Source organism: Pan paniscus, chromosome 5 (assembly GCF_029289425.2).
Source record: "Pan paniscus chromosome 5, NHGRI_mPanPan1-v2.0_pri, whole genome shotgun sequence".
Lineage (NCBI taxonomy): Eukaryota > Metazoa > Chordata > Mammalia > Primates > Hominidae > Pan > Pan paniscus.
Window position 1 is genome coordinate 147,080,957 of NC_073254.2, and position 125,698 is coordinate 147,206,654.

The 125,698-nt window shown below is 36.7% G+C and overlaps 1 protein-coding gene across 1 annotated transcript; it reads left to right on the plus strand.

Moving 5' to 3' along the window:
• Positions 1-31,643: 31,643 nt before the first annotated feature.
• On the plus strand, positions 31,644-110,694 carry RSPO3 (R-spondin 3). The gene is made up of 5 exons (XM_034962818.4): positions 31,644-32,338; positions 61,574-61,765; positions 63,338-63,484; positions 68,152-68,349; positions 108,752-110,694. Exons 1-5 carry the CDS (start codon positions 32,242-32,244, stop codon positions 108,934-108,936), a joined length of 819 nt encoding a protein of 272 aa, XP_034818709.3. The 5' UTR covers positions 31,644-32,241; the 3' UTR covers positions 108,937-110,694.
• The last annotated feature ends 15,004 nt before the right edge of the window (positions 110,695-125,698 follow it).

Genomic DNA, 125,698 nt, shown 5'->3' on the forward strand with positions numbered 1-125,698 from the left:
AATTTGATGGTCATCTGGTGGGGATTTTAAAGAGGACATTCGTGCTTTGGGTAGACTCTTGCCTCTTTTGTAAAAGCTGGAGAAAACTGGGTGGGACTTCAACCTTGTGGACAGCTCTCAGACATGAGATAGAATCCAGCAGCCTGAATGGATCAGATTTGTTTTGCAGAGCACTGGACAGCAAATGTAAGCCAAAGAGCCAGCATTATTATAATCACAGGGATTACCAGTGACTATCAGAGGAATATTATTGAACAGAAGATGCAAGAAACAAATGTTAAGACATAGACAGGAAATGAGGCAAAAGGTCAGGCACTAAAGAGATTATGACACAACTGGGTCTGAAATCAGAGTGAGAGGTGGCATGCAGTGAAATGTTTATGATAGTGCTACTTTGGCTGTGAATGAATGAAGCAAGTCTTCCAGAATCTTTATCTTTTTGAATGGTGGGTAGACTGGTCAGATTAAAGGAATATTAGGCTGGATATCTCCCCCTACAACTATCCAGTAGAGAAGGCATGTAGGTAGAATCTTGCACCAAGAGAAAAATGCCAAACCCTCTTCAAATGTCCCAGGCCCTTTTGAAGCCATCTTAGCACCACTGCGCGGGCAGAACATGTAATAGCATTCTGAGATCACTCAATAAATCAAGCGTAAGATATCTAAAGGAGAAGAATTTTTGTAGATGTTATTTTAATTTTGTTCTCATATTAAACTCATGGACTCAGTGGTGTGCTACAGCCAGGTCACACTGGCTCATGGCAATCCATAGCAATCCATGGCAGCACATTTTCTTGTGCTGGAGCATGAGAAACCAACACAAGAAAATGCAATAATTTGCTTATTGCTATTGCTAATAATAAGGTCCTTGTTCTCTGAAACAGGAGCCTTACGCTTTTCACCTCTTCCCAACTTCTTGGTCAATGATATCACATTAGTTGCTTGATATTGACTGTGTTGGAAGTATTAGCATAAAAAATACCAAATGCCAAAAATCAAAGCTTTTTAGTTTTGGAGTCAGAGGGTTTTTTATTAACGTTTCAGTTTTTGGTGAAGCGGTTGTTAAATATTTCTTAGTAAAACGCTACTGAAAGGTAAAGTCATTTCTTTATGGCCTTTTATTGGTCTTTTAGGCCATTAATATGGTCTAAAAATGGAAGAAATGTGTCTTCCAGCTACATATGGTGGATAGAATACATGAATTTATCTTTCCTCCTTTCTGAAATCACACACACACATACACAAATTTTCTAAAAACACACAGCAAATAGATGGTAGTAACTTCCCTAGCAAAGTAGAGATGGCAAACCCAACCATACTCAACCTACAGATTGGCCTCATTCTGCTACCTGGAGTCCTGTTGACAGTACATTTAATTAAATGCTTTATGAGTCAAATTGAACAGATTTGATTCTAGATTCCGTTGGTCATATTAATTAGAGTGGCTGGTCAAATTCCCTACTCATAGGGAAATTCGACAGAAACCAAAATGGTGCAGAAAAGGAGGTGGATATTAGTAGGAGACAATTCTCCATGTGTCTCTTCCATTTTTCCATTATCTGTGAGCAGAGGCACTTTCTGTCACTTTTCCAGACTATCTTTTGAAGGATGCTTGTAAAACAAAAAGCCTTGGAAAATAGAGATGGTGTTTTCCACCAAAGGAAAGGGAAGGTTTGCTTACTGTCTTGTATGATAGAAAATAGGTCTATCTTCAGAGTAAAGGACACAAATGGTTACTGCCCATGATAAAAGATTCAGGTTCTCTATCTCAGGACCCATTGCCTTTAATAGGTATGTGCAGGCCTTACCTCAATCTTCTTTGTGCTGCTTTTGGAAACTGGGGCATGAGAAACCAGCACAAAAAAAATGCAGATAATTTGCTTATTGCTATTGCTAATAATAAGATCATTTTTCTCTGAAACCGGAGGCTTACGCTTTTCACCAGCATCCATGAAACTTGGCAGACTAACTTGTTAGCTTACAAGCAGTGTAAAATATCAAATGAGATTTTAAAAATAATTAAGAATAGCTTGCGGCCGGGTGCGGTGGCTCACGCCTGTAATCCCAGCACTTTGGGAGGCGGAGGCGGGCGGATCACGAGGTCAGAAGATCGAGACCATCCTGGCTAACATGGTAAAATCCCGTCTCTACTAAAAATACAAAAAATTAGCCGGGCTGGTGGTGGGAGCCTATAGTCCCAGCTACTCGGGAGGCTGAGGCAGGAGAATGGCGTGAACCCGGGAGGCAGAGCTTGCAGTGAGCCGAGATCCCACCACTGCACTCCAGCCTGGGCACTGGGCAACAGAGCGAGACTCCATCTCAAAAAAAAAAAAAAAAAAAAAAAGAATAGCTTGCTTGTAAAAACTGTCTTAACAGACTTATCTCTGTTAGTTGTCTTCAAGTGATAAGTGATACTTACATTTATCATAGACTTGGGAAAACTTAAAAGGGTGGACTAACCAATCTATGTGCTTCATGTGTTAGTTTTCTATTATATTTTAGATACCAAAATATTAGCTTCATATAACTTCACTTTAAAAAGCCTATACATACTTACTAAAAGTAAATTCATTCATACCTAAAGATACATAGAATGCATTATCTCTCTCCTAAACCAGATATCCTCGTAGTTGATAAAATTTGGGCTTAGAAATCCTATTAACTCTAAGTTTCATTTAAGTTATCCTTGATTTCTGCTTCAATTTATAACTGATTTTTATTTATGTCCTCAGGATGTTGCAAACCTCAAATGCTACTAAAAATTTAAAATTAAATTATATTGGTGTATTGTTTTTTAGTTACCTCATCTACAACATTTAATTTATTTGTCCAGGTCAGTATTGCACGTCTTTTATTAAAAGTGCTGGGGAACATGAATTATGTCTATATGATATTCTTTATAGAAGTTCCTTGGAATTTTTAGAGAAATTCTCTTTTAAAATGCTATCAGAATTATATCTAAATTGGGGCAGTCATGCTGCAACATAGCTTTGGAAAGGTGCAGACAGAGGCAATGAAGGATCAAAATATGTAGGTATTAGAGAAGCAACAAAACATAGAAACTCAAATATCAGGCAAAGAGGAAAAGAGGTCAATAAATTCCAAAGAAATCCATGATAGGAAAAGACAAAAGTGGCAAAGGTAGAGGTGACACTGCAGGTGAGGGCCTGAGGTAAACGTGGTTGTACATTCCATGCTTGGATTGTTCTCTTTTATCACTTTAACATTCTGAAAAACTCGATCAGTGCAAATGCAGCCTCCTCGTCCCTTCAGCAAATCTTTGCAAATGCTCAGTAAATTTCCATTTAAATACATCACATAGATGTTTACATTCAGTAGAGAAATTTGAGAATTTTCATCAGGATATACAAAAATCGAGTTTGGAAGTTTGTGGTCTAACAAATCCTCCTACTCAAAAGCAAAGGTTTTATCATGAAAAAGGCTGTTCAAGAGGGGACAAAGGGACAGAGGTTTCAGAGACAATGGGAAACAGTGCACCCACCCAAACTTATCTATGCTAGCTTTCTGGCCACACCTAATTGGACAAGACCAGATTTACGTGCTTATTCAACTTGGTGTCACACAAAAGAGGAATTGTTTATTTCAGTAACCACACATTAGAATTCATGGTTTTGATATTTTTCAGGACTTCAAGACAGGCCCCTGGGTAAGCAGAGTTCTTATTTCTGTCAATGGAATTTTTCCCTAGAGTTGATGACGTTTTAAACTATAATTTTCCTTTTAGTTTATAGTTTTTCACTCTCTGCTATGCAATAAAAGCCATTGATCATATACTATATTTAAAGCATTGTGCTCAGCATGGGTAGAAAGGGATGAATAAAACAAAATCCCTGCCCTAAAGGAACTTAAAATGGGCAGTTATCTTTGGAAACAGACCATCACAGAGGCAAACACATATTGCCACTCCAACAAAAATATTTAGGTTGTTAGTTGGTTCAACTTGCCACATTTATTAAGTGATTTGACCTATCAGAACAAATTTAAAAAGACATTTTATAAATATTATATAGAGACATACATATGCATAGTATATACAATTGTTACTATACTTTTGCAAAGTTAAAAGTGAAGCAAAATTATAAGAGGCTAGGCTCATTCTTGTCATTCATTTTTATTAACTTGCAAAGTACTAGAAATATAAAAATCAGCCCGAGATTAAAAATTAACAATAACAATAACTTGTGGTTTTTCTATAACCACTACAATCCCCGTTCTCCAGTCATGCATCAACAAGGAGCTGCTAAGTCAATCTAATTTCCTTGTGAAATTCACTACCATCATGAGGTTTGTATTTTTCTTTTTTTTTTTTAAACTTTAAGTTCTGGGATACGTGTGTAGAATGTGCAGGTTTGTTACATAGGTATACATGTGCCATGGTGGTTTGCTGCACCTATCAACCCGTCATCTAGGTTTTAAGCCCTGAATGCATTAGGTATTTGTCCTAATGCTCTCCCTCCCCTTTCTCTGCAATCCTAGACAGGCCCCGATGTGTGATGTTCCCCTCCCTGTGTCTATGTATTCTCATTATTCAACTCCCACTTATGAGTGAGAACATGCAGTGTTTGGTTTGTATTTTTTTTTAAAGTGAATCTAAAGAAAGATTCAGACAGCATGGCCAGGATAAAAGATACAATAGATGTTGAAGACTCATCCTGCTACCTTCAAACCATATCTGACAGTCATCTTATTGATGTATTTTTGGGGTCCCTCCCAATGACATCCACTTCTATTGTCACACACAGGGAATGTATTATATTGAAGTATCAGGCCCTAGACAAATGGCAACTAGCATATCTGCATCAGATCTATGCAGATGATCTTAGAACATATGGACAAAAATGGAAAGCTCATGTCCTAAAGTACATTGTCCTTGGCTTCAGAGAGTAAAGCCACTTTATATTCATTCCTATGTGATCTGTGCTTAATATCTGGAGCAGCCTGAGATGGGAAGAGGATATGTAAATGAAATTTTCATCACTTACTGCAACTCATACCTCATCCACACGTATTTTACAAAAGCTAAGATACCCAATCTTCAACCAAATTAAGGTCTCTGGTCGCTTTACCCAGCTTTTCTCTCCTAGAATATTAACTATCCCACCTCACACGCACTGTTTTAGTTGCTCCTGTGTACAGCCTATACCCCCGTAACACTTTTATTATGTTGTTACCAGTTTACAGTCCATCGTGCTTTTGCAGTGCCCATTTGGAAAGCCTCCAAATTTGTTTCAATGCAAGAAATCTAGCTTTTTGCTTTGTACACTCAGGAAACAAGGAGAAAACCATTCATTGTGAAAATTGTTGCCCCTACAATTTTATGGTTTCTGGCCTCAGCTGGACCTATGATGTTTTGCTTGACCCTGGTGTCTGCCCCATCACTCCTGTTTGCTCATGTTAGCCCTTCCAAATTTTCACAACTTTTCTTAGGCTCTATGTTCTATCCCACTTGCCACAGCCCAGCAGATGATTTCCTCCTACCTCCCTACCTTGTTCTTGACTGCGCATTTACAGTAAGCTTCCTGAAACATGATCGATCCTTCCCTCCATTTGCTTTGTTACTGTTTTGGTAAAGTCAGTTATCATTTCTTTCCTGGATTATTGCAATTTTCTAACTGATCTCCCTGCCTACAGTCTTGCCTTTTCCTGGCATCTGTTCCTTCCTATGCAGCATATTCATTCCCTCTAATCCTACTTCCATATGCTGGTAACTCTCAAAACCATATCTCCTGCCCTGACTGATCTCCTGAAATACAGATCCATAGTTAGAACTACCCCTGAACATTTCCAAATGGACATACTGCAGGCTTCAAATGTCTAATATATCAAAAACTAAATTTTTAAAATTCCTGCCCTGCAGCCCACTCCCTCTTTGCACTAAGCTATTGAATTAATAGTGCATGTTAGAATCTGTTAGTCATCGTGAGCTCTTTCCTCTTACTCAACAATCTCCTCCAGACATCAAGTATAGTTACTAAGCATTGCTATTGCACTTCCCAAATCTCTCTTGAATATCATATCCTTTTCTCTGTAATCTTCTCTTACCAATGTTCAAGCCTTCATCATTTTTGGTTAGGATCATGAATATAGCCCACTAACAATTTTTGCTTCCTCAAAGTCACTCCCCATTGGTGCATCTTCCCTAGGGACATCAGAACAAAATTTTTTTAAAAAATAAATAATTCATTATAAAAAGGCTGGAAGTCTCTGATAAATCTTCTCACTACCATCTATAAAAACATGAAAGGATGATTAAAAAAACTGGTAATTAAGAAGGACAGTAAACTATACTAGAATTCAGAACGCATTTAGAAATAATAAGTCAAGGGCACTGCCAGAGTCTAAGTATGGCTGCCCACCAGAAAGGAGAAAGGAATATACATTTATTAGTACCTACTGTATGTTAAGCAATCTAGTAGATACTTTGGATAGGAAATTAATCACAACTCATTGGATCAAAAATATACTATGCAGAGGGGAGCACACAATATCCCTCACAGTAGGCACAGGTTTGAGAAGCCAGTAGAGGCTCCTTCCCACCTCCACCACCTAACCTCACCATTAGGAGCTCCCTGTTCAACTCTGGTCTAAGCCTCCAAGTTTAGAACTGTGCAGGCTATATAGTGTGGGCATAATATTAATGGCACATTTAATTCTAGAAGGTGTACTTCTTTAATTCTAGAAGGCATACAAGTAAGTCATTACAGGTATAGGTAGAGACAAGATTTGTGGGAGAAGGATATATTGCAGAATATAGTTTTTAATGTACATGTGTACATTACAGGCAGTGGTATGTAAAAGTAAATTACATCTTAGAGAGTGACACTAGATAAACAGTTGTAGACAGTAAAAACTGGGAAAGAACTCCATACACCAACCAGTTATTATAGCCATAGAGAAGTAGAATTAACCATCACTAAAGTAAACAGACTCTGAAGCCAAAGGGAGAGGCACACATCCAGTGTGCTGACAAACACCAAAAGTGAGTGAATAGAAAAACAAAACTAATAAGAAAGATAAAAAGCTGGACTTCCGGGCAAAAAAAAGAATGACAGCTTGGAGAAGGTTACATTAAATTTAAGTTCCAGTAAAGAAATAGAACTTTAGAACATAAATTTAAACTATATATATGTATATATATAATTTTTTTTTTCTAGATGAAGTCTGGCTCTGTTGCCTAGGCTGGAGCGCAGAGGTGCCATATCAGCTTACTCCACCTACCCGGTTCAAGCGATTCTCCTGCCTCAGCCTCCCCAGTAGCTGGGACTACAGGTACGTGCCACCTTGCCTGGCTAATTTTTGTATTTTTAGTGGAGATGGGGTTTCACCATGTTGACCAGGCTGGTCTCAAACTCCTGACCTCAAGTGGTCCACCTACCTTGTTCTACCAAAGTGCAGGGATTACAGGCGTGAGCCGGGCTTAAACTGTACATATTTGTTATCTTAATTAGAACAAAAGAAGTCAGAACACTTATAAAGTAGAAAAGAAAGCCATAAGAGTGAGATTAAAAACCAGCAAAATCATAGGAAAGAGATACAGATGAAATGAGGAATGACTGCTTTCTTAAGCTAAAACGCAATAACAGAGATAAAATCCACATTGGAAGGCATAAATGTCACTATCAGCACTGTAGGAACTCAAATTGGTGATGCAGTAAACATGTTAAAATAGTCTCCTGAAATATTGTAGAAAAAGAAGAAAACTAAAAGATAGATATGTAGGAGAGGTAATGAATGTCTAAATGAGCAACAATACTTAACATCTTTCATAGCATCAGAACATCTTTCAAAGCGTTTTACCAAAAAAAAAAATACATGCTGCACATTTAATTTGCTCAACAACTCATTCCTATAGGTATACATATTAAAACCGACTTAGAAGAGGTTAAAATGACTAGCCCAAGGTCACAAAGTTCGTATGGAGAGAGCAATTATAATCAAGGTCATTTGACCCCAAAGTCAAATGTTAGTTACTATGATATAATGATCCTCAATAAGAACATCTAGGGGGAAAAAAATCCAAAGGAAAAAAGAGAATTTAGCTTATAAACAACTAGAAAAGTTACATCGAACATCAGAATAAATCCATAAAAATAAATACAAACTACACTAAAATTTTACATGATAAAAGTAAAGAAACAGAACAGCTTACACAGCTTTTTTTTTCTGCAATAAAAATTGGCAAAAGCAGTTGGGAGAAAACTTTTTGAGCCAATAATTTAATACTCAGCCAAGTTATTATTCATCTGTGAAGCCAACTGAAGCACATTCTTAGATACTCAAAGGTTCCGAAATATACCACCCTTATAACATTTATTAAAAAAAAGACATACTCAAAAAATGTTTGCATTACAAGTTTAAGTAGAAACAGAGGTTATAAAACAATAGCTGTTAAAATATCATATTATGCCTCATAAATACATGCAATCATTATTTGTCAATTAGTAATTTAAAAAAAATAAAATACATATAATTTAAGCCATTTAAAATATATTTACATATCTTTACAAATATGTAATATGCATAAAAATCTTTAAAGTTATATATCCAAATGTAAATATATTTTAAAAGTTTTGGTTTTTGTTTATTTGTTTTGGTTCAGTTTTGTTTTCTTGTTTTTTTGTTTGGGTTTTTTGGCAACCAAGGAATTAACTAAAATTAGGAACTTAAGAATGAACAATGATAATATTAAAAAATGATGGTAAGTGCTGAGCTGTATTAAACATAGAATCAAGTTGAAATATCCATTTGCTAGTAAAACTAGGAACATACAAGAAAAATAATTATGTGCTAATAATAATCAATTATAAAATCAATGTTTTTTTAAAATAGTACCTCAGTAGCAAAGGGCCAAATAGAGTAAAATAATCCCATATACTACATCATATGTGTGGCATATATGCTACCAAAAGAAAACAATACAAACGGAATCTTTTAGAAGAAGAAATTTTAGTGGCCAGTAAAAAACCAGAAAGCTATTTGTCCTCCTGAATTAACAAAACACAAATTTAAAAAAGAGTAAAATGCTATTTTTCACGTGTGAACTTGGCATGAAGTATAAATTTTTTTTTTTATAACATCCAGTGCTGTTGGAAGTATAGGTAAAATGAGTCACAGTAAAAACCTGTACGTGATGAGAGATGCAAGGCTTAGGAATATCTAGTAAAATTTGCAATGTGTGCAACATTCACCCCCAGCAACCTCACTCATAGTACTTCGTTATCCCCAAGAAATATTTGAACATGAGCATACAGAAGTATTTGTAAAAATATTCTGGGGGGACATTATTTGTAACAGCAAAAAAGGTAAAGCTTGGCTCTTACTGCTTTGTTGGGGAGAATGAGCAGGCTGAGCGGAGGGTATGCAATCCCAGGGCAGCAAGAGTGAGAGAAATAGGAAACTGAGGCAGGGAAGCCAGAAAAGTAAAAACAATGTGGGTCAGTGTGAAGCTGGCATTGCCTCACAGGAAGCATAGCAGGCCATATGGAGCACCTCCGTGTTGGAGCAGTTGGGAGCTGGATGGGAAGTGGACTAGAAAACAAGTCCTCACATCTCCTATTCTTCATTGGTCAACTCTTCCTCACAAGTGCCTGAATTTCTGGCTTGTATTAGTCACCCTCTTCGAATAGTCAGATCTCATGCCCAATACTCAGTGCTGATGTGAATGCAGAACCAGTGGAGAGAGACAGAATTGTCGGGCATTTAGTTAAGCTGAGCCCAGTTTAGATTCTGCTGCAGGTCCCCCTTCTTCAGGTGCAACGAACCTTGACTTCTTGCCAGGACAACCTGAGACAACTAGTGATATTTGGGGTGAGGTGACTCCTCAGTAACATAGCCAAAGATCTCTACTGAGAAAGTGGCTAAGACCCTGGGAAGCAGGCGGGGCCAAGTGAATCTGGGAAGGTGCATAAATGTTTAATTCTATAATGTGTTTATTAAATTATGTAAATATGCTAAGTTCAGAATCAAAACTGAATAACTAAACAAAGCTACTAATATATTTTTAACTTCACTAATAAGGGAAACAATAAAACTAAAATGTTTTCTTAAATGAAAGTTTATCACTAGTAGAATTAAAAAATGGGATACTTACTTTCCAAATTTCTAAACAAGTAAAAACTAAAATGTAGTTCATAACAGAAATAAAAAGAGACTGCAAGGAAGCACAAAATTAGGAGGCATTAAAAAATACCAAAAAGAAAGATCATACATTTCAATTATGCTAAATGCTTAACACCCCATCAGGAGGCAAGGAGACATAGATAATATTAAAGCAAACAAATAAACCAATATCCAAATACTTATTGGCAAAACACTCCTCATCAGTTCTTAGACCTCTCAATGCACAAACTAAGATATTACTTTCATCTAATAATGCAAAGTATTGCTAGCTGTCAATAGAGAGCCCAAAGATGCATAGATAAATATAAATCTATGCAGAAAATCTGTTATTCAGATTTTAGAGTCTATGCAGAAAATCTGTTGGCCAGGGCTGAGCAATCTGGAAGTCTGACTCTAAATACTTCTTTAAATTATTTGTGGCCAGGCGTGGTGGCTCATGCCTGTAATCCCAGCACTTTGGGAGGCTGAGGTGGGTGGATCACCTGAGGTCAGGAGTTTGAGACCAGCCTGGCCAACATGGTGAAACCCCATCTCTACCAAAAATACAAAAAAAAAAAAAAAAAAAATTAACCAGGCCTGGTGGAGGATGCCTGTAATCCCAGCTACTCGGAAGGCTGAGGCAGGAGAATTGCTTGAACCCAGGAGGCGGAGGGTGCAGTGAGTCGAGATTGTGCCACTGCACTCCAGCCTGGGCAGCAAGAGTGAAACCATGGTAACATTGGGATTTTTCAGTGGAGTGGAGAGAGGAAGAATGGAGGAAGAGTGTGAATCCTTCTGCTGATGAAGAAGATCCATTGGGAGCTTTGCTTTTCTGTGTTTTTGATTTTTAAAAATCTTGACACAAGACTCAACATAAGTATAAAGACAACAAGACAAATTCACCAGTAATAATTCAAATAAGACTTTTAAAGAGAATTTACTATGATTAAGTTCCTTATTTTTTAATATTTTTATTTTTGTGGGGACATTGTAGGTGTATACATAAGTTCCTTATTTCTCTGTCTCTGCATGTGCACCAACATAGCTTTTTTCTTCAAATATTTTTATTTTTTCTAGATTATTATAAATGAAACTTATCTTATTCTTCTCTATGTCAAGAATCTTTAGCAAATTTTCCAAAGTCATTATCTACATGTTTGAGATAATCATTGCAGTTTAGAAATGCACATCTTCCTTCAAAGTCCATATCATTCATCTTTAGAAAAATGTTCAGTTACAATGAAAGATAGTTATTTAATATTTTTCTGTTCCTTTATTTCTCTCTTTGGTATGAACTTCACCCAGAAACATATAAAATATGATGAGCAAAAAACATACACCCAGGTTAAAAACAGCAAAGACTACCAGAAACTTTTTCATGGCTATAAGTATCCCACAGATTACATGAAGAATATTCTTAACGGCATCAATTTTTTTCCCGAAGAATGATCTTGACACTGGCCTTATATGTCTTTGTAGATAAACATAATAGCTATGATATGTTCAGTTTTAGATTGTGAAAATAACTTTAGGCATTAATGTCTCCTTATTTCAAGATATTAGTCTTGAAGTATCAACTCGTCAGTTCCAGACTTTAAAAGAAAAAGAAAGGGAAGGAAGAAGGAGGGAATAAAGGAAGGAAATGATGATGCACAAGGCCCTCCTTTCCAAAAGTTTCAACCCCACCACTTGACATTTATCATCAGAGATTTAAGCCTTTGCAATTATCAAGCGAGGGGATTCCACAGTGTAAGCTAATACTCAAAAGAAATGAAATGGCAGCCGCTTGAAGAAAGAAATACAGAAAAGCTAAAATAGAAGATGAAGAGGATAAACTCCACATGTTACTCTTTCCCCTGGATAAAATTCCATGTGTTGATTAAGGAAAAAGAACAGAGAGAATTAAACCAAATAAATTATGCATTGTGCACCTACTATATAAATGCCTTGTATGACTGTGGGCTGAAAGGAAGAAACAAAAAGTAGAAATTAAAGTAGAAAGACAGGGAGAAGGCATAACAGAAATAAAAGCTACACAGTACCTAAGAGGCTATTGAAGAAAATCCTAACACATACTTGCACTGAATGTGAGAATTTCTAATTGCACACCCAACTCTATTTGGAGATTTGATCCTTTTGAGATATACAAAGAAATTGGTACCTGATGAGAAAAATGCTGGCTGCTCCTCATCATCAAGAGCTATAGAAGATTAACGGTGTAAAATTGTATGAAAATCTTTAAAAAACATTCACTCAAACTCTGTTTCGGGTAGATACCAACCTAAAAGTTGACAAAGGAAAAAACTGAAGCTGTATGAGTTCTTAAAATTAGTTTGCATGTACAAGTTAGAAAGAAATAATACCAAGCATTTTTCCTCCCTCCCTTCCTAAAAAGAAAATTTGCTAAAAGTGTCTCCTCACAAACATAAGAACTATAAAGTCTGAGGAACTGCAATTGATGGTCTCATTAAAATGAACTACATGTCTATTTAAATAATTTTTCAAAAACTAGATATTTTAAGCAGCATTCTTTTATTGATTTTTGTCAGCAGATTTGTGTTGAATATTTACTCTTAGCAAATCCCATTGCTTAAAATGGAGAATGTAAAGTTTAGATCCCTTGATCTCTACACCTACTTAAGGAGTTTGAGTTTCATTGACAAGTAAGACATGTTCCAGAAACAACTATAAGGTAAGGCAGAAAGTGATAGTGCCAAAAGAAAAGTAACAGCAAAATTTGAGTGAAGTTCAGAGAAAGTAGAAATCATTCTTATAGTGTTAAGAAGGGACAAGGAGTGTTTCATGGAGTTCATATCAGCTGAGTTGCGTCTAAAGAGCATGTGAGGTTTCTATAACTGTAAATAGAAGCTCAGTAAACGTCAAGTGAAAGAAATAGTGCAATAAAAGGAACAAACGTTTTAAAAAGTACAGGAGATATATGGCAGAAGTACATGTAATCCAGTTGTGCATGATACAAGAATATTTAGAACAAAAGTATATTAAAAACAAAATGCTAGACTTCCAAGATTTTTATTTTTTTTTTTGAGATGGAGTTTCACTCTTGTTGCCCAGGCTGGAATGCAATGGCGAGATCTTGGCTCACCACAACCTCTGCCTCCTAGATTCAAGCAATTCTCCTGCCTCAGCTTCCTGAGTAGCTGGGATTACAGGCAGGTATGCCCAGCTAATTTTGTATTTTTAGTAGAGACAGGGTTTCTCCATTTTGGTCAGGCTGGTCTCGAACTCCCAACCTCAGGTGATCTACCTGCCTAGGCCTCCCAAGGTGCTGAGATTACAAGCGTGAGCCATCGCGCCCAGCCCAGACTTCCAAGATTTTTCCAGGAGCTACTGGCTCATACCCAGATCTTCAAGATACACTTTTATACAAACCATAAACTTTCTTCTATCGAAATAATATCATAAAACTTAGACCTGAGACCTTCTAGCTCAAAATTCCATTTTAGTACAATTGAAAAACTGAATTTCAAAGAGGTTAAGAGGTGTTTCCAAGTTCACACAGCTAACTAATGGCATTATTGAGACCCATATTGTAGTTTATTATTCCATTCGGGAAGGAGTAGTTTTTCCTGGCCTGTAAATACTCTTTTACTCCACATCCTACCTTTCACTCTCTCCCTATTCATGCCTAAGTATGCATTGGTTCACATGCTGACCCAAGCAGTCTGTGACCAAGGGAAGGGGTATTTTCTCTGTAAGTGGCTAAATGGTTCACACATGGAATCAGTCTCTACCTTGGCCTCATTAGATCCCGGTTCTAACCAATTCCTGGACTGCATCCTTATTAACTAAGAGGGCCAAAACAGATTGTCACCAAGAAGAGGAAGTTATTTTTAAAAAACCAACAGCACTTGAAATGCATTAAACATAACTTTCTTAGATTTGACTCCCTCTAGAGTATGTTGATGGGAAAGACTTGATCCAGTAAATTCTTGCTCAATACACATTTTAAAATGTGGAGCATTCATGCTACGAAACTATCTGTCCCAACCTCCAAAAAAAAAAAAAAAAAAAAAAAAAAACAACTACAAGTTGTCTTAAAAAGAAAAAAAAGAAAAAACAATATTCAGTCTTTATTAATGGACACAGCTAAAATGTTTCTGCTAAGTCAACTACTGAGTTGTAACTCCAACTCATTCATCTACTAGTGCCAGGACCAGAGATCTCTAAAGGAAAGTAATTAACTACTGGTTCTGTAATATAAAGTAAAAAAATTCCAAATTTGCAGTAATAGCTTTTTTAGTATGAATCAGATAATGTTTTAATGAATTAGCATTTAATACATGCCATCAAATCAAATAAACCTGTCATGAAACATTTATGTCTACAATTTAAAGTTTACTAACAAAATTCAATGAAATTTGGCCTCTCATGTCTCTGACGAACACATATTCACTTGCAAATATGCAAGTTACATGTTTCTTTATGGCAAGACATACATGTATTAATTTTATATTGCAAAAAAAAAGCGCAAAATCAGAGAGTTGCTTAATTCTTCTAAACTCTTAAAACTTGAATACATTTAAGAGTTGTTTTACATGTTTTGCATTTTCAACCTCAGGCAGATTTATTCAACATAACAAAAATGTTCTCAATGTTACACTGAAGCATTCTGTACCATATATTAATTATAATTAAAAATGTTCATGAAATCCCTCATAGGAATAATACTCACTCGAGGATAATCAAGTTACATCAGATCTTTTTTCTCCTTTCCCATTCTTGCAGGGAACCCACATTTTAAAAAACATACGCACATACACATACACACACACACACATAATGTTTACCTATAGATCTATTTGTGAACTCTGATGATCTTCCACTATCTTATGTTGATAGACCCTATTACAGTGTTTAGTACCTACCACTTCAAAATTTAAATAGTTACATAAAGAAACTTGGAAATAATATGGGAAAGAAACCATAAAATCTTAAGTTGAATAACACCTTAACACTTATCTGTATTTATGCAGGAATTCTTCTACTCCATAGGAGAAACACATTTCCTTTTAGACAAAATGACCACTTATATAATTTTCTCTCTGGAATGTTCCTCCCAGTCATGAAAGCTCTTGCTTGGCCTTGGGTCCCCAGCTATTAGTTGATTAGTAAAGTGCTTTGGCTTGTCTACTAATATTAATAATTAACTTGATTGATTAATATACATTAAAGGGGTAGAGGAAAGTCATGCTGGTGGGAACCTCTGAAGGACTGGTTATTTATTTGAACACTATGGTGCATTAAGAGTTCATTTTGACTTCTGTGAATTCTACCAGGCAGATAATTGCTCACCTTCTACAGAACTGAGAAAAAAACCTCCAGTCATGCACAAGTTGCAAAATATCGTGACTAATCCTTATAACATTGTATTACACAGTTGCATAGTGGCTCCTGATGTCAATTGACCATTTCCCATTCCACAGACGGGACTCACTTGACTTTCTGTTTATTTAAGTGACACTTGTTTGAAATTCTGGGTGCTTCTTATCCCTTTGAGTCACACACTGTGTCTCAGAGCCTCTGGTACTTTTAGCACCTAATTAATTACTAACTCTAGCAAAGTCCTGCTGTTTTGCAACTCCCTGTCTTTGTTGGGAAATCACAACCTCTTGCTAGAATGAGAAGACAAGAAAATAGTTATCAACAAAATATCCAGTTTGGGTCCATATTACAAAAGCGAATTACCTTAGGGTCTTTTAATTCCTCTAGATATTCAAACTAGAAAGGATAACTTATTGTGTCTCTAAACTTCCTTTAAGTTTAGCATCAAAGGAAATTCAAAAAAATATGTTTTTTAATTGCATTTGCATTCAGCTATTATTCAGAGAAGTTAAATAATCATTAAAGTTTTACAGTGAGAATTGGTAATGAAATAAAAAAATAGTCTCTTAGTTCACACTGGCAAGTTTTCTAGGGATAGCACAAAGCACAATGCCCATAGGCATAACAGCACTCAGCACTCTCAACTCCTTTAACACTTACCATCCAAATCTCCCATTTGTCTGTCAACATATCCACTGCTCCATTGTTACTAATTTTTTTGTGCATAGAAGTTCTGACACCTCTGGCTCCAAATAAATTTTAAGCACTTCAGAAGCGGAGGCTCTATCCTCTATTTTCTATCTGCAGCACCTAGTAGAGTACTCCACGTATTTTTTTAAGTAGATATTTAAAACACATGGTATTTCTCCTACTGCAAAATATAAATAAAACTATAAATAATTCTATAAATCAATGCATGGTCTTAAAAAATTCTTCAAATACAACTTAACATAATTTTATGAAAAAGAATTTCTCAAACCAACCCGGTACTCTATATCAAGACAGCAGATACATTGAACAAATGCAATGAGTATGTATTATAATGCATTATAATGTGTTATAATCAATACCAGTATTAGAAACGTGTTATTGACTTTTGTGTTACATTTACCAGTAGTGAGACTACACATTCTCGCAATTGGTATTCCTCAAACTGAGAATCACATAAGCAAAGAAAGAATCCAAAGGACAGCTTCCCACAGTCCTACAGAATACTGACTCATTCCCTTTGTAATGAACCAGAAGACTCTCAGTCAAGTTACCCATTCTGATTTGATCTCTCTCTTCCCCTAAACCATGGTTATCGTCTCTGAAATGTGCCCTTTCAACACCAGTCCTTTCTCAAACAAAGAGATTTACAGTTGTTGGGAATCATTCACTCATCTAAGTGCAGCAGTGGCTCTTGATAGTGACAGAGGGATTCAGGCTGATTTGAGTCCCACCTCCACCTCTGCCCCCACCCTATTGGATATTTTGGAATCTATTTCTCATCTCACATTATTTCTTTCCTTTCCATGTTTGTCTCCCTACTTTGTGACTCCACTGCCTCTTGTCCTTTGGTGAAGGATGTAAGGACACAGGAAAAAATGAGTTCCCACAAGGTCACCAGATGAAAGAAATAGAGCCTGAGTTGCTTGTTAAATATACAGATGAACAGCTTTCTTTTCTGGAAATTATGATTTCTGATTCCGTAGGTCCTGAATCTAGACTCTGAAATCTACTTTGTTTACAAGGGATTTGTGAAATTTTTATCTATATGTCATTTTGGGAAAGAGCAGAGCAGTGTGCCCCAACCTTGGGTGCACACTATAATCTCCTGGAGAGTGTTTAAACCACACAGATACCCCAGTCACTAGACTTTCTGACTTAATTGTGTTGAAATTGAGCCTACTCAACAGTCCTGTTAAAAGCTCTTTCATATGATTATATCATGAAGGGTTCTCAAACTTTAATGTGCATTCAGTCACCTGGATAAATAATGGTTAAAATGATTGAGTAGATTGTGATTAGCAGGTCCGAGGTGGGGCCTAATGTTCTGCATTTCTTTTTTTTTTTTTTTTTGAGACAGAGTTTCACTGTGGTTGCCCAGGCTGGAGCACCATGGCACGATCTCGGCTCACTGCAACCTTTGCCTCCTGGGTTCAAGCAATTCTCCTGCCTCAGCCTCCCGAGTAGCTGGGATTACAGGCATGCGCCACCACTCCCGGCTAATTTTTGTATTTTTTAGTAGAGACGGGGTTTCTCCATTTTGGTCAGGCTGGTCTCGAACTCCTGACCTCAGGTGATCCACCCATCTCGGCCTCCCAAAGTGCTGGGATTACAGGCATGAGCCACCGCACCTGGCCTGATGTTCTGCATTTCTAACAAGCTCCCAGATGATCTCTGTGCTTCTGCTCTCTGGACTACCTATAAGTAGCAAGGCCTATTAAACTGAATATTTTGGGGAATGGAGACAGAGCTAAAGCTACTGATCACTCACTCACCCTCCCTCCCCACCACACACACACACACACACACACACACATACACACACACACACACACACATTATTTATGTATTTTAGATTCCAGGGGTGAATAAGATGCACAGCATGGAAGAAAAGGTTGAGAATAACCTGCCAACCTATCTAGAGGGAAGAGCTACTAGTTAAACAAATGTGATAACATGCCACAGTGCCTTGCACAGGGCCTGGAACATGAGGTCTCAGGAAATGCTGCTGAATGTGAAGCTGAACCTTCTGAAGGAACCTAAGCAGAGAGTGGGTCATTCAATTGAGAGAGGTCACTCAAAAGAGAGAGGAAGACTTCTTACCCAAGCCTTTCCTTAAATAGTAATGCCTCCCTATATTAATTGCTCTTTCCCTATATCTCTATCAGATTTAGACTTGCTTCAAAACCTGGCTTACCTGACTCAAGTCTTCAAAGACTGGTATTTTAACTAAACTGACTTAGTTCTTCTCTTTTCTTGGTAGTTTAAGAGTGATTCCTTTTTGGTAATAAAGGCATAAATAGAATAGCATTTTTGTTACTAATATATTTCTTTAGGTCTTCTTCATGACTTAGTTATGTGCTCCTGGAGACCTGGGTCCTTTATTTCTTTGGTGTTATTCTCACTACATTTAACACATTTATGTTTACTGCCCACATAGTAGGTACTCAGCATGCTCACTGATGGCAGTGTTGGAGTAGAATCCAAGGGATTTTTATACATTGCATCAATCTGGAAAGAAATGAATAAATTTCAGCAGTGCCAATATAGGATAATATATAAATGCATTGCCTTATTACTTTAAGCAGGTTATTTTTTTCCTTAAGTATGACTGAAAAAAAAACCTAGGGTCAGTTTGTATAACAAATCCATAAGGAGTTCTCTAGTTATAATAATAAATATAGGTTTTTTAATCAAAATAAATGCAGAAAAATTATGTCTTCTTTCTATTACATTCAGAACTTATTTGACCCTAAACTTTGCAATAAGAAGTATATGAAAATCAAAGAAGAATTATTAAAAGAATCAGAATTAAAGTGTTTTGCCCTACGAAATGGATACATTCACAATTGTTTTAAACTTTATCAAGTGTTCTTAGTCTGAAATAACAATGAGGATTAAGGACAATGTCCAAAGAAGATAGGCACCAAGGGAATGCTAAATTAATGTGAGTAAATGAATGAATGAATTGGTGAATAAATGAGTTGTTCTCAGATTCCATTGGTACGAAACAAGGATATGGATTTCTAAAGTAGAATGACTGATTAAACACTGAACGCTGAACAAAACAGCATTCAGAATGGTGGTGCAATAAAATATAATCCTAGTAATGAGGAGGAGTGGGTTTTAGTCTCAGCATTGCCAGTAGTGCCTTGGGCATGTCACTTAATCTTTCAGGTCTCAGTCAAAATAAAATAATGTATACTAACGATCTCTGAGAGTACATCCAGATCTAGAATTCTATGAATTTCATAAGTCAATTAAACTAGATTTTTTTTCTTAAAAATCAAAAGTTTTTCCAGTTTCTAGACAAAGATTCCAATTTACTTTTGAAATTTTACTTCAGTACAGAAAACTTATGCTGCCATAAACTGCCATTAGAGGGAAATAAAATATTTTTTGAAATAAAATTTGTTCTACCTTTTTGAAAGCTTCTAAAGAAGAGGGAAAATTCTTTCCCTAAAAAGTCTTTACAAAGAGTATACATCTTTGTCTCTCAAGGATGCTTTAAATGTTCTCCTACCTCAGGTTCAGGGGGCAAACAGATTTCTCTACTATATTCCAGTTCCCATCCATTGACAGCGACTGCATGCAGCCCTTTACATAAAGGATTCTGAAACCCCTTTGAGCCAGTGGTCCAGAGTGCCAAGATCACATCAATAAAGTGCACTTCGGAAGAAAGGAGTTGTGGCCTCAGACTGAAATATTTGCCAAGTGTGAAAGATTAACTGATTTGTCAAGGACCCTTCAAGTTCTATATGTTTCTCAACTTGGTATTAAAGATAATCATTCTTCAACAATGGACATAAAGTAATTCATTCTGTATTTAACTTTTAAATATTTATGAATTCAGCAACAGCAAATATATCTTATTGCAGTGGACTCGGCTGCTCCATTTTTCGTTCACTCTTGCCCACTATCAATAAGGATCTATTGAACTTACTCTGTAAATTATCCATTATTTCCTGCTTTGGTATTTCAGTGGAAATTGTTTATTTGTCTCTTCTTTATTCTCCTTCTGCACATGTGTCCTGATTTATATAGACAAGGGACTATTCTGACTGAAATATATGGAAGCTGACTTAAGGGAAATCTCAGTGGCCCGATAACTACAAAGTTGTGTTTCTCGTTCATGCTGTGTCTAGCATAGGTCAGCAACAGGCAGGGAGCGAGGGGGCTGTTCATAGTCACTCAAGGACCTTGTCTGACAAAGGCTTCACTCTGTCTTATGCTTCTATGATCACGATAGCACTAGAAAAAGAATGTGGTAAACTCAACCCTGGCTCTTCAAACTTTTATCTTCAAGTGACTAATGTCACTTCTCTCTCATTTATTTCCATTTATACATCCCATGCCTAACTTTAAAAGTAACAGGCACTTTGGAAGGACGAGGCAGGTGTATCACCTGAGGTCAGGAGTTCAAGACCAGCCTGGGGAACAAGGTGAAACTCTGTCTCTACTAAAAATACAAAAATTAGCTGGGTGCGGTGGTGCGTGCCTGTAATCCCAGCTACTCGGGAGACTGAGGCAGGAGAATCACTTGAACCTGGGAGGCAGAGGTTGCAGTGAGCCGAGATTGTGCCATTGCACTCCAGCCTGGGCAACAGAGCAAGACTCCATCTCAAAAAAAAAAAGTGACAAGGAGAGGCATGGAAATGCAATCTCTACACGTGTCCAGAAAACAGATTGAGGAGAGACAGAACGAGTTGCTGAACAGCCCCATGGCTACCACACAATGCCATGCCAGGGCCAACACTGCAGGGAAAACTTTTTTGAGCACTTTTCACCCATACTTGACAGTTGTGCAAGATGTCTCTGGCCCCTGGCAGATCTGCCTTTGAACAATTACATTAGTTTCTACCAGCACAGGGGTGATTTTAGTTCATCTTCTACCTTTGATTATTAGTTCTCTGTGAACACTTTACACAAGGCCCTAAAGGTGCATAATAATTCTACTCCTTCTATGAATGATCAATTGTCAAGAGTAGACTAGAGTCTGATTTCTTTGCCCAACACTCCCACTCTTTCCTCCAGTTCCAGAAAGGTTCTTCACTCCCTCTTCCTTCTGACAAGGACACTTTTTACAGTCCTGATTCCTCACTACACTGTGGCTTTCAGTGAAACTGCATATTTGGAACCAAAACTTTGCTGGTATATATAAAGGAAACTTGGAGTTTAGAAATCTCTTTCTCTCAGCAAATCCATGGCAAGACTAACTACTGGGGATTCAAGGAAGGCAGCTCTGAGACTCAAAGCACAATAGTGAAATTGTGGTCTAGAAGTTACCTCCCCTTACCCCAAACAATGAATGACCTTGATTCAATAGGTAGAGAATAACTGTAAGGCAACATAATTTTCAGTGAATGAAAAATATGTCCACTTAACATTTTAAAAATGAACACCTGCAAATTAATCAATCTAGAATATTAAACTTCAGGGCTATATATTAAATAAAACATTTTTATTAGGTGGTTACTCTTTTAAAAAGAAGGTAACATAAGTACTAGTATCCAATCAAACATGTCTATGTTGTCACTGAAGTTTCTCTCAAAGAGGCATTTAGAAGATGGTCATGCAGAGAAAATACTTTCATACAGTCCTCACTAACAGGTATGAGTATAGCAGCAATTTTGAAAACAGTTAATTTTTCAAAGAAAATGAGTAAAAAGAAACTATATGCATTTTGCCCCACATCCTTGCATTCCATAATATATACTCACCCACTTTCCATCTTTGGGGCATGTTCTGGGTAATTTTTCTTCTTTCCTATCTCATGTCAAATATCAGGTGAATTTATGTCATTGTTTTGAGAACAATTTATGTATAATATTTTATGCAATCTCCTCCTATGTTTAGGAGGTTGCCATAATGTGTCAAATTTAGATTTTTCTTAATACTTCATAAAACTATCTCTAGAAAACTAAGTGCATCCTTTTACTAAGTTCATCCCCAGCACACTCACACAGCTCCTTTTGCTGCTGCTTTTTCTTGCAGCTTCTGCTTCTGCACTCACTTTTCCACCTCCCTTAGTTACTCGGTGTCCTTATCAGACACAGGTCTCCCTCATACTCACACTTCATAATGCCCCTGAACAGGTCAGACCCTCTCTCCTTGTCAAATTTCAGAGATGTGTTCAGAAGGAAACAATCTAACTAAAATAATTCACCCATTCTTAACTTTCTTGGGAATATTTGCATTTAAAATAAATTTCTAATTGTGATGATTTCAAGTAGTATACATAACGATGTGAATAATTTTAACAATGCTAAAAAATAAGTAGAGGAAAAATACAAATGTACATGAACAGAGGGAAAGCAAGCTACACATACAAACATAATTATTTGAAGGAGAAATCCTCAAGGCATTAGTTGTCTATTAGAAACCAGGCTGTCCTTGAATATCTAGTATACCAGTTCTTTTGGGCTGTCACAACAAAATACTTTAGATTGAGTAATTTATAAAACAACATAAATGTATTTGTTACAGTTCTGGAGGCTGGGAAGTCCAAGATCAAGGTGTCAGCAGAGTCATTGTCTGCTGAGAGCTTGCTCTCTGCTTCAAAGATGGCACCTCCTTGCTATGTCTTCACATGGAACAATGGGCAAAGGGAGCTTCCTGGAGCCACTTTTATAAGGGCATGAATCCAATTTATAAGAGTGGAGCCTTCATTACTTAATCACCTCCCCAAAGGCCCTACCTCTAAAAAATACAATCACATTAGAGATTAAGTTTCAATATATAAATTTGGCAGAGAGCACATTCGAACCATAGTACCGTGTATTTTTTAAAAACACAAAAGACACCATATTGTATATAACTTACAATGTTACTTTAAAAAAGTATTGATTCTTATGATCATAATGGTGAAAATTCACCAAAAACTCATGAAAACCCAATATATCATTCCTAACTAAATCAGAGAATCAAGTCACAGTGAGGAAATAAATCCATTAGTTAAATTGCCTCCTTTCCTAAACACTTAAGGTAAATCTATGTTGTAGGGCAAAATGATTGTACCTCATGTCATTAAATCTCAGAATTATGGAATTTAATGAGATAGTGCTTCATGTTTCTATGCACTAAAATGATAAGTTCTGCTGCCATTTTTAGTAGACAAAAGGAAGGCCTCCTGGTAAGGAGGCATTTTCACAGGATTCTTTTCAATGAGAAGATGTCTATATTATATTCACAAACCTTAAGTAATACTATCCTAGCTCTTAAGACAGGAGAAAAGGGAAGGAAACAACAGGCCGAAGAAAAACACTTGTGACTTCCCCCAAGATGAGAACATTGAAAAGATTTTTCTCTGTGAGTTCCAAACCATAATTGCTTCTTATTTATGTACCCAAAGCTGAAAATTTGTCCCACCAATGGCCTGGACCTTTGTACTGCTTTGATTTTGTGAGGCTTCAAGTATAGAATTAAAACTCAATTCAGAGAAAGAACTGATCTAGAACCAGACACTCTGTATAGGTGGTCAGATAGGGTATATGGTAAACCTCAGTTTTGCTTTCTTGCTTCAATTAGGTATCAACTTTCTGACTGGCCAAAGAGCTCCACACTTGGCTTTATACAGAGGTTAATAACCTGCCCATTAGCTCTGGGGTGGATTTAAAATAGCCTACAATTCTTTGCAGTTCCTCCTATCAAAAGATAAAGTCTATTGGGTAAATTCTGGAATCTAGGCTGGTCTTTTGACTTGCTTTGGTCAAAAAAATGCAGTAGAAGTGACACTTGTAGGGCTTCCAAGGGGCCTTGCAACTTCCTCTCTCACACTTCTGGAACCCAGAGAGCTCCACGCTCTTGAGATGTAATACTACCTGGGAAGAGAGGCCTGCTATCTCTGCCGTGTCAGCTGACCTGACAGCTGGATGTAGCATATGAGAAAGCCCAGGAGAGACCAGCAGGAGAGTCAGTCAACACACAAAATTGTGAGAAGCCATAAATAGTTGATAGTTTAAGCCACTAAGTTTAGAAGTGGTTCATTATACAGCAATACGTAACTGATACAAGCTCCATGGAAAGAAAGTCCTTTGTTCTCCTCTATCTTCTTGCAGAATACTTCTCAGTGAGGCAATCTTATCTACAAATATAGAATACCACCTGCCAAATTGGAAAAATATCATGACCACCAGGCACCTGGAGCTTTTTCATAATGGCTTGAAACTGCCTACACCTGTGACATACCCCACAGGCCAAAGTGAAATCAAAATATGTTTCTGGGAAGAAAAGATTATATGGGGCGAAGAGAAGGAGAGAAGGGCAGAGCTAAACCAGCCCTTTATCACTAGTGAGTAAGCAAGGATTAGATTTCAGAATAGGGAACTTCTAGGGTGGGGAGAGCTGGAAAGCAGAAGGGATGAGCCTCAGCAGGGGATTTTTGATAAGGATGGGTGCACAAAACACTGTCTGGGGAGAGCATGTTACAAAGGAATACCAGAATGTATAGAGAGTGCTTGGGCATGGAGTTGGGGCAAGAGAATGGGAACAGCCAGACACTTACGAAGACCAACCCTCATTTCTTTGGTAGTTACTCTAAACATTTTCAAACACTTGTAGGAACAGGGGAAATGAAATGTCATCTTTCTCACATGAGAGGAATCTGTCCACATTCTCACTACAGTAAACCAGTCAAATCATTAACCCACACAAACCCCCACACAGGTATCAGCCGTGAACCACACTCCCACAGGATCACCACTGAGCCACAGGAATTGCTGGAAGAGGAGGAGGCCTGATGCCGCTCTTCGAGTCTGGCTGCCTCCCTAGCAAACATGTAGCCAACCATGACCACTGACCTCCTCAAAGCAAGGCAGAAAAGGGGCTTGCCCCCCTACCTCTGAATCAGGGCCAGTCTAAAGCAAAAGAAGGAATCCTTCCTTATCCCCATTAAGATTCACCATTCGTTCTTTAAAAGCTGTATTATCTTAGACACAGAATTTATCTCTTTCCTCACCACTATCACTGCCCCCCAAGTATTGTTCCTCTTCCCTTCCCCACAACACACCACAGAGCCCTTATGACACAGCAGTTACCACATGGCTTATGTGCCTGCTTCCCTCACTGAGGGTATTCACCTTGAGGGCAGGGGCCTAGTGTCCCTAGTTTTGTATCTCTTGGGCCTAGCATGGTGCTTGCCACATGTTCAGTGAGTGCTGAAATAAAAGTAGCCAGACGGCCAAAAGTAGCTACCCAAAGTGGCACCAGCAGTAACAAATATAAACCATAACTGATAGTACATATATAGGTGGAGAGAGGTTTTCATTCTGTTTTGTTTATGAATATGGCAGCTTTGAAGAGGTACTTCCTAAAGCTTGTTGCTGGGTGTGTCCAGTTCATTTCTGTCATAAACCATAGCATTGCTTTTCATCTGAGCACCAATACAACCCCTAATATAATTCCTTCACTGTTCTTGCCTTAAAGGCCATGCACAAAACTCTGCTTCAGTGTGTAGCCTGGAGTTACCCATAGTAGGCACCATCAACAAATATTCATGGGATGAATGGATGGCACATTGACGTTAGCTGCCATCTTTCAGTATGCTTTCCAATAAACTACCCTTACTCACTGTGGATTGTGCAAGGCTCGTTTTGGACCTAACAGGAAAAAATAAGTAAAAAGTGACTTAGTCAAACCATGCTTTAAGATCAATGTCAGCTTTTGCTGCTGCTGTTTCTTGACTCCCTTGCTCTTTCTTTTCCTGTGACTTCTTGTTTCTGATTGCCTGGCTATAATTTTAAACATGAACTTTGCTTTGCTCTTTGCCATTCTGATTCTAGTTATTCATGGTGATTTAGCCCATGACCTTGCTTTGATGTTTGTTGTGTGCCCACTTCCTTACTTTATAAGCCTTCCTGGCTTGTAACATACCCTGGCCCTCTCCCTTCATGCAACTTAGTTTTAATCAGAGTGCATTCCTCTGGAAAGGCAGGACGACATAGTAGGAAGGGCACTGGCATTAAATCAGACAACTTGGTCACAAGTCCAAGCACTGACACTTTTGTGTCACTTAGGGACCCAGCAAGAATTTTTGAAAGACATTTTTATAAAATGGCCATTTTCTATAGTGCAGACAGGGTTGAAGAAACCAAGAGGAGATGTTGAGGCACCAAGGAACTAAAAAGAGGGGGAAGCCATTTCTATCCCTAAGCCCGAGGAGTCAAGGAGGGTAAATGGTGATTCTGAAACCTACTTGAGTGCTAGAGCCACAGAAAAAGGACTGCATGACAGGGCTGTAGTCCCCTGAAGGATGTGGCAAATGATGCCAAAGCAGGGAAGGAGTGGCATCACTTTTCCTTCCCATGATCTGATCACCCACAGGTACCCCTGGCTAGGCCTGAACTCAACTGGAAAGCAGAGGAAAGGAGCTCTGGTTATTTAGTTTATGGAAGTCAACTTCTTGGGGGACAGAGAGGACAGAGAAAATAGATTTTGGGGTAATACAAAACAGCCAGAATCTTATAAGCTTAAGCAAGTGACTTTATCTTTCTGGATTCGGTTGTCTCATCTATGAGACAATGTTTTGAGATAATACATGTAAAAGAAGCTGCAAAAATTACTCATTGGTATTATCCCTCATCTAGCACTCTACATCTTATACTTTTTTTTTTTTTTTGAGAAAGAGTCTCGCTCTGTTGCCCAGGCTGGAGTGCAGTGGCGCAATCTTGGGTCACTGCAACCTCCACCTCCCGGGTTCAAGCGATTCTCCTGCCTCAGCCTCCCAAGTAGCTGGGACTACAGGCACATGCCACCACACCCGGCTAATTTTTTGTATTTTTAGTAGGGATGGGGTTTCACCGTGTTAGCCAGGATGGTCTCAATCTCCTAACCTCGTGATCTGCCCACCGCAGCCTCCCAAAGTGCTGGAATTACAGGCGTGAGCTACCGTGCCCAGCCTACATCTTATACTTTCATGTCTTTGATAGTAACCCTTCAACCTAAATCTGTGACCACAACCACTCAACCTTCACTGTTGAACTTCAGAAGAGGTTCCTGGGATGAAGGGTACATGGATATAAATCCTCATCCAAAGATAAGAATAGGAAAAATAAAATGTGACTTTTATTTCCAACTTTTTATTCCAAAAAAGAAAGTAATAACACAAAGATAAAAAGAATGGCTCTTAGTGAGATCCACATTCCTCCCTCATCTGTGATTCCTACAAACAGGTCTAAATGAGTGCTCTCTTTATGAGATGCAGAAGTCCTTTTTCCTGCTCTCTGTAGGACTCTGCCTAGAATCTCGAGTTTATAATTTGTTCTTTCTTGTTGTCCCAAAGTCTGCAGACATCTAGACAGATTGAACTTGTCCTGGATTTATCTTTGCTGGGCCAGAGTCATCTAGGATTCTTGTAATGGGTTAGGCATTTCCAGAAAATCAACAAGTTTGAAAGCAGATTTCTAAATCTGGACCTATTCAATTAAACACAATTCTGTAAGTAAAAGCTGTGATGTCACACAACTAGAAATAGCTCTGACATTTGCAATTACAAGTCTGTCTTTCTTTCTTAGAAATAGTTACATTATTGTCAGAGCTGAAAGGGACTTTGGAAATGGTTTAGTTCAATTTCCTCATTTTTCAGATGAAGAAACCTGACACACAACAATATAAGTATAAAACAAGGACTCACCTTGATCCCCAGATTCACAATTTAGTGCCCTCTTACTACAACATACAGTCTCTTTGTACTAAAGCTCCATGATCATGCAAAATTTTCTGAGCTGTTAAATTCTTTATATTGAGTACTATTGGATATTCACATTTTAAGTGAGCCCAGCAATCAATTGATTTGTGAAATAAGTTTTAAACTTAGGCATACCAGATGGTGCTTGCCACAATTACATAAATGTCCCATAACTTCATCTGGGAGGAAGAACATTCTTTCTTGTTGACAGAAAGTAATCCATCATGGGTCTTGATTTTCTCATTTTCTTAATGCTATATAACCATATAATCACTTTTTAAATTGCTACAATTCTGTCTCCTTTCTTTCTCTCTCTAAAAATAGTTTTCCATCATCTACTAATTTCAATGGTGTTTAAATGCTGCTACCCACTCTGTATTTCAGGGATGACTTCTAGCTGCATCAGTTACACACATCCCGCCAGCAGTACCCTGTTTGACTTACTGACTCAGATGCATCCAGATCTGAGTAACTGGAGAGCTGTGCACTTTCAGAATCTGCATATTCGCTCTGTGGTATAATGACTGATGTCAGCCCCAACTTTGCCAAACATCTCTCATCACTACTAGTTATATCCCTTTCCAAACTATTGGGCTTGCTCTCTCTTTCTGGAGCACACCCCTTTTCACATATTTGCAGTATGGATTCAACAATATGACAATCATTTTCTTTCCTTAGAGTGCCACTGCTGCAATGGATAAAAATAACTTGTTACTGTTGTCACTGCCTGGTTGGAATAAGTGGAAGGAGAGATGAGAAGTTGCAGTATCTAGTCGGGATATGCTTAGCCTCCTATCTTTGTTCAAAGCTATTCTATTCTCCTGGCCCAAGTCTCCCAGTCTCCTGGTTATCCAAAACTCCCTGGAACTAATGTGTTTTGGAGAAAAATAAGCAAATGTTGACCTCTATGCTGAGCCTATGGTTTTTAACTTTCTTTAGGCTTGAGCTCTGAAATCCACTGGCAGCCACAGGCTACTGTGAGTGTTGTTTTCTTGTTTGAAGAAAAAAAAAAAAAGGTACTATGTTTTAGAAAATATGCCATGGCATGCTTTTCATAAGCTTCTAAGACAGTTGAGGGAACGTAAAACTCAGCCAGGCAAGTAAACACACATTTAATATGACGGTAATATGGATCAGGAAAAAGTTATTCTAAAGCACAGCATCAAGAGAGAAAGAATACTCTCCTCGTTTATTTAATGTTTTCCTTATGTTTCCTCTGAGCAGAGCTTATTCCTTGACAAGCTTTTCCTTCCCACTGCATCTAGCACTTCTTTTCTGGGATGGCTCAAGAACTGTAGCTTCTCATTTGGTTTGTTTATTTACTTACACTGCCATTCCTGTTCTCATCCAAACTAACATGTGTCTGCACAATGCACAGTGAAAAGTAAATGTCTTTCTTCATGTTTATTTCCCTGAAGTTGTTCATCAAATTGCTTTTTCACATCCCTTTTGCAATCTCATCCCATCCGGCTCAAGTATCCCGGATTAGAAAGGCTGTCTCTGGAGTCCTTTTCAAAGGGAGCCTCCCATAGTCTTAAATCCCCCATGTTTTATGGTGCAGATATTCAGGATTTGAGGTATTAGCAAGAAGGAAAGCAAAGCAGATGGGGACAGGCACAGTAAAATAGAGTGGCTTCTTTTTTGGATAATCATTATTGGAATTGTCTTGTTATCTGTAACTTCGCTGGTTCAAAGTGATAAACTCAGTCATTTATAAGTAGACATTTTGCAACAGATAAAGGATGGAAAGTCTGTGTGTGGGGGTGTGCACACACGTGTGCATACAATGTACAGAAAAAGTTCTACCACTGAAAGAGGGATGTTGTAAATGGGAGCTCTTAAAAAGAAGGCAAAAATCATAATCCTGTTGAGGTGTCATCTTCCTCATAATATCAAACCTAAAGGAAACTATGCCTACTTTCGAAATTCCAACACGAGCATGCAAAATAATAAATGATAGTTAATTAAAGAATTAACATCAAAAGGCCATCTCTCAGATTCTAATTTTTAGCATCTTGAAAATAATGCATATTTCAAGTTCCCTTCCTTTTGCATCTAGGCCACTTTATCGCCTCTATCCTACTTTTGGGATGTATAACAAATATACCACTAAAGGACTCCAGAGACATACAATTCACAGCATTGCAAACTTACAAAATGCTCTAATTCATGTAAATTTACCTAATTTACATAAATTGAAGGCAATCCAGTAATAGGGATTACAAATGGAGGAAGCAGATAGAAGTGCAAGTGTCACTTGCTACTCTGCAAGGCTTTAGCAATTGACTTACACTGAATTATTTGAGCACAAAAATTAGCAAAGCACCTATGAATCAGGGACTCTTTCAAAGTGACCTCCCAGAAGTTTGCTGCTGTGTTAACCTGTAGTGCTAGTGTAGTCCTTCAGATATTCTGTTAAATATAATACATAGGGCAGGCTTATGTTAAAATCACTTGAGGCTTGTGACTTTCGACTAAATACTTCTTCAGTAATTACTGAAAAGTTCATCGGCTGGTGCTACCGGAGAAAAGACGTGGAAAGCTCACCATTTACTAACGACAGCCAGGGTGTGCCCCACTCAGGGGTGCTGGCCCTCTGTTCTCCCATCCCTGGGTGGGCCAGAGCATCTTACTCTCTGCTGTCTTGGGCCTCCACTTGGGCTGGGAAGATAAGAAAGTAGTGGACCTTCCCCTTCCTTCCCCAAGATTGGGAAAATCTTTCCAAATCTTATTCCCAGTCTTCCAGATGCGAGATTAAAATGTACAACAGATCCTCTCAAGAACACTGGGAGACCGAGGGTGGGAGAGAAAACTCCAAGGGGGGCGAGCTGACTATAGAGGGAATTGCCTGAGCGGGAAAGGAATCTTCCAAAGCCACAGAAAAGCCTTGGTTTGGAAGAAAGCCGTAGCACAGCTGCATTTCCAACGGGAAGGTCCTGAGCGCACACACTTCTGGGTCCTCCCCGCTCGGAGCAGGTAAACCTCAGAGTAGCTGACCGGCAGCACCCACAGAGTTTCCTCCCCACCACCCGCCTGGCGACCAACTGCAGCCGAAAAGAAAGAAAGAAAGGAAAGAAAGAAAGAAAGAAGAAGGAAGGAAGGAAGGAAGGAAGGAAGGAAGGAAGGAAGGAAGGAAGGAAGGAAGGAAAGAAAGAAAGAAAAAGAAAGAGGAAGGAAGAAAGAAAGAGAGAGAGAGAGAAAGAAAGAAAGAAAAAGAAAAAGGGAGAAAGGCAACAGAGGAGAAGGTCAGGAAAGCCGGTAACAAGTCAGCAGCCAGAAACTCTCCAGCGATCTGCCAAGGGGGAGAGGGTAGTTGCGCGCCGGCTCTGGGGATGGGGTGGGGGCGCGGGGGCACAAGGGCGCAGGGGCGCACGGCCACCAACAGCCGGGTGCGCCTAGCTTGAGGCCGCGGAGAGGAGCCGAACTGGGATGGGTGGGGGGGTCTTCGGCCTCAACACTGCCTGCCAGCCCCAGTGCGCCCAAGTCTCCCCGCCAGAGCTGCCCTTCTGGAGGGGCTCTTCGCACGCACTGCTTTCCCCATTCTTCTGGCTGGAATTCTCCCGCCGTCACTGCAGTGTCCAGAGATGCTGCGCTGTAGACTCGGGACCCCTTAGGCGCCTCTTCCCGTCCCTCTGCCAAAGCGCAACGCCTGTACTTTTCCAGCTCCCTCTTTCCCTCTTGAAATTGAAAGTTATTGAGGTCGCTCAGGGTTGTTGCTCCAGCAGTTTCCTTCCCCGCCCCCGAGCTCCCCCCGCCCCCCACAGCCATCCCCCCTCCTCTCCCCCTCCCTGCCCTCCTCTCCCTCCCCCCTCCCTGCCCTCCTCCTCCTCCTCCCCTATGTGGTGCTCCCGGGAGCCCAGCCCAACACTGGAGCGTCTCCTGCTCGCGCACGCCAGAAGCAGCTCGGGGTCTCTCCGCCGCCCCTTGGCCATGGCCGCTGTGCCGACGGCGCCCGCTCCCCTGCGCTCCCGGGGCCCCCGCCGCTGCAGCCGCAGCCGCCGCAGCTTCTGAGCCCAAGGGGCCGCCGCTGCCGCCGCCGCCGCCGCCGCTCGCCCGCCCGGATCCCGCCTGCGGCAGTTGCCGCACAACATGCTACCTGCGGCCGCCCCGGCGGCTCCTGGAACCCCGGTTCGCGGCGATGCCAGCCACCCCAGCGAAGCCGCCGCAGTTCAGTGCTTGGATAATTTGAAAGTACAATAGTTGGTTTCCCTGTCCACCCGCCCCACTTCGCTTGCCATCACAGCACGCCTATCGGATGTGAGAGGAGAAGTCCCGCTGCTCGGGCACTGTCTATATACGCCTAACACCTACATATATTTTAAAAACATTAAATATAATTAACAATCAAAAGAAAGAGGAGAAAGGAAGGGAAGCATTACTGGGTTACTATGCACTTGCGACTGATTTCTTGGCTTTTTATCATTTTGAACTTTATGGAATACATCGGCAGCCAAAACGCCTCCCGGGGAAGGCGCCAGCGAAGAAGTAAGTGCAGGGTTTTTTACGCGTTTGCTCCCTCCCGCCGCGTTCACCTGTCGGGTCGCTTTGCCTGTCCGGAGCCGGCTCCCAACTGCAGCGGTCCTCCCGCCCTGCGCCTCGCACAGGAGATGCAGGTTCGGGCTTTGGGGGTATGGACGGCGTCTTTCACCCTTGCCTCTCGGCGCCCCTGCCTTCCGCAGCATCCTAGCCGGTGCGAGGGGCGGGCGGACGCGGCGCTAAGGTGGCTCCCGCCCCATGGTAACTTCAGGTTCGCGGGAAAGTTCGGTCCTGGGTTAGACTCGCACCCGGGATTTGTGCTTTCCTTTTGAGGATCGGACAGGGGCACCCAGCCGAAGGCACTTGGGACGCCCAGACGCAGGATGCCCCTGACCGCTGAGTAAATGCCAAGGGAGGCGCGGCCGCGGTACCCGCTCACCTAGCGCAACCGCCTCGCGCGGGGAGACCTCGGCTGGGCCCTTAGGCTGGACTCCGGTAGCCGAACGCCCGCTACCCGGCCAGGAAGCCAGGGAGCGAGCGCCTGCGCGGCCGCATCCCCGACACGCACCAGCGGAGCCAAAGGGCGCGCGAGGCGATGGGGTTCGCGTGTCTGCGCGTTTGCAGAGCTGCCGGACGTCCCCCGCCCGAGGGTTGAAGACAGCAAAACCCCAGCTGTGGGGAGCCGGAGGTGCGGAGTTTCCAGGTTCTCTCTTGTCACATGTGAGCGTCTGTACCATCTCTGGCCCTTTCAAGTGTGTCCCCTGAGACACACACGTACAGAGAGTGGGGTCTCCCTAAAGATTCGCCTCCTCGCTGCCCTTAATGCTGTTATTTGGAGGGTTGGATTGTGATGGCTTCTTAAGACGGTGTCCTAGCTGGAATTAAGCGGACACCACCACGGCAGCCTCAACCTGGGTTGGTCTGTCTGAAAGGTAGAATCTTCCCAAGATGAAGGGACAGATGCGAAGGTGTCACCTCTCCTCGCTCCAGGGTAGCCTGGCGCCCTCGCTGCTCTAGTGTCTGTGTTCCCATGGGGAGTCCTTTCGCAGATCTCAGAGCAGGGGCGACTCTGGCTCTATGGTTGGGGGCGCTGGTGGAGAGAGGGAGGAGGAAACCTCTCCTGGAGCTCGCGAGGGGCAGGAAGCGATGCTGCTGCTCTGGGCTCTCGCACCTCCGCGGCGTGCAGCCCAGGCCCAGCGGCCCCACCTGGTTTCCCAAGGGGATCCCTCTCCCAGCGTCCCGCCCGGGAAGCCTTTCGGGGCAGACGTCGGGGCAGCGCGGAGGACACAACACCGGCTTGTGTGAGATGGAAATTTAGTAATCGCTTCTCGGCCGCTGTTTGTCCCTGCCCTGCCCCTGGGCATGAGGGTCCCCTGAAAGCTCCCTTTGTATTGCTGGCCTCGGCCAGACAAGGTTTGATTCACCTGAAAATTGCCTTTAAAAAAGGTGGCAGGGCCAGAGCGACAGGGGCCCTGGCCGGGCCTCACCGCCTTTAGGATCGCCTAGCAGAGGGCAGGAGAGCCCAAACTAAATATGTCAGGGCATCCGATTTATTATTCTTGGCCTCCGAATGGTGTGTACTCTGGTAACTCCCCACCCACTCTTTCATTCCGGCCCGGACGCGGAAGGGGAGGCCTGGGGTTCAGCGGTGTCCACGCGCCTGGCGGTCCCCGCCTCCTCTCCTCCCAGGGTCTGGCCTGGGGAATTGAGTCTCAGGGTCAGTGGGCATAGGGAGCCCGGGCTGGAGCGCAACCCACTCTGCTTTCCATCCCTCTTCCAGCCCGTGCCCATTGGGCGTCCCAGAGCACGCTCTCTCCTTTACCCCCACCGAGGACCCCCGGGCTGGGAGCCACACACTTGTCAAGGAGGGACAGGGTACTGAGTGTCACAGGCGTCTCGCTTTGCAGTTTTGGGGCCCCTGATTCTGAAGGAAGACACAGGAAAGCAAGCTTGTAGTCCTTTTGTGCCCACGTCCCCCAGCGAGGACCACGGCGCAGGAAGCTTTCCCCGGGCGCTGCCTCAGGGAGCTGTGGGATGATGCACCTCTAGGTTGGGCCGAGAGGAGTCAAAAGGCAAACTGCTTTTCTACCTGCCTTAATCATCTCAAGGCCAAGTCAAAGGAGACCTCTGTTTGTGTTGAGGGGATGAAAGAGGGAATGGTGGAACTGGGTTGCAATTCCAATTTTTCTGTGGGAGTGGGACTGGGAGACAGCACCCACAGCGATGCTCTTGCTCCTTCGCACTTGAGTCTGCGTTTGCGGCTTGGTTTGCTGGTGCAATCCTGGTAGAGGGGCGACCCCTTGCGTCCTCGGAGGAGACAGACTAGACCCTTGGCAGGTGCAGCATGACTTAAGGAGGAAGGAGTGGAGGGTAGAGAGGTCCTCTTTAAATGCCCAGAAACTCAAGGTCAAACTGCATGTGCACAAACTCAGATATACCGTTTGTTTTGAAATCTCTGGGGGAAAAAAACGAATAAAAAGATTCAATTCACAGTTCCTGTTTCTCAAGTAAGGACTAGGAAAAGTTTTTAAAATGAAAACGAGGTCAAACGTGTTTTCAAAAGAGGCTGGCTATCCTAATTGTTTCTTCAAGAGACAATTAAGTGAATATTTAAGGAATCTTCTGGCCTGTAGTTATATAGTTTCAATTTCCTAAGCTTAAAATCATCAATAAAGATATGACAGGTAGAAAATTAGGTGTTAAAAACTGTTTTACAAAAAATTTAATGGTCTCTCTTGATTGTTTTAGTAGGAAACTTTTTTGTAAACAAGAACATTCATTTGAAGTGTTAAATATTGTCATGTCCAAAGAACCATGCATTATCCTCAGAAATAGCAAATAAAGCCATATCAGTATTCTCCTGTTTCCCTAAAACAACTGTAATCCCATTTGTCTCTACTTTGATATAAACTAGTGATCCTAGTTATTACAAACTAGTGTTTCTTCTCATAAAAGAAACAATGTTTTAAGACAAGACTCTTGTACTTTAAAATGTCTATTTAGTTATGGGTGAATAAATACACAGTAAATTTTTATCTATTTGAATTGGTATACAGCTCTTTAAAATGACTCAACCTTTGAATTCCAGATTGTGTGCTAATAACATTAAGAAGCACTTTTTTTTTTTTGCCATAATGATAGCCACAGTATCTTAGTGGGGCCTCACATTTTCACGTGGATTAGTTGCTTGGGCCCTGAAATAGCCACTGAAGTGAAGAAGCAGGTACTTATCTTCCCATCTTACAAAGAAAAGGCCTGAGAACTAGAGGCTCAGTAACCTACATAATGCCATATATCTAGCAAGTGGAACTTGTCTCCTGCCATGAATCTCACAGTTATGTACACCTTTATTCTATATTCTGGTCATAGAGAAGATATCAGGTTTATTAAGTAATAAATTAGATGGTCTCAAGGCCATCATTTATTCAATAGGTTTAGAGAATAAACTGTTCTCCTTGACTGGAAATTTTTGAACTCATTTTATATAATGGTGATCAATGTCAAAGAATTAAATACCTAATAGTAAAGTTTTCTAAACGGAATATATCATTTGATTATCTAGGAGATACTATAGGATTATTCTATGCCAGAAGGTTATTGTTAGAAACATCAGATGGCATTTAGCATCCTTTTTATTTGATGCCATCTAGTAGCTGGGTTTTAATTGTTCAGACTCTAGATAAATGCAAGTTTTGAAAAGCCATTATATGCATAATAATTTAAAAGCACTCATTGCACAATCTATAAAACTTCGCAAGTCTTTCATAAAGACGTCTGAAGAAAGAGAGAAAGAATACAAAGGAAATAATTTTCATGGTAATAAAATAAAAACAGACTATTGGAATGTACTGGTCATTGCTCATGACATTGTTTCAGTCTTTGAAATTATGACACACCCTTTGTGATTATGTTGTGAATCCTGGAAAATAACAAGTTAACTGATAAAATAGAAAAATCGCAAATTCTACTATACATTTTGTAATATTAATTTCAAATGAAAGTTTGGTTTGGATATTGACTACAATGTATTTTTCACACTTGTCTACGTTTCTCACCAGTCTGCCTTATTTTTGAGAGTAACAGTGTTTTAAAGATACAGACACGAATAGAATTTGCTGAAGAAAGTGTATTCTTTGATACGTCGTGTAATAGCTGTATAAATCAAGACAAATGCAGATTCATATGCGGTAGTGGCAACATCTAAATGCAACAAAAAACATCTTTGTGAACTCAAATTTAATCATCATTACATTATCAGGGTTGTTTCTCAAAATATCCCATGGTGACACTATTTTAATTCTGTTTATTACTTTAATAGAAGGATTTTAACAAGAACGTTAGAAATGGTAATTTTAAAATACCTTCTTTTTAGCCCCAAGTTACTCAAGTAATGAGAATGTAAGAATGAGTATGAAACTGATTTAATGTTGTTATTTCAATATTCCTTTAAACATGAAATATGAAGAGTATTTGAACTTGCAAATAGATAAGCTTTACTAAGTCATTTCTCCATTAAATAATTCCCTGGCATTTAATATTGTACAAATTAGGTCCCCAGAAAGCAATGAATGGAAATTACAACGTGTAGTAAAATTTTATTTTCCAGTTATTATGGGGAAACCCTTGCTGCATTGCTACAAAATGAATTTATTAGACATCTGATTATTTTAGATTATTTGAATCTGGACAGAGATCTCCAGATTGCTACTAAATGTCTAAAATATTTTCTAGTTCAGTGGTTAATCTTTTTTTAGTTGTAATAATTCTTTTGAATCCTATGCAATGTTGGCAGAGTACTATGTAGAGTTGTCAGAGCCCTATGTAGAGTTAAGACCAAAATACACCTCTGCAACTATAAGAATGAGCTATGAAAAAATAAAACTATTCTAGATATACTGATTTGCCAAATTGTCTTTTCCCCTTTGTCTCCATCCCAATGTTTCATTTTGGACATATCTTGATCTCTCTCTTCCTACTTCACTATTCATTCACATATCCCATCCCCACCTGAAAAAAATTATTTTCCAAGTAGTGAATTCTTGAAATGCCATCAGAGTGGATATTGTGTTTCATGAAATGTAAGAAAAAACTTTGGTTACCATTAGGAAAACATCATTCAGTTTTAAGAGCACGGTAAGGATCATGCAAGACAGTGTGTTGAAATTATGTGTTTGACTTGGTTAGGACTATTTCTTCTAACAGTGCATTCTGTGCTGGCATTTTTTTTTTGAAAATAATAATTTGAAAAAATGTTGCATCATAAATTGCACAGTTTTTTTTTGCTTGGCCTTTGATTTTAAGGGCAAATGTAGATTGCTTTCTTAATTAGAGATTTTTCTCAGGGTTTCACATGATTGAATATCTTAAAATTTAATATCTGACAACCTAGTAAATTTGAAATGCTTTGCAACCATAACTAAACACATGAAGTACAGCATATACATATGTAAAAGATGCTAGCCATCTTTTCTGTTTCTTCAATTCTGCCCATCAGATCTTTCCATTCAGGAATATTACTGGCATTCTGATTAAAGTAGTCATCCAACAATACTGAAAAGAATGGGGTGTTCCATTCTCAAAGACTGTGGGGGTGCTGAGAATGCTAAATATCTAAATGTCATCGATTGCTAAGAATCCCATTTCCTGCTCTAAAGTTTCAATAACATGGATCTTTTAAGCAAAATACCTGAATTCTTTTCACATTTGAACTGTTTGAATAATTTTTAAATTTTATTTTTAAAAAACAGGGTTGCAGGTGCCTCTTATCTGATAAGAGCATTTCTGCTTTATTTGTCACTTGGCAAGGGACCTAGGTGCTATCTGCTGTAGCTAAAATTTTTCTTGAACTTTTTTAGAGAAAATTCATTGGTACTAAAGAATATGATTGTCCAATTAAATAAATATTTAATGGCTTTTAACTGTCCTTATGTTTTATGCAAACATCTAATCTACTCTTCAAAACACCGCCTTATTAATGTTTCATCTGACCTTTAGAATTTAATTAATTGCAAGTATCATAAGTTTGTGGTAGAATCTGAGACCTGAGAAAGAAGGCTCCTTAGTGTATGTTGGGAGAAGGTAGACTCAGAAGTTAAAGACCTGGGTTCCAGATCCAGCATTGCTGCTAATGCCTGAATAACCCAAGAAAGTCCTTTTACTATACCAAGCTAAAGTTTTTCATCTGCAAAATGAGGAGGTTGATCAAAAACTTAGATCTAGTGATCCCTACGGTCTCCTCAACATTTAATCTTTTGGTATGAGAATATAAGTCACAACTAGGGAGTTAAATAATAACTTGTCTTATTCAACTAAATTTAACAGATAAAGATTGAGTACAAACAAACATAAACATTCATTGATTATAAGTAAATTCATCACATAAAGGTTAACGAGTAAGTGATCAATGTGGATAATGAATTAATTATGATATACCTCATAATTCACATTTTTTATTGTCTGAAAACCATAGTCACAGCAACAATCAGCATACTCAGTCTACCCCATCTTGTCCTTAGGCTCAGGGTTAGGGAGCTGGATCAGAATACTGACTCAAGGGTCACTTCAGAGCTTCCCTAGCATGGCAGGCTTTCAGAGGTGGCCTGTAATTATGAGGAAGAGATGATTTACAATAGTCCAGGTTTAAGAAAATAAGGCCCTAGGCTACAACAGTGAATGACTGCACAAAAGAGTATATACAGCAGATAATTTCTTTTAATCAAATCAGTAGTTCTTGGCAATTAATTGTATATGAAAGGGAAAGAGATGGAGGCCCATATTTGGCAATAAACTTTGGAGTATAAGGACTCAGGTCTGGGTGAATGGAAAAATGATGACGATCAACAAAAAGAAAAATAGGAGAAGCAGGTCTTGTTGGAAATCTGTTTCTCTTTTGAGGAGCCAGTAGGACGTTTAGGAACTCAAAACTCAAAACACCTGGGATTAGAGTATTAGGGCTGAACACAAGTACTTCAGAGTCACTCACATAAAAATGATGTTTATTATTATCAAAAGTGTGTGCTCTCCTACTGATACGGGGGTGTAAAAACTGTGTGCTGTGATGACATTGAGACTCACTCTTCTTGGTAATGTCAAAATAACATTAATTACATTAAGGTACCTTGTCTATTTTAAGTAGTTTAATATATCATTTTCAACTGTGGTTTTTTATGGTTTTTATAATACTCTCTGTGTTACATAAGAGGATGGTCACTGGTATCATAAGCTGTAGTTGTTGTTGCCAAATCTTGCAGCTGAAAATTGCACTTAGAAGTCTTCTTACCTGTGGAACTTTGCCACAGATCATAAGGAGACCTGAAAAACTATGATAATGAAAGGCAAGTTTACATAAGGTATAAAAATAAAATTTTGAACCATTCAATTTGGGTGCAGTATCTGTTCATCACTGTAGCGTTCTACTTTTAAGTAGATTTCTCTACAAAGTATGCTCTCTTAATATAAGAGAATCTCTGGAAGGGATAAAACTTGAAAGAATCCAGTCCATCTACACAGTGTGGGATCACTTCTACAACATCCCCACTGAGTAACTGTCTAGCCTCAGTAACAGTCAGTCCCCTAAGCTCTCCCCCTTTTTCCTCCTATTTTTAGGGCTTCTGTATCAGAAGCAGTTTATTCTCCTAGTTCTCTTCTTTGCACTTGGCATGGGCATGGTATTAGATCTAGTTACCTTAAAACACCTTTCTAAAATGAACACGCAGTAACGCAATGTGCTACATTCACTCCCAAAAATTGTCCTTAGAAAACTAGCTGGTAAGCATATTTATAATTATACCCCAATACAAAGCACATTCCTGAGAGTAAGTGGTAAAGCAGCCCCCATTTTATAACCACATAATACAAACCACTACCACACAATATAAAATAACAGAATTTGTGAGCTGCTTATTTTAGAACACTGTTTTCTTAACATATGCTCAATAAGTTGGTAAGAAAAAGAGCAGTCCTTTCTCATTGTTTTTTGTTCCCCTGTTCTACAAAGAGACTTCAAAGGTAAGAACACTGTCATCTCAACAAAGGCTGTCATATATGCAAAGCAAATATCAATCACATTTTGCCAACAAGAAATAATATGCCAAAGTATGTGTAAGTGCTACATGGCAAACAACAGCTTTTTAGCTCTCAGAGCCACTGTTATATTTATGTACATCTTATCTAAATATGCATGTATACTTACTAAAGTGAGTATTATGATAATAGTTATTACTCAATAGCTCCCATGTTATAATCACCAGTAAGTGCCAGACCCTTTGCTTGATGCTTTTGCAAAAATTATCTCATTTGATCTTCATACCCACCTGTAAGGAATGTGCCAATAGTCCCACTTTCATTGATCACTCAAGGAATTGAGGTGGACCTCAGATTCCAGTCTAGGCTAGACTCCAAAGCCAAGGTCCTTCTTTGATTCTTCACTCCACCTTAACATTAGGGTTGGTACTTGAGGCAATCATGGTGCATTTTCTAAATTCCACCCACTCTTTCTTTCTCTTACTCTCTCTTCTTTCCTCCTTCTTTCTTTATCCTCATTTAACAAACCATAAGTCTTTTTTCAAACATTTACTATAAAGGTTGCTTCTGGTATTCAAGTACCCTCCTCTACATCGCTTTCTTTTCCTTACCCTTTGTCCTCTTTCCTTAAACCTGTCTTATTGATGAGTTTTAAACATAAAAGTTTGCTGATTTTTTCATTAAAAGCAATAGGATTGCACAGTTTATATGAAAGACTCTGTGATTGTTATTTCCATCTATGGTGCGCGTAACCAAGAAAAGATTAACGTAGGCATGAAAATGTTGGAAAAGTCTGTAATTTTGCAGTTAAAAATCAGAATCCTTCTATGTAATTTACAACCACAATAGATATTTTACTGGCTATTGTTATCCAGAAAAAGTTATCTTTATGGCACTTCATAAAGTCTGTTATTTATATTACTTTTACCATGAGCATTAACAGTAACCTCCACTCTGAATTCTTGCTTTATGGGTCTTGGTACAATGATTTTCCGCCCTGAGGTCACATTAGAATTTCCTGGGGATCTTTAAAAAGATACTAATGCCCAGACTCCACCCTTGAACAAATAAAACTATCTTCTCCACCCTTGAACAAATAACACAATCTTTGTGGATGGTACCTGAATATCTACATTGTTTAAAGTAGTTCTGGTGATTCTAATGTGCAGCCAAGACTGAGAAATATTGTAAGAGCCTTAATTCAATAATGACTATTGCAGCTAAGCAACCACTGAAAACCATGCCAGTTTTGGGAAGGCTAGACGGACAAAATAGACGTATGTGGAGTGTGATTACAAATGAGATAGATGTCATTTGAACAAATAGTAGTGTAAAATATAAAGTATTCTGATACTGTTGATCAATACTCTATTGATCTGTATTGTTGAACAAGAGTATTATTAAACTTGTAGCACTGATTGGTACAGACAAGACTGTCTGATAGAGAATTATCTCAGTCAAAAGAACAGAGCAAAATGCACACAATAGGACACACTAGTGAATGTAACAGATGCTGGCTTCATAGAATAAGAACACAGCTACTAGGAGAGGTACAAACCATGGGGGAGTGTCTTTGCTGCTGAGCTATATTGTGTGGAGGGAGTATAAATAGGACAGTTTTAGAAGATGGGTATCAGCCATACTCAAACTTTTTTTCAAAGCTACTTAATAATAAACAACTGTTTTTATGTCTTACCAGATGACTGGTAATGTGCCCTAGAGTCCTCCTTGTTTTTAGGGAAAACTTAATGGTTAGGAAATACCTAACGAGAAATAAATGTCCTTTTCTTTTATAGTTTCTACAGTTCCTGACTCACTTTAGATTGACTACTGGTGATCACTAAAACGACTATAAATAGCACAGTTTTAACTCTACCTTAATGGGTTCTGTTTTGCAGTAGGTCATTTATTCATGAACTTATCATTTCTACTTCACTCCTAATGTGCTCTTCTTTGGGTAGTTATCTCCATTAAATCGTGTTTATGAGTCTTTTTTAGTCCATGAAGGATTTTCAAATCTTGCCATAAACTGGGGAAAGTTCCATGTAAAAGTGGGGTGGAAGTCTGGGCTTCCTGACAGACTTAATCCTGCTAGTTAAGGGGGCTCTTTGGGATAATATGGGTTCCAATGAGTCACTAGGCCAAATCCCAATAACCACAGTTGCCAAAAGTAATTAGACTGAAGAAAGCCAGGCTCCTTGGGAGGAAGGTCATCACAGCGAGCTTTAGCCATTGCTCCAACGTCAGACCTAGTTAATTGTCCCTAAGGATGGAGAGCAATCATGAGTTCCAGAGAGTAGGAAATATACCAGAAAACAATGCTTTTTCACTAATTTTTTTCCCAATAGGTTATTTACCATAAGCGTGCAAGAGATGGAAATACGTCATCAGTATGTGCAGTTTATGTCACTATCCTCATAAACCACCTTGTTTGCCTGTGTGAATGTACATGCCCACATAGAGAACTCCCAATTCATCACTACAAGTTCTCCTCCTCCCTTCCTGAGTAGATAAAGAACTCAAAGAATCTAGTCTAAGTTCATAAAAGAAGGTGTCTGACTAGCATGGAAATGGAAGGGAAGGAATTCTTGTAAACATCCTTAGGTCAACTTAAATATCATATTATTGAAGTAACATTTGGCAGCAAGAAAATGGTAGTACATTATATCAGACAAGCAATTCTAAAATATCTGGAGCTAGAACAAACTTATGATTTCTCGTACTGAAAATAATTCACTTTAGAAACATGGTGTTGTAAGTATCTAAGTAGAAATTATCAACAAGTAAGTGGTGCTATAATTTTAAGCTTTCAATATTTGAGAAATTAAAAGATTGTTAAACCTTTCCCTAGGAAAATACTCAAGTAGCACAAAAGTATTCTTGCTCAATACCCAAAGTAAAAATTTGCCTTTGAAACCATTGGCTTGGATACCCAGAAAAGATACTCCATCACTTTATGTAACGGATCTTTAATTGAACAAAGACACTGTCCTTACAGTGGTAAGTTTCAAATTCCTTTATGGTTCAGAATGACTTCAGTATATTTCAGCACTCTTTTGAGCTTAGACTACCAGTTCTCGGTTTAAATATGTGGATGAGTGATATTGCTTATTTTAAATCTACAAACAGGAAGTCAAACTCTTTTTCTGGCCAGCTTTTTCTGGCAACTGGAAATCTCCAGGTATCATCTGGCAGACAAATAAACCCTGTCCTTGTGCACTGCACACATCTAATAGTTATCATGACCTGATTGTCACTATGGCCAATATTGTGGAACAATGTATTTAATTTTCTTTCATCTTAAATTGACAATAAGATAACCAAAGAATAGAAGAATCCTAATTTTGGAAAAACTTAGCAAAATTTTTTGCTGTGTTTACTTATACCACTGGTCATGTAGTTTCTGCCATAAAATACAAACGGTATGGACAAATGCTGCTTGGCCACAAACTGAGGACATACTGAGAAGCTACATATTTGTTTCTTATAGAATTTAGTTTTGTTTTTCAATTTATGATGAGTTTTTTTTTTTATCTGGAAACCAAAAGGACCCTCGTTGCTTGTTTGGTAACAAGGAACAAGGTCCAAACATGGTATCCTTAGCCCCTCTGACTTTAATTCACACACTCTCATTTCATGCCATCCTCAAGATGGTAACTCTCAGTCCCCTCCACAAAGACCGAATATAATTTTAAAAGGACAGTCTTTCTTTCATATAGCACATTTCTAAGACATCCAGCCAACTTTCCAGTTCTATCCAGAGCTTAATGTAGATCCAAGCTTTTAACATAGATCTGTGGGATTTCCTTGGAGGCCAATTAGGCTTGCAGTATCACATAGATGCATACTTGGTCCTAGTACAATCAATAACATTTGCTATCATATCCAGCCTGTGTTTTTAAACCTGTGGGCATTATGTGACCATACCCCAAAGTTTAGTTTCTAACAGAATAAGGGAGAGTTGCAGCAAGAGAACCTCCAAACAATTTCATGCTATAACTATCATCTTCAGTATCCATGTGGACATCCCATTGACATTCCAGGAATTCATTTTAAACTGTTTGCCTCTGAACTGAGTATGTGCTGTAAGGAGAGCCTGCGATCCAAGAAACCTTCATGTAATAGTTTTTACCCAAACTATTTAATTCACAAGCTGTTGGGCTGAAGTGCTCTAGGTCATCAGATAAGAACACATTCAAATGAAAAATGCCAAGATTTTCCAGTGCAGGATATTTTCGTCACCCTTCCTAGCTCAAACTCACTTCCTCATCCACTCCACAAATTCTAAACCACTACTAAGATGAGTTGAACAGTCTTAATTTTATAATCTTCCAAAGAAAAAATAAAGACACAGACAGCCGAGTTAATTTATAAAACAGTGCTGCATTTATCTTGGCAGATGTCAGTTTTCCCCCCACTAGCTCTTTCATGCTGACTACTTAGCAACTCATGGAGGATCAAGTCATTCCTATGTATTAAGCACCTTGAGAACCATTGCACTGAGTAAGTTTGGTGTCTCTTCACACACTTCTTGTACAAATTTCTTTCCTCATAGACAATTTATTTACTGGGTCTCTGAAACCTAAATAATCCCTTTACTTTAAACCTGAAGCAAATGGAGAGTCATTTTTACAAGAGCAATAAACTAAAGTGGCTGTTCAAACACTTTACTTGAATTGCTCTGGACACTGAAATATCTTTTTGTTAATACAAACCCTTCATATTCTAGCAGGAAAACCCCTGAAATTCTAGGGTTGCTTAAAATTGTATAACCAGGAATCTCCCCTCTCCCCCAACACCAGCCCCCGATCCTGGGAGTATGCCAGTAATTTTGCAGGATTCATTCTGACAAACTGTTCTGGTGTAAATGTTTATAGAAATCTTTTCCACTAGAGATTAAACAAAGTTTAAGTAACTGTGCCTAAATGATAGATCTTAGTAGTGTTTGCAACAGCCGGTCTGATGCTATCTGATGCAAAGATTCTGATACTGTATACTAGAGAAAAGGCTAAAGGAAAAAGAATCAAGAGAGGAGTTAGTATGAACTGTATGTAATTTGAACTGCAAAATATTATTCTAAGTTATCTCTATACAGATTAGTTTTTTTAATGTGCACAGGATATAAGGGAAATGAGTTCATTTAAATTGAAAAATAGTAAAAACTGACTACTGGTGCTTTAATGGCTTAAAAAAAGGTGGGGGCAATTACAAATCTTATCACATGCCAGTTCAAATGCAATTCTTGGCTAGTTCTCCAAATTCTCACCAAAATGAAGTAACATATCTGAGATCTGATCTGATGTAAGCTCTGGTATCCATATTATTATTATTCAAAAACTACTAAAAGGGATAACTGGTGAGCTCTAAGCCTTATATTGAATATTATTTATTAAAACAGGATAGTACCCTAGGCCTCAAGAGGTGAAAGCAAACCAGTGTTCCCTTTCTGTGATTTCCTGTTTCCACAGCATTTTCAAGTGTTTGTTATATACTAAGGGATTACACAGCTAAGCAATTAAAAACCTCAGAAACTTCATTGACTGAATTTCAAATTAATGCTACAGCATTAATGATTCCTGTGATACTTGACTAGGAAAGGCATATGTCATTTAGACTAGTTAATGTTTCCTCTTTCCCTTGATGATTTAAGGCCTACCTTAAAATTTAAGAACCCATGAATCTTAATTTCATTTCTTTGTTGGTAAGTCACAATATGAGATTTCTTCTTAATATCTAGAGATTACTTCCTCATTACAGACATAGGATTTTTTTAATTTTAAGATTTTTTTGTGAAAAACCATTTTAGAAAAAGTTCAATGTAAACAATGTTAAAACATATGCAATGGAACTTTACTCCTTTTTGTTTTGCTTCAAACATAATGGCAGTCATTCACTGCTAAGTTTCCAGTTGAATCCTATTTAAATACTGTATTTGCTATAAATGAGCAAGGAAAATAATCAAAAGGGATCCATGTAATATGAAATAGAAACTTTATAAACTTAATTGGAAGATAATCCTGTCTTTCTAATTACCTTCTTAGAATCTAGATGTTCTTGATTTGACTGTAGTGAGAAAAATCCCACCTTAGGAGGCAGGGACATTGATTTTAATTTATATATTGCTATATAATTTAGACAAATCATTTAGTCTGTGATTTGATTGTATCCACTATACAAATGAATTCATAATCTTTCATTTATCTGAAAGCAGAAAACTGATCTTAAAGTCCACTCCTCCAACAGTAAGATCAATGAGCTTTCCCTTTTCATTTTTATAGCATGCTCTAACCTTAGATAGTTGCCCGTCCAAATGTCTAGAATGCTGAGTTATGGCTAGAATTCAAAAGTTTAAGTTTCTTTTTGCACATTCATGGAAGTTTTAGACCATATTTTTAAAAAGCTAACAAGCCAAAAAAGGAATCTTGTTAGGGGAAAAATATGGAAAAATCAAAATTGAACTCAGCACTAACTACAATATCATACATTCATTTATTTATTTAATAGCTCTTTATTAAACAATTATTATGTGCCAAAATTACGAAAATGAGCAAAACACACCTGGAACTTGCCCTTGTAGTATTTCACAGTGGTTAAGGAAAGAAAATATTAATTCAGAATTTAAAAAACAATATTTGGCTAAAGATAAATTAGAGCACTTTAGATATCATTTCTAAGCTGAATAGTACCTCTTTTTTGATTTGTTTAAATAGCGTTGGAAATTAATTAGTTTACAATAAACCTAATACCTACCCAGATTTTTCTCTGGGAAATAGAGACAAAGCTGAACAAGACCACATATGGGGATGAAGCAGGAAGGTGGAAGGAAGATTAACTGAAAACATGGGAATTTATTAGGCCTTCTGGTATTTTCTTGTCTTAAAATTTATGAGCATTGAATAGGACTCATTACTTAGCATGCCGTTTGTGACAATCATAGGAAGTATGCTATTGTCCACTTTAAATGTAGTTAGCATTTTTAAGTAAGCCTTGTAATGGTGTGGCATAGCTTGGCTGAGTGAATTTCCATTTTTGGCACATTGACTAATTTCTATAGCTGAACTTTCACACTAGTTCATTAACTGGAATTACTTTTCCCAAACACTAACATATTGTATGTTTTAAAATAGTGCATTTTTTGTCCATCTCTCTGAAGCATTTTCAAACCTTTTATGGTAACCCCATGACCACCACATAAAACGTATAAGTCAATCTACTTAAAGCACCAGTTTGGCAAATATATGTCAACAAGTTATTTGGATTCTTATGTAACTCTGTTGATGACCTTTCCTAACCTCAGTTGATAGCTTTAAAGATATCAGTTGCCAAAATTCAGAGTCTTGAAAATAACTTGATTCAATTCTTTTCGGTATGTGATCACTGACTTGTAAAGGTCTTTAAGTAAAGAAAGGCTACTACCAGCTACTTCCACATGTTTATCTCATGGAACCTTCACAACAATTTCATGAGTTATTATTCCATTTTATAAATAAAGAAATTGAGGCTGAAAACAACTAAGGAACAGATCAAAATGACATAGTCAGAGATGGTAAACCTAAACTGTACATCTAGATCTTCTGACCTAATGAATAGCTTTCCCCAATACACCCTGCTTTTCATTAAGCCTGTAAAAGAGAATGCCAGAGGAGGTTTAAATGAGAAATAGTTATCTTTGCAACTGAGATGGAACTACTAATACCTCATTAGACAAAACGTGAGGGTGTGAGAAAATAAACCAGACTACTTGACAGAATGGTTACTTAGGAAGTGCCAGGCCAGGTTTTTTAACTGTTTTTAAATCAGAGGCCCAACAAGATTGCAACTATTGGCCGGGTGCGATGGCTCACGCCTGTAATCCCAGCACTTTGGGAGGCCAAGGCGGGCAGATTACGAGGTCAAGAGATCAAGACCATCATAGCCAACATGGTGAAACCCTGTCTCTACTAAAAATATAAAAAATTAGCCGGGTGTGGTGGCACATGCCTGTAGTCCCAGCTACTCGGGAGGCTGAGGCAGGAGAATTGCTTGAACCCAGGAGGCAGAGGTTGCAGTGAGCCGAAATCGTGCCACTGCACTCCAGCCTGGCAACAGAGTGAGAATCCATTAAAAAATAATAATAATAATAATAATTTACAACTATTGTTCTTAAAAGATCCCTCTGATTGGTAATGGTAGCAGTAGTAGTAGTAGGAAATGGGAAGATGTGAACTCTATTAATAAGGGAGGTAGAATCTGTAAGAAAGGTGATTGGAGAAGAGGATAAGGAGGGCTCCTGGATTTCCGATTGTAGCATCTTCATGGCGCCATTTGCTGCAACAGAAAAGCACATGTCGACTAGATGTAGTGGCTCTCACAGGTAATCCCAGCATTTCGGGAGGCCAAGGAGGGCAAATCTCCTGAGTCCAGGAGTTCAAGACCAGCCTGGGCAACATGGCTAAACCCTATCTGTACAAAAAATACCAAAATTAGCCGGGCATGATGGCTCAAACCTGTAGTCTCAGCTACTGTGGGGGCTGAAGTGAGAGTATCACTTGAACCCTGGAGTTTGAGGCTGGAGTAAGCAGTAATCATGCCTCTGCACTCCAGCCTAAGCAACAAACTGAGACCCTGCCTCAAAAAAAAAAAAAAAAAAGGCACATGTCAATTAAGTGTACAATAGTTTTAATAGCTAGGAAGACTTTTGTGAATTATATATGCAGCATAAACCACTCATGTTACTGAAGAAGATAGAGACCAGAGAAGTAAGTGACTTCACTGAAGTCACTTTGCAGTGGAGCCAAGAGTAGAAACAACTCCTGTGGCCATTCTGTAATACCAAATGCTACACAGCAGGTGGTTCCAAGGGTTGACCTTCCAGAGAAGGGCTCTGTGGATCCTCTGCCAATCTGATTTCTTATGTGTTTAATAATGGCCTCCTTGGACAGAATTATCTGTTCATTGACTGAGGAGTTGCTTCACAGTCTCTTTATTTCCTTACTCCAAGATATGCCAAACTTTAAAAAGTTACAATAACCTGTTGCCCTAAAGGAAGATGGCTCATGACAAGGCACAATTTTAAAAAACAAACCAATTACACATGCCGTACTCTCAAACACAGTTATCCATTTCCTCATCAAACATATTATATTTCTGGGAATGAGGAAGGTTCAAATCTGATCCTGAGCTGGAAAAGTATCATTTTGCCCATTATCAGCAATAACTTATATTAATATGATTTTGTACAGCATATAGACACTTTCTCATGGTCTTATTTGATTTTTTTCTCAACACCCTTTTGAAATGGGCAGAACAGGTGTTATCATACTCATTTCACAATTAAAGCTCAAAGATGGTAAGTGATTTGTATGGTATCACAAGGTTGGTAAGTTGCAAAACTTAGCCTCAAAGGTCTTGTAGGGGGATAGTTGTTTTGTTTTTCTACAGTTCTATGACTTTTCCCACACTACCACAGTTCTCATATATCTACCCTGAAGTTCCTACTATTAGTATAATTCCTTTGGATTTGACAAGAAAGGCATGTAGATTAGAGGAAATCTTTATTATAGATGAGAGTCTTACTAGCTGACAATGTGAACTGGCAGATCTTTAACGTCATGTCCCATTTGAATACCCATGAATGAGCTTATTGTGGGGAGAAGGAGATACCGAAGCAAGAGCATCAAGCATTGTTTGGCAAACTGTCTTCAGGAAAAAGCAGAAAACTTGCTGGGTATTCTCTATGGTAGTAGAACTTTCTGAGAGAAATGGTTGAGTTTTGATATAATGGGATGTTTATTAATAAATGTCGTTATGGGCTGGGCACGGTGACTCATGCCTGTAATCCAGCACTTTGGGAGGCTGAGGCGGGTGGATCACTTGAGGTCAGGAGTTCAAGACCAGACTGGCCAAATGGTGAAACCACGTCTTTCCTAAAAATATAAAAATTAGACAGCCATGTTGGTGTGAACCTGTAGTCCCAGCTACTTGGGAGGCTGAGGCAGGCGAATCTCTTGAACCCGGGAGGCAGAGGTTGCAGTGAGCGGAGTTGGTGCCACTACACTCCAACCTGGGTGACAGAGAGAGACTCCATCTCAATAAATAAATAAATAAATATCATTATAAGATAATTGTATGGGCTTTCCCCAAGTATCATGATATTTGTTTTACTAGACATAATCAAGTAGACTGTTACAGGAAAGCAGTTTGAACTAGATACCTCTAAAGTTCCCAAAGTTTATGATTCTATTGGCTGGAAGCTGACTATATGGATCTCAATATTCTCATCTGCAAATTTAAGGGAGAAGGAAGAGCTTCAAGAGCCCTTTGAATTCCATAGGTAAATTCACCATCCTTTCAGATATTATGTATGTATTCCTACATAAAGCATTTTGTTCATAACATTTTCCCTCTTTCCCCCTTTCCATTTGTCTCAGTTTTTCTTTTCCTTCAAGTTCCATAACCATTCCTATCTGCTCTCTGTAATCTTTAGATATCTCAATTATCAATAATTGCTCCTGCCTTTTAATTTGTGGCAAAAAGTTTCTAATCTATACATTTATGGTTTTTAGAATATTAAAGTATTATCTTATTAATTGTATTGTAGGCTTCTTGAGTCAGAGACTATCTTTTGTCTCTCAGTATGATCAGTACCTAGAAGACTGCTTCCAGTAATCACTGAATAAACAATTATTTGTGAAGATAATAATAATGTAATACTGAAAGTGTGGTATTTATATCATCTTCTTCAGATTCACCTGGGATGCTTCTTATCAATGCAGTTACCTAAATCCACTGGATTCACTTCCAAATCAAAATATTTGGGAGTGGCATCTTACCTCGTCATTGTAAACAAGTAATCCAGGCCATTTTTACACACAGTAAAGTTTTAGAATATTTAGACCTTTGGTTTCTCTGTACCATATAGACCTTTGGTTTCTCGGTACCATATTGATATCATTTCTATGCCATATCTTACCTTTTTCAGTCTATTTAAGTAGGTGTGTGTCTTCAGTGAGCAGCTAGTGCCTCAGAGGTCTTCTTGACCCGGATGTCTGTGACTCCTATTAAAGTCTGTGTCTATGGTCCTTAAAAAGTAGCCACTCTCTATGACTGTTAGTGAGTTTCTGGTTCCCCAAGCTTCTCACACCTCCTGTATTAGAAGCCTCAGTATGTATCCTCTTTTCTAAGAGTTATTATTGGATAAAGCTGCCAGCTGCTTCAAATATGGATGATGATAACACAGGATGAGTTTAGTGCCTCTTGAGTTAAACAAAGTGTCTTATACCTATGATTTTGATGATTGCCTATGAGAGTCCTAAGCACTTTACACAGCATCTCACTTAATCCTCTCAAATACATATCAAGCAGATATTCCGGTGTTACAGATGAGGAAACCTAGGCTCAAAAAAATTAAACAACTTTTGTCTAAATATATAATCAGACTGGAAATTCATTTACACAAATAATTGATTATATTCATCTTTGTATGCTCACCTACTAGAACACTGTGTGGATGTTGAATAATTTAATTTTTTAAATGAATAACTGGATAAAAAATAAATATTGGTAACTCAGCTAGAAAACATGACAACTAGGGTTCAAAACCAGACTCTAAATGAGTGCAGAGCCAGTACCTCTTCACCCTGTCCCTGTGCTCTTCTGGGAAGTGTGCAGGACCCATTTCTGAATGAGGTCACAATGCAGGGAGCCATGCACATAAGTATAAAGATGCATCATACTTACAAAGGTGCATGTATATTCTTCTTCAATTCTGTTAGCAATTTTGTGAATCTAGGAAAAAAATCACTTATTTTCTTTGCTCAGAATTTTATATGTGATACATAAAGCTGGAGTTTTTAAAAATGGTATACTCACTATTGGTACATCTTCTAGTGCCTGTTGAAATACCACAAGTCTCTCACTTGCTGTTTACTTATGCTAAGACGTCAGCCATCAGATATGCTACTTTAGCATGCTATGTAGCACAAATATCCAAGTTTGTTCACAATATAACAAAGTGGAGTTTGTTTTTAGCACAAACTGAAGTTTGTTTCATTCAAGAATGTGAAGTTAGTAGTTATGGAGCACTCATGCGGATTCATTACCATTAAACTATCACATTTTCTGTTTATGTTGATTTCTAATTATTTCTAACCTTAAAAAAATTTCTTATTTTTTTTTAAGGTTAGAAAAAAAATATTTCTAACCTTAAAAAAATATTTCTAATTATTTCTAACCTTAAAAAAAAAATGGAATGCCTTTCTCAGCCAGACCACAGCACATAATGATTCCCACTGTTGGATGAACACTGTTGGATCTGTCTTATGAAAAACGTTGTTATTACCCACTAACTCATCAATAGGTCCTGGCTCTCTACAGAATCTGGGTCTCATCACCCCCATCCACCCCCTCTTGTCCTCTATTCACCTCCACTTGGGAACATGGCCACTTGGAGAAGGGGAAGCTTTCCCTCTCTTAGCAACAGCTGGGGATGTTGACTCAGTACCTTACATTTTACACTCGTAGCAGAGTGCATTCACTTTACAAAGGATTTTTCTACTTGCGATTAGGAAAAAAAACCACCTCTTTATTTTTGGTTCTGTGAGTAGTCTGTAACAGTTTTAATAGCAGCATCAACTGTAGCTAGTCGGTTGGTCACAGGAAAGTTCATAGGGTTTTTACTACTTTTGAAGTATCCAATTTGAAATTAGTCCATAGATTTTTAATTCATTTAAGGAATTAAAGTACATAATATTAAGATACTAAAAGAAATATTAAATTAGAAGTAAAAAGCACAGTGTTGTTACTCTAAGTTATTTAGACTGTTTCAATATGCATTGCTAATGGTAACAATTTAGAAAAATACAAGAAAAGATTATATGCAAGACTGTAATTTTTTTGCTTTTTATTCTTTCTTTGTTCTTATGACCTTTCATGTATTTGATAACTTTTTTACTTCTCCCCACTTATTCCCACACACACACTTACATAGAATGAAAATTAAAATCCCAAAGCAAACTAAAATTACTGCTAGAGAAAGATGGGGAGGAACAGAGGAGAAACGAGATAGTCCCAAGAGCAAAACACATGTAGATTGATGCACAGCCTCTTCAAAGATTGGAATCTGGATGTAAATCCCCAAGTTTGTTGCTAGTTAGAACATTTTCCTCTAATATACGAGTTAAAAAGAGAACATATCTTCATGGAATACAAGATGCTGGTTCTGTTCCAAGATCCATAAAATTAACACAAATTAAAGTAACTATATCAGGCAAAATGTGTTCTTTCCTTTCCTTCTAATATTTACTTAGAAATGCAGAGGCTACATGTACTTAGGCTTTTTACTTTGGCCCTCAAGGGATGGGAGGATCTGGCTCCAACCACCCTTTGTAACTCATTTTATAGCACTCAACGCATTGCAGCCTCATTGGTACCTGTCATGTTGCTCCTTGTGCCCAGCTTCTCCCATGGCTTTATACTGTTTGCATTGCTGGTGCTCTACCTGAAATACTCTTCCTGGGTTTACATGATGACTCCTCCTTATTCTGCAGGCCTCGGCTAAGGAGTAGACTTAAAGGTTCTTCCCTGACATGTATTTAAGGAAGCTTCCCAGAGTTATTCTCTGCCTTATTCACCTGTTTGTTGCCTTAACAACACTCATTACAATCTTTAATCATTTGATTCCTTGTTTACGTACTTATTAACTGATGAACATCATGTCTTCAGGAACTGGATGTCTTATTCATTCCTGCCTTTCCTGCATCACATGAAATGTTGAGCACACTGTGGGTGAAATTTTTGTTGAAAACCTTAATCATAGTTTCCACAGTGTATCCATATACAGTGAAGCCTACTTGCATCTATCTTTCATTTCTAGTCCTGATTTTGGACTAGCTGTGGTTAGGCAAAGCATAGCCTTCAGTTACCAGGTTGGCTTTGAGCTCCCAAATATTCATCATATCTTAGATTTCATGAATTCTACAGCTAACATCATTTGCTGGCCATTTTCTTAATATTTTGGGCTGACTTGATTTTAGTGGAAAGCCTAGCTATTTGCTGCTTAATGTTAGGTTTGTTTTATTGCTGTGGCTTTATTTTAAAGTATTTATAGAATATAAATATTAGACTCCCTTCAGGAAATTATTATTCAGTAAGAGAAAAAGAAAGATTTTCCAAGTTCTCAAAGAAACCATTTCCATTAAAAACAGTATGTTTCCCCACATAATAATAATGGTGGTGCACCAACTGGGCTGTATTCAGCAGCTGGTGAAGACATTCCTCTCTGAGACTCTTAGGAATTCTGTCAACCTCTGGTGTAGGCACAAACTTTCAGATTAGATGTTGATTTAGTAGGATAAAAGATACAGCAGACTCTATTATCCTAGCTGTTAAAGTTCAATTAATGTATGTACTTTTGAGTTTGACGAAAGACCAATAGAATTTGTATGTAGGTGTGTGTGTGCATGCATGGGCATGCATGCGTGCATATATATATGTATATACACACATATATGTGTGTGTATCCATATACACATGTGCAGACATACAAACACATATGTGCACATATTTAAATATGTATATTTAAATAGCATAGGTGAATTTTAATTTACTTAATGGTTAAAACATTGGTATATTAAAACCCTAAAACCATCAGATGATAAACAGTATTTCAAAAATGGCAGGGTCTGTATATATTTGGACATATAAACATGTGGTTCTTTCAATAAGTTATCAATAAAAAATAATAATGAATAAACCTGTATTCACCCAAATATCATAGTTTGATAATCCAAGAGGAGTGTTGTATCCAAATAAGTAATTATATTTATTCAAAAAATCTTGTGTTCATATTCTGCTATCTATACCTAACTTTCTCAAGTTGCCTAAATGGTTGTGGAGACCTAGCCATTGTCGCCTCTACTTGCAAGCTTTAACACATGAACAAATGAGAAACACTGACTCTGAATATTTTCTTGGGTTGACTGGGCAGAATTTTAGAGAGACAGCCAAATAATTCAAATTTTTAACATTAGACTTTTCTTAAAGTGATCATTGCCACCAGAGGAATCGGGAAACATCTCTTAATTTTCAATAAATGTAATATTACTCCAAACTTAAATGTGGCTCCGTAATAATCAAGTCCCAAGATACGGTAGAAATGTGTTGTCCTAACTTAGGCAAGAAAAATCGCCACATTTTCTCTAAGGGAATGAATTACTGAAGTAAATGACACATAAAAAAACCATTATTACTTCACTTTGAATGATTGATTTCATAATTAAGCATTCAAAGTTTATGTAATTTGCAAGGTGATTTCTTTGCCAGATATTCATAGGCATAGCCCACTTAAATTGTTATAGATACTTTCTGTTAAACATTTACTACTTTAACATTTTTATTATTCTTTCTTTCGGGTTTTTTTTTTTTTTTTTAGACAAGGTATCTCTCTGTCATCCAGGCTGGAGTGCAATGGTACAATCTTGGCTCACTGGAGCCTGGGCCTTCTGTGCTCAAGGATCCTCCCACCTCAGCCTCCTGAGTAGCTGAGACCACAGGCATGTGTCACCATGCCCAGCTAATTTTTTTTTTTTTTGGTAGAAACAGGGTTTTGCTGTGTTGCCCAGGCTAGTCTCAAACTCCTTGGCTCAAGGAAAGTGCTGGGATTACAGTTGTGAGCCACTGTACCTAACAACATATTTATTATTTTTTTAAAAAATAGCTTTTTTATATGTATTGTGTTCATTCCTTCGATAATCAAAAACACTTTATTGAGAACCTATTCAATAAATAGCTTCCTTGAATAGAAGGTGGGAATTATCTCAAATTCCTGAATCTATAGAGGAAAAAAGAAGAAGAAATTATCAAACCATGAGACCTTTTCCCTCAGGAAGCGTACAGTCAATGTGAGCACACTTCTAAAAAGAGAAGGCATGGAGGAAAGGACAGATGTAAAAAAAACTTTGATTATAGAATTCAGTTGGTCTCTTCTCTCTACCCTGTCTCTTAAGGTCACTGCATACAGAAAAACAGGCAGTGAATGTTGTGCAGGCAAGTATGCTTTGGAGAGATTTTATATATGATGTTTTTATTGTTGTTAAAAATAACTTAGATCAAATTTGTGAATTTATTAATTTTTAATTAGATTATAAAATCATTATTACTTTTATGTATCTGGCACTTCTTTCCAACTCAGTCAAACCTGTTTTATTAGTCTAAAGTCTACTAAAATTTACATTTCTGGAAATTAGCTACAAATAAATGATCACCAGCAGTAACTGGCAGCATGCAATAATGGATTTTTTTCACATAACAACTTACAATAGATGTTAGTACATTTGTAACTGAGCTTTAGAAGTGAATTAACGTAAAGCAAATGCTTGAAGCTTGCATTTAAGTTGTCACAGAAACAGAATTTAGTTCCCAATACTGTATTAGTTGATACATCATAAACATTGAAAACAAGTAGCCAAAGGTTGTATATTGACCAAATGTTCTGGTTCCATTTAAAATTCTGTATTCTGGATATTTTATCAAAGTTGAATTAACTCTTATGATAATGGCAAGTCTCTTAGGAATGGTTGCATCAGTTATGTATCACAAGTTAAAGGTTATCAAATAGTAGGAAGCCTTCCTAACAGATAGTGAAATTGAAGTTTTTTACTCAGGGAGTGTTGACAGTTCAGACACTGAAAGTAGGTTTAAGTTATGTATCAGTGCACACCCTTTTTGTACAACTAACCATAATAAACAAGTTAAGAAATAATAGTTCCCTCTTTCTTAATTCTAAAGATAGACATATTAATTTCACTGTGTATGTGACACATTTTTAGTAGAAAGTCCCAATTTAAAGTTTCCATGAATTCTGCCCATTTTCCCACTCATATCTACCCCCATTACACATCTAAAGTTTACTTATATATAAAGATATAGTTACCAGATATCAAAGATCTCTATTTTCACCTCTGATCTAAACTCACTATTTTTCCAGCAGGCTATTCCTTAGAGTTCAAGTTTGAAGTTTCAAAATAAATGATTATGATAGCTTCTACTTACTTGTATCATAAGGCAATTACCACAGTTAATTTAGCTTTTGAGTATGCTCTGAAAGCAACAGTGAGTGACCTAGAAATTCAAAGTATTGTTTAAAGCTGCTTATAATACATTTTGTTCTCTTACCAAATGTCCCCTATTTTGCATGATGACTTCTTTTTCTGTAATTTTTCAGTAGCTTCCCCTTGTTTTTTTTTTTTTTTTTTTTTTTGAGACAGAGTGTCACTCTGTCACCCAGGCTGGAGTGGAATGGTGCGATCTGCGCTCACTTTAACCTCCAACTCCCAGGCTCAAGCAGTTACGGTAGCTGGGATTACAGACGTGCACCACCACACTGGGCTAATTTTTGTATTGTTAGTAGAGACGGAGTTTCACCATGTTAGCCAGGCTGGTCTCAAACTCCTGGCCTCATGTGATCAGCCCACCGTGGCCTCCCAAAATGCTGGGATTAGAGGCGTAGTAGCCAGGCCCAGTAGCTCCCATGGCTTTTCTAATTAAGTAGCCACCATCAGAGACTCATGTGTGCATCTCCAACAGCCACTCCAAAGTAAGCTCCATCTATTAAGCATCACTCTCTGGATATTTCATAAAATCTGCAAAATTAATGATTCCAAGCCAGGTTTATCTTTTTAAACATCAGTATTCTATGCACCATGCCCTACTCTCCAACTGCAGGCTTTTACTCCCCTGGTAGCCCCTCCCCTCTCTATTCACTGGCTGGACCTAGAAACCCACCTTTTCAAATCCTCTTTCTTGTTCAGCCTACATGCCATTGGCCACTATATTTGGTTGGTACCACCTCCTAAATATCCTTGAAACATGCATCCCTTCCTCACTACATTATATTGCCTCTGAAGTACTTTAAGTTATCATCAGCCTCTTACCTTGACTACTACATTATTCTTCTCCTAGTTTCCATGCCTGCCACACTGCCAGGGAAATTTCCTTTCCAATTCAAATCTTAAATTTCAATCACTGGTGTGATTGAAACACCCTATGTTTACAGAAGAATTTCATTGGCCTATCTCACAAAAGTTTCTGTAATCTAGATCTATTTTATACTTCCAATCTTCTTGTTATTCCTTATATCTTCATTCCCCACTACTTATGCACCAGTTGCATCAAACTCATGCCAGTCTCCTTCCCAGCTTGGGTCACTGTAGTGTTTCCTTCTCTAGCCACACATGGCCACTTACATACTGATAAACTCCAACTCGTTTTCTAAGATTAAGTTCAAACACTGAGATTCTGTGAAACTTTCCCTACCTCTCCACCAACAACTTCAAATAATAGTAGGAAAATATTGTTTGAAAAAGGTGATTTAGAAATTCAAAATGAAGTTAATATTGAATGGGGAATAAAAAGACAGACACATGAGAAAGTAAAATTCTATTTTCTGTCTCAGAATCACAAGTTTTTATGGCTGAAAGTGTTGTTACAGTCAATATAGACCAAAGTTTTTTGTGGTTTCCATATAAAAAGTAAAATCTCTTGCCTTAAAATGAAGTTTGGGAAATTTGTACTTAGTTGTGTAATACTGACTGTGTAATTTGTATGATCCTTATACGGCATTCAAGAAAGCTGTCACTACACTACATAACCATAAAAAAAATCTAGACTCATTGAATCTGAGCTTCATAGTCTTCATTTCTCTCTCTTCCCACAGCCAGCATTTAAACCTTCCTGAAGAAATAAGGTTTGCCATCATTTGATATTCAAAATTCATTGCCCATATTCAAAATTCACTGATTAAAACATAAAATTTTATTGCAAGTTGGGACAACTAGGTCTTTCTTGCTTTTTCAAAAATCAAATTTTTAAAAACCCTTGCCTAGGAAGTCATTATATGAAAAAAAAAGGTAAAAAGAATTATTGTAGCACAATGTTGACTGTGCTGCATTTCATCAGTAAAAGTTTTAGAGACAGAGGGAATCAAGCAAGGTATTTTGGCACATCTCATAATTTCAGTGGATACAGTTACAATCATGAGACTTATTCAAAGCTCTCTCCTGAAGAACATTCCAAACATTCAAAACCTAGTTTTTAAAATAAAATTTATCTTAAGGAATGTCAGTTTTTGAAGCTCTGAATATGTAAATCATGGTTATATTAATAATTGATGTATTTAAAATTATATCATAATTGGCAAAAGTTTCAGAATACATAAAATTAGAATTTTGTGTTTTCTTTCAGCAGCCACATTTCAGAGATAGGGATGGATTGACATGGACCAATATGGTCCATCTTTCTTAAACCCAGAGTCTCTTAGTGCCCTGAGTTTGAAGCACTTTTCCTTCAAGTTGAGGTCCACTCTCCTATAGACAATTCTATGAAAAGGTCTTACAAGTTTTTATCTACACCTCTCGCTTCTTGAAATGGATAATGATAGATTCCAAACACATGGAAATCTCTTGCCCCTTTTACTTTTTAGGATCTTTGCAAGCTTACAATATGTACACGTTTTCTGTAAGTCACCAATGCTGAGTTACTGGCATGAAAAATGACCCTGTTACTTGGAAAGTAGTTTCACTTACAAGTCCCCCAGGCCCTGTAATGTCTAAACCTCCTGTGCCACTTTATGTGACTACCCCACCCCCACAGAGGAGCATGCACAGGAAAAGCAGACTTCCCTTCCCCCACACATTTCCTTAGTTTATTTACAAAACGTCTTGGAATGAGAATGAGCTGCTTGTGGTTCCTGTGGCTGATTCGGGGATGGTTTCCTACAGGCAGAGGATGCTGGTCAACCGAATGACCTCTCTGTAACTAACCCGTGCACCCCTGTGGTAAGGCTGTTTGGTCTTATAGGTACCTCTTCTAACTAAGCTTGGAGGGATTTGTTTTTGTGGTAAAGAACTTAGTAATAACCAAACGTCACTGTAAAGACAGATTTAATAATGTTAAGGTCCATCAGAGCCTACTCCTTCTACTACCAACAAGAGAAGCCAGAAATACACTGGCATGCCTTTAGATTCCTGTGCATCAATCTTTCTTTCTCTAAGGATTATGTTTTTTTTTCTTCTGGCATCTTCAAAGGACAATAAAGCTATTAGCAATATATTTGAGTGGAGAACACACATTAGGAAAAGAAATCATCCTAAACACCAGCTATATGAGAAACATCCGTTAGTCAGTAGTTTTTGCCAGCTCATGCAGAGGTGATGATGACTATTTAATAGTCAAAAGAAGATTTAAAGTTGTGATGATCTTAAGCAAACATGAGTCTCCCAAATATTCATTTCTGTTTGTTCAGACTTGCTAATGAACACTCTTAACTCACACATTGGTAACTCTTGGAAACCCTGGAATATGTGTAACAGTGATTCTTAAGGTAGACTGGTCCATTCTCACCAAATATACATTTCACTCGAGTAAGTAGAAGATAAGGGCACAGAAACTGTAAGACTCCAGTTCCAAAAGAGAAAATATTGAACATAAATTACCATAAGTAGTCATATATGATCCACATGGAAACACTGGTGAGATAAGCATCACATTTTCACCATTATATCTATTTGAACTGGCAATTATTAAGCTCGTGTGAGAAGAAATATTTAATGAAGGAATTGTGGGGTGCTCAACAGCTAACATAGTTTCAGCATCAGTTTGCATTGGATCAAAAAGTAAAATTGTGTTCTCTAATGCACCATAGTTCAAAACAGATATAAAACTTAGTGTCCTTACTCAAGTTAAGCCCTAATGTACATTATTTTACTTACTGAAGAAATTAGAAACATACGCTTATCCTCCATTACATAAATGAAAAGCAAAGCAAATGTGTATTAATTTCACTGTGTAAATGAGCACAAAATTACCAGTCCCCAATCTCCCAGGGTGCTAGTTCAGTGAGGATATTATATATATGAAGAGAATATATATAATTAGTTATACATAATTTAAAAATATATATTATATGATAAAGAGACTATGTATACACACACATGTATAAGTCCTTTGAGGCAGTATATTCTTATTTTTCAAATGCTCAATTTTAAGAACTTTGAAATTAAAAACAATACATGTGCTAAAGGGAAATAAAAGATCATAAAAAAAGATAGGAAAAAAAATCCCACCTCATTCACCCATTGCCAACAAATTGAAAGCTAATGAAAGAGAATATATATCCTGCCCAGAAAATGTCATTTTTTTAATCTGTGATTTAACCTTTGTAATGTCTTTCTACATTTGTCTCCACAGTGCATCCTAACGTTAGTCAAGGCTGCCAAGGAGGCTGTGCAACGTGCTCAGATTACAATGGATGTTTGTCATGTAAGCCCAGACTATTTTTTGCTCTGGAAAGAATTGGCATGAAGCAGATTGGAGTATGTCTCTCTTCATGTCCAAGTGGATATTATGGAACTCGATATCCAGATATAAATAAGTGTACAAGTAAGTGCCCACACAAAATTGTATTTTTATCTCATCTTTGGTGACTTTTCCAGATTGTAATGGCCTCTAATATATTTGTGATATTCAATGTTAAGTAAATGATAATGTTTATCTGATAATTAGGCTAAATCATACTTGGACTTAACCCTCAGAACCAGAAAATTTTTATCACTAACTTACAAAAAAGCACTCATGTTTTGGTTTTCTTTTTAATCATGAAAGCAAAGGCTGGGAATATGATTATTGCTCATTGAACCTATAGAAAAGTACTGCAAGCCTCAATTCCATCTGAGTTTCCATTATCAACACAAAATCCAAGTATTGACTAACTTGCCAAATCATTTCAGCTATTTTGACTTCAAGAGAGATTCCAGAGCAACTGAAACATTTATTTATCAATTGGAAATAAATATTGGGAGTACTGTCATCTGGAATCTGAAAACCTATTTTTCACACTGCAGACCCAGGGACCTTTCTCAAAAATGTAAATAAGGAAATACCACTCTATTCAAATACCACATGTAGTTCCTCCAAACTCATCTCCTACAACTCCCCCTCAACCATTTTGCACCAGCCTCACTTCCCTTCTCATAAGATCTTCCCACCTCAAGCCTTTGCAATTATGTTCTACACTGGCTGTTCTAGCAGTTGGAAAGCTTTTTGTCCACATCTTTGCATAGCTGGCTGTCTTATATCATTGATGATTTTGCTCATATGTCACCTTCTCAGAGAGACATTCCATGATCATCCTATCCAAACTAATCAGCCTGTTCCCCTTGTCAACCACCCTCCATCTCTTTTTCCCACCATTTGCTGTTGTTATTTTGTTTTGTTTTCCAGAGCACTTATCACTCTGGAACTAGACTGCCTGGTTTCAAAAAGCAGTCTGATCTGTTGTCCTGGGTTAGTTTTATAACTTTTGTGAGCCTCAGTTTCCTTATATGTAAAATGAAATTATACCAATGACTACCTCATTGGATTGTTGTAAACTTTAAATAACTTAATAATATTGTAAAGCATTATAGCAATCCTGGCTTACAGTAATCACCATATAAGGGTGAACTATTGTTATTGTTTACTGTATCTCCTCTCCTAGGATGTAAACTTTCTGAAGCCTGACTCTTACCCCTCTTGTGCATTGCTGTCAACTAGTATAAAAAACAATGCCTGGCACATAGTAGGCAATCAAATATTTGTTGTAAGAATCAATAGCCCTCAAGAACAACACAAAGGTAATATCCTTTGTATGTTTTCTTAAGGTTCTGATGAAACATTTTCACTATCACTTAATATAAACAGATACTTCATCTTATAAATATTCTTGGATATATATATATATATAAACAAAGATTTTTTCATAGGGCAATCAGTACAATGATTTTAAAATCAATAACCAATGTACCTCAACTAAATCACTGTGGAGGAATCGTGAATTCAGTCTGGCAAAATAATTTTGGACTTCAGGTGTTTATTTGATACTAAAGTTGTGTGTGGCTGTGTCTGACACATGTAGAACTGGACCAATAGTTAAGAGAACATAATGCAAGCATATTTCTCTTTTTTCTCTTTCAGAATGCAAAGCTGACTGTGATACCTGTTTCAACAAAAATTTCTGCACAAAATGTAAAAGTGGATTTTACTTACACCTTGGAAAGTGCCTTGACAATTGCCCAGAAGGGTTGGAAGCCAATAACCATACTATGGAGTGTGTCAGTATTGGTAAGGAGAACCTGTAATAATTTGAGTAAGTGATAATGTCAGTCTCCATGGAGGTGCTTTTCAAAGTCCTTTGTCAAAAGAACTTGAAGGTTCTTGGGCTGAGATCTCTTAAAGGCTGTCTCCATCCTTCTTCACAAAGATACTCTCTTAAAGGTGTTTTTCATAACCTTATCTAGTATGTATTATGGTACAATTTAATATAGTAGGTGCTTCCTTATTTCTTAGGGACTATTGATAATTGTTTCAACCGTTCTGTTTATGATAGACTTATTTTTATTATTTAGTGAATTTTTATTTAAATTATTATTTAATGAATTTAAGTAAACATTCAGTCAAGACACACATATGTATATCTGACAGTGATCTGTTATGTGACATACATATATGTCTTGAACTTAATTTTTACCTTAGAGCAACAGTTTCATAAAACACCTAGGTCTAATCTCAACTAATGACCAAAGTTATTTTCCAAGGTGGGAACATATATTCTCTTGACACAGCCCATTAATGCTCAGTAAATGGATCAAAGACCTAGAGAACTGAAATTGATTTAGTTAAAATCTCACTCTTTTTCTGTCATACTGCTATGCTGAAGTATTCTGCTTGCACAGGTATTGATACATAATAAAAAGGATTGTGGACTTACTCAAACTGACAGATTGAGACAGTCCCTGGGGCTGATTAATTGCAGGCCAAATTTCCTGAAGGGGAGGTCCCTCAGACAAGTTGTTTGTCTAAATAACAGATCACTGTCAGGCTGTATTTTCAATCTTTTAAACGTTGTGCAGCTACTACAGCTACAACTTTGATGAACACTTGGGAAGCAGATGCTGAACCAAATGGTAAAATAGCCTAGGAAATCTCAAAATCCCCTGGGCAAGAACTACAGGAACCTTTGATGCTGCGGTGATGTTGGCATATCCACACAACTGCCCTCCTGATTCAGTACAAGATAGTCTCCAGGACTCCTCTGGGGTCCCCATCTTAGGGGTCCCTTAGAATCTAAAGTGCTGGAGTAATAACTCTAAAGTGATGGTTTAACCATTTCAAGTGTACCATAGCACTTTTATTTCTAAACAATGTTCTTGATAGAATAAAATAAATAGATATTTTAAAGATAATTTTAGAAGCATCTGGAAAACAACAGTCTTGAAACAGTTCATGGCTCATTTTGGTTAAGTTTTTTCTTCTCTAGTTGTAAAAACACATGGAAAAAAAAGCAACTTAGGAATAGGGTAAAAAGTACAAAAGAAAGCACTTCAAGTTCTTTTTCTTATAGGTCCTGAGGGCTGATGATTAGAGGTAATAAGTTCCAAACACTGGAAAAAATAGAAAACACGTCTGTGGAATATTCAAGAGCAGAAATTCAGGATGAGTTGCAGAATGTTTGTGACATTTCTCTACCCAGAAAAAAGGCACATATTTAGATTTTTTCAGTTGTTGAAGGTGTAACATTCAGTCCTGGAAAAGCTATTTACCTTAAATGTATTAATGCTTTTCTGTCAGGGAGATCATTTCACACTTGGCACTATTGGATTTGCCTTTAAAGCTTACTGGTAATTTATGCTGCTAGTAAGACTAAGACTATTTATTTCTTAACACAACTACATTTAAGTTTATATATTTTGGAAAAGAGGTTAGCAGTCCAAAGGCCAATTACTGAGTTTGGTTCATTTAACAGATGCAAATGACCTAGGACACTGTAGTAACACAAATCACCAACTTTCGTTCAGGGCTGGCTCCAGTTGTTTGCTCAATAAGAGATGTCTCCCATCATATGGCGCCTAGCCTGCAGGTACTACACCTGCCATGCCTTTAGGCCAGTCCAGAATTTCAGGGAAGATGATGACCTGCTTCTGTATCACAAAGGAATATTAAAGCCTGTTCCTTTAACAAATATGAAAACTAGGATCCGGAGAGCCAAAATGGTGATCCCAAAGAAACATTTTAAGTTATTTTCAGTGCTGTAATTAGTAGTCTGACTTTAGCTTCCCACTACTCATCCAATAGAAAGAATGTGTCTTTCTCATTGCTAAAATCCACACCGTATTTCTACTTTTCTATCGAGATTTTAAATTGAGAGGAAAGGTCATAAACAGAGGAAATGCTACCTTGATATAGAGCTGGGATGAAAGAGGTATGTCACAGTGTATCCGCTTTCCATGGTTTGCAGGTGAAATGAAACAGAAACATCCACTGAACCAAATTTTATAAGAGAATATATTCTTTTCACTTTGTGCTCCAGATATTTGCTTCCTGTCTGCACTGTCATTTTGTCACCCTCACTGCTTCTCTTAGTTGGATTTGTTCAAGAAACACAGAGAGAATATATCTCACTTCAAGGACTGAGTAGCAAGGGACATTCCCTTGCTATGTTCTCTATGGAACCATGCAACTAGTCAACAAGAATTAGAGCAAAATGACCAGTAAAGTCACTACTAATAGGACATCCTATTCAACTTTCTTGCCAATTTGGGAATCCCTTTTACAGCATCTTGCGCTGATGATCAACCACAGCACAATCATTCCCAGGGACCGGAGCTCATTACCTTTATGAGACATGTGCTTCATTTGCTTCATTAGTGAATAGCTAAAGATTTCCAGTTTTAAGATTGTTCTTAATACAGAAGCTAGAAGGAACACAGAAGGTGAATATTCTGTTTTTCCTTAACTATCTCTTAACCAAGGAGTGCCTCAATTCTACATTGTTCATTAAATGATCTGAATAGAACTTAAATCACCTTTTGTGTTGTCTTTAGCACTTTTTTTTTCAGTTTTCATTTTTTTTCCTGGAAATATTATTTGGATGCTAACATTATAGGTTTACTCTACAGTGTTTCTCTAAGATAAATTCACCTCATTTCATGGTGTTTTAACTCTCTGGTCTCATTAGAACTTTTTACTACCTAAACTCATTAGTTTTGAATATTTTCCCTCCTCCAATGAAACTATCTAAGGTTGTCCTTAGAATTTAATTTATAAAACCTTTCATCTTCTGACTATAAACTAATAATTGCCTAAGCTGTAATTTTTTAAATACGTTTTTCTGAAGTCCAAGTATACGTTTGCTTAGACCACTTTTGCTATTATGAAAGAGCACCGAAGTTCTGGTCACTTGCACATCAGATCATTTTTTCTAATTCAGTCCTCTTAATTCTGGAATTAAATGAATACTGGACAAAGTGACAGCTCACAAACATAGACTTTCCTCCTCTCATTTGCTTTTTTGGAGGTGCCTTTTTTTGTAATGCTAAGGATACACTACTTTTTAATGGTTAATATCAGAATGGGATGCTGGAAGATAATATCCATAACCAGCAAGAGATTATAATATTATTAATTGACTTAGTTACTCTATTCTTGAATGAAAATTGTAATGGTATAACTGAGCATGAAGACTATTTTAAAATGGTTCAATAAGTTCATTTCATTTCACAGAAACATAAAGTCATGTATTTAATCAATTCCATTTAATTCCGTGTTGCACTCAGGGACCTGAAAGTGTCTGAAATGTCCTGTGAAAAATGTATAATAAATGGATTTAAATTTCTAAAACATTTAAGTTATCTTTCAGCCTCTGCTGTTATGAGATAGCATTCTGCTCTAAAGTAAGGAATCATTAAATCAGAAGGCAATAAGGGAGGTTACTGGAAACTTCTTTTTGTGGAAAGATAGTGTTAAATCATCTGAAAGAGTTACTGTTGCTAGCTGTTGTTATACATTAGAAAGTTTTAGGGACATAAATATAATAGCACCTTGAGATGTTTCTTTTCTTTAGAAGTTCAAAAATCTGTTACAACCTGAGAAAGCCATTATTGAAAAAAAGAAACTAATACAGAAAAAGGAAACAAATCTCCAAAAGAAGCTTCAGAAAAAGTACATCAGGTCATCTTAGGAATCACTTGGTCAGGTTAATTTTAGAAGCAGGTTATCAGCTGAAATTGACCCAGAATTCACATATAATAGATGCCACTATGCCTGAACCATACTCAGTAACAGATATCAATATTTAAGCGTACAACAGCACATGTCGTAAGCAAAGGCAGTAAATAGTAGGCCAAAGACCTGGATTCATTTTCTGCTCAAGCATTCTCTAACACAGAGGTTCTCAAAAGGAGTTCCCAGTACCTGCAAATCAGCATTACCTATATTGTTAGGCAAATTCACAGCCCTGCCCCAGATAACTGAATCAGAAACTCTGGTGGGGGCCAATGGAGAAAGGTCCAGAATTTTTTGTTTTAGCAAGCCCTCCAAGTGATTCTGATGCATGCTAAAGTTTGAGAATCAATTCTCTAGCACATAGTATAACAACTGTTCTTCAAATTCTGGTCAGGATCAATCAACAATTACAGCAGTGCTCTGGAAATTATAAAGAATTGATCAATTTTAGTGATTATATTAATGTTAGTGCCTGTGTTAATCAATCTAGAGAAAAAGGAAATCCAATGCAAAAATGAGTTTACCTGATAATGAGTACTAAACTGAAAACATTCAATTTCTGCCTTTCCCATTCTCCTGTTTTATATTTAAGTCATCTTGCCCGACTTTGATCTGCAAGATTCTTCTCAAATGTGGGCAAGTTCTAATGGAAGCAAATCTTTTTTTAACTCAACAATAGTGAAAGTGGTTGTAAGCCAGCTGAGTCTGTTTCTTCTGTTCTGTTTCAGTGCACTGTGAGGTCAGTGAATGGAATCCTTGGACTCCATGCATGAAGAAGGGAAAAACATGTGGCTTCAAAAGAGGGACTGAAACACGGGTCCGAGAAATAATACAGCATCCTTCAGTAAAGGGTAACCTATGTCCCCCCACAAATGAGACAAGAAAGTGTACAGTGCAAAGGAAGAAGTGTCAGAAGGGAGAACGAGGTACAATCATAATAACAAAATGTGCTTGTTTGAATCCTCATAATCTGTTGCATTTTTCATTTTATTTCTTATGAAACACTTGGCATTATCTTTCATGCCTAATATCCTAAAATGTGTACCAAGCAAGAATATGTTGCTTGTAAATTACAGAATATAGATGTGGTAATTCCAAAATATGGAGCCTGATGTCAGAACTTTACTATAGAAATGTGCTAATTGAATTAGGCTGTATTGTAAGCATTCAGGGCATTATCTGTACTATAATCTGCTTTGCTAGTACTTAGAAAACTTTTGGGAAGTCTCATAATTACAAAGTCTAATGATATTTACAAGAACAAGACAAAGAAACACCGCCATCAAACATTCCTTTCCTCACTGCCTGCAAACCAAAGTAGTGAAATGTAGTGTTTAGTGGTAAGCTTTTGTAGCCAAGTGTATATATATATATACACACACACACACATATATATAAAATTAAAGACAGAATATCATTCTGTCATCCAGGCTGTATTGTAGTGGTGCCATCGCAGTTCACTGCAACCTCAAACTCCCAGGCTCAAGCAATCATCCCACCTCAGCCTCCCAAAATGCTGGGATTACAAGCGTGAGCCGCCATACCTGGCCAGTATAGTTAATACTGACTTTATTTTGAAATGACCAAGACCACATTTTATGAATATAGCAAAATCATTAACGACATTTGTCTCCAGATTTCTTTTCATATTGCATATTTCTTTTCATATTTCTTTTCATATCTGTCTCCAGATATCTTTTCATATTGATTTCTTTTCATATTCTGGTCTTTATAGACCAGATTACAGAACCTATTCCATCAATATTAACTATTAGAATTTGCTGTGAAATCAACAAGGAGAAATATAGCATTTAATAATATGATCCTTTAGGGTGAATAAACTTCCAGCCAGAAGACCCTCAGTTGCCGATCTTTAAAATATCATTTTTCTATCTTTCTCACTAATGTATTCAGCACCACTTCCTACAAATATGTTGTGTAGTTTTATGTAACTATTGGTAGTTATCTGGTGAGTCTATAAATGATCTTCTCAATTAATTCCAAAGGAGTTTGATTGCCTCTGTAGTTGACCTTTCTTATTTCTCCATAGTTGACCTTTATTAGGTTATTTCATTCATTTACTAGCTTATTTCATTCATTTATTCATTCAACATAGTTTTATTATATTCTTACTTTATGGCTATGCACTGTACTAGGGCCTAAGGATTCACAACTGAATGGGGTACTGTCTCTCTATTGTGAAGGTACACCAGAGTCCAGTGGAAGGTTGAGATGTTTAAACAGATAATCACAACATCGTAGAATAAGGGAGATTATAGATGTGTGAACTAGTTTAAAGGGAACACAGAAGAGGACACTGCAAACCTGAACATTGCTTATACAAAAGAGAATTTGGGTCACCTGTACTTTGCAAAGAAACATCCATTATGCCAAAAGAATTGGCCATCACTAAAAGCTATAAAACCTGTTTCTGCCATTCTAATCAAGTAGTTAATGTGAAAAAATTCTTGAAGACATGGGTTATTTAAAGAGAACTTCAAACTTTTGTAAATTTGTAGGAGGTTTTGATTAAAACTTAGTTTAAGGAATGAAAGCTGGCTAGTGAAAAAGGCCTTTTGGCATTTGTTACCAATTAATTTAAAACATCTTAGATTTTAAAAGTTGGATTTGGAAGTCAAATATTTCATCACTCTACTTGTTGGTATGCTCCTGTTGCCGTACATTTACTTATGTTTACTAAATTTCCTTAAAATTTAATGACTTACAGGTGGTCTTTGCTCATATCATTCTTTTCACAAAGATTGTAGGTTATTAATCAGTATTCAGTACACATTCCTTTTAAAATATAAATGAAGAAAAGTTATCCAATAGCAGAATTAAATCACGATTCTAATTACATTTTATTTCTTTTACTTGAGAATGTGATCTTTCAATAGATTATATTTTGGTAGCACTTGACTTAAACATTAACATTGAAAATGTCAGCTGTTAAAACTGGCATTTATCTCATCTAGAAAGAGATAAAATAAACAACATCACAAGAAGTTTGAAATAGTAACCTGTGACATAAGATTTAGCTTAAAAGTGTCTTTCTGATTTGTTTTCTTCCCCTCTGAGGATACAGTGACATTTTACATTTACAAAGAGAAGTTTATACAACTAGAAAATTTAACTGTTTTATTTTTTCAAATTTCATAAAACGTAGACTAACAAGTGGCAAATATGAATCACATTTACAATTAATTTCCAGATTTAGTCCTACTTTTATTTTTCTTCATTTATTTTTCAAGGTGTTTGTCAAAAACTTTTCTTAAGTAGCCTATAAACTAAAGGTAGGAAGAAAATCATTTCTCTCTTTGTTATTTCTCTAATCCTCCAGTTTTCTTAACTTCTCTTAAGGTTTAGTTAGCAAGTATCCTATTTGAACACAAACCAAAAAGAAAAGTAATAGTGACCTCTGGACATCCCACCGTATCCTCTCTATCAAGCATCATATCAAAATAATAACATCCAGAGTCTTCATTTAGGCTCTACTATATATTTATATAATATGTATAATATATAATAAAAACATCTTGAAAATTACTCATTGTCTTGAATTTATAACCTAAATGATAAGAACCCCACATACACATATAGAGAAGCATATCAACAGAGCAAATTTAGTAGAGGACTTTAATTTACCTTTATATTTTTCTATAAAAGTTGGCATTTCTTATTTTAAGTAGGGTAAGCATTAGAAACATTTAATCAACTTTAAAGATAAACACAATAAAGTGGTACAGACATGACTTCCCCTCACACTTAGGATAGCTATTATTTGAGTTGCTCCCAGATGTTTATACATTAATAAAAGAAGAAGATTCTTTTAGGTTCATAGCTTGAGCATTTCAAGATGAGTGTACTAAAAGATAAGGCTTTTCTTATGAATTTAAAGTTAGGTCTATGATCCCTGCCTAAGAGGTTAACAATAGACAGAGGTAGATAACTCATATTTGGAAAAGGTAGGGAGCATGTGTTCAGGATTTTTTCTGCTCTGTTGAAATTGCCAAAGGCAAGATCTCCAGGGAAGAATGATAAGATCCAGAAATGACTTTTCAAAATGTACACAAAGAAGAAGTTGACTAGAAGAAAATAGTTTGTAGGAACAGAGTGGATTCATCTAGTTGGGAGATGCTTTTTAATATGTATATGTTACAAAATCTTACACACATACATTTTTCTCTACTACCATTTTCTCATGGTTAGAATAAGTTAACCCAAGGAGATAAATTTAATTGTTGTATCCTTACATTTAAATTATCTCATGTATTTGTTTATAGTATTTCAGATTATTCCCCTTTACTTGACATGCTACCTTTTAATCAGCCTGAACTTCTCCATCAATTACTAACTTTAGTAAGAGGTCATTACCAATACAATTCTTTCTAGCTTGAACTTAATTGAATTATATATTTGAAATATCAAAAATATAGATTTTAAGAGATTATACAGACTAATATATAAACTATTATCACATGTGTATTGAGACATCATATTTAAGTAGAAGTAAACAAGGAGAAAATGCATTTCCAGTGGTTGCCAGGTTTTATTTATTGACTTTTTTGACTTACAGTGTATAACCATCTCAGATAAGGAAAACTGAAACAGCTCAGGAAGATGTGTGTGCACCTGCATTTGATGCAAAAGGGTATATTTGTGTATGTGGTGGTGGAAGCAGAGTCAACAAACACATTTTTCATTCATTTGTACCTTCCTCTAATTAACTAAAGAGAATTTCCTATAGATGGTTTTTAAGGCAACTCACCAAGAATAAAAGAAATTTTGTTCTTTGGTTAGTTTTATGAAAAAGATTCTTATTAATCACAGATAGTGTATGATCTTGGGATAGAAAGGAGAGAGAAGAGCAGAGCATGTTGCTGGAAGAAGTGAGGTGGAGGTCTATCTTCCTGGTATAAAGACAAGCTAGCATTCATTCCACCAGAGAAATATAAAAGGAACCCTTTAAAATAGAAAGAAATAAAATGTTTAGGGACACTCCAGGGAAGAAACAAATGTGGGAATCATTGTGTTACTGTACTATTTGAGTATACTGTAGGTTGCCTTACGTACTTTCTCAAAATTAAGTATAGTAAAAGTCTACCAGGCATTATATAAAGGCATTACATACATTCTCCTTTTTTTTTTTTTTTTTTTTTTTTGAGATGGGGTCTCACTCTGTCGCCCAGGCTGGAGTGCAGTGGCACGATCTCGGCTCACTGAAACCTCTGCCTCCTGAGTTCTAGCGATTCTCCTGTCTCAGTCTCCCAAGTAGCTGGGATTACAGGCACACGCTGCCATACCTGGCTAATTTTTTGTATTTTAGTAGACACGGGGTTTCACTGTGTTGGCCAGGCTGGTCTCGAACTCCTGAGCTCAGGCAATCCACCTGCCTCAGCCTCCCGAAGTGCTGGGATTACAGGCATGAGCCACCATGCCTGGCTGAATGTATTCTCTCTTAAAGGCGAAGCCACGTTTTCAATTTAATGTCCTCAGTGGACAGGCCTTCCAGTTGCTGAATCACTATTTAGCTTTCCCTCCACTAAAATTAATTATATGGCTATAATCATTTCTTTTTCATAATACTCTCCTATCTATTCAGTTGAACTGTATGCAACCACCTTTTTTGTAGGTCGTAAATGGTCAAGTGTAAGCAGTTTCATATGGTTCAACCTGATACTTTAAAATTTCATCTCTCTAAACTGATCAAGTTTTAGAACCAGACCTACAGTATGTTTCTTAAGGATTGACAGTTTACAATTTGTATATACTACAATCTGTTTTAAATATTAAGCTTTTAATAATAGTAAACTGTACAGCTGTCCTTGAAAGAATGTAGGCACTACCAATGCAGTGAAGAGGACCCTGAAAAGTGGGGCTTAGGCTGGGAGGGTTCTTGGCTTAGCCCAGAAAAGAATTCAAGGGTAAGCCAGTGGTGTTCAACAGCAACTTTTATTGAAGCAGCAGTGTACAGCAGCAGCAGAGGTACTGCTCCTTATGGAGCAGGGATACCCCATAGGCATTGTGCCCTGAGTACCATCTCAGAGGAAGTTCTGCAGTCACATTTATACCCACTTTTAATTAGATGCAAATTAAGGGGCACATTATGCAGAAATTTCTAGGAGAAGGGTGGTAACTTCTACGTCATTGGGTTGTTGCTATGGAAAGGGGTGGTAACTTCTGGGTGTTGCCATGGCAATGGCAAACTGACATGGCACATTGGTGGGTGGGTGTGTCTTTTAGAAAGGTGCTTCCACTCCATGCCTGTTTTAATTAGTCCTCAATTTGGTCTGGTGTCTGAACCCTGCCTCCAGAGTCAAGTCTCACTTTGTGAGTCAAGCCCTACCTCCTACCTCACTACTAATCTTTAAAGTCTCTCACAAAAACATGTTTGGTCTTCAGATGCTCTTTAATCATGGTCACATATGACTTATTCTCTGTTTTTATTTGATATTTTTTTCTCCTTAGCTATATTACTCAACCCTTATTCCTTTTTTTTTTCTTTCCCACCACCTCCAATTTAATCACTGAAACATCAAATCACCTTGTAAATTCAGTGGACAAGTATCAGAATTTATTATCCATGTAGGTGAAAACATTTAATGCCTCAGTGACAGGCCCCACCTCTTATTGTTTCCTCTGGCATTGACATTATAATAGCAGGATCTATGTGAGGATTCTTTGTTGCCTAGGTTTTTGGGTTGAAGACATGCACAGTTGACTCCCCTGTGTCATAATGAAGCAGAAGAATTACAGCCAGCACCTTGATAGATATAGAAAAAAAAATGAAATGACAGTTTTTAAGTTTCTTGCCTCTAACACATTTTACATCCTATTGTATGTTCTTAAACTTCTCAACATTAAAGAAAAAGCTCTGCAGAAAATAAGAAGACTTTATTTCATGCCTTGCATTCCTTGATATTATATCATTTTTTAGAACTCAGCCAGCAGTTACTACCTCTTACAATTCAGACCAAGTTTGCTCCATACCATTTTTGTAGGCTCTCTGAGATTTTGGGGATTTTATTAACGGTGGTCGAAAATCATGGTGGACATTATTCACAGTGGGAAATACTTAATTGTTATTATCATCCATGCAATCCCTTCATTCCTATGATAGTATAAGAATTATTTGTAGGCTTTTCTGCTAATTGGTGTGTACCTCAGCATTCCTATTCTAAAATAAACTTTGTAATAAATGACCCTTGAAAATGCCTATATTCTCTGAGATTTCACTTAGTGATATTTATAAATATAGTGCTTTGTGACCCATTGGTGAGCATGACATAATACACAGTGATCAGGTTATTGAATAGAGTGGTAGCATTCTTCAGCTCCTAAGCAAACAATGATCTTGCCATTGTTTAGGTCTGGTGCACGAGGATTGTTTCAGTTAGCTTTTGCTGCATAACAAATAACCTCAAAACATAAAGGCTTAAAACAACAACCACTTACTTAACAATTTGTGGCTGGGCAATTAAGGCTGAGACCTACTGGGCAATTTTGATCTTGGCTGGGCTCTGTCACATTGTTGGATGGCTGGAGAATGAGGAAATTGCCATGTTTCTATTATCATCAAGATGGCAAGAGGTCCTACAGCCTTCCAAAGTAGAAAAGGTGAAGTCATTCCTCTTGAGGCTAGGCTCAGAACCTGGCATAGTTTTTACTTCCACCACATTCTGTCAGCCTATACTAGTCATAAGCCTAGTCCTGATTCAAGAGTTGAAGAAACAGATTTTATCTCTTGGCAGGAGAAGGTGCAAACTTACTTTGCAAGGTGGCATGCATATACAGGGTGGGAGAGGAGAATTATAGCCATTTTTGCATTCTACCCTAGAGGTCTTTCTCTTGTTTGTAGTTATATTAGTGTGATTCCTCATTCACTTAACAATCTCTTATTGTCTGAAATACAGTAAGAGATTTGTATTTCCTTTGTAAATTTCCTTCCTTCCTTTGTAAAAACAGTCAACTATTGATACACGAGATGTTGTGTTGGATATTATTTCTATTGTACTTTCTAATTTGTAAAGGGCAGAACAGGAAGAATAAATAAAATTTGAGGCCAAGATACCTTCATACGCTCAACAAATATTTATTAAACTTCCACCATGTGCTGGGCACTCTTAGGTGCTGAGGATAAAGCAGTACACCAAAAAGACAAAATTCTTTTCATCATAGATCTTATATTCCGAATGGTTTATATCAGTCCACAAGGTAATGACCATAGAGTATCAGCCCTTTTGTAAGCATACACCTTTGTTAACAGTTTTCACCTTTGTGATTTGTACCACCAGTAGCTGCTGTCTTCATTAGAGTTTCCTAACACATTACAAAGACATTTGTTAATGCTGGCAAAAATGAAACTTCTCTGCTTACATTTCATTTTGGTCTCAGTGTGAATACATGTATTTTTTCTGTGACCACCATGTTGATGTGCTAATATGTTTTTGTAAGACAGCTAAGTAGGGTTAAAGGTACAGCTTGTGGTTGTGGAACAATGCTGAGTTAACCGGCCCTTTGGAGAAATGACCCCAAGACCTTGGCTTCCTTTACAGCCTGTTCTAGCCAACTGAGATCCCTGCCAATTAGGAGGGTTCCCTAGAGAGAGACTCCGAGAGCATCAGCATAAATTTAAATTCTGGACCCCCAAATGTAGTTTCCAAAAGAAGCTTCTTGTCCTTTGCTAGTTGCAAAGTAAATATTTCTCCAGCAAAAAGACACTCCCTCCTTTCATGCTCCTGTTCTCCTTCCCATCTCCCTAATACAGTCACTCCTTAAAACTGCTAGTGTTGCCGAAACCTCTTTGACATAGGGGACACCCCACATTTGAAGGCACAAAGAATTATTCTTTCCATAGATAATTATCTTGCTTTTTATATCCTCCAGCAACTTCTTCATAGAAGCATTACAGACTAACTTTGTAGATGTCATAGTCTGCAGAAAGGAGTTGATGCCTTATCCTTGGGCCTCTCAAGAGGTGTGACTAAGTAGGCTATTATTAGCATGACAAAATGGATAGAAATGAAAATTCTTCAAAACCTCTTAATCCACTTTGTTCTCACTCTCTTCTACATGCCCTTCTCTTTCTATTTAATTTCCTACTCAGTTCCTTACCCTTTCATTTAAAACATCCCATTTCTCAGGTCCCAAATTAGAAATACTTTCCTAAAATTTTTCTGTTTTTCAGTTTCTCTAAAAAATTATTTACATGACATACTTATTACTTTAATAGCAAAACAATATATTAGCATGTTATCTCTCAATGATAGTCCTTTTTCACCAAGCTCACTGTTCTGCCCTCTGTATTCTGCAGGACATTGTAGTTGAAAACGACAGATCTCAAATTATCTTAGGCAAGAAGAAAATTATTGGCTTAACCACAGACTGCACTAAGTCCTCAAACAATATCACTTTATCACAATATCACTGCATCGCCTTCTGCTCTCTCCCTTTCTCACCATTTCAGCTCACACTGCCTTCATTCCTCATTGTTTGTCGGCCTTATTCTCCTCTGCTGCAGAGTCTTTCTCCATTTAGGAGGAAAGCTGGCTCTGGGCAGCTCCAAGTCTATATATCCACATTGCTCCAAATAAAAAAGGATAGTGCCCTCGCTCTCTCTTTCAGTATCCCTGCATCCAATCTCATGAAAGGATTCCAATGGACCCTACTTTGAATCACTGTGGCAGAGGAATTGGGGTCCTGAGATTGGTCTTTGTAAGTAAAATGCCTGCAGTTGAAGCCAGGGTCAAGTGAGCCATTTTGATTGCTGGCTCTGTTTAGAAAACAAGGGTACTGACAAAAACACAACAGATGTAAATCATCTCCCATCTCTCCTCACCAAACAAGAAACAAAACTTACCAAATCTAGAAATGTATGTTTTTCTACAAGATAATCCCTTTTCAATACTGGTTTTGAAAATAACTTTAAGTGAGGAAGAGTAACCAAAGTCTTTTCTGTCTATTTCAGACTAAACACACGTTCAGGATAATGCCAAGAATATTTTAACTGTTTTTTTCTAGTTTCTCTGCATTTGCTAGAAACTTTTTTTTGGGGGGAGTAAACTGGTTTTAAATGAATAGAAAAAATAATCTATTATGCATATGAATGGTTTCTGGAATTGAATTGTGCAGGCTTAAGTAAAGACATGTCCATGTCCATTTCTAGCTGCTGAGGGTTCTGTGTGAAATGCACCAGTGTGGGCAATGACCTTTTGCTTGATTATGCACAAGGCCACTGAAACGTTAAAATTAACTCTAACCTAATTACTGAACTCCGGTGTTTATATTGTGTATACACCACCAGGTCATAACTCTAGCCTCTGTGAGCCCCAGCTGCCATAATTGAGAAATATGCCTTGCAAATGGTTGTTTTGTTTACTTGTTTTTTCTGCTGGAAGAGCTTGCTTTTCCTATTTTTGCAAAGAAACAGATGTAGGGAAGAGTTTCTGAATAAAGTTTAATTACATTTTATATCTCAATGCAAAACATGTACATCTGTAAGTGAGATATTCCTTTTACTTTTGCGTTACATAAAATGTAATATCTGAAAGCACAATGCCACTTACTATTCACTTTTTTGAGTAATAGCACATTTTAGGTAAGGAAATATCAATATACTAAATTCACATGCAGAAAATATGAATAGTTGCTAATTCCAAAAATAAAAGATATAGAAAATATGTGCATACTTAGGATCAAGAGTTAATATCTAATTAATTATAACTCATGAACAAAAATTATTGTCTTAACAGAAATAAGAACCTAGGTTTTCATAATGTAATTAGTAGAATACAATTTAGATGGCTAATTATTTCTTATGGAATATGTACATATGATAGTAAAATATTTCTCAGAATAATAAGTACAATTGTAAACATCTGCTATGCTGCTTATCTGTTTTCCAGCCAACAGCAAAATCATGAAGAGATTTTGTTTTATTTCAAATTTGGTTTGTCTCAACAGCTAAGATACAGTTACTAAAGTATTTCATTGGCAAACCTGTAGTGGCTTCACATTTGTCTAGTTTGTCAAGGTCTTGAAATGTATAAGACAAGGGAGTTTTTAAATTTAACTTCTCTCCATCAGCCCCTTGGCTTTCTACCATGTTTTATACCTTTTATGCCCTTCCTCCTACCTTGTCACCCTTTCCTTCTATCTCAGCAGATTTCTTCAATTTTGAATTAAAATTATCTGCTCATAGAATAACTGTTTCTTCTCATGTTCATCATCTTCAAAAACTAATATTTAATATTTGCAGTGTCAGCCTAGTGAACTAAAAAAGTATTGAAATAGTTGAAAAACCAGAACCATCTCAGTTAAGCTACAGATTTGTTATTTGTTTTATTCATTTCTTTGTTTGGCTTACACAAAAGCTGTATTTTTAATATCAATAATGATGTGCATGCTCTTGTAAAAACACAAAAGCCTAAAAGATACATAAATAAAAAATTAATAATCTCACTCTCCCTCAGTCCAGTCCTTCCTCTGAGAAAAGCAATGTGAAAGTGGGTTGTATATTCTTCCACATTAATCTTCTGCTTATAGAAATAGACATATAAAAAATTTCCATAGAGAAGGAATATATTATTTTCTTTATAAAAAGCATTTGACTTTTCTTTCTGTGTCTACAGAAAAAGAATAAATTGTGCACCTTAGTAGCTCAATAGTGTGTGCATGTTTACTTGTGTCATTTTAAAATTTGCATATCATGGACGTCTTTCTAATTCATCTTTTTAATAGCTGCAAAATGTTACATGCTACGAATATCACATAATGTATTCAATCATTCTGCTATTGATGGATTGTAAAATTGTTTCCCATTTTTTTGCTCTTCTTACTGTAACAAAAATCTCTATCATGTTAATGAATTGATACATTGACTTTCTATCAGAGGAAAAGGAGGTGATGCATCTTAGAATTTAGAGCACAGGCTTTGGAACCATGTGGTTTCAAATTTCAGTTGTGCTTTTAACTATCGCTATGACTTTAAGCAAATTCTTTAGCCTTTACATATCCCATTTTTCCTCATCCGTACAATGGGGATGATAACACTAACTACATTACAAAGTTGTAGTGAGGAGTTATGAGTATGTATAAAACTTTCAGACTTGTGCCTGGCACAGAGTAAGCACTCAATAATTGTGAGATCTAATATTAAATGTAGTCCCAAACATTTGATGGATAAACCAAAGATGTGAATATTTTAAATATTAATATATTCTGCCAGATTATTTTTCAAAAAGGTGTTTCAGTTCACACGTGGAATATATCAAAATTACGTGTTTCCTCATATCCTGACTCTAACTGCATGTTATTAGTCCTTTAAACTCTTGCCAATCTGATTGACAAATGGTATTCTATTGTTTTATTGACATTTTCGTATTAATAAGGCTAATCTCATGTTTAGAGCCTATTTGAATTTCCACAGGATGCCTATTTATATGTTTTGTCCAATTTTCTAATTTTTCTATTAAGTAAAACACCACTTAATAGGAATTATTTGTATATTAGAGCTTAATCTTTTGTCATGTGCATAGCAAATATTTTTCTTATTCTAGTATTAACTTGACTATAATGTGTTTTGCTTTTCTTTTTTTATATTACTGATATACTTGAATTAGTTTATTTTTTTCCCTCAACTTTTATTTTAAGTTCCGGGGTACATGTGCAGGATGTGCAGGTTTGTTACATAGGTAAACGTGTGCCATGGTGGTTTGATGCACAGATTGTCCCATCACCTATTAAGCCCAGCATCCATTAATTATCCTTCCTGATGCTCTCCCTTCCCCTGGCCCCAACAGGTACCAGTGTGTGTTGTTTTCCCTCATGTGTCCATGCGTTCTCATCGTTCAGCTCCCATTTGTGAGAACATGCAGTGTTTTGTTTTCTGGTCCTGTGTTAGTTTGCTGAGGATAACAGCTTCCACATCCATTCATATCCCTGTAAAGGACATGACCCGATTCCTTTTTATGGCTGCATAATATTCCATGGTGTATATGTGCCACATTTTCTTAATCCAGTCTATCATTGATCACCATTTGGGTTGATTCCATGTCTATGCTATTGTGACTAGTGCTGCAGTGAACATATGAATGCATGTAGCTTTATAATAGAATTTTTTTTTATTATTATACTTTAAGTTCTAGGGTACATGTGCACAACATGCAGGTTTGTTACATATGTATACATGTGCCATGTTGGTGTGCTGTACCCATTAACTCGTCATTTACATTAGGTTTATCTCCTAATGCTATCCCTCCCCCATCCCCCCATCCCACGACAGGCCCCGGTGTGTGATGTTCCCCTTCCAGTGTCCAAGGGTTCTCATTGTTCAATTCCCACCTATGAGTGAGAACATGTGTTTGGTTTTTTGTCCTCACGATAGTTTGCTGAGAATGATGGTTTCCAGCTTCATCCATGTCCCTACAAAGGACATGAACTCATTCTTTTTTATGGCTGCATAGTATTCCATGGTGTATATGTGCCACATTTTCTTAATCCAGTCTGTCATTATTGGGTTGGTTCCAAGTCTTTGCAATTGTGAATAGTGCTGCAATAAACATACATGTGAATATGTCTTTATAGCAGCATGATTTATAATCCTTTGGGTATATACCCAGTAATGGGATGGCTGGGTCAAATGGTATTTCTAGTTCTAGATCCTTGAGGAATCGCCACACTGTCTTCCAGAATGGTTGAACTAGTTTACAGTCCCACCAACAGTGTAAAAGTGTTCCTATTTCTCCACATCCTCTCCAGCACCTGTTGTTTCCTGACTTATTAATGATCACCATTCTAACTGGTGTGAGATGGTTTCTCATTGTGGTTTTGATTTGCATTTCTCTGATGGCCAGTGATGATGAGCATTTTTTCATGTATCTGTTGGTGCATAAATGTCTTCTTTTGAGAAGTGTCTGTTCATATCTTTTGCCCACTTTTTGATGGGGTTGTTTGACTTTTTCTTGTAAATTTATTTATGTTCTTTGTACATTCTGGATATTAGCCCTTTGTCACATGGGTAGATTGCAAAAATTTTCTCCCATTCTGTAGGTTATTCACTCTGATGGTAGTTTCTTTTGCTGTGCAGAAGCTCTTTAGTTTAATTAGATCCCATTTGTCAATTTTGGGTTTTGTTGCCATTGCTTTTGGTGTTTTAGACATGAAGTCCTTGCCCATGCCTATGTACTGAATGGTATTGCCTAGGTTTTCTTCTAGGGTTTTTATGGTTTTAGGTCTGACATTTAAGTCTTTAATCCATCTTGAATTAATTTTTGTATAAGGTGTAAGAAAGGGATCCAGTTTCAGCTTTCTACATATGGCTAGCCAGTTTTCCCAGCATCATTTATTAAATAGGGAATCCTTTCCCCATTTCTTGTTTTTGTCAGGTTTTTCAAAGATCAGATGGTTATAGATGTGTGGTATTATTTCTGAGGGCTCTGTTCTGTTCCATTGGTCTATATCTCTGTTTTGGTACGAGTACCATGCTGTTTTGGTTACTGTAGCCTTGTAGTATAGTTTGAAGTCAGGTAGCATGATGTATATTCCTTTGTGTATTTACCCAGTAATGGGATTGCTGGGTCAAATGGTATTTCTGCCTTTAGATTTTTGAGGAATCGCCACACTTACTTCCACAATGGTTGAACTAATTTACCCTCCCACCAACCATGTAGAAGTGTTTCTTTTTCTCCACAACCTCACCAGCATCTGGTTTTTTTTTTTTTTCTGTTTGGTTTTTTATTTTGCTTTGTTTTTGTAATTACAACTTCTCCTTCTCAGATGCTGATTTTAATAAAAATTGTTAGATACTGCAATCTTACATGTGTGGGTATTCATTCACAAACATTATAGGTGACAGTTGTGTGCCGGACATAGTGCTAGGCACACTAGGGTAAATATATTTGCATGTACATATGATCATAGGTATGTATAAGCTATCTTGTCCTATATCCCTCATAAACTCTTCTGCCTGTGCTGATGTAATTAAGAAGACTTATGTTAGAACTAATTCTAGATTTCTTCCTCTTATGTAGGAATAACAAAACATAAAACATCAGAACAAGTCAAAAAGTACCTTGGAGATGCATACTTCACCATTCTTTTTTGCAATAAACAACACGAAAGAGTTAAAGTGACTTTGCCGAAGTGACATTATCACAAAGCTGGTAATGACAGAAAAGAAATGTGAATCCCAGTGCATTATAGTTTCCACTGTATCATAAGGCTTTATGGACACAATATTTTGTGAAGTATTGTTTACCTTGAACTGTGTTGATGGTGTTAATTCAATTTGTGGAGCTATCCACATATTTAATAATATATCACCATACTAACTGTGCTTACTTGCTTCTTTTGTTTTTTTTAATCACTTCTTAGGGTCTTATTTTTAAGCAGCAAGGGGAGCCACCTACTTGAGCCACTCTCCCCTGCTGCAATGGAAAACATTCTCCCTTCAATAAAATGGCTATTCTAGCACTTTGTTCTCACTGTCTGATGTGGCTTGGGGCCAGGTATTCTGTAAAGCAGATTTGAGCATTAGACTAAGAGAGTTATCCTCAGAAAGGTGTTCTGAGAAGGTCTGCCAAAAAAGTTGAGGCTTAAAAAAAAATGTAAGTAGGAGTAGTAAGAGGAGACTTTTAGTGGGCATTTGACTGGGTCTTGCTTTCCTCCTGGTAATAGATTGCTTGGCTATCTACAGATGCTTACAAGATGAGAAAACTGGAGTAGAAAAAAATTGTTTTGAAATGGATTTTAGCAACAGAACCCTCTGCTCTGTTGAAATTGCATGTAGAGCCCAATTTATACAATGGATAAAAAATAGATGTGCCTTATTGTTGGCAAAGATGTGGGAAAAGTTGGAACTATCATGCACTATTGATGGGAATGTAAAATAGTACAGCCAGCCACTATGAAAACAGCATGGTGGTTCCACACATACACACACACACACACACACAAACAAATATACATATATATATAAAGTTATACATATATATATAATTAGCATATAATCCAGCAATTTCATTTGAGTGTATACCCAAATGAATTGAAAATAGAATCTCAAAGAGATAGTTTTACACCCATGTTCATAGCAGCATTATTTACAATAGCTAAAAGTTGGGATGGCAGCAACTACAGTGTTCATTGATGGATGAATAGATTAAACAAATTGTGATATATACATACAATGAGATATTATTGTCTTTAAGAAGGAAGAAAATTCTAACTCACGCCACAGCACAGATAAACCTTAAAGACTTTATACTAAGTAACTTCAAAGAGTTACAAAATGGCAAATACTATATGATTTTACTTATATGAAGTACCTAAAGTAGCAAGTTAATAGAATAAAAAGTAAAATGATAGTTGCCAGGAGGTAAGGAAGGCTAAATGGTGAGTGATTATTTAATGGATACAGACTTTTCAAATTTTGCAAGATGAAAAGAGTTCTGAAGATGGATGCTGGTGATGGCTATACAACAGTGTGAATGTACTTAATGCCACTGAACTGTACACTTAAAAATGGTTAAGGTAGTTATGTGTTTTTTACCCCAATTTAAAATAAAATAAAAATAAACTAAGTGCCTCTATTGAAGTAAGGTCTAGCCAACCAGTAGCTCTGTACCAAAGTACTGTATTTTAAAACTGTTGAACAAGATGTTTTCTAAAACCTCTTTTATATTTTTCAGTTATAATCATGGTAAAATCTGTATTTGACATTCCTGTGGACTTTTTGCTACAGAAAAGCACAGTATTTTTTTCTTAGGAAAATTGCTTGACTCTCAGAAGGAAAAATATATCAGTGTGCTCCCCAAGGCATTGTGCAGAGGTTATATCAGATGTCTTGGAGTCCATTATGCTGTAGCTGTAGGATGTTGTAGGGTAGCAAGAAATAAGTAACTTTGAGAAGTGGCTCTCATGATATACTAACATGCTGGGCTTTGTATTTCTTTCTTTCTAGGTTTTCTCCTCAAGTTTGCATTCATTTATACTAACTTATAGAAACATCCCTTCCACATTTGTCATTATGACTATAGTAAAACTATGGAAAACAAAGATGAAACTGTAACATTCCTAAAACATATACTGTATACATAACCTTTAGCTTGTTGTAATGTTTAACACACGACACTGTATCACTTTAAACAACATCTCTTCCTCTTACTTGTCCCATCTAATCCTCTGGCATAATGTTTTTTTCATGATTTCTGTCATTTATCCTTCCTCTTTTTGATTGCTAAATACATAATCTAAAATGTTAGGTTGCAAACTAGCTTCAAATTGGCTAGGAGCTTGGGAGAACTACTCTGAAAACTTTTTATATAAACTCTAAGGAGGTCAAATTCAGAAAAATCTCAGCTGCTGGACTTGGATCCCATTAACCACTGATCATTTATAATTAATATTAATAAATGGCAGATGACACATGTATATTGCTTAACTAAAAATGTGTGTGTAATACTAAATTTTTTAAAAGTTAGTTAAGACCCAGAGGACCTGAATATATGTATTGGAATAATGAAAAGAACAAAACTGCCAACATGTGATCTAGTATCTTCTAACTACAAGCACCTAAAGTTCCAGAGGAAACAAAAGTACTTTTAATTCATCATATTACATATTGTATTGCCATGAAACTCTATACCTTTACACTGAAATGCCTGTTTCACAAGCCTATATTAATCTGGACAATTGGCTTATTAATCATTATAGATATACCGATATAAATATATATATATATATAATATATACACAAACACACTCACACATACAGACACCTGTTAATTTCCTAGTCTAAAACCAAATTGTTTAATACATATGGTTTTTATAATCAGAAATAAAAAAAAAATATCCAAATGCTGAGTTGCTTTAAATCCTAATGTTCCATAGAGCCCCACTAAATAATATAACAGCTGTCAGGGATTTATTCATCTCTGGACACTAAGGAGTTAGGGCACAGTAGTTCAGTTACCTGGTTATATAATTCTGGGAACCTATACAATGATTAAAATGGAAATGAGACCTCCAGTTACTGCAATGAAGGTAAATGGTTTTCCAGGGGAATTACACTTGGACTCAAAATCACCTTACAAAAAGCCAAAAGACAGAAACATGGATTCGCTTGGGCTATATGTCCTTATTCAACCATATCCATTACCATAACCATATTAACATAGATTCTTTCTGATTGGACTGTGATTTAATAATATTATTTGTTTAAATGTTGGCAATTTTACATAATTATCTCATTTAAAATTCTTTAAATATTGCAGGCATATATGCATTATTATTATCGACTGCATTTTAAAGATGAGGAAATTGAGGCTTTGAGTGTGAGTAGTAGATTTCACACTCAAAGACCAGGACTCACACTCAGACCTAATTCTGAGTCCAGTGATATTTCAAGTATTTGAGGCTGAAAAGAGTATATAACTACCTTAAGAATGCCAGTTAATAAGCAAGTTAGTCAGTACTAGAACCTAAATCTTTTGTCAATCTGATCTTTCCATTCTGTCTTTTTCAACACTTTTGCCCCATGTTCAAGAGGATCATTTATTTCTAATCATCTGCTCTTTTCTAACTATACTTATCACACATGAGGCTTAGCATCAACCGTTATTTCTTATTAATGATATTATCATTGTTGAAAAAATTGAAAACCTCTTTTTACCACCAAATCTGCTTCATCTTTCTGTTTACAACCATTTTGTTATTCAAATAACAAACTTAACTATAATAAGCAAATTGGCCAGTGATTTCCCCTTTTGCTTCAAATCATACTGATGTTTTAAAGCCAAATAGTTTTCACAAATTGCCAACATTGTATTCAAATGCACTAAATGGTTATGTTAGTGCTATCATGTTGTCTAAACAAAGGCGCTGTCAGTCAGTAAAGTCAGTGACCTTCAGGCTGTTAAGTGGTTTGTGCAATTTTCACAGGATTATGCTTAAATATAAATCCTAATAAAGAATCTCACTTGGCTTTTTAAAATGTTGTTAAAATTAATACCTAATCCAATTCCTATAAAATAATATTGAAGACATAAAGTAAAATTTACTAAAAAAAATGTATTTCAAAGGTTTGGATTTTCTACTCAATTTATGAAGCATATACGGTCTCCTAAATGCTGTGTGAATCATTGGACATGCCAGACATGAAGCAAACTTCCCACCCCAGGAGGCTTCTCAGCCTGAAGCAAGCTGTAAGTGGGTAGAGTTCCAAGAGGGAACACAACGTGCATGTGCGAGGAAAGCAGATGCAGCATGACTTTGGGTTTGTTCTTTGGGAACACACAACTATATGGAAAAATACATGCTGCTCCCAATTGCTGTAGACATCTGCTGAAGGCACGTGAGATTGAGACTAGGGAATGGTACAGAATTTCTCCTAGAATATTGTAGTTTAACTTTGGAAGCAAGGGGAATTGGCTGTTAACCGAATAAGAGTTTCATTCTAACATGAAAATTGTACAGCGTGCTCATTCATGTGGGCACACAGAGGGCGTTAAGCTATTTCTTTATAAAAATATGGGAGCATTGATTTCCTTTAGCAGTATTATTTGATATCTCTTTACAGTTTAGTTGGGTTGTCAAACATCAGTGCATTTCTAATAACATGTGTGTTTGTGATACCTCGCTCGTGGCAAAGGCTTAAAAATTTAAAGAGGCTTTGAAATACTTTTTAGGCATGAAATTGAGCTCACAAAATAAGCTTAATGGCAAATTAGTCAGGAACACATGGATATGTTTCCTTTAAATTGTATACAGATTTTCAGAATTAAGATGTGGTAAAACCTACTAGCAGTCTATTAAGCCTTCTAAGGCACTTGCAACATAATTAGAGATTTGCAGATTCAAGGTTGGCCTAATAGAAAAACGAACAAATTTGTGTTTGCATTTTAGCATTGCCTGAGTATTTTTACAAACACTTCATTTAGCATAATTTTGAAATGGTGGATATGTTCTGATCAGAGGACTAAGCAGTATGAAGAAAGCAAAAGAAACATGTTTTTAAAATCAGGGTAATAGATACATTAAGAAACTGCTTCTGTGCTAGCTTTTATTTTGTTACCATTGTCCTATGGGAAGATGAGGACTATAATTTTTCAAGTTGACCTCCCTGCCACCATATTCTCTAGAGCCACTAGAATGGAACTAGTCTTACTCTGTTTTCCTCAAAGATTTAAGTGTATGTGTGCTACACAATTATTTAACACTTCAATAATAAAATAATTGAAAGTAATTGTATGGAGTCATAGAACTGAACATAGTCACCAACACATTTTTTAAAAGTATTTTATGGTCTATTTGTGTTTCTTTTCAGTGATATAAGAGATTTTCATTTGAAGTACCCATGAAAGTTTTCTTAGGGCAGTTCAAAGGGAAGTCTGACAGAAAGAGTGTTTAGGTTGATGAAGAAGCTTTCTACCCTTGGGCAGCTTTATCTTAAACTTTAAACTAACCGTGGAATCATATGAGTGAGGAACTCTTAGACTTCTTTCATTTATATCCCTGACTTTAAGCATAGATGCATGAAAATTTATTTGATTTTAAGACTTCTTAGTGAATGGATTTTCAACCTTACTTCAATGCAAAAAGGTGATTTTCCCCAGCTTATCAAAAGCTTTCAATGCTCATTCTCTTTACATTCAATAATTCATTTGTCTCCTAATGTATACATTTTCCCAAATTAAAAATATTCATTTATATTTTTTCCTGTATTTGCCCTTTTGTCTGTCTTAAGTTGGCCCATTTGTTTTATTTTGGTTATTTGTCTAACTTAGAAAATAGAATTCCTTTATTGAATATAAAGTCCCAAAGCATGTTACTTAGTTTGTGTTTCAATATTCAGCATCTTGCAGAATATTGAAAACCAGTAAGTAAGAGCTTTGCTAGTTTCAATTACAGAACATGTTTGAAAAACATGCAGTTGTGTTACCTTCTTCAGTGGTGGCATATGGTTAATCTACCACCACCAAGTGGAAATTGGGTAGGTGACTACTTCAGTTATCAAATAATACTACCTGGTAACATCAATTTTGTTCGTATATGAGCATAAAGTACTGGAAAACTTTATACTTTTGCATCATTTAAATGCATCTAAAAATCATAGTTTGTTTCAATATTAATTTGCTTAAGAAATCCTTTTTCTCCCTGTCAACATTGCAGAGGCCAATTTTAGCAGAGTTGTGACAGTTCCTTCTAACTCATAAATTACAAATTGATGGCCTTAAACTGATTTTGTTGTTACTCAGCCTCATTTCTGCATCTTAAGACTGGTCTCATCCTGAAAACTAGTAAGAAGAGATCTAATATCAAACCTGGATATTCTTAAAGACTGGATTATTTAAGACTCGTTCACCAAATTTTCTAATACCAGTAAATGTGGACACATTATATAGAATAAGGGATTGTTAGCCAAATTCTAAGATTCATCTTAAATTGTTTTCTTATAAGAATTGTGTATTTACCATTTTAAAAATCACTATTATTTTAAAACACTTAGAAAGTGGCCATTTGAAAATGATGTGCCTTTGGATGCTCTGTAATGTTAAGCAGATCCAGACATAAAGACAAAAGTAAATTCCAGAGTATTTTTGTAGCCATGGAATCACCATAAAAAGGGGTTTTTGACCCCAATGTTACCGTAACATTGTCTTCAGCATTTCATATTTAATTACAGTAGATTACTCACCAATATAATAAATATAGATTTATGAGATACTTTAATGTTCTAAAACAAATGAAAACCACCCAAGAGGAGCCTCACCAAACCTGAGGTTGTCCAGATTGCATTGACTAAGATTAAGTAAAAGATCATTCATCTCCAGAGGTCATGCAATTAATCTCAGAGTGGGAGTTAAAGCAATGACTAAGCAGAAAAGGAAGCCAAATACAAGCTCGTAACAAAAGGAGCTGGGGCTCCAACATCAAGGAACTTGTTATTTCCTTTTTATTTATTTATTTTTTTTAATAGACCTAAAACACTCATTCCTTACTACTGGTTTCTTTGGGTCCTAAAATTCCGCTTGGTTAGGTCAGCTATTTTCCATGACTATTTTTGATACGGTCAAACAAATACAAAGAATAAGCTTTTAAAAAACTACAGTGGTTTTTCATGTCTAGGAAAACAACATGACACTTCATTTTATGTGTCAACAGAAAGTAATTTAGGATGAATGTATAATAATCCAGGGTTTGAACAATGAAAAAGCTCAAGATACACTTTAAGGAAGACATATTCTACTCCAGGGTTTTATAATTATTTAAATTCAAATAAAAGTCAAAGTTCATCTTCACTTAACTTAGGTACCTGATACCTGTTGCAAAATATTGAGGAAAATGTTTGGCTGTCATTCCTTGAAGCTGAATCTTTATACCCTTGCTTGATAATCCCTCAATTCCCTGTGGCAGCAAATTTTTATTTCTAGTAAACACAACTTGTTTTTTCCTTCACCTTATTGAGATTCCAAAACCTTGTATTTTAAACCAAGAATAATTTTGAACTTGGTCGTTCCTTATTGCAAGGACTTCCTCCAACTAGGGTGAATTTTGACCCACGATTAGCCTGCCTTTGGAGTTTATGATGTGAAGTGCCACAGCTGATGGCCCATGAAAGAGACTGCTAAGTCTATTGCTCACATCAATATTCCCGCTGGATATTTTGCTCATTCCTTGGGAATTTCAAAGAATAACAAATAACCAACAAATCATCAAAAACTATAACATGTTACCCAATTCTTGGGAATAAGCCAGTGAGACTAAAATCTGCTTAAGTATCACAAATGTGAATTCCCAGCATTTCAAGCTTGTAAACTGTATCCAACACTCACCAATGTCTATTCCATTTCTTAGCTGTACAGAAGGGGCACATTCATCTGGTAACTGTCAACAATGAGGTTCCTTCCTTCTTGAACCCAGCTGGCCATACAAGCAGGCAGGAGTTGCATGTTTGACCCTGAGACAGCAAAGGGTATTGCCCTGTTGGGACGACAACAGGATTGCGATGTAATCTGGAATCAATTTGAGATTAGCACCAGATGCTCCATGCCAGTAATAAGTGCTGATCATAAGACTTAATTTTGTATGCTATTAGAATTAATGATAAGGTATAAGCATAGTATGTCCCAAACTATAGGAATGAATAAGAGCAGAGTGAAAAACTGAAATGGTAAAACAAGAATAGAAGTTTTAAAATAGGTAAATTGAAAATATTTGTTTACTTTATTTTCATAGCTTGAGTAAAAGAGTTGGAAGACAAAGGAGAAAAGGACTTGCAAGAAGCCAATTTTTTTTTTTATGAATGTGTTTGTTTTTCCTCAAAAGTCAGTCGTAAATGCTCTTCAGGGAAGGGAGTCAGAGAGAGCCAAATAGTGGTCTTAAAGTTTTGTTTGTGTTATTATAGTTTTCTTTTTTTTTTTTCACAAAAAGAGAATGGTGAAATAACTTTTGTCACATTAGTATTAGTCTCATAATCAGTGGAACACAGTCCTTTTTTGAGTCATTCCTGAAATAGAAATGAGCATGAAATGAGCCTGGTATTCATTGAATATTAATAGGTACATTTAGCTGCATGTCTAGGACTGTGCAGTATATGAGAGATCCTTTACTAGTCATCTTGAATTTAAATATTGAAATGTTAACTAATTATATTTCACTGTATACACTTTTAAATAGTAGATTATATATTATAGTTGGCAAGGGGAAACATATTGTATTATTTGGCTGGACAACAGCTAATAGTATCACAGACAACTCCTTGAGATTCTCTAAGTTCTACACATAAGCTTCTTAATTACCAAACTCATAACAGAATATGTGTCTTGAAGCAGCTTTGAGTCCTATTTTTTATATAATTATAAAAATAAAAGTCAGGTTAAAAAATGATTAATATTGGTGCAAAATGGTTTTAGGTATCCCTTCAAAGATTCTCCTAAAATGATTTGTAATCTGGCAAATAAAAATATTCTCCATGCTATAAATATGCTCAGTAATAAGTCAGAAATAGAATATCAATTTCTGTGAATTTTCAAAGAAAAACATGCTGGGTTAAGGGCCAACATGATATAACATTTATTGCTTTGTATTACATTATACACACACAAACACACACACGTTTTGTGAACTTTTATAAATGGAATCAATAAAAATATGTGTATATAAAATATATTGTTCTAGATATGAACTATATTTTTATATTATACTTCAAAAATATGAAAATATTGCTGAGAAAGGACCATCTGTGTCTTCTCACATATAACTTTTCTTGATTATTTCTAGGAAAGCAGAATAAACACACAGTTCTGACATAATACAGCATCCCATTTTGATTTCTGGTTAGCTCAGAAGGCTTTACCAGCCAAAGAAAGTCTCTGAAAAGGGCAAAACTTTCTGACCTCAGGAGGTTCTGATAGGAAGAACTGAAGCGGTGAACACCCAGAGGAGAGAAAACATGGGAATAAATTCCCCAAAGTTCTGTAACCACAGTGATGTGGGTGCATGGAGGAAGACATAATTTCATTCTTAAAGAATGTCCCTGTTTTCACATTCTTTCATTTGTCTTAAAGGTGATCTTGCAGATGATATAGTCCAGATGAATTTCTGCTTAATAAGAATTCTTGTTCACAAATTGACAGAAAAATATACCAACCATATATGTAAAAACACAGTGGAGAATACCCAAGCATACCATAATACCTTTCTCATAATTCAGCTAATAATCTATCAGATCATTTTTAGGAAAAGGAAATTTTTGCTTCTTACAAGAATTAGATTGAAAGTAGAGAATTAGATTGAGAGTAGAGGTATAAACTTGTAATAAAAATTAGAATGTGGTTTCTTTCTGATGCTCCGCTTCCTTTGATTTATTAGTTTGCATCTTATCAATAAATTCACCTTATCCAAATTCGCTGGAACAAAGTTTTCAAAAAGGAAATTAAGGCTCTTATGTGCTAATATTCTGTGTAGACAAATTAGATGCTGCTCATAACCAAAACGATCTCATTTAGTTTACTCTAGAACATTTGAATAGTGGGATGAGGGTCTTTAAAACTGTTTTGGACATGTGAACTGAAATATAAGAAAACCATTACAAAGTTGGGTTTGTATTAGTTTTCTGTTGCTGTCATCATAAATTACCAAAAACTTAGTGTCCTAAATGACACAAATTTATTATCTTACAATTCTGTGGGTGAGAAGGTTGACACAAGTTTTACCATGCTAAAATCAAGGCATCAGTAAGGCTGTGTTCCTTTTTGGCAACTCTAGGGTAGAATCCACTTACTTGTCTTTTCCAGGTTTTACAGGCTGCTCACAATCCTTGGTTCATGGCCCCTTTCTCCAGCCTCAAAGCCTCAAGTGGCAGGTTGAGTCCTTTTCACACAGCATCTCTCTGACACACTCTTCTGCCTCTTCTTCCACTTTCCACTTTTAAGGACTCATGTAATTAAATGGACCAATCTGGATAATTCCAGATAATCTCTGCATCTCAAGGTCAGCTGATTAGCTAGATGCTAGAAGTGAAAATAACAAAGATATGCAAATATGTATGAGACTCCTTTGGAAGTTCATAATTTCATGGGAGAATTGGTTGTAAACAAATAAATGCAAAATTGACAGATGTGTCCTCTGGAAATAGAGGAGATAAATTATTATTGGCTCTTAAAGGCCAAGTAGAATTTTCCAGCTAAAGAGAAGGAGAGGAACTTTCCATTGAGAAGCAGCATCAATAAAATCACAAAAGCAAGAAAGAGCATGATGTGATCAAATTATAGTTAACTATGTAGTGTGACTGAGCAAAGGCAAATTAGGGAAGGAGGTGCTGTTCAATAACATAACCAAGAGTCAGATTCAGAAGGGCCTTCTAAACCATGCCAAGAACTTTGGGAGTACAGGCACGGGGCAGATTTAAAAACAAACAAAAAACCAACAGGAATAAAAGACCAGCCCTCTGCACTATAAGAAGGTAACCTGACAGCAAAGTGGAAAATATCTGGAAGAAAACAAAACAAAACAAAACAAAAAAAACCACCAGATCTTTGCAAAAATCATTCTAGAGGTTCTAGAGGTGACAGAGGTTTGAACTGAATGAGGATAAAGAAGGAATGACACATTTGAGAGATATGCAAGAAGTAAGGCAGATGGCCTTGAGTGGGTTAACAACTTTCATCAAACATCTTAAAGGAATTAAGTGCTCCTCAGATTTTACCCAAACCAGATTAAGGCTGTTCTATTTTTAAAGGTGAGTTGATTCACTCAGCTGTTTTATAGTTTCATAGAGACCATTTATTATCATTACTAATTATTTTTATTTTAGGGATTATAATTTTAGAATCCTTTTCATTTTCAACTACTTATATATCATTTGCTTCTCATACCTACCCCAAATAATGAGAATAGTAGGAATTATTGATTCTATTTTATAAATGAGGCAAACAAAGCACAGAAAGTGCTTTACTTAAGGTGATATTGCTGATGAGTAATATAGCCAAGTTTAAAATGCACGTTTCCTGATACCTATTTCAGATATTTAAAATTTAATGCCCCACTTTTTTTAAGCACACATTTTAAAAGATGAGGTCTTGAGAGTTTAAGTAATATCCCCCAAAGATAGACTATGACTAAATAGCTTGGCAGAAAATCAAACTCACATCTTTCTAACTTCAAAGCCCAAGGTCATAGCAGCTATACATTACTGCATCCCTCCTCACCTGCTGGAGAAGATCAGGGAAGAATTAATAGAGAAGTAGCCTTTAAAATGTATCTTGAATGATGTATGTAGGTAAGGGGTGATCTTCAAGATACTTAAAAACTAGTACAGTAAAATATATAAATACAGTACCCCATATATAAATATGTTAAATATATTATCATACATAGATAATACAACTGCTTACCAGGTGTTGTTAGCAGTAGTGCAAATCATTTGTGAGGTTATTCAGTGATGCCTGAAAAGAGTTGCTAATTTTTAGAAATCACCCGGTATTGTTTTCAGTTTGTTAGGGTTGATTCACACACCCACACCCAGACCCATTCATACTCAGGGAAGGCTTCCTCAGAGACATTTTGTGCTTAACTCCTTAAATCCTCTGCAGTTTAAAAGTTCCAGCAGACCTTGCAGGATCCAAAAGTGTGCTTGATTAAGGGTGGGCAAGATGTAATGGACAAAAAAGGGATTCACCTTCCTCTCCCCAAATTCTGGCATAACAGATAAACAAGTAAGCCAACCTTACTTCTGCTTTCCTTCAGTATTTTCACTCCCCAATATTTGAAGTCACTTCCTGACTACTACTCTTTCTCCTAAATATTCTCTGGAGATAAGGGAATGGCTTATATACAGTCATTGATCACGTATCCCCGTTTCTACCTGTCTCAGTCCATTTTTGTATTGCTATAACAGAATACCTAAGGCTGGGTAATTCATTCAAAAAAAGAGGTTTATTTGGCTAACAGTTCTGCAGGCTGTACAAGAAGCATGGCACCAGTATCTGACTCTGGTGAGGGCCTCAGGCTGCTTCCACTCATGACAGAAGGAAACGGGGAACTGGCACGTGCAGATCATATGACTAGAGAAGAAAAGAGAGTGTGTGTGAGAGAATGGAGAGAGAGAGAAGGTGCCAGGCTGTTTTTAACAAGTAGCTCTCTGGGAAACTCTCCTAGGAACTAATATAGAGTGAGAACTCACTCATTACCATGAGAATGGCACCAAGTCATTCATGAGGGACCCACTCCAATGACTCCCAAACACCTCCCATTTGGCCCCACCCCAAACATTTGCGCTCAAATTTCAATATGACATTTTCAGGGTCAAATATCTAAACTATAGCATTACCTTAACTAGGTCTTACGGTATATATGAAGTTTACTTTGCTCAGAAAATAAAAACCAAACATGTGGGCTATTTCAAGCTCTTTACCCCTTTAAAACTTTTTTTCTATCTATTTCATCTGGCCTTCTTTTTTCCAGGGTCACTTTATTTCGTTCTTAAATACTTCAATTAAATGAGAAATATTTATTTTAGAGATTAAGACAGTGTTCTTAGAGATTGAGTAAGACAGTGTTCATTCTTTCAGGAATTGTCACATTTCCTTTAATTTTCAGCTCATTTGCTTAAGCCTTTCCTGAGACTTTCTCTTCCCATTAATTGCATTGCACATAACATCTGCTGTCCTTGCTACACCCTCTTAAATGGAAAGTTTCATCATACTACCCAATGGTCCATTTTGGTGGCATTCCACTGAAAGAAAAATTCAATGGATTACAACAAAAGCCACAGTTATTCGAAACTCAAGGGGAAGTCAGGCTTCTGAGACTGTGTAGTGCCACTTCAAAAGAGGATACAAAAGCCCCAAGATCAGGCAAGATGGGCTAGAATCATATTTCATGACTTTAAAGGAAGACTACATTCTCAACTCCACCAAATAAAGCATCATTTATGCTTGCTATAGAAGATAATTCAGGAAGACAAGTTTGTTTTGTCATCTTTCAACTTTTGACAACCATCCCAAGTGCTTTCCTCTCTTCCTCTATTTCTCTTGTTATTTGTTCCTCTTCCTGACCACCTCTTTTTCTCCAAACAATCACAAAAACTTTTTGGTAGACCACTGTTTTCCAGCTTTGGGCTGAGAGATGGACTCTGATCCACACTCCCAACCTCAGGGAAACTTTGAAGTCTTCAAATCACTAAAACTGTCCTAGAACTCAAATGCCTTCTGGAAACAAGAGAATGGAATTCTTTCTAACTTCTCTGTTCCAACCTGGACTTCCTAATGCCATTTCTTGAAACAGCTTTAGGGATACTCTAGTTATTCATCATTGACTTGGTCCCAAAGGACCAAGCATGACAAGTCAAAATGATATTCCTGAAAACATGATATAGCTCCCTGGAGTTCACTGTAATCTCTTGAAGCTGATATTGGAACAGAAGTAGCTAACTGGCTGAATACTCTATAATAAGTGGGACTTATTAAGACAGGTTGTTTGGGACACTGGGTAATCACAGCATGCCCGCATATGAGAGAGTAACACCAAAGCATCTCTGTCTATGCCTGTCCTTCTCCAACTCTAACTCGAATTAAGTCACAGCCATGAAATCAAGAAAAGGGAACAATATTTATCTTTTTCATTTAATTCATTCAACGAATATTTATAGACTCACTACTGTTCTCAGGCTCTTGCCAAAGAGAAAGGAGCTACCACAGCCTTTAGAGCAATAGTAGCAGTGCTTACTAATATACCAGGAATATCGGCCTTACATGTCTCCCCTTGTGCACAAAATTATGCAAATAAATCAGGGAATCACTGCTAGAATCTCCCAATACTATCCACCCCACCTGTATTAGTGCATTCTCACACTATTAATAAAGACATAACCGAGACTGGGTAATTTATAAAGGAAACAGGTTTAATTGACTCACAGTTCAGCATGGCCTCAAGAAACTTACAATCATGATGGAAAGGGAAGCAAATGCATCCTTCATATGGCGGAAGGAAGAGAAGTGCCAAGCGAAAGGGGGAAAAGCCCCTTATAAAACCATCAAATCTCATGAGAACTCACTCACTATTACGAGAACAGCATGAGGGTAACCACCCCTGGAATTCAATTACCTCCCACTGGGTCCATCCCACCACACATGGGGATTATAGGAACTATAATTCAAGGTAAGATTTGGGTAGGGAAGCGGGCAAACCATATAACCACCCTACTCCAAAATAATCAGTCCTGTGAATTGCATTTCCTTTTCAATACTTTGATAGGTAAATAAAAATTAAGGTTGAATTTCTATAAAGAGTAAGTTCTTTATATTTGTAGTTGTTACTACATTAATTGTTCTTCCTAATATTATGAAAACTGGAAACAAAATTCAATATCACCTTGACAAATTGCAAAAGGGCCTAGAAATATCAATTAAAATTAGTAGATGATATACTGGGTTGCACATAGGGACCCAATCAAACAATAGAAGGAAACACACTAGTTAGTAGCAAAGGAAGAGGAGTGAAATCTACTAATGATAACGTTAATGTTGGGAGGGAAAGTCTATGCATAGGAGGTTGACTATCCAAAGAATGAAAGTAATTATTTGATTTCTTCTGCATTAATCAGATGCTTATTAGAAAGCCATATTCTATTTTCCTCAGGACATTCTGAAAGTTTGTGAAGAGAAAAAGTAGATAGGGCACAAGTCTTAATATGCTACATGGAAAATATGGTTGATAAGAAAAAGTTAAAAGTCATATAAGTTACAGAAATCACTAAATTTAAAGATTCAAATTTCTAAAGAGCTCTTGTGAAAGGATGACACTCTCTTCAGAATCATTAAAAATTACACTGGAAAACCGGCTGTCTTGGAATTGATACTTAAAATTCACCCCAAAAATAAACTTTTCCATCAGTGGTGGAAAGGGACCTATAAATAAATATGTGCATATACATTTATATATAAAAAATATATACACACACAAACATACATACACATTTGTTGCCCAGGTCTATACTTCCAAACCTACCCTCATCAATAATGATAGAGAAAGCACAGTGAAAAGCTGTAAAATAGGTACAGTAAAATCTTACTAATCTTGCTAAATTACAGGGTGGATATTTCTAGATTAGTTAACACTTAACCTCCAAACAAATTTTAAAGATGATTAAATCAGTTGTATTCCCCTCCAAGTCCTATATGTAACCATTATTGATGAAGTAATTACAAGGACCTATCTTGATGATTGTGGAAATGGATGTTGAAAGTATTTCTGATTAAGAACAGACAATTGCTTCAACAAATAGAATGGGAGAAAAAGTACCTAGAACAATATGCATTACCTGCTATAGGTGAAATACTCCCCTTATCATATATTATGGGTAAAGTTTATCACAAATTTTAATGTAGTAGAGGTTGAGTGGGGTTTTCTATGTTTTTCAAACTAGTTAAGAAACCAGTAGTTTGAAGCAAAATCTGCAACAAAAGAAGAATGAGTAAGATCCTGAAGCATAGTGAAACCATTTAAGAACGTATTTGAAGATGCATGAAAATCATCTTTACATATGTAGTTAATAAAGAGCTGAAAACATTAAACCATCACTATAAACATGTATATTATCTGTAGCTAAAATTGCATGGAGTGAGACACATGATACGTGGAGCAGCACAAATAAGAAACTGGGTAGTCATTTTTCCCCACATGATGCAATTCCAGATTAAAGGTACATTTTTCCCCATAGACCAATAAAAAGCTTCAGAGAAAGACATAGTGGGCTGTGTTAGAATGAGAATTAGACAGCACAGTCAACTAGTGCATAACATGATGAAAGAGTAGAATACTATCAAGATTTCTTGTATAATCAATCACAGCAAACATGTCAGCAAGTATGAGGCCATCCGCTCCTGTCCATACAACCCAGTAGACAATTTGGGTAAGGGAGTGAGTATAGCAGTGCCAAATGTGGCTATCAACACTTCTTCTGTTTCTGTCTCAAAAGAACAAAATTCTAAGACAAGCTCTTAGAACAAATGGAAGTTTATCCAAATAAAAATCAAATGATAAATGCCCAGAGAATATTCTTTCTTTGGAATTCGTTCAATTCTTTAATTTAACCAGCTGGAATAAATTTTCAAGTAGCATTCTGCTCAGCCTTTTGAAATGAAGGACTTTTCTGTTAATTGGAAAGTTATATTCCATCAAAGATGAAGACAGTGATTTTGCCTTAGTGATTCTTAGAAAAAATAAAAGGCATTTGGTGAATATTTATCATATACTGATTCCAGAACATGTATTTTAAGCACAAATGAATGAGCTGTGAGCCTACACATTTAACTAAAGAAAAATAGGGAAAATTCAAATACAAGTTTTATTTTAAACTCTACATAAAAGCTAACTTTCACTATGCTCAGTCATGAGAGGAATATGTAAAGAGAAAATAGAAATAGAAATCATTAATTTTGAGAATGAAAGATGGATAATACAGCTGTGGTTCCTGATTTTCTGAAGCAAATGAATTAGATAAGTCAACACATTTAAGTGTTCTTTACTGTGTTACTGGAATATGTGTTATTGGGGCTGGGGAAACATGAGAGTCAACTCAAAAAGATCTACAGCAAGAAAATAAAAATTTACTGGGAAAAAATTATTTTGAAAATTCATATTTTTAAAGCAATCTGTACCATAGGCAGTACTTTAAACTTAGTCATTGATTATAGATATATTAAATAACATTGTTACATTTAAATTTTAAATTGGCACGTTAGGCAAACTAATTTATCGCAAATAATGTGAAAAGTTGTTTAAAAATTAATGATAGTCAAGTACTAAAGAAATAATTTTTCCAGATTTCTTAAGGGAATCACTGGATAGATGGTCTGAATTATAATTGTGTATTCTGATTTAAAATAATTTTATAGGAAGACTTCTAGGTAATACTATTTATGTACTTTCAGTCTGGCAATGTGTGTATAACAGAAATTTTTCAAAGAGGCTGTTCCACTTTTTTAAATATTTAAATTGCTGAGAGAACTTTTTAAAGGGTAATATGAAAGAAATATTTAATAAGTTCCATAGACTCACGCATATTCTCCAGCTTGAGATGGAAGATGGTGGTTGAAGCAGCAGGGGGCGCCAGCGGGCATGGTGGTGAGATGGGGACAGGGTAGAGTACAAGTGTTACAAAAAAAAGATGAACACATCAATTCGTTTTTGAGATAGTCACTAATATTTTGAGAGGACTAGGTCCAAATTGAAAATTTGGGATAGAACACGACAATGTTGTTAGGCAGGCTTTAATGGTCTTTGAAATATTAGCGTTAGGACGCCCCACTGACTAAATTTCTGAAGATAGGTAATAAAATTCCCGTATTATAAGCTCATAAACATTATATAAAACAACCAAAGTATCCTATTCAGGGTCATTTTTTTTAAGGGAACAATAATATTCATCCAACAAGCTAGTCATGAATTTCACGGCAAAAGTAATGAATAATATTTGACGGTGCTTAATAGATGAAATTTGCCAACATACCCTTTGATAACAAGTAAGAATGAGAATAAATTTACATGCTTATTTAATAGATACAATTATTTAAAACCCAAGATCTAATTCAAAATGTGTTATGCAAACATGCTTAGATCAAGAAATTGTCTACATGTAAGTCAATGTATCTGATTTACTTTCCAAGAGTTTTATGATCTATCCTAAGGTGATAGATAGGATTTCAAAGTCAAGATAAGAACTTCCGCTCTGAAGAAAAAATTACTTATTGTAAATGAACTTTTAACCAAAAAGCAGTTGATACAAGAGAAATAAACCCATACAAAAGAATGCAAAATCTAAAATATTTAATATAAATTATAATACCCTGCTAGCTTTTAAAATATTATACAATAAAATACAGAATATCCTTTACTTTTATAATGAGTAAAATTCATAAACATTGCCAATATTTTTAAAAATCTTTGGGTACTTTCTCCCCTGATCACTTTTAACTGTTCTTTTAACATAGAACAGGAAGGCATCCTAGTATGCAATACCCAATGCCTTTAATAGTTTCTTTTGGACTCCAGCTAATGGCCCTTTTAAATGGAAGCAAGGATTCCAGGCTGGGGTTCCAGGCAGCAGAAGCAATGAGGTGGAATGGAGTTAGCTTGAATGAAAGGGTTATGGAAACCTCTGTCACGACATTGAGCCAACATTCAAAATTTCAGATTCTGAGTCTTTAGTGGATAATAAAATTATTTAAACAACGGAGAAAAAAATTTGTAAAGGCCTATTGGCAATGGTCCATTTGTAAGGAAGGTATTTAATTAGGCAAAAGAGAGTTTATTATGCTTAAAGCAGACTATGAAAATACATATTCTAAAAAGTTGTGATTACTGATATTTATGATGTCTGCTATAAGGTGAAATGATTTATAATAGGACTGCATTCAAACCTCAAGTAGCATTTTAAAATTTTAAAGCTATATAATTTTTCTTTCTCTTTTTTAGTATTAAGTATAACAAAATATGAAAATATGTGATAATTTCATTAAAGCTTCAAAAATGTAACGGTAGTAGTCTAATGGAAAATTATTTCTAAATTAGATATAAATGATGTATAATTTTCAAGTTACATATATATATATCATACCTCTATATGTTGGGGGAGTGGAAATACTAAAATATAGGCTTGTAGCAAAAATAAAAAGAAAGAGAATAGAGAATGAGATAGTGCTGAATGGTGCTGACTCAAAAAGTTTATTCCAAATGCTATTAAGTTCCGAGTTAATTTCTGATAAGCAGCTTTTTCTTGCCCAGCAAATTCAAATTTCAAGAGATTAAGAAAGTACACTCCAAATCTTGATTTTTATAAAACTCCTCTCTTTTAAACAGTTAGTCCACAGCTGGGCTCTTTCCTTGCCTCAGTAGCTGAAGTGACATAAACAAGGATGGCATGTCGCATTGTGCTCTATTGAGAAATAATGTGGAGGCAGAAGGGTGCTGTGGTTAGGAACCCTCCCTATCCTCATCTGTAGAACAGGGGTTGAATAGAGCTTCTAGGCACCATACTCTTACTTAGAAGTTGGCCTGGTACATATTAAAAGTAATGGCACAAACCACAATTATTTTGCACCAACCTAATAAAAGTGTGTGTTGAATTTTAGTTATAATTATTCTTACTATTTTTAAAAAGAAACTATCCAGGTCATCTTCACCTTGATCTGCAGCAGGGTCCTAATTGGGAGCTGAGAACACAGAGAGGAGAAATGTAAATAGTCTAGCCTAGGAAGAGGTTAGGAGAGTGAGGAAGGTTTCCCTGAAGGCCAGATAATTCAACAGTAAGTCTGAGTTAGGGCAAGGGATCTAGAAACTGCATTCTAGATAAATGTATCCAATATATGGGATCAGTAAGCATTATGGTGGGACAAGTGCAGGGGTGACTAAAAAGACAAGTGTGAGGCCAGCAAAGTAGATAAGTAAGCAGGGGTCATATCACAGTGGACAAGGACCCTGAGGGCCATGTTAAGAAGCTTGGGTTTATCTGCTTTCATTTCCTAAAGTTTATACTCAGTGCCTTCCAATCATTATGTTCTTGTTTCTGAATTCCCAAAACAGCATGATACAAATAGAGTGCCTCTCTTAAACTGGTCCTTTGAAATTGATGATAAAATGTTATTTCAATCTCAGTATATTTTAATGGTCAGAGCTATCTTTGTAAAAGTGGGCTCAAAGTAATATCCCAAATTAATAGCATTTAGTAGAGTATGTAATGATGTATCAAATTATTTTTCTTTGAATAATTAATCAGAAGCATCTTGAAAATTAAATAGAAAAGGCAATAGAATTCGTGTGTAACCTACCGCATAGGTAAATCAGGTAGCTTTAAATTTCAATGTGGAGAAATTGTCTGCTTATTTATCAAAAAGCAAAAGACATTCATTCTTTGATATTTTTACTATATTTGTTGTAAATTCCTAGGTTAAATTTAGAGCAAGAAGAAGTTTTCTATTTTATTAAAACAAACAAAAGACATTTCTCAATTTACTTGGTAATAATATAGGCCTGTAAATATGTATCTACACAATACATTATAATTGCCCCCACAAAAGAAAAAAGTCATACTACAGCAATTCCTCTTCCTTGCAAATTTTCCCAGTGATATTTTAATTTAAAATAACAGGCCGGGCACAGTGGCTCACACCTGTAATCCCAGCACTTTGGGAGGCCAAGGCAAGCAAATCACCTGATATCAGGAGTTCAAGACCAGCCTGACCAACATGGTAAAACCAAACCCCATCTCTACTAAAAATACAAAATTAGCCAGGCACGGTGGCACGCACCTGTACTTCCAGCTACTCGGGAGGCTGAGGCAGGAGAATCACTTGAACCTGGGAGGTGGAGGTTGCAGTGAGCCAAGACTGCGCCATTGCAGTACAGCATGGGCAAAAAGAGCAAAACTCCGTCTCAAAAACAAAAAACAAAAAAGAAAAAAGAACAAAAGCTGGAATTTTCATTCTCTATACATAATAATCAGGTCAAATTCCAGATTCAAAAATAATAAGATCAACCCCTTTTTCACACTGTGAGTGCTTTATAGAAGGCATAAAGCCATGGGCTTCCGGTTGAATTTCATTCCACACCAAATAAAAAGAAAAGAAAAATGTAATACTTATTTAATTGGTTTGAGTCATAGAATTCATGATATTTAGTCCTCAGTCTGTAATGTGGAATACATTTTTAGCATTTGGGTAAAAATTATAACCTAGTTTGTCTTGGGAAGTGAACTACTTACAGCTCAATGGCTCCCCTTAGTGACACTTCGCAAGAAATTCACAAAGCAGCAGCTTTTATGAAGACCTATAGACAGATTTTATCCAAACATCAAGAAAATAGCTGCTATTCATAATTTAAGTGGTTCTCAATAAGTGAATTACAGTTGTGATTCTAGGGAAAGCAACTCTTTTTTTCATAACCTCATTATGTTTAAAGGATATTGAACGTGTTCTATGGTTTGCATTTTCACTTGGAATTTAAATATATACTATATAAGTTAGGAAGAATAATTCAGGATCACTCTCTTTGTCATTTTTTACATATTTATTTTTTCTAGTTCATATATGCACTTGAACAGGTTTTAAAAAGATAACCTGCAACTAATTTAATTTATATCTGGGTGCCTATTCCAAATGTATCTATTAAGAAAACTTGCCTTAAAATTAGTAGCTACAGTAAGTCAAAAACGTATTTGATATTCATTAGGAAAAATGAAAGAAACAAAGGAGCAACCATGCAATTTGAAGTAAGTTTTGAGAGTATATATTTGAAGAAATTGGGTCTTCTGTTGCTCTGCAGCTTTGGCTTTTAAATGTGGTTGCACATCAAAATAAACTGGTGGGGAGGGGTGTGAACTTGTTGTTGACTACAGGTTCTTGGGCCCCTCATAAGAACCACTGAATCATAATCTCCAAGGGTGGGATCTAGGAATCTGTATTTTTATATGTTTTGGAACATTGTCTGCAGAAGGCCATAGGAAATGTTTATGTAAAAGATTGTATGTGTTTATACTAACAGAAAATAATTTCAGAATCTTAAAAATATCAATTATCAATTCAATTATGTGATACTACTATGCAACAAAATCTTAAATATGGCTTTTTGGTCTACGTGGAGATTTTAGCTACTCTTTCAAAAATTAAGGCTCAAAAATACCAACCACTGACTACATTCCCTCTATGGCATCTTATTACTTACAGCAATTTTCTGAAATAGGAAATAAGGTCAACATGTAAGAATAGCCTATTGGCCTTTTCTAAACTCATCACAGAAACATCCAAACTCTGGCCTGCTATCTGAATTCAATACTTGCCCTTCTCTAGTTTTCAGTACACTGGTCCTCAGGACAAACTCCCAACATGGCAATTGAAGCCCGTATATCTTTCCAGCTTCTCTGGGTAATATTCTATATATAGACTCTGATCAAACCAAGGAAGTCGACTTTCAATGCCCCAGATTCACCACGTCCTTGCATGCCTTAGTGCATGTTCACTGCCTGGCATGCACTTCTTCCCTCATCAGCCTAGCAAACTCTCAGTCATTCTTTTAGGCTCACCTCAAACATCATTACATCAGGGGAATTATTTTCAGTCTCTGAAATCATTTTCAGTCTCTCTTCATGGAGTTCAATGCTTTCCCACTGTACCCCCAACAGGACCTTGTACACACCTCTATTTTAGCATTAACATGTGACTATAATTATTGGCAGTCTCCATATCTCACTTATATCCCCAGGTTTTATCACATATTTTTGGCACAGAGTAGGGGCTTTGTTCATGTTTGTGCAAGGGATTAATAATATTAGTTTTCATTTGTCCCATGAGTAACATATGCCAGTCACCATGCTAAATGCTCTACCAGCATCTCATTTAATCCTTATGAAGTTTAGCAAGAAGTAAGGATTATTCACATTTTAAATATATCAGAGAGTTAATCCTGAGAAATATCAACAACTTGCCAGAGTTCACACAACTAGTTGGTGGCAGACCTAGAATTTGAAAACAGCATTTTTCTGGCCCTAAGGACAGTGTACTTAAATGTTACACCATAGTGCTTCTCTGCAAGGGCTCAGATTGTACTTGACTGCTAATAGCAAATTCTCTTTGATGTTTTCTACCCAAACACCCTCACAGGTAGAACATCAAGGGGAGATGAACGCTGTTTTAATCACTAGAATGTTCCAAAACCCAGTTCAGGCAGGTACATGCGTGTACACATGCACACATACATGAATATTCAGTGAATGGCAAAGCACGTGTGTGTGTGTATATATATGTGTGTATATATGTCAGATTGTCATAACTGGAATGCTTAGTTTGCAAAATTGCCAAAAAAGCCTGAAAAAAATATTAACCACATCAATGAAAAGTCACCAGAATAAAAAAGGAAGTCCCCTTTAATGAAAACCTTACAAAATTATCCCAAATTACACGTGATTTTTAATGGACTACAGCCACTCTTGTGTATTTCTATTTTATTTCTTACACAAGCAGAAAATATATTTATGCAAAGGGTAGTTAGCATTTCCAACCACTAACACATGGCCTGTAAAAAAATAACAACCCCATTCTTCTGTTGTGCAATAGCCCTCTGTTGAGCAGCAATAATGTACAATGTGTTAGTTTCCTGTTACTTTACTAGAGCCTTCCCTTTCACTCACTGCCCAGACTAGTTATTCCTTGGACATAAAGTTATAATACCGAGTTTCAATCTACTTCCAAAAATGTTTAGGCCTGTCTTAAGAAATAATCATATCAGTTTGCTAATAAGCAGAAATGCACTGCCAGTTGAGGATGTTGTCACAAGTGGCTAAAAAACATATAAATCAATCTGTGACCAAGGAAGAAACAATACATTTCTTATGTGTCCAAAACATTAAGGTTGGGATCACAGCTGTAAGATGTTGGACCATCATCAAGAGAACAATGTCAAACACTGAACTTCTGGATGATTTCCATAAAAATAACATTTCGCTTGGGGTCAGTAGTTTTTATGGAACTTTGGAATGGTTTTTGCTGACAATTTTTTCGAGTTGAACTCAAACACCTCCAAAATGCTCCTCAATATGGAAATATTATGTAATCCAACCTTTGCAGCCATCTCCTTGTGAAAACTAAGCACATAACATGAAAACTAGTATTTTTCTCTTTCTGTTTGTACAGTTTTATAAAATTTAAATTATGCTACATATTCAGAAAGGTAAACTTACTCTTCAGTTTTCCCTGTTTGGTTATTATATTCAAGTCAGCACATCAAATGTGTACTCATTAAATCCAGCATGGAAAGAAGGCCCTGATCCCTTCTGTAGAAATCTTATCAACCCAGCAAAATCCTTTAAAGTGAAAAGAATAATGGAATCGAGTAATCAGAATATAAGTAGTTCAGCTTAGGCATAATAGTTGCCTCTAATGTTGTTTGTTCCTCTCTGTATGTCCAAAACAATTTGCTTCACCCTTGGATGAATTCTGATTTTTGTCAATTGTCCCTTTAGATTCCAGAATTTGAAGGTATGTTGTGCTGAGCCCAACAAGGAAAGCTTTCAAAAAGTAACTGGAAGGTTTTATAAATACAGTCTCATGACAAAGCTAGATGTGGCATAAAATCATTAATCCAAGGAGACCGTATTGGCGTAGTATGCCTATGCAGTATTAATAATACCACTCCCTAGGATTCTGTAACCAGAGCCCAAGAAAAGGAAAGCCAAACCACTGAATTCAATATTTGCAGCCTACTTCAGGACATGAAAATATTTTGGTTCTCTCATGCAGACAATTTCTCCAAAATATTTTTGTCAAAAGTTACTTATTTTAGACAGTCTAATTTCAAATTTTAAATGACCCAGTATGTGGGATACACATTCAGAATTTGTCATACCTCAGGAAACAGTTGGTTCCTAGTTTTTGTTTACTGTAATGTTGATTTGAATCTAGGTAATTTCTCATTGGGATATATGTGTTCATGGATGTTACTAAAACCATGCCTTCAGACTACACTGTAGACTACATATATAAAAGGTGTACATGATAATAAAACATCTAGTTAATTCACTGTTTAGAAATAAATAAAAATAATCGTCCAATTTGGTGCCAGGTTTATCTACTTCGATCAAATTATTCTCTTCTTCTAAAACTCCCAGCATTTCTCCAATGCCGACAGAATAAAATTCAGTTCTTCAAGTGGCTCCCTGTTGGCTACAATAATACCTTTTCACATCCAAACCTTTAAAGTCATGTTGATTCCACTTTTAAAAATTTCTCCTCTCATAATGTGAGTCTGAGTTAAATCTATGCTTCAAACCCAGCTCCAGGTCGGGGGCCTGCATGAAATCCAGTATACATGTGATAAATATCTACTCATTTGCTGGATAGAGACTCAACCTGCCCTGGTAGCTTGTACCAGAGGGTTATTGATCAGTTATAGTCATCACCACCCTGCATGTAGAGAAATTATAATCCAAATTAATTTCAACATACAAATATTTATGTTAAAATACAATTATCTTGTTATTCATCCTTATTATTTCTGCATTTGTTATGCAAATCAGTTCTTTTCTCTTAGATAGCAGGCAAATATCTTGACAAATTATAACTATGTAACTGCTACTTGGAAAAAAATTGAATACAACATGGTACCTTAAAAATACGAGCCAGATAAAAATCTCTCCTTTTTTTTTTGGAGATAGAATCTCCCTCTCTTGCTCAGGCTGGAGTACAGTGGCGCTATCAGGGCTCACTGCAGCCTTGACTTCCCAGGCTCAAGTGATCCTCCTACCTCAGCCTTCTGCATAGCTGGGACACAGGCATGCATCACCATGCCTCATTGATTTTTTTTATTTTTAATAGCGATAAGGTCTCACTATGTTGCCCAAGCTGGTCTTGAACTCTTGGGCTCAAGCAGTCCTCCCACCTCAGTCTCCCACAGAGCTGGGATTACAGGCGTAAGCCACCAGGCCCAGCCAAAATATACATTTTAATAAATGTTTTCAACAGCAAGAAATCTATCTAAAACTTTCCATGAAACATGCATAAATAACTATCATGTAAAATAAGTTCCAAACTTAGAAGAACAGAACTATTTGGATTTCAAACAGTCATATGTTAGTTGCCTTATTATATCATATACGTGTTTCACATTTACATTGTTTGGAATATACCACAGACTTAATAATAGTTGAATGATTGAAATAGTAGATATTTAGTATCTATCATTATGATATATAATCTAAGAGAAATTTAAGTCATTTTTTAAAATGTAATTGAAAAATAGAACATAATTGAATGTAATTTTTAAAAGAGTATCCTTTCATTTCAGGAAAAAAAGGAAGGGAGAGGAAAAGAAAAAAACCTAATAAAGGAGAAAGTAAAGAAGCAATACCTGACAGCAAAAGTCTGGAATCCAGCAAAGAAATCCCAGAGCAACGAGAAAACAAACAGCAGCAGAAGAAGCGAAAAGTCCAAGATAAACAGAAATCGGTATCAGTCAGCACTGTACACTAGAGGGTTCCATGAGATTATTGTAGACTCATGATGCTGCTATCTCAACCAGATGCCCAGGACAGGTGCTCTAGCCATTAGGACCACAAATGGACATGTCAGTTATTGCTCTGTCTAAACAACATTCCCAGTAGTTGCTATATTCTTCATACAAGCATAGTTAACAACAAAGAGCCAAAAGATCAAAGAAGGGATACTTTCAGATGGTTGTCTTATGTGCTTCTCTGCTTTTTTAAAAGACAAGACATTCTTGTACATATTATCAATAGGCTATAAGATGTAACAACGAAATGATGACATCTGGAGAAGAAACATCTTTTCCTTATAAAAATGTGTTTTCAAGCTGTTGTTTTAAGAAGCAAAAGATAGTTCTGCAAATTCAAAGATACAGTATCCCTTCAAAACAAATAGGAGTTCAGGGAAGAGAAACATCCTTCAAAGGACAGTGTTGTTTTGACCGGGAGATCTAGAGAGTGCTCAGAATTAGGGCCTGGCATTTGGAATCACAGGATTTATCATCACAGAAACAACTGTTTTAAGATTAGTTCCATCACCCTCATCCTGTATTTTTATAAGAAACACAAGAGTGCATACCAGAATTGAATATACCATATGGGATTGGAGAAAGACAAATGTGGAAGAAATCATAGAGCTGGAGACTACTTTTGTGCTTTACAAAACTGTGAAGGATTGTGGTCACCTGGAACAGGTCTCCAATCTATGTTAGCACTATGTGGCTCAGCCTCTGTTACCCCTTGGATTATATATCAACCTGTAAACATGTGCCTGTAACTTACTTCCAAAAACAAAATCATACTTATTAGAAGAAAATTCTGATTTTATAGAAAAAAAATAGAGCAAGGAGAATATAACATGTTTGCAAAGTCATGTGTTTTCTTTCTCAATGAGGGAAAAACAATTTTATAACCTGCTTAATGGTCCACCTGGAACTAAAAGGGATACTATTTTCTAACAAGGTATATCTAGTAGGGGAGAAAGCCACCACAATAAATATATTTGTTAATAGTTTTTCAAGTTTTGTTCACTCTGTTTTATTGTTTGTTTATTGAGAAATTCTTACTCTTAGAGACTCATGAATTAAGAAAGAGAATTCTGCTAACTCAGAGAACCTGGTTCCTATGTAATTCAGAATATATTACATTTCTAAGTAATATTTGTTTTTTGAATCCACCTTTATCTGAGCCAATGGAGATTTACTTATAGCGTATTAGGAGATATTTATTCCATTTTCTTATTTTAATCAACATTCTAATTATAGACACATGGGCCTCCCTAGCTGATTTCACTGCTCCCCCTTCATTGCTTAGAAATGGGCATCATTTCTTGTATGTCAGATCCCCCTGCATCTTCGACATTTAGTCTTTTCTTCTCCATATTTTCTATCTGTGGATCTCTTTAGGGGATTGAAGTCACCCTAGCTGAAGGCCTCACCAGTGTTTCACAGAGGACACAGCCCACCCCTTGCAGGAGGAGGTATCTCTGAGTGTGCAGCACAGAATCTCATGACCCACCTTAACCTTCCTGTTGTCATAGAAGGATGCACGGCTGCTCTGTCCACTGTGATTCCTAGCCCTCTCAAGATCACTGCTTTCTGAAGAATTTGCAATGACTCTGGCTTCTGGCTGCTTATCTCTGGACACCCTTTCTCCACCAGTTGTACAGTTCATGTAATCTACTTGGCTTAATTGATTTTCCACTTCTCTCTTCCTCTTCTAAGATATAAACATTTTAAATGATTTATTCCTGTTTCTTATTCTGGTGTTTCTTTCCTTGTCCCTATGAGATAAGTGTCTCAACTCACTAAATCTATTCCCAATGTATAAAATAATTCTAATTCCATTTTCAGCTAAAACATATATTACCAAGAAGAAACAAACTTTATCCTACAGAATGATGTTAGGTAGAAATATGTCCCCAGGTTTGAGACCTTTCGGATGATTTCATATACCATCTTTCTTCTGAGTGTTACCCAGTCAAGTATAAGTAGCCAAATTATTTTTGCACATCTTTCTGTTTCTCATGTCTTCATTTATTCAACAAGCACTTACTGGGAAGGTCTACACCTGCATAGGCAATGCTGGAAAAAGGGTTAAGTAAACCAGGACATGACAATGGTGGCAAATGACTATCAGGTCTTCCCATGTGTTTGACTCAAACTTATTACCCTATGGTCCTTCTGACAATGGCAGAAGGTCTGAATCCTTGATGCTAAACTTATATAAAAGTAGAATTATTACAAAGGAAAAAGAAATAAAAACTAACATTCATTTTCATACGTTGGATGAAATATAAATGAAGAAAAAGATAACATCAATTTTAACTGTAATTCTCCATCCACCAGTAACAGATCCTTAAGACAATAGAATCATACAGTATTCAAACCAGCAGCCTTCTCAAATTTGAGCAAAAACTCTATCAACCTCTGGTAAAGTTCCTACACTAGTCACAGAAGGTGTTAACTTTCTACTCTGATTCTGTCTCCATAATGGGGTAAACTGTTGATAGTTTACCCCATCAACAGATGGTCGGTAAATTATTGATTCGAAGAATCCAGAGAGTGCAGCAACATAAATCTGTTAATGTCTGATCAAGCTCCTGCCCTGTTCTCCGAATTCAGCTTCATAATTAAGGGAAGGCCTGTTTTCTATCCTCAGATTTAGGTTCTAGTAGCAGTTGTGTAACCACTAGTGAGTCACTTAACTCCTCTGGGTCCCCATTTCTCATGTGCAACAAGAAAGAGGGGAACTGGAGATGATCACTCTAGTTCCAGACAAGGGAACATTTCACACTTTGTTTACTTCAGGGTGATGTCCCTGAGTCCTCATTAGTGACTGCGTCCTTTGGAAGTTATCCCAACCCTGCTTTTCTCAAAAGTGAAAATGTATAGGCTCTCAGAGGAGACAGATTTAACTCTGCTTCTCTAATGTTATTGAATTAAAAGCTGTTCACATTAGTGGTTATTAAAATATTGAAATAACACTGGGAAGAAAAAGCATATATAAATACAGCTAAAAACAAGAATAGATATTCATTCTCACAAAGGGAGACAGCAAAGAAAATGGAAAGTGCACTGGTGCTAGCGTTAGACAGCTTGTGTTAATGTCTCAATTCTGCTACTAACTGGTTGCAGCTTGTGTGACCTTGGGCACATTGTATGATCTCGCAGAGCCTCATCCCACATCTGCAAAATGGAATTGGCATCATCTCTTTTGCAAGATTGTTATGAGAATTAAAAGGTTCTTCATTCAATATAATAATAAATATTTTGTATATAAATGAATATCAATTAAAAGTTATGACTAATTCCACAAGTCAAACATATAAATTTTATTTCTTGATTCATGATATGTGATAGTATCCATAAAAATGTACATGCATGATAATTTCAAGGAATAAGTATATATGTGAGAATCATGGAAATGAAATTAATAATATTAACTAGTAATTAAATTGTAATTTTGTCTTGAGTCTTCTTAAAATTAGGAAACTACTTAAAGTACATTTTTTATAAATGGGCATAAATACAGACAGTATATATTTTCCATGGATATATTTTCATAGCAGAGGAACCAACTAGATTCTTTCTAAATACAACTGCAACTATTTCTGGTCAAATTATGGGGAAAAGGCCTGTTTTGTGGTTGATCTGTTACAAACAGGGTGTAACTTCTTGTAACGCAAAGATAATTTGTCTGGAATTCATCCACCACTGAAAAAATAAAATTAAACAAGGATCATGATCAAATCAATTGAAATTTTTCCAAATTTAAGCAATAACATTTCATCTTACTAACATAGTAGATTATTGTAACTTTATTTCAAATGTTCTTAGAAAAAGAAAAGCAAAACAAAACAAATGGCTGTACCTCCTTTATGCTGGCCACTTAACCCTTTGACTATACTATATTATGTAATTATCCCAAAAGCCCTGTGAGAGAGTCATTGATGTCCTTGTTTTACGAAAGAGGAAACTGAGGCACAGAGAAGTGTCTAAAGTCACACAACTAGCAACATGTGAGTTTGGAAGTGACACCCAGCTCTGGCTGACTCCAAAACCCACTTTCCTTCTCCTTCATCATAACTTCTAAAGTCATATTTATTATTAGTTTCAAGATTGCCCATGACATATAATAGTGAAGTATTTCTTCATGATCTAAAACTATTATCCCCCATTAAGAAGCCTGAGAAGTCAAGTTCTAGAGGCCTCAACCCAGGATAAGACTTAACTCTGAATCTGAACTCGAAATGTGACTGTGTGTGTGTGTGGCGCGGCGGGGTAGGGTGAGGCGGTGAGACACAGAGCTGCAGGAAGCCTATGGGCTGGCTGGATGTGGGGTTTGTGGGGAACAGTGGATTGGGGGAGGCAAGTGCATTGGTAGGCAAGAGGAGTAAAAAGGAGAAATGGGAAATACGTGCTATCAGTAAAGGACCAAAGTTCAGAAAGAGAACAGTAAGTCTGGCTCCTTGGGAAGCCCTTGATTGTTATAGCCCTTTATGTCTGTGGATTAGCCCTCAATTCAGTTCTTTTCTGGTATAAGCAGGGTATTTGCCAGCATGATCGTCTTTCCCCTGAGTCCTTGTTCAGAATTGCAATGGTCCAGGAAGAAACATCAACAGATTTTCTTCACTGTTGGAACTACCAAAACAACTTTCTTCAGAGGATACTTCATTTTCTTCCAGCTACTTTCAGACATTCAATATCAGGATTTTAATTGTCACACACCTTTTCTTGCCCATACTGGCTCTCAAGTAATTTTGAGGCTAACATATCCATCACATACACAGGTACAAAAAATGAAGAAAGAAAGAAAGAAAGGGAGGAAGAAACATAGGAGAGACGGAGGGAGGGGGGAAGCAAGAAAGCAAAATAGCAATCATTTTTATTCATAGTCCTTAAAATACAGTGGTAACACAACTCCAACAAGTGGAAATATTTCATTAATTGGAAAATTGGCTACATAATAATTTCAAAAGACATAATTACATGACCACAAAATAATCTGACATATAAACAGTTTGCAAACTGTTACAGTTACTTCTATATCTATAGCTGTGTGCAGTGAAAATTGTTGTTCAATATGATGTGGAGGCAATCCAACATACTGAATCACCTACAAAAGATTAAGTTTTATTTTAAAAAAGAAAACTGGCAGATACATATAAGAAAAGTTTTTAAACAAGGTTAAATAATAACTTTACCAAAGTGTTCTGCCTAACAGGTTTAATGGAAGTATTCACTTTTGTACTATTAGCATCAGTTACTATTTTAGCTGCTCCGAATTTCTATCACAAATGAATTTCAAGCAAGATCTAGATTTTCTTCAACAAATTTAACAACTTCTTAAACATTTTAAAGAGGAGTCTACCTTTATAAATAAAATAAAACAATCAAATGTATTTTAAGTGCTTTGAAATTCTAAAGCACAATAAATATATAAGCTATTACTGTTGCTAGCCAGTCCCTAGCTACAGCAACAGTTTGACATTCCTTTCCCCATTGCTCACACTGCTGCCCACACTGGAGATTTCAGTCTAAGAATTACCTATATTATTCCCCAAAAGGAGTCAATAGAAGTACGTGATGAGACCACATATTTGAGAATGCAACAATGTAGCCCTTCCTTACTAGAAGGGAGTAAGGATATACTTCACTTCCTTCTAGTATATCTGCATTGTTTTTTTTCTGTAGCTGCTGGCAATGGAGCTATATCAAACATGGAACTAGAGGTGCAACTTTACTTTGTACATTGTGTGATACCCAAATACAATAAAATAAACTACCACTAAATGTGGAATCTTGAACTGGAGACATTTCTGAGTCAGTTAACGCTACCACATACGGTCTCCCCAGAACACGCACATTCCAGGTTGGTCCCAATCTCCCAAGAGGTAGAAAATTTGGTGACAACTCCGTCAACTATCTGGCTATGATGATCTCAAGATTTGAAAAAAAGTAAAAAGAATTCTGATCCCAAAAAGAAAGGAACCCTTATTTTCATCCTTATAACTACTCAGTGACATGTACTGCCCCTCCACCAGAATGACATGCCAAAAACGAGTGCCATGCCCTGGGGCACTGTGCTGTCCCTGGCAGCAGTCCGTCCATCCTTTTGACTTCCTTCCCTACTTCTGTTCTACACTTTGCTTATTTATGTTTTTTGATTGACTAGTTTGGGAAGGAAAAAAAACCCTACCTAATGATTTAAAAATTAACCTAGGAATAAACTGGAGAAGACATAATTTAATAAATTCCTCGAAGTATAGAGCTATGGAAAGAATATTATTTATACTTCTTTTTTTTTTTTTTTTTGAGAAGGAGTCTCGGTCTGTCGCCCAGGCTGGAGTGCAGTGGCGCAATCACGGCTCACTGCAAGCTCCGCCTCCCGGGGTCATCCCATTCTCCTGCCTCAGCCTCCCGAGTAGCTGGGACTACAGGCGCCTGCCACCACGCCCGGCTAATTTTTTGTATTTTTAGTAGAGACAGGGTTTCACCATGTTAGTCAGCATGGTCTCGACCTCCTAACCTCGTGATCCGCCCGCCTCGGCCTCCCAAAGTGCTGGGATTACAGGCGTGAGCCACTGCGCCCGGCCCCATTTATACTTCTTAAAAGAAGTTTAATAAAAATAAACTAGAAAACAAAAATAGAAACACTTTGTGTTTCACATACAAGGGATTTTCCTCATGTGGCAACTATTTGGAAGAAGGTCCTATTTATCACTAAGTTCACCCTTACTGATCTTTTTCCCATAGTAAAAAAAAATGATTATGACTCACTTTATGAACACACCAAATGCTACAGGAAAATAGATTTTAGTTTTATCCAAACCAGCAGTGAGAATAATTTATGATTCCAAAAAAGACATGGACATGCAGAGTCAATTTAGGAAAGTGAGTCAGTTTCATGCAAATAAGTTCTAGCTTTCTTGATTGCCAGTCTCCTTTTAATGTTGGAATTCTAGGGGGGGAAATGAATTATTGTGGTAAACCAACAATTCCACTTGTTAACTATGGAATATTTAAAGGATAGCTTAATATGTACATGTGAAAGGGTCAAGAGAATAGAGTTTTATTTGAATATCCAGATGATCCAATTAAATCCAAAATGGTATTATTTATAGAACAGAAGAGATCATTAGAATGTGCTGTTCTAGTATCTCTAGAATTCTCAAATTTATTATGAGAATTATCCTTTCCACAATTGTCAAAATAGATTGTTTGGCCATAAACATCCTTGCAGGCCTAAGCAATTTGAAATTCAGGGCCTGTATCATTTCCTTGCCTCCACCCCCTTCACCCCCAAAAGAAACCAGTCAATTAGATAATGGATAAATTAACACTATATTGACAAGCAAAGAATAATTAGAAATTAATAAGCACAAAGAGAAATGACTGTGTAAAAAAATCACTTGTTTCAGGTTTAATGTAGTCACTTTGGGACAGGAATATAAAACATGAAACATGAAAATAGTCAGCAGATGCCCTTTCCATCCATTAATAAAGTATCTTTTAAATAAATAATCAATCAACCTATAGATTCTGCCATTAGGAAATTAGCAACAGTGCTTTGCTGTACCGGTAGAGCTATCAGATTAGACAATCTTCATATGTATAGGTGACATAACATTCTCCTAAAATTTTCTATCAGGTTTCTAGATGGAGGTTAAAAGCCTTGTATTATTTTGTAATAATTGATATACCAAGCCTGGCATCCACAATAAATATTGATGTTTTCCATTCTGTAAAAATGATATAAAACATATTAGTGCTTTTATAGTTATGCAACTTTGTATGTTTTGATACCAAAAAAGATCCAGAAAATGTGAAAATACAGATGGTTATCTAAGTATAGCTTCACAGAGATTGGGTGATTTAATTATCAATTTGAAGGGAAACTCTTTTATCTGTAACAATGATCATAACTGAACTACTGAACTGGCCAGCAAAATTAATGTCATGATCTGCCACTCAAGCAGTATTTAGTTATTATTTTCAAATGACTAAAATTAAATAAAATAAACTATACCTTTGAGGATCATTTTAACTGGAGAAGTAGCCAGTTATAAGGGCTAGCCACAGGCAGTGTTTACAAAATGTCTCTTTAAGAGGTGTAAGATTATTTCAGATCCACAAAGAAAAAGCAGCAGATGGTCCTGCTTTTCCCTTGTATCACTTGAAACATACAAGACTTAAATATTAAGTTAAAAGTGTATTGAGAATACTTCAGAAAACAAATCTATGCCCAAATCACTCCTTAAAGCATGGAAAGAAAAATAATGCTAAAGTGGAGGAAAATAATTAAAAGTGGAATTCCCTATATATTCTAATTTGCAAGATGAAGCTTCACTCTTCCTGCAAAATACTACATTATGGGTATGAAGCCGCCACACCAGTCCTAACCAAAACATGTCTCAGCCCTTCTCCAGCCTTCACCGAATATCACATTGCCAGCTTCTCTTTTGCCATGTCCTTGCACTTCCACAAATTGGATTTCCCATCAGAGTGTTAGTACACTCTGATGAACTCAACAAAGCAGAAGTAAGAAAAAACAACTTTAAAAATGTTGTTTTTATATTACAAAGCAATGTTTCAAATAAATGTTATTCAATATTACTGAAATGGCATTGAAATAGTCATAATGAGAAAAGTGAGAACTTGGTTGAAATTTCTTATACTGGTTTTACAATTTAATTCTGTGTTAGTTTGCAATACGTTAAAAAAAGGAACGACAGAATCTTTCAAAATCCTTGGTCCAGTCCTACTGCACACACACAAGCACCTACTGCCTCCCTTCTCTCCCGTTAGTCAATCCTAAGCCTTGCCTGAGAAATATCAGTGATTCTGTCAAATACTACAGACTGCTCTCTATCCTGAGTGCCTTGAGAAGGTCTCCAGCTATTCCAGTGTCACTTTTGACAGGAGGCAAAGGTGGTAAGCAAAGGTGTCAAGGCCCTGTCATCCATTCTGCCTTGTGTTTCTTTCATTTCCTGTACAGGGTAACTGCTCAGAAAAACTCAACTATTTCTCACAGGACAAATCATATAAAACCTTACAGGATTAAAAAAAAAAGAGAGAGAGAGAAGCGCTTGTAATGAAAAGAAATGAAAGAAATAATAAGAGAACACACAAGAGGAAACCAGCCACACCCATTCTCTCTAGTGCTATGTAGCTTAACCCACACCCAAAGTAAACTGCCTTCACTTCAAGAAGCTGTCTCTCTGTAAATAAACTGACCAATGTATCTTTAAGACATAAACATCTTGGACTGCCATAATAAACATTGCAAAATAAATACAAAATAACATCTGGAGGCAAAGCTTTGCTAGGAGTGGGGTGAGAGGGAGTGCTAGCTTTTCTTAGCACCATTAATAAAGTATTAATTTCATTTTCTTTTCGTTTGGAAAATGCTTTCCATTATTAACCAAGAACAAATCAAAGACTTACTGATTTTACTTTAAAATCCAAAGAATGGAATACTGTCTGTCCATAATGTCTTTTTGCAAGTTGGGCTTATCTTCTTAGTTATATTTTAATTCCCTTGTTTTCTACTATTTGAAACTAGCACTCAGTCACCAAGCAGTTAATTTAGATATGAAAATGGTTTATATTTAGGTCTAATTATTACTGTCCTGTTACATAAAAATCTTCTTTCTGTCTTGGGAAACCAATTTCTCCAATATAATGTACCAGAAAAACACAATACTTCCATTGTAAGAGTATATTATAATGATTATGACATTCAACCATTGTTTCTCATTGCAATGGCAGAGACCATGTTTCATGCACTTCCTATCAGCATCTGACTTATGTGTAGTTATCCCATTCAATTAACATTTATCATCGGCAAACAGTAACTGGTCCAGCTCTCTACCTGTACAAAATAATTACATCAAATGCTTGAGTTGCTCCTAGTAAATTTTACTATAATATTATTATGTAGATAATTGCCCTAGGAATTACTTCTCTTATTTTGTGTAATGCTCTGGTAAGATTTTTTGTAGGTGACATAGAAAGCATTGTATTCCAATGCCAAGAAAAAAAAAAACTCATTAGAAATACATGTAACTTACAGCCAGGCGCCATGGCTCACGCCTGTAATCCCAGCACTTTGGGAGGCCGAGGTGGGTGGATCACCCGAGTACAGGAGTTCCAGACCAGCCTGGCCAACACGGTGAAACCCCATCTCTACTAAAAATACAAAAAATTAGCTGAGCATGGTGGCAGGCACCTGTAGGCCCAGCTAATTGGGAGGCTGAGGCAGGAGAATCACTTGAACCCAGGAGGTGGAGGTTGAAGTGAGTCCAGATTATGCCATTGCACTCCAGTCTGGGAGACAAGAGCAAAACTCTGTCTCAAAAAAAAAAAAGAAAAGAAATATATGTAACTTATGAGTAAATTATAATACCTCCTAAAAACCATTATACCTAATTTACAATAACTACTACTAATAATGACAAAATAAATTATTCGAAATGTATATACCCTAAATTATTTCTTGTTCCCAATGTATAAATCTTTATTTTTTATAAAATGAAATAAACTTGTTAACTATCAGGGGAACAGTAAATGCCTTCCATTTAGTCAAATAAATATGTAAGGATATTTAATCTCATATAAGTGTTTTTTAAAAGTATACTTGTCTCTCTTTCCATAGGAAGTAATATCTGGCAGAGGAAAACTGCTGAGCTATGTCTGAGATAGTTTCATCTGCTCACAGTCTGCTCCCAATGGCACATATTTATTGTGTTTCTCACATGGCCTAAACTATACCAGCAAAATGAGGAATTCAGTTTTCCTTTTAAAAAATTTTCCTTTTGAAAATAACAGGCATTTTACTAAACATTCCTTTTTTTCTTATTTTGATTAGCCAAAATGCCAGTTGCAGGCAGGCTACATAAAGGATATTTTAAATTCCAGACCCTCTTTCATTAGATATTGCAAAGGTTGAAAGTAAGATCAAATTTACCCAAGCCACAAGTTGTAATAAATTTAAAAGATCATCTTTGGCTTCCATGATTAGTCATTTCCTCTCTTTCAACAAACAATAATTCAACAAATAAAAATTTTAAAAGTTCTGTCTATTTTAGGCTTTGCAGATAGAAAGACTTGCATTTAAATCTCTTTATTATTGACCGTGCACTCTTGGAAAAATAATTTATTTGATTCTCCATATATTCATATATAAAATAAATATAATATTTTTACAGACTGTATAGAGTTGTGAAGATTAAAGGAAACTATGTGGCATGCCAAGTATGTAGTGGGTTCCCAATAAATTGCTACTAATTAAAATGTATGTGCTTTGCTTAAAATAGAATTTCCAAGTCACTCTGAAACAGAAATATCAATATTTCTGTTATATATAAATATATATAAATACAATCATGTAAACACACATACATACACAATATATTTCCTTCAATAATCAATCTTTCTATAATATTTAATTTAATCAATAGGTATTTACAGTATATCTACTGTTTACCAGGCAACATGCTTGATACAGATAATACAAATCCACAAAACAAAATTCTTGTCTTTGAATCTTCCTACTAGGAGAAACACATAAGATACCCAAATGCTATGAGGGTATTTTACCTAAGTCTGTGCCTCCTGGTGCGGAGGTCAAGAGGAATGAGCCCCTAACTCAGGCTTGGATGCAGGAGCAGGAGAGGATGAGTGTTTAGTAACATGAGCTAATTCCTCAATCATGAGTACTTCTTTGGCAGTGAAACAAAATAGGAAATGAATGTCGGGTTGGGTATCACAGGCCATGAGAAAAGCCTGGCATAAATGAGAATATGCAGTTTGGGGAATTACAAGTAGTTTCTGTGTTCTCTGGCAAGAGATTTGGGAGGTGTGAACAGGAAACAGATGATAAATGGCCTTATATGTTATGGGAAAGAGTCTATACTTTATCTTGAAAACAGTGATGAGTCTGTTAAGGTTTTTATGAGGAGCAATGAAATAATTCTATTTGTCTTAAAAGTTGCCTTTGGTGACAATGAAAAGATGGATTTTTAAGAATGAAGAACACTCGGATGAGTAACAGTTTTAAGTATAGGAGTATAAAATTGTATAGTCAACTTCAAAATAAAAAGAACCTGAATTAATGCAGAAAAAGATGAAGCAGAGGAAGGAATAGACACCAGAGATCATTTGAAGGTAGAAGCCATGAAACATGTAACCAATAGCAAGAAGCAGGGGAGCAAAGTGAGTCCCATGTCTCACTCGGTAAGCAGTGTCATTAATCAGAGAATCACCCACAGCTGAGAGTGGGATTGTTTATTTGCTTTGTTGAGATTGAGGTGTGTGACAGATATTCAATTGAGATAATCTCCTAGGAGTCTGGAATATTATAGGTCTGTCCCTGGGCTAAACTGTATGAAAGGTAGAGATATTGATTTAGAAGTAATTATCTAATAAATAAATCACAGGGCATATGTGAATGAGCCTAAGGAGAATTCAGTGAAAGAGAAGAAAAAAGATTGAATACAATTAGCGATATTTAAAGAGTGAGTAGAGGAACAGGGAGTTATGAAGGGAACTGAGAAAGATGGACTCAGAGGTAAACAGGTCAAGAATAAAGAAAGCAACATTATAGAAACATTATGGGGCACGATTATATCAAATATTGCAACAAAATCAATCAATCTGAAGACTGGCAGGTGTCCCCAGGACTTGCCAATATGGTGTTCTTTTAGAACTTATTTTAACAAAGTTCTGAGGACAGAATCCAGGTCTCAGTGAGCCAAGAAAGAATGAGAGGTAGGGAATTGAAGATGCAGAATGTAGGCAACTCAATAGAGAAGGCTTCTATCTGTGGGTAAGAAGGAAACTCAAGGTACAGCCTACAGAGAGTCAACATATGTTTTATTTGGGTCTGCTTTATGAAGAAATTAGACTACAGCCATTAACCTACTGAGGCAAAGGAGAAAAAGGAGTAAATGTTCTAATTTAACAAAGAGTAGAACTATCCACACCTGTGATAAAACTAAAATTCCACTATAAATATTAAGCGTGAGGGATAAATGTCAATTTTAACAGAATTTCCATTCAAACTTGTTTTCCCCAATACATCTTCCCAACTTTCTCTCTTGACTTCCCATATCACTTCATAATTTTCAGTAATTTTTGCCTTCTCCTTTATTTCTCTTTATCCTTTTCTATATAAATGCATTTGGTAATGCTACTTCATCTTAACTGATTTTTTTTTTCATGTAAAATCAATCTTGGTTGCTGCCCTCCTTAACACCTAAGTCAAATTTCTCAACTTTTAGGCAATATTGGCTATTCAACTCTGTGCCCCAAACTCGTGTATACTATATTACTTTCTACTTTTTGTACATTATTTTTTTAATAAATTACAAATAAAATAAAAATAGATGTCAGAATCTTTTTAAAATGTAAAATGCTGTAAAATATCAAGTCTGATAATATTATTAATATCAATTTAAGGATGCCTTATCTCCCCCTTGATCAAATTGTCAGCCAATATTTGAATCATGAATATAAATCACTGACAAGAAAAAAAAATAGCTCAGGTTGACGTCACTGCCTAGTAGCAAAATTTCCCTTAAAAAATTTAAACCTGTTAATTATATTTTATTTAATTAAATACATATATTTATTTCCATATTTGCATTTCCTTTTTCAAACACATGCAGCAGCAGTCTACTATATGCAATCCTGTTTAATGCAACCAGTTATTTTTGTAACAGTTTATAATTCTTTCACATATTGGCATCATTTCAGCTATTCAATTAAAAATGAGATTTTTTTATTAATGTATTCAGTTGCTGATATAAAGCATCTTGTGCTTAGCATATTAAGCAAAAATAGGGCTATATTGTTTCCATTAACTTATTATTTAATCCTTAAAAATAGAAACCTAATGTAATGGTTACAGTATGGATCCAATACTAAATATAGAATTCTAGTTTTCTGTCCTATAGAAACTCAGATGATCTGTAAAAAAATCACACATCTTCACAACTTCTCCTAAGCCAATAAAAGAGAAATGCTTGCTTTCAAGTTAGATTCTAAATCATAAAATTTATTATATAAGGCCAGAAAATAAAGCAATTATCTTACATGTATTGTAAATACTTCTGAAAAAAATCAATTATGTTTCAGCATCCCTCCAAAACTGCTCATTTAAAAAAATTTATTTTCAAAACATATTTCCTTTTTGCCTAAATAACAGGGCTTGCCCTGAGAAACAATTGTGGATTTTGAAGACTGCACCAAAGTTGTGTGTTGGTATCTGATAAAATTCTAAAAATAATGTTAAACTATTGATAAGAAGCTAGAATACCGGCCTTTACCATCAGAGAAAACTACAGGACACATGGGATCACAACCCCTCTCAGGTATCATGCTCTCTGCCTTACTAATCCCATTTTTCTGTTGTGGTTTAGTTTGTTTGCTTTTTAGAGTTTTTAAAGTAATAGATTAGGGAAGTTTTACAGAATGTGTATTGAATTAAATAACAGATTTGACAGAACTTCCCTGAATATATTTATGTATAAGATTTAGAGAAGCAGCTACAATTAGATGGCTCCATATCTGATTGAACAACCCTATGTAAGAAGTATTGATAAAATTATCTATGTCAATCTCTTTGTCCTTCATCTTGCCCTGTTAGCCCCATCTCAATAGCTTAGACGAAGCTAAAGAAAGCATGCCTACTTGAATTTGAAAAAAAAAAAAAAATAGGACAATGCTGACAGAAATAACTGATACTTTGGAGGAGACAGTCGAAACTGTAAAATAGCAGGTGTGATGATAGGCTGGGCCAAAATGATAAAATCAGTAAGAAAAGAAAAAATAGGCGTACGTTAAAATACAACAAAACACACAATACAAGGAAATGAATGGCAGTTGGCATGGAAAAAGTCAACCCTCAGAGGTTTTATTGGACCACAAGCTTACTAGGAGCTAAGAAGCTGATAACGGTGCCTAAAGGAGCTAAGGAAGCAATGGTGCTGTGGACAGCCCGCCATTCCCAGAAGCTGCTGCTACTCCCGCCCCCAACCCCCAAAGTCAGGTCCTGGGAAAAAGCTATTCTGAGTGTCTGCATTCTTGGGCTAGAATTTCTTCAAAGGCACCATAATAAAATATCCATACCACTGAGTTGGAGCCTTGAAAAGTGGCCATTCATTCATGTCCTCAAACCACAGCATGTTCAAATTCACCCATGAGCTCTATCAGGAAGTGTAACTCCAGGGAATTCTAGCACATGAGGTGGGATTTTTCAAGGCCACCCCCGTTTTTAAGGGAATTATTCAAATATCCACTAAATGAAAGAAATGGACAGCTCAATTTAGAAGAGCTGTATGTTGGAGTCTAGGTATGGATAGAGAGATGGATGTGAGAAGTGGCTAGATCAGACTGGAAGCAGCACAAAATAAATAGGAAAAGCATAGAATTTGAGGAGTAGGGGATGACCAAGAATGAGAAGGATGTACATGAAGGAAGGAGCCAGAAGAATGGGACTTTGGCTGGGCGCGGTGGCTCACGCCTGTAATCCCAGAACTTTGGGAGGCCGAGTTGGGCGGATCACTAGGTCAGGAGATTGAGACCATCCTGGCCAACACTGGAAAACCCCATCTCTACTAAAACACAAACAAAAATTAGCCGGGCGTAGTGATGCGCGCCTGTAGTCCCAGCTACTTGGGACGCTGAGGCAGGGGAATCGCTTGAACCCGGGAGGCAGAGATTGCAGTGAGCCGAGATCGTGACACTGCACTCTAGCCTGGCCACAGAGCCAGACTCCGCGTCAAAAAAAAAAAAAAGAACGGGACTTCATGTTACTGTTTCTAAACCTTAACTTCTCTTAAAGTTCAGAACATCTGGCAAAATCATGCTTTACACTTACTGTACCATTGCCACTTTTTCACTTCTACCACTCCTGACAGATTCATCAAAGATTTGAGCAGATCAATCCACTTTCATTCCTATTTCTACTAATCTTGGACCACTGCCACTTCTGTGTGGACAGTATATCCAACACTCCAACCTTATTGTTTATATATCTCTGTCTGGATACCCTAGTCCATATCATATCCCAAGTCATCTAGCTCCAGATTTCTAATTTCTTGATTACCACACTGTGTCCACAATCTCATGTGTTTTCTGCTTCCTCAACTTTTTGGTCCACTGATAATATTCTTCAATCTCATTAAGGACTCTAGTCCTTCACCCTTCCGATTTTACTTAATCTCTCATCCTCCACCTGGCTTCACTAAATTTTTCAGCTGGGCTTCATTTTCCTCACTTGTAAATGGGAGTAGGAATACCCACCTTACATATTTGATGTGAGAATTAGAGATAAATTATGTAAAACATAACCTTGTTCCATGCTAAAAGTAGGCATTAAGTGATGGTTACCAACCTTAATCCCCATAAAGCTCATGACATTTTACTTAGAGATCTCTCTTGCCATTACCATCAGTTCCCTTGCCTTTTGTCCTTCTTCTGCACCTAATTAGCAAAACTCAAACCCTGGATCAACCAATCACTCCCTTTCCAGTCACATATCTGGCTGCCAAGCACTGCTAAAAACAAATTCCACAACCACATGGATTGATGCCACTACAAATTTATGGTCTCCCACATCAGTTGGGCTATTAACACTACACAGTAAAACTTCTAACTATCCCTAATCCACTTCCTCTGTCACTCACCACAATAATATTTTCAAACTTTCACTAACCTGATTTTCTCCATCATTCTCAGCAAATG

Bases quoted from the DNA above. Each gene is read 5' to 3' on its own strand.
- RSPO3 (XM_034962818.4), top strand. From the start codon at position 32,242: ATGCACTTGCGACTGATTTCTTGGCTTTTTATCATTTTGAACTTTATG. The intron at 63,485-68,151 runs GTAAGGAGAACC...GTTCTGTTTCAG, and splicing joins TATGGAGTGTGTCAGTATTG to TGCACTGTGAGGTCAGTGAA. The intron at 68,350-108,751 runs GTACAATCATAA...CTTTCATTTCAG, and splicing joins GTGTCAGAAGGGAGAACGAG to GAAAAAAAGGAAGGGAGAGG.